We start from the raw sequence: 144,179 nt of genomic DNA on the forward strand, positions 1-144,179 counted from the left end.
CCATGTCTGTACATGCTAGGCTCGTCAAGCAAACCAAAGTATTCCGCGTGTGCAACATGGCTTACACCCGTTGTATATGAACGTTGAATCTATCACATCCGATCATCACGAGATGCTTTGAAACGACGAACTTTGGCAACGGTGCATGCGAGGGGAGAACACTTTATTATCTTGATATTAATGTGAGGGATCATCTTATAATGCTACCGTCGCGTTCTAAGCAAAATAAGATGCATAAAGGATTAACATCACATGCAATTCATATGTGATATGATATGGCCCTTTTGTCTTTGCGCCTTTGATCTTCATCTCCAAAGCACGGACATGATCTCCATCATCAACGGGCATGATCTCCATCATCGTCGGCGTAGCGTCAATGTCCATGGCGCCGTCTTCATGGTTGTTCACCTCATGTAGTAACTATTACAACTACTTTGAAATACTACTCAACATGAAAATTAAAGACAACCATAAGGCTCCTGCCGGTTGCCACAATACAATAATGATCATCTCATACATATTCATCATCACATTATGGCCATATCACATCACCAAACCCTGCAAAAACAAGTTAGACGTCTCTAATTTGGTTTGCATATTTTACGTGGTTTAGGGTTTTCGAGAGAGATCTAATCTACCTACGAACATGAACCACAACGGTGATACTAATATTGTCAATAGAAGAGTAAATTGAATCTTCACTATAGTAGGAGAGACAGACACCCGCAAAGCCTCTTATGCAATACAAGTTGCATGTCGAACGAGGAACAAGTCTCATGAACGCGGTCATGTAAAGTTAGTCCGGGCCGCTTCATCCCACTATGCCACAAAGATGCAAAGTACTCAAACTAAAGACAACAAGAGCATCAACGCCCACAAAACCATTGTGTTCTACTCGTGCAACCATCTATGCATAGACACGGCTCTGATACCACTGTTGGGATATGTTGCATAGAAAACAAAAATTTTCCTACCGCGAGAACGCAATCCAAGCCAAGATGCAATCTAGAAGATGGGAGCAACGAGGGGATGAACGAGACTAACCCTTGAAGATTTCCAAAGCCTATAAGAGTAGGCTCTTATTGCTGCGGTAGACGATCACTTGCCGCTTGCAAAAGCGCGTAGAAGATCTTGATCGCGGTGCCACGATCGGGCAGCACCTCCGTACTCGGTCACACGTTCGGTGTTGATGACGACGTCCTTCTCCCCATTCCAGCGGGCAGCGGAAGTAGTAGATCCTCCTCGGAATCCCGGCAGCACGACGGCGTGGTGGCGGTGTCGATGGAGATCTCCGGCGGAGCTTCGCTAAGCATATGCGGGAGAAGTAGTGGAGGAGGGGTGCTAGGGTTTGGGGAGAGGGGGTGCCATGGGCGCCGGCCTCAAGGGGGCAGGGGTGGTGCGGCCAAGCCATGGGCTGCCCCCTCCCTCTCCTCCTCATTATATAGGTGGAACCCCAAGGGTTTGCCCAAAGTCTTCGAATAAGACCCCAACAGAAAAACTGCCTTATGGACGAAACCTAGAGGGACAGGGACTCTCCCCTTCCCCCTTTTCTTGGCCGGCCAAGGAGGTGGAGTCCACCATGGACTCCACCCTCCCACTTGGTTGGCTGGTTAGGGTTTGTGGAGTCCCTCCGGGACTCCTCCTTCCATAGTAATTTATTTCCGGATAATTCTAGAAACCACCTTCCATAAATTCACCGGATCATTTCCAAACTTGGAAAGTGACTTCCTATATATGAATCTTATTCTCCGGACCATTCCGGAACTCCTCGTGATGTCCTGGATCCCATCCGAGACTCCGAACAAAACTTCGAACTCCATTCCATATTCCATATCTACTTAAACGACATCAAACCTTAAGTGTGTCACCCTACGGTTCGCGAACTATGTAGACATGGTTGAGACTTCTCTCCGACCAATAACCAATAGCGGGATCTGGAGATCCATAATGGCTACCACATATTCAACGATGACTTTAGTGATCGAATGAACCATTTACATACGATACCAAATCCCTTTGTCACGCGATATTTTACTTGTCCGAGGTTTGATCATCGGTATCACTCTATACCTTGTTCAACCTCGTCTCCTGACAAGTACTCTTTACTTGTACCGTGGTATGTGGTCTCTTATGAACTTATTCATATGCTTGCAAGACATTAGACGACATTCCACCGAGAGGGCCCAGAGTATATCTATCCGTCATCGGGATGAACAAATCCCACTGTTGATCCATATGCCTCAACTCATACTTTCCGGATACTTAATCCCACCTTTATAACCACCCATTTACGCAGTGGCGTTTGATGTAATCAAAGTACCTTTACGGTATAAGTGATTTATATGATCTCATGGTCATAAGGACTAGGTAACTATGTATTGAAAGCTTATAGCAAATAACTTAATGACGTGATCTTATGCTACGCTTAATTGGGTGTGTCCATTATATCATTCACATAATGACATAACCTTGTTATTAATAACATCCAATGTTCATGATCATGAAATGGTGATCATCTATTAATCAACAAGCTAGTTATACAAGAGGCTTACTAGGGACTCCTTGTTGTTCACATAACACACATGTATCAATGTTTCAGTTAATACAATTATAGCATGGTATGTAAACATTATCATAAACTCAAAGATATTATAATAACCATTTGATTATTGCCTCTTGGGCATATCTCCAACACCCAAAGCTACTGGAAGTCAATGGAGCAAAGAAATCCATCCAACATAACAAAAGAAGCAATGCGAAATAAAAGGCAGAATCTTTCAAAACAGAACAGTCCGTAAAGACGAATTTCTAAGAGGCACCAGACTTGCTCAAATGAAAATGCTCAAATTGAATGAAAGTTGCGTACATATCTGAGGATCACTCTCGTAAATTGGCAGAATTTTCTCAGTTACCTACAGAGAATTCAACCCAGATTCGTGACAGCAAGAAATCTGTTTCTGCGCAGTAATCCAAATCTAGTATGAACCTTACTATCAAAGACTTTACTTGGCACAACAATGCAACAAAATTAAGATAAGGAGAGGTTTCTACAGTAGTAACAACTTCCAAGACACAAATACAAAATAAAAGTACTGTAGCAAAATAAACACATGGGTTATCTCCCAAGAAGTTCTTTCTTTATAGCCATTAAGATGGGCTCAGCAGTTTTAATGATGCACTCGCAAGAAATAGGAGTTGAGGCAAAAGAGAGAATCAAGAAGCAAATTCAAAACACATTTAAGTCTAACCCACTTCCTATGCAAAGGAATCTTGTACACAAATGAATTCATGAAGAACAAAGTAACAAGCATAAGAAGATAGAACAAGTGTAGCTTCAATAATTTCAGCACATAGAGAGGTGTTTTAGTAACATGAAAATTTCTACAACCATATTTTCCTCTCTCATAATAACTTTCAGTAGCAACATGAGCAAACTCAACAATATAACTATCACCTAAAGCATTCTTATCATGAGTCTCATGCATAAAATTATTACTCTCCACATAAGCATAATCAATTTTATTAGTTGCAGTGGGAGCAAATTCAACAAAGTAGCTATCAAATATAGGAGACATATTGTAATCATAATCAAATTCATCCTCCATAACAGGCGGCACCAAAATACTACTATCATTATAATCATCATAAATTGGAGGCAAAGTATCATCAAAGAAAATTTTCTCCTCAATGCTTGGGGGACTAAAAAGATCATGCTCATCAAAACCAGCTTCCCCAAGCTTAGAACTTTCTATATCATTAGCAACAATGGTATTCAAAGTTTTCATACTAATATGTTCCATGGGTTTTTTAATTTTCGCATCAAACCATCCATGTCTTAACTCAGGAAAAAGAATAAAAAGCTCCATGTTGCTTTCCATTATGCCAAACTAGTGTAAAACAAGAAACAAAAAGATGCAATTGCAGGATCTAAAGGAAATAGCTTCGAGTACTTACAACGGTGCCGGAAAATAGCTTAGTAGCCGAGATCCAGAGTGTGAGTACCTTTTACCTTTCCTCCCCGACAACGGCGTCAGAAAAGTGCTTGATGTCTACGGGTGCTTCTATTCTTGTAGACAGTGTTGGGCCTCCAAGAGCAGAGGTTTGTAGAACAGCAGCAAGTTTCCCTTAAGTGGATCACCCAAGGTTTATCGAACTTAGGGAGGAAGACGTCAAAGATATCCCTCTCAAGCAACCCTGCAACCACAAAGCAAGAAGTCTCTTGTGTCCCCAACACACCTAATACACTTGTCAGATGTATAGGTGCACTAGTTCGGCGAAGAGATAGTGAAATACAGGTGGTATGAACGTATATGAGCAGTAGTAATGGCACCAGAAAATAGCTTGATGCTACAACTGACGTGTGGTTGATGGTGGTGATATTGCAGGCAGTACAAATGCAGTAGAACAGTAAACAAGCGATGATTGCAGTATTTGGGAACAAGGCCTAGGGATTATACTTTCACTAGTGGACACTCTCAACATTGATCACATAACAGAATAAATAGATAAATGCTATACTCTACACTCTCTTGTTGGATGATGAACACCACTAATTGTGTAGGATTACACGAACCCTCAATGCCGGAGTTAACAAGCTCCACAATATTCGATATTCATATTTAAATAACCTTAGAGTGCATGATAGATTAACACAACTACACCAAGTACTAACATAGCATGCACACTATCACCATCACACTATGAAGGAGGCATAGATCACATCAATACTATCATAGCAATAATTAACTTCATAATCTACAAGAGATTACAATCATAACCTACGCCAAGTACTACACGATGCACACACTGTCACCATTACACCGTGCAGGAGGAATAGAGTACTTTAATAACATCACTAGAGTAGCACATATATGAATAGTGATACAAAACTCATATGAATCTCAATCATGTAAGGCAGCTCATGAGATTATTGTATTGAAGTACATAGGGAGATAGATTAACCACATAGCTACCGGTATAGCCCTTAGCCTCGATGGAGAACTACTCCCTCCTCATGGGAGACAGCAGTGTTGATGAAGATGGCGGTGAGATGGCAGCGGTGTCGATGGAGAAGCCTTCCGGGGGCACTTCCCCGTCCCGGCGGCGTGCCGAAACAGAGAGTTCTGTCCCCCAGATCTTGGCTTCGCGATGCCGGCGGCTCTGGAAGGTTTCTCGTACCATGGCTTTTTCGTATCGATGTTTTAGGTCAGGGACCTTTATATAGGCGAAGAGTCGGAGTCGGAGGGTCGACGAGGCGGTGTCACAGTAGGGCGGCGCGGCCAGGGCCTGGGCCGCGCCAGCCTACTGTCTGGTGGGCCTGTGGCCCCCCTCTAGCGACTCTCGGGTGTTCTGGAAGCTTCGTCCAATTCTAAGACTCTGGGCGTTGATTTCGTCCAATTCCGAGAATATTTCCTGACTAGGATTTCTGAAACCAAAAACAGCAGAAAACAGGAACTGGCACTTCGGCATCTCGTCAATAGGTTAGTTCCGGAAAACACATAAAATCATCATAAAGTATGTATAAAACATGTAGGTATTGTCATAAAACAAGCATGGAACATAAGAAATTATCGATACGTTGGAGACGTATCACTGCACCTAGAAAAGCACTAGTAACAGGGATGGTGTGAAAGCAGCAGTAATATGAGAGCAATAGTAACAGTAACACAGCAGCAATATCAGTAACACATGAGCAATGGCACCAGAAAATAGTTGATACTACTTCCAATGACATATAGAACGAGTATATGATGATGAGAGATGGACCGGGGTTCCCAGCGATCTACACTAGTGGTAACTCTCCAATAACAAGTGACAAGTGTTGGGTGAACAAATTACAGTTGGGAAATTGATAGGATTGAAATAGCATTAAGATAGAACATCAAGATTATTAATCATGTAGGCATGTTTTCCATATATAGTCGTACGTGCTCGCAATGAGAAACTTGCACAACATCTTCTGTCCTACCAGCCGGTGGCAGCCGGGCCTCAAGGGAATCTACTGGCTATTAAGGTACTCCTTTTAATAGAGCACCGGAGCAAAGCATTAACACTTGGTGAAAACATGTGATCCTCATATCACAACCTTCCCCTCCGATTGTCCCAATTTCTGTCACTTTGGGGCCTCGGGTTTCGGACAACAATATGTGCAAACAACTTGTAGATACAATCTAAGCAATAATTATAGAGCTTAAATCTAAGATCATGCCACTCGGGCCCTAGTGACAAGCATTAAGCATAACAAGATTACAGCAACAATAACTTCACAAACTTTATAGATAGACTAATCATAATGTATCATCCATCGGATCCCAACAAACACAACACCGATTACATCAGATGAATCTCAATCATGTAAGGCAGCTCATGAGATCATTGTATTGAAGTACATGGGATAGAGAGTACTGATGACCCACAAGTATAGGGGATCGCAACAGTCTTCGAGGGAAGTAAAACCCAATTTATTGATTCGACACAAGGGGAGACAAAGAATACTTGAAAGCCTTAACAGCGGAGTTGTCAATTCAGTTGCACCTGGAAACAGACTTGCTCGCAAGAGTTTATCAGTAGTAACAGTTTTATAGCAGTAGCAGTAGTGAAATAACAGCAGCAGAGTAACAAAGACAGCAGTAGTGATTTTAGTAAACAACAGGATTAAAATACTGTAGGCACGGGGACGGATGAACGGGCGTTGCATGGATGAGAGAAACTCATGTAACAATCATAGCAGGGCATTTGCAGATAATAATAAAACGGTGTCCAAGTACAAAGCAATCAATAGGCATGTGTTCCATATATAGTCGTGCGTGCTCGCAATGAGAAACTTGCACAACATCTTTTGTCCTACCAGCCGGTGGCAGCCGGGCCTCAAGGGAAACTACTGGATATTAAGGTACTCCTTTTAATAGAGTACCGGAGCAAAGCATTAACACTCCGTGAACACATGTGATCCTCACATCACTACCATTCCCTCCGGTTGTCCTGATTTCTGTCACTTCGGGGCCATCGGTTCCGGACAGCGACATGTGTATACAACTTATAGGTAAGACCATAAACAATGATTATCTTGATGAAACAATAACATGTTCAGATCTGAGATCATGGCACTCGGGCCCTAGTGACAAGCATTAAGCATAACAAGTTGCAACAATATCATCAAAGTACCAATTACGGACACTAGGCACTATGCCCTAACAATCTTATGCTATTACATGACCAATCTCATCCAATCCCTACCATCCCCTTCGGCCTACAGCGGGGGAATTACTCACACATGGATGGGGGAAACATGGCTGGTTGATGTAGAGGCGTTGGCGGTGATGGCGGCGATGATCTCCTCCAATTCCCCGTCCCGGCGGAGTGCCAGAACGGAGACTTCTGGCTCCCGCGACGGAGTTTCGCGATGTGGCGGCGTTCTGGAGGGTTTCTGGCGACTTTGACTTCTCCCCGTGCGTTTTTAGGTCGAGGCCGATAAATAGTCCGAAGGAGGGCGTCGGAGGCCGGCCGAGGGGCCCACACCACAGGGCCGCGCGGGCCCCCCTGGGCCGCGCCGCCCTATGGTGTGGGGCCCTCGGGCCTCCACTTGACTTGTCCTTCTGGCTCCGTTAGTTTCCTGGGGAAATAGGGCCTTCTGCATAAATTCCGAGGATTTTCCCGAAAGTTGGATTTCTGCACAAAAACGAGACACTGTATCAGCTTCACGAAAACAGCGTTAGTCCGTGTTAGTTGCATCCAAAATACACAAATTAGAGGCAAAACAATAGCAAAAGTGTTCGGGAAAGTAGATACGTTTTGGACGTATCAAGTACCAACTAGCTACTGCTAGAATCCGTAGTCCATGGGGGAACTACTCACGGAGCATGATGGAGGCGGTGGCGTCGATGGAGATGGCTTCCGGGGGCACTTATAGGCGAAGAGGCGGCGCAGGGAGGTGCCTGGTGGGTCATCAAGACTATACTTGTGGGTCATCAAGACTATTTTCTGGCGCCGTTGCCGGGGAGTGAAGCGCTATTGGTAAGTGGAATTGGTAAGGGAAACTTTTACTGTTTGTGCTGATTTTATTTCTGCCTGCTGCCATAATTCATTATGGAGAGATCTTCTCTTGATTTTTTATTTGGAAAATCTGCTACTACTGCAAAGGTAGTGGATGAGGCGCCAGGTGAGGAAGAGATACCATACAAAATACCTATGAAAATTATTGAACGTGTAGTGGATAACCGTTATACAGGGGATGGAACTGTCCACCCTGGAGATCATTTGCTGTTCTTACATGAATTATGCGGTTTATTCAAGTGTGCAGGTATTGCTATGGATGAAGTGAGGAAGAAACTATTCTCTATATCGCTGTTTGGTAAAGCGGCGCATTGGTATAAATTACTGGATAATGGGGATTCTCTTGAATGGAATGATATTGTGCCCCGGTTTTATTCTAAGTTCTATCCTCCAAGTAAAATTCACAAGGATCGGAACCGCATATATAATTTTTGGCCTCATGATGGAGAGAGTATTGCCCAAGCGTGGGGGAGATTGAAGTATTTAATGCTCAAATGCCCCATTCATGAGCTTCCTGGTAATGTTATTATTGATAATTTCTATGCAAGACTTTCTTTTGAAGACAAGACCTTGCTGGATACTTCTTGTTCTGGATCATTCATGCGCAACAAGGAAGAGTTTAAAAGGGACCTTCTTAATCGGATCCAGGAAAATACTGAAGGATGGGAGAACGACAAAGATAGAGAATCAGGTATAAATTATGATTATAAATGCATTGAAGCTTTTATGGATACTGATAAATTTCGTAATATGAGTGCTACTTATGGTCTTGATTCTCAAGTTGCTGCAAATCTTTATAAAGCTTTTGCCTCTCATTATGAATTGCCTAAGAAGAATTTTGATAAGTATCATGAACCGTATAAAGATAAAATTGATCCATCTATTAATAAATGTGTTGTAGTTGAAACTGTTGATCATGTTATTCCTGAAGCTTATATTGAAAAAACTCCTTTCCCAAAGAGTATTCTGTTATAAATAGTGCGGTTCATAAAAGTGAAAAGAAACCTATAGAACCTGAAGAACAAATAAAAGTTGAACCTGCTGTTGCAATAGTTAAAGATCTTGTGACTGAAAATGTGGAGGATGGTCATATTATTTTCGGTGAAGATGCTTCTAATATTGTTTCACATCCTAATAAGTCCAAGCAAGCTAGTGTTCCTATGCTATCTGTTAGAATTGGTGATCATTGTTATTATGGTTTATGTGATATTGGTGCAAGTATTAGTGCTATTCCTTATGAGCTTTACACGGATATTATGCACGAAATTGGTTCTTGTGAACTTGAAGATATTGATGTGGTTATTCGGCTGGCTAATAGAGAAACTATTTCTCCAATTGGTATTGTTCGAGATGTGGAAGTTCTATGCGGTAAGATTAAATATCCTGCTGACTTTTTGGTACTTGGTTCTGCTGCTAGTAAATATTGTCCTATCATTTTTGGTAGACCTTTTCTAAATACATGTGGAGCTATTATAGATTGCAAGAAAGAGAAAATTTTGACTAAATTTGCTGGTGAATCTTATGAGTTTAACTTCTCTAAATTTACCAAAACTCCTTATAAAGCTGATTTGCCTAATGATGATTTTAAAGTTGAACAGTGTGCATCTATTGTTCTTGCTCCTAATAATCCCTTGCAGCAACATTTGGAGAATAGTGAGAGTGAAGTTTTTAGGGAAGAAAGAGATGAGCTTGATGAAATTTTCCTTCGTCAACCTATTCTTAAGCATGATTTTCCGGTGGAAGATCTGGGTACAACACCACCACCAAAGGAAGATCCTGTCTTTGATTTAAAACCATTGCCTGATAATCTTAAATATGCTCATATTGATGATAAGAAAATATATCCCGTTATTATTAGTTCTAAGCTTTCAGAGTTTGAAGAAGAAAGGTTATTGGAAATATTGAAGAAACACCGAGGAGCTATTGGCTACACACTTGATGACTTGAAGGGGATTTCTCCCTCTATTTGCCAACACGCCATTAATATGGAAGATGATGCGAAGCCTGTTGTTTAACCTCAGCGTCGTCTAATTCCTAAGATGAAGGATGTGGTAAGAAATGAGGTATTAAGACTTCTTGAAGCTGGTATTATATATCCTATTGCTGATAGTAGATGGGTTAGTCCTGTGTATTGTGTTCCTAAGAAAGGAGGAATGACTGTTGTGCCTAATGATAATGATGAGCTCATACCTCAAAGAGTAGTTGTAGGGTATAGAATGTGCATTAATTATCGAAAAGTTAATAAGGTTACTAAAAAAGATCATTACCCTTTGCCTTTTATTGATCAAATGTTAGAAAGGTTATCTAAGAATACTCACTTTTGCTTTCTTGATGGTTATTCTGGGTTTTCACAAATTGCTGTTAAAACTAAGGATCAAGAGAAAACCACTTTCACTTGTCCCTATGGAACTTATGCTTATAGACGTATGCCTTTTGGTTTATGTAATGCTCCTGCTACTTTTCAAAGATGCATGTCTGCTATTTTTCATGGCTTTTGCGAGAGTGTTGTAGAGGTATTCATGGATGATTTTTCCATCTATGGGAATTCTTTTGATAATTGCTTGCGGAACCTCGATAAAGTTTTGCAGAGATGTGAAGAAACTAACCTTGTTCTTAATTGGGAGAAATGCCACTTTATGGTTAATGAAGGAATTGTATTGGGACATAAAATTTCCGAGAGAGGTATTGAAGTTGATAGAGCTAAAGTTGAAGCAATTGAGAAGATGCCCTATCCTAGGGATGTTAAAGGTATTCGTAGTGTTCTTGGTCATGCTGGGTTTTATAGGAGGTTTATTAAAGACTTCTCCAAGATTTCAAAGCCTCTTACTAATCTTCTTCAAAAAGATGTACCTTTTGTTTTTGATGATGATTGTAAGGAAGCTTTTGAAACTCTAAAGAAAGCCTTAACAACTGCTCCTATAGTTGAACCTCCTGATTGGAACTTACCATTTGAAATTATGTGTGATGCTAGTGATTTTGCTGTAGGCGCTGTTCTTGGACAGCGAGTAAATAAAAAATTGAATGTTATTCATTATGCTAGTAAAACCCTTGATGCTGCTCAAAGAAATTATGCTACTACTGAAAAGGAATTGTTAGTTGTAGTCTTTGCTTGTGATAAGTTTAGATCTTATATTGTTGATTCAAAAGTTACTATACATACTGATCATGCTGCAATCAGATACCTTATGCAAAAGAAAGATGCGAAGCCAAGGCTTATTAGATGGGTACTTCTGTTGCAAGAATTTGATTTACATATTGTAGATAGGAAAGGTGCTGATAATCCTGTTGCTGATAATTTGTCTAGATTGGAAAATATTGCTTATGATCCTGTTCCTGTTAATGATAGTTTTCCAAATGAACAATTGGCTGTAATAAAGGTGAGCTCGCGAGACAGTCCTTGGTATGCTGATTATGCTAACTTTATTGTTTCCAAGTATTTGCCTCCAACCTTTTCAGCTCAGCAAAGGAGGAAATTCTTTTATGACTTGAGGCATTATTTTTGGGATGACCCACACTTATATAAAGAAGGAGTGGATGGTATTCTGCGAAGATGTGTTCCCGAATATGAACAACAAGAGATATTGAGTAAATGTCATGGTAGTGCTTATGGAGGACATCACGCCGGAGATAGAACCGCGCAAAAGGTTCTACAATCAGGTTTTTATTGGCCAACTCTCTTCAAAGATGCAAGGAAGTTTATCTTATCTTGTGATGAATGCCAAAGGGTTGGTAATATCTCTAGACGCAATAAAATGCCTATGAATTACACTCTTGTTATTGAACCGTTCGATTGTTGGGGATTTGACTTCATGGGACCTTTTCCCTCTTCAGAAGGTAACACTCATATACTTGTTGCTGTTGATTATGTTACTAAATGGGTGGAAGCCATACCTACAAAAAGTGCTGATGGTGAGACCTCTTTAAGAATGCTTTTAGATATTATTTTTCCTAGATTTGGAGTTCCTAGATATATTATGACTGATGGAGGTTCTCATTTTATTCATGGTGGTTTTAGAAAAACTCTTGCTAAATATGGTATTAATCATAGAATTGCTTCCGCTTATCATCCTCAAACTAGCGGACAAGTAGAATTATCAAATAGAGAAATTAAATCTATCTTGGAAAAGACTGTTAATAAAACTAGAAAGAATTGGGCTAGTAAATTGAAGGATGCACTATGGGCTTATAGAACTGCTTATAAAAATCCCATGGGAATGTCACCTTATAAAATGGTTTATGGGAAAGCTTGTCATTTACCTTTAGAACTAGAGCACAAAGCTTATTGGGCTGTTAGAGAATTAAATAAAGATCCTAAACTTGCCGGTAATAAGAGGTTGCTACAATTGAGTTCTCTAGATGAATGGAGAAGTGAAGCTTATGAAAATGCTAAACTCTTTAAAGAGAAAGTTAAAAAATGGCATGATAGAAGGATTATCAAAAGAGAATTTAATATTGGGGATAAAGTCCTATTGTATCGGTCTCGTCTCAGATTCTTTGCAGGGAAATTACTCTCGAAGTGGGAAGGACCATATGTTGTTGAGGAGGTGTATCGTTCAGGAGCAATCAAAATTAGCTCTCTCCAAGGCAATGCCACACAAGTGGTGAATGGGCAAAGACTCAAGCATTATATCTCAGGTGATTCTTACAATGTAGATGTTGATATTATTCGAGTGGAAACACCAGAGGCCTTCATCAAAGGACAAATTGACAGTCTGCCAGAACTCGACTTTGAATAGGTAACAGTACTGGTAATGAAAAGTTCGCGATTTACTTTTCGAACAATGTTTTTGCTGATTTTGGAAAATATGGAAAATTACGAGATCGAAACGGAGTAGAGGAGACGCACGAGGGCGTGCCCCCATAGGTCGGCGCGGCCTGGCCTTGGCCCGCGCCGCCCTATGAGCTGGCCGCCTCGTCGCCTCTTTCCGACTCCGGTTCGACCTGGTACCTTCCTTTTGTCGTGAAAATTTCTGCTATATAATCCCCCGGACCCCTGGAGGTCCGTATATCGTTTTCTCGACGTGTTTTGTTTCGAGCTGTTTCTGCCAGGATTTGTTTTCAATCTAGGAGCACCATGGCCTCCAACAACAAGAGCAAGGGGCTTTCGGAGGAAGAAGGGAAAAGGGTGTCATCAAAACAAGAGCAGCAAGCCGTTGGGAGTAAGCAAATCTTGGTGGGATCTGTTGACACTCGACGTTCTTTTTCTCATAACTTGCAGGGACCCTTACCACCTGCTCTTAGCCTCGATTCTCTCCCCGTGTTGGAAGAAGCTCTACGGACTACCGATGAGTTTTGTGATCAATACCAGGCTCTGAGGAGAGAAGTGGAGATACTCCAGGAGGAGAATTACCGACTCCGTAGAATGCTGGAATATTACTCGATTCCCATCACAAGGTCGTCATCGCCAACTTCAGATAACAATGAATCTCTTCGAGTCTTAGTGCAGAATTGCCAAGCCGAGAAACTGAAGCTGAAGGAGATCTGTAAGAAGCGCGGGAGGAGTTCATCACCACCATCGCCAAAGGAGTAATTCATCATCGGTATTGGCATCCCCTTGGTTTGTTCCAAGCTTGGGGGAGTACCGCGGTATCACATCATCACTACCTTTTACTTTTTACTGTTAAGTAGTGTCATATCATGAGTAGGGAAGTTATCATATAAGATGGGTTGCAGTTTGGAAGTATCTCTCCTTTAGTTGGTTGTCTATGTATCCCTTTGTGTGAGTTATCGTTATGGAATATTAATGAGAAGTCTTATCATTTACATATTGCACATCTTATTTTAGTTTGCAATCTCTATTATATGATTGATCTTGATTTTAGTACTGGTATCACTTTGGGAGCATTGAATAAATCTATTTGGTTTTGGCAAACTTAGCATTGGTCAATAGCAACAACACTTTGAGGTTTTAAGTAGAAAAGAGAAATACATGTAGTTGTTTCATTATCTTTCTTTCTTGTTAGCTCATAGCTTATTATTCTGAAGTTAAGATTGTTTGTGCTTACAAGGAAGATGCATGATTGTTTCTATCACATGTATATTTGTTTGTTTCCTTCGACTCTTATGCTTGCTAATTAACCTTGCTAGCCAAAGACTCAGACGAGAGGGAATACTTCTCGTGCATCCAAACCTTAACCCAAACCTATGTCATTTGTGTCCACCATATCTACCTACTACATGGTATTTCCTGCCATTCCGAGTAAATACTTCGTGTGCTACCTTTAAATAATTCAAAATTTACTATCTCTTATTTGTGTCAATGTTTTATAGCTCATGAGGAAGTATGTGGTGTTTTATCTTTCAATCTTGTTGGGCAACTTTCACCAATGGACTAGTGGCTTCATCCGCTTATCCAATAATTTTGCAAAAAGAGCTGGCAATGGGATTCCCAGTCCCAAATTAATTAATCTAAATAGACACTCCTCCATGGTATGTGATTGATGGACGGCACCCGAAGGATTCGGTTAGCCATGGCTTGTGTAAGCAAAGGTTGGGGGAGTGTCATCATAATAAACTAAAATAAAAATGCACTCCTTCATGGTATGAGACTGTTGGCAGGCACCCGAGGATTCGGTTAGCCATGGTTTGTGAAAGAAAGGTTGGAAGGAGTGCCATACAAAATAAAAATAAAATGGGAGCCGTTCTTTGAAGGTTTGTCTGGCAAGGGGGTTAGAGTACCTGCTACCAGTCGTTGACAACAACAAACACCTCTCAAAATGTTACTTTTATTCTCTTTATATGATTTCAAAACTGAAAAAGCTCTAGCACATGATTTAATCCCTGCTTCCCTCTGCGAAGGGCCTGTCTTTTACTTTATGTTGAGTCAGTAAACCTATTTCCCTCCATCTTAAGCAATCATTTGAGTTGTTGTGATCAAACTATTATATTGTGATTTGTTTCATCATGTCTTTTACTTTTCCTTATTTAGTACAAGTTTTATCTAAATGAATATAGCTTTGCAAGTTATCAATGATCATGAGGAGACTATTATGATTGAGTATGCAAGTTGTGCCATATAAACTTTAACATGAGAGCGCTGCTCGATAGATAAGAATAACCTGTTAATTGTTCTCTGACCAAGAACGAAGTTTGCCATCACCAACTATGATTTCTTATGCACCTTTGTTTGTGATTACCTTATACTTGTTTCAAGTTGAGTTATATGAGGAAGTTGTTTACTAGAATGTCTTGTGTGAATGAATATGATGCTTCTTGTCCGTATTTTATTTATCGACTCTTCACTCCATAAACATGTGGTCCTGTTTACCGAGTTCAGTTTCGCTTGGGGACAAGCGAAGTCTAAGCTTGGGGGGAGTTGATACGTCCAATTTGCATCACTATTTTATATCATAATTTGCTGTTATTCATTGATATATTTCATATTTGGGCATAATACTTATGTTATTTCATCTATTTTGCATGTTTCATGATTATTGGAGGATCGAGCACCGGAGCCAGGATTCTGCTGGAAAAAGCGCCGTCAGAATGCAATATTTCGGAAGATCAACAGTTGACGGAAATTATACGAAAAACCTTATTTTTCCAGAAGATGAAGTGAGCCAGAAGGGGGAGCCGAGGGGACCCGAGGTGGGCCCACCCCATAGGCCGGCGCGGCCCAAGGCCTGGCCGCGCCGCCCTGTGAGGAGGGGGCCCACAGCCCCCTCTCGCCTCCTTTTCTTCGCGTACGCCTTCGTCCCGAAGACCTAAGCTCCAGGGGGTACCTCGCGAAGAGTTACAGCCGCCTCTGCGGGGCGGAGAACACCAGAGAGAAAAGAGCTCTCCGGCGGGCTGAGATCCGCCGGGGAAATTCCCTCCCGGAGGGGGAAATCGACGCCATCGTCACCGCCATCAAGTTGGACATCATCTCCATCACCATCATCATCATCTTCATCATCATCACCGCCGTCTCCACCGCTGCACATCGTCACCGCTGTAGCAATTTGGGTTTGATCTTGATTGTTTGATAGGGGAAACTCTCCCGGTATTGATTTCTACTTGTTATTGATGCTATTGAGTGAAACCGTTGAACCAAGGTTTATGTTCAGATTGTTATTCATCATCATATCACCTCTGATCATGTTCCATATGATGTCTCGTGAGTAGTTCGTTTAGTTCTTGAGGACATGGGTGAAGTCTAAATGTTAGTAGTGAAGTATGGCTGAGTAATATTCAATATTATGATATTTAAGTTGTGGTGTTATTCTTCTAGTGGTGTCGTGTGAACGTCGACTACACGACACTTCACCTTTATGGGCCTAGGGGAATGCATCTTGTACTCGTTTGCCAATTGCGGGGTTGCCGGAGTGACAGAAACCTAAGCCCCCGTTGGTATATCGATGCAGGAGGGATAGCAGGATCTCAGAGTTTAAGGCTGTGGTTAGATTTATCTTAATTACTTTCTTGTAGTTGCAGATGCTTGCAAGAGGTATAATCACAAGTATGTATTAGTCCTAGGAAGGGCGGTACATTAGCACAGGTTCACCCACACAACACTTATCAAAACAATGAAGATTAATTAGCCGTATGTAGCGAAAGCACTAGACTAAAATCCCGTGTGTCCTCGAGAACGTTTGGTCATTATAAGTAAACAAACCGGCTTGTCCTTTGTGCTAAAAAGAATTGGGCCACTCGCTGCAATTGTTACTCTCGCACTTTACTTACTCGTACTTTATTCATCTACTACATCAAAACCCCCTGAATACTTGTCTGTGAGCATTTACAGTGAATCCTTCATCGAAACTGCTTGTCAACACCTTCTGCTCCTCGTTGGGATCGACATTCTTACTTATCGAAGATACTATGATACACCCCCTATAATTGTGGGTCATCAGTAGCTGAGCACCAACTTTTTAACTTTGCCTTGTCCAAGACGACCAAGTAACTACACATCATTTTTTTTTAAAATACATACACACATGTATGCAATTTTAAATATAGCAAACCTGCTAAGTAGCCACCAAACAGTTTTATTTTCCTGTTTTAGGTCTTGTTTGGTACTAGTGTATCAGTGGGGATTACTGGAGATAATACTCTAGAGTATTGGGTGAATTACTGCTGTCACCCAATCCCCACAAAACCCCATCCCCAATTCACTAGGTAGGGGTGGAGTATTAGGGATTGAAAAAATTACACTAAAATTTGGGGGAAAAGTGGGGATAAGTGGGGATAAGTGGGGATTAAACTTTCTCATACTCTAGCACCAAACATGCATCGGGAATAAGTGGACATTTAAAATTTCGAATGGATTATCCCGCTAATCTCCACTAAAACTCTAGTACCAAACAAAGCCTTAAAGGGAAGCCAGTAAACAGCCACCAAAGCTGGCATTTCTTCTATAAATGATCCTAGACTACCCGCCCATGCAAGCCATCTGGGAGGGGCACATCAATCCTGGTCGCTCGTTCACCTAGCCACAGTAAATTCTCATCCCACATTTCACTCCAGCCGTTAGATCCAGTCGTTCTTTTTCCACTTGTTCAGCTTCCAAGAGAGTCCATGACATGTAGGGCCAAATACGTGCGGGGTCCAGCGGTCGGAGGCAGGCACAGGCGCCGGTCTGCGTCACCTTCCTTCTTCGCGCGTGGTGAAAACCTAGACACCAATCCGTCGCCTCGCTCTCCTCCTTCCCAATCCCCACCTCCTCTCCTCCCCCGAATCAGCCGCCTCCTCTCCTCCCCCAATCAGCCGCCTCCTCTCTTCATCCCAATCGACGACCTCCGTCGGAATGGAACGGAGCGGCAGCAAGTCGGCGGCGGCGACGGCGATGCGCCGAGCGAGGCCGGAGACGGGCGGCGCGGCCGGAGACGCGGTGGCGACGGCCGGAGGCGACCGGCACGGCCGCAGACGGGCAGAGCGGGCGGATCCGCGGCGGCGACGACCGGAGGCGACGGGCGGCCGGAGACGGGCCGGCGCGGGCGGATCTGTGGCAGCGACGACCGGAGGCGAGACCATCTCTCCCTGCTCTCGTCATCTTCAGTGGATGAACAATGGGCAGGCGGCAAGGGATGGTCTTGGCAAAGCTCGATTCAACTCCAGGTTAGACTCGCTGGAGTTTCTTTCCTCGAGTTCTTCTTGTGATTTAATTTCTGTTTTCTGCTAATATTTGGAGGAGGAGAGGAGGAGCGGGTGTCCGGGGCGGAGCAGGTGCGGCCGGCCCGCAGGAGGGAGGCGCAGTGATGGAGGGCGACCGGCGGCGTGCTCGTGTTTCATCTGCTCTGCAATCTGTGTAGATCAACCTTCAAGCGACGTTTCTTTCTCGATCTTGTCGATCTGCGCGTTCTGGTCGGTTGGCTTGGTATGCGTTTTCTCATGTGCTGTTTACAGTTTCCCTACTTGCGCCTTGCATGTTCGACAAAATGCCTTCCTGCTGATTTCGTTTTGGTTCCTTCGTTTTTTGGGTATATGTAGGTTCTTTGGTCCAGCCGCTGACTGCTTCTGAAGATTATTGGGGGCTGCCTCTTCTGCGCTGAGAGAAAAAAAAGGTGCTTCCTTTGCCCCATTTAGTGTGTAGATTCTCCTGTATAGGAATTTGGCGAGAATACGTTTGGAGTACCAACCACTTAACTGTCACCCGGTTCTTGCTCACATGCCAAACGGCATGGCTGGCCTAATATGCTTTTTTTTTTCCTTTTTATCTAAAAAACAAGGGAAATATGTATTGCTCTGCACTTCGTACTTTAGCCTAAGACGAAACTAAATTCAAGACACTTTGTATAGATCACTGAGAGTACTACTTAGCAGTACAGTTGTATTTACCGTGGATACATGATTTAAGAAGAAGATATATGCAGTCGATTGATCAGGTTGTCTCGGTAGCCTAAAAATCGGCCGTCCGTATATGTGCAGGTCCTGGTTTCTGAGGATTTCACAAGAATCAGGTGTGACTGTGCTGTGCTGTCTACTCCTGTCAAGGTTGGTTTCTATTTGCCTGTAAACTTTGTATGCTCAACTCATGTTCCCTAATTCGTGTACTTACCTTTCTCTTTATCCTGCGGAATATGTCCGTTTGTTGTTTATCTTTATTTAATTGTTATATTCTTTCATGTTATATTGCGAATCTCGACAGGATGTGCACCCTTGTGTCCGTTGTTATTCCGATTTTAGAGACCCTTCAGAACGATGTGCTCTGCCGGCCTTGTTTTACCTGTGTGAGGTGACTGCATGTTAGCGTATAGAAGTTCAGCGTGTGCAGCTCATAGAATGAGTACCCTGGAGAGAGATACTATGCGTCTTACTTCTGTAAGTTCCGGACCTCTTGGTGGGCAGCCGGCCTTTGATTGGCATTTTTGCGCTCACGTCTTATGGCGTCGGTTCGTTATGTGTAGGTTCTGTAAATGCTGATTGTATTGGACCAAATGTAATAAGTGATGAGATAATTATCCTGGATTTTCTGTTGTGTTTGTTAGCAGCCTCTTGTGCTGATCTTATGGCAGCGTACCCTGATGCATTGTTGGGGCTCTAGAATGTAATAATTCCTAAAAATAGTGATGTCGTAGCTGCATGGATGTCACGAAAAAAATAAAATAATAACATGGATTTGTAAACTGTAAGCCGCATGCCAGGAACACCATCTATATGTGGCATTTAGGGTACACCGGGATACGTTTTTACTTGTGCTTCACATCTTTGTCCATGTGAGAAGGTCTTATGAGCTGATTTTCCTCTTCGGTTTTTGCTCCACCATAGCCTGTTTTTGCTCCTCCCTTCAGGCTATTTCTGGGCTTATAATTTTTCATTTTAGGAAATTGGTATATCTCTCAAACCCTTATATCGCTTTTATGAATACAGTACCAGAATTTTGTTCCTACATTTATTTTCATGGGTAAAAACCGTGTTCTTTTTTCCGGTGGTTTTTCTTGTGCGGTTGTTTGGTTCTACAATAGTAAATACAATTGTCAATTCTTTATGCTCCTTGTGTTTTCAGTGATATGCAAAGCATTTCTTCATGTATATTATCCATCTACTTGCTTCCTTCTTTTGCATTCATGAGATGGTTTCATTCGGTACATGTTTCGTGCTTACTTTTTTTGGATTTGTTTTGTGCAGTGTTACATGGTTAAGTGGTAGCTCTGCTGTCAGCTGGTACATTGACAAGGATATACCTGATGTCAATTCCTTCCGTGCAAGGTAGATTTTTGAGCCTCGTGTTGTTCCTTATGTTCTAGGGTCTTCGCTCTGTCTACTTGGTATGTAAGGTTGTGCATTCCTTGCCGCAGCCTTGGAGGCCGCTTTACTCCTCGATCGCCTATATCCCCACGGGGCCGGATGCCCTTCCAACCCATGTCTATGCGGATCCTATTGAGATGACCATGAAAGAGCTCAACGGGGTTGATCGCTTCGTTGATATGGTGATCCCATATTCTTTCAAAATCTCTTCCGTGTAGATTCTTATATAGTTTCACCGTCATGCTCATGTTACCTTCTCGCTGTCTGGCAGGACAAAAGGTTTATCTTCTTCGGCTTGTGACAAGCTTTGTTGGTTTCTCGTTGATTGCAATTGTCCTGGTGCTTCGCAACTCCTAGGTAGTCTACTCTCGAGTCATGGTTGCAGCGCCCGGTTCGACGAGGTGCAAGGCCCCAAGCGCCCGGGATGGCCCCTCAACCTCGCTCGTGAGGTGGGTGGGAGATGGAGGTGCCGCTAACTTCCTCATCCACAACATCAGGCTTTCTGAGGCGGCCCTCCGCTCTCGCTCAAGCCACTGCAGCCTCGAGGATCAAATCTTCCTAGGGGAAATGTCCACAAGCAGAGAAGGGATGGCACGACCTGTGCGGAGGCAGTCGTCGTCATCCTTGGCATCCAGCTGAGCGCCTCGCCAGAGAGGTGTACCTCTCCCTTCCAGCCATCCTCTTACAATGATTTTATCTAATTCATGGGAATTCTCGAACGACGAGGATAAAAAGTTTCCTTTTGCTGAATTGAAGCATAAAATGTATGCTAGATTTAAAGTAAATCCTATATTAGATGCTTATTGATATTTGCATCCCTCTTTTTCCTAATATTCTGTGATGCATTTCTTGTTGATTCCATTTAAGTGGTACTTCTTTACAACTCTATCTATAAATCCTAGAAGCTGAGTTGATTCTAGGCGGGTGTTTCTGCAGACATCTTGTTTATTTTCTTGGTATGTTGTATTCTTGTTGGCTGCGGGCTCTATAAATGCCATTCATGATCCATTTAACTTTACCTGTTAATAACTTTGATTTGAAATGACGAGGCAACCTCGGGTGGGAGAAGGAACAACATCACGTCGAGAAGGAGGGGCCATCACACGATGCGTTGTGGATCACAAGGATAAATGTGACCAAATTGTTCATGGTAGGACATGTTCAAAGTCATGATAAAAGCGACCAAATTGTCAAAAACCGTGATGTTCGCTTTGTGTTTAGGAGCACAAGATGTATGTCTCCTGATCAAAAGCAAGTGGTTTCTTCTGATTTCCATCGCCTTTCCTTTCCAGGTTTTGCATGTTTGTTTCATTCAATGTTTTTGTATGATTGTTTCTCCAACTAACATGGTTTTGTCAGAATTTAACCAACTTACCCCATACGGTGAAGTTAAACAGCATGCTCTCGTGATTTGTTATATGCCAACTGAAGAATATATATGTTGTTATGTGTCACTGCAGAATAATATATATGCACACTATAGTTTATTATGGACATTTTACACTATGTCACAGTTGCTTCAGATTACGTTCCTATTAGAGAAGGTTGTCGTATCACGTAGATGTTTAAAGAGCATGAGATGAGAAAATCCAAATGAAATGTTTTCATATTACTACATGTTTGCTAGCCAACAGTGTTGTTTGTTATGGTGTCCAACATACCAGCCCATGAAACCAATTAACAGTAATTGTGTAGCCATGCAGGTGAGTCATGCAAAGCTAATACAAGATGGTGCGCTCGAAATGGAGGATTTAATTTGGTATACGACTATATGTTATAGAAGCTTGCCAAAAACAAGCACAATAGCAGAAATCAAATGAAAATTACTCTAGGTGGAAGAAGCTACTACTCCAGGCCTGACTGAAAGAAAGAAGTATTTTATACCTTAGTTGGATTTAATTACTACCATTGATATCTTCTTTCACCGACTTGACAGGTTATTTACGATATAAGCTGCCTCATATGATTCAAATTTACCGTTCTGCTATAAATTATATGTGCTGACGTTTTTATGTTACTTGGCTGCCTTGTAGATGCTGAGTTAAGACCTTTAATGTTTGGGTTTGGGTGGCAGGGGATTCTTGCATTGTCGGACATCAGACAGCATTTGGTGTTGTAGGAGTGTCAGGTAATTGTAAACTACATCTTGTGATGCAGATGATGGTACACGTTGGGCTGTTGATGCAATATGAACCAACGCTTGGTGAAATTTGCTTGGCTAATATAGTATTCTTTTCTAAAATTCCCAAGCCTGGCAGGGTACATTTGGCGAGGTTCTGAAATTATGTGGGTATGTTTTCAGAGACTTATATACATCATTATTATTATGCATGATTTGTACTGTGTTCAAACCAGAGTGTTTCTTTTATTGGCTGCTGTGTGTTATGTACTTATGTGATACACTTATGACAGTATTAGATGAACCAGACCTATATATGTTAGAATCTATGTTATGCATAGCTAAACGGGGAAGCTATCATGAGCCTCATGGTTTAAAGTCAATAAATATCAATCATATATGGTTACAATACAGTCATGGATACAACTTATGGTTACAATACTATCTTGTTTTTGTGTTTGAGCCACTGTGACAGCTCTTCTTCTCAAGCTATGGCCTCATAGACTGAAATTTTGGCTAATTAATTTGTTTGCTTGGTTCCTACATTTGATGTATTGTTTAAAAGAGGTGTGTTTTAACTTCTATTTTTTTGTAGAAGAGTATTGCATACTCAGCTACTCCAATCGTTTGGGGATGGTGGACTTGATTGCTGAATCAATGGTGCCATGTCATGCCCCCTATATTACCTTTGCCCAAATCAAAGTGCATATATTTCCACGAGGTTTGTTGTAATACAATACAAGTCTTTTGGGCTACGCTGCATTCCTAGAAGATGCTACATTGATATATTCTGCCGCATTTAGATATTTTTTCATTGAATAAAATCGTTCAAGATCTATATATCTTGTCTGGTTTTTCTTTTTTGTGGTTATTATTAGTTCTTATCGTGCATTTGGCATGCTGAACTTGATTCCCAGAAAATGGTGTTTGGTTTCTTGTTTTCCGGGGTTTTCATTTTCAGAAGTTTAATGTTGATTTATATTTTAGGTCAAAACTAAAATTTTGTTGCACTGGTTCAGGATAGTTTGCGGGGTTCAATACAGATAACAAGGAATTTCGAAATGATATAATGAGGCTTAAGCTAGGGCATGCATACCATCTTTACCACTGAATCTTTGCCTGGGAGATATTAAATGAACTTACCCTATTTCCTTTTTATTAAAAATTTACCTAATTACATTTATACTAATTGGCACACGTCTAATATATATCCTGAAGATCTGTAAGCCTACCACTAAGATAATGTGCCGCATTCTAGACCAACGTGGACCTCATAACGGTTAGGCGCCTGCCTTTTCTTCTTCTTAGAATGCATCTTACGTCTTGCATTCCAGGTACCTCTCAACTCTAAATTTACTAATCAAAGAAGTCAAAGCTACACTCCAGCCACTGAACTGGGTTTTACATCATTGCGGATGCATGAGTGTGTCATTGGACTGTCATGGTATAGCTTTCTCCTTCTATCGAGATACTGCATTTTCCGGTGCTTCAGTGTGTTATGTAGTCCTATACTCATTGATCTTTTTCCAGTGCTTCTGTGTATGCAACTTAGTGTTTTGATTAGAGATTGATGTCAACACCCCATTACAGAGCTGCTTCATTTCCTAGCATTTAAAAATTAATGCGCATGTTTAGAAATAAAATAAATACCTTAGTTATTGGGAACTTTTTGGAAAACCTATGAAAAAGAAGGTATATGATCTGTTTCTCCACTCTTATATATAAAATTCTTTTAATCCTTTCTTGTTTGAATGCTTTAGTGGTCTTCTCCAGTTTTGTAGAAAGCTAATGGACCAAGTAAGTAGTTTCAGAGGCACGCCCATAGTCAACAAATGTCTCATTTGGTGATTTATTCACCATTGATAAGCGAGGAGATTGTGTGGCTAAAGCTTCAACATCCGTTACTACCCAAGAGCTGCAGTTCAATGGTCAAAATGTTAGGATGTTGCATAGTCAAAACAAAAATAACAATGAGCCTGTGAAATGAGTAAAACACAACCTGTAACTTCACATATTATGGAAAATCCTTGATATTCCTTAAAACTCTATTTCATTTGTTTTGTTCCTTTTCAGATTTGTTGGTATTATTTGCAAGAGGCGTGTTTTATCCAATAGGTATAATATATTTTACTTGTATTTTTCTGAAGATTATTGTAGCGAAGACGTTTGTCAAAAGTATTCAGTATTTACAACCCATGGCATGTCCCATCTTAAGCCCCTCGAATTGACTTGTAATCACACACCAGACTGGTGTATCGGCATTTGCCGTAAACTTTTACTCAATCTATATAATTCGTTAGTTCCATTTCAGCTTCCAAAACATTTGTTGGCTATTTAAAACTTTGGCAAAGCCCCTTCTCGTATATAATGGCTGGGAGTGTTAGAAGGTACCACGACACTACAACTAAGCATCAGAGTGTTGAGTACATTGATTATGAGTAGAAGGATTTTAAGATAAATATGGTAGTGTCTTACCAATCATGTGGCATTAGCTATTGTTTTGTCCATTTCTTTTTGCTAGCCATTTATCTCTCCCCTACAGTGTAATTTTTGTATTGTTTGTATCACAAATATGAAATTAGCACAGGATAATGATGTGTTTGAAGAAAAACACATGCTACAGTTAGTAAACTAGAGGTGAGGAGGCTATTTCAAATACTGTGGTCGAGAGCGCTCGAGACTTCGATTATGGAGGCCAAATATTATGGCATATTCTGTTATTATATAGAGCTAGCTAGCTTCAATTCAATGGGTGACAGGTGAGCAGGAAAAGAGTGTAATGATATAGTCTTGGGAGGGAGAGGAGAACTAGGTGTGGATTTTAAAGTAGTAATCAATCTTGGGCCATTCATGCGGTTGCTTTGATTGTACCATGCATGACAAATTTAGAGTAAATAATCTTGGGTTGGAATTGATGACTGCTACAGACAGATAAAAGGGTTGTCGTACACAGCACTGTGCTTGGTTTACCTTGGGCTCATCATCAAGGATGATGGCAGCAGTCGGGCACTCGGGCCTGAGGAGGCGGTGCTGTCAGCGAGTCTCCGCCGGAGGAGGCGAGGACCATCATGATGTTTCATAACTTCAAATCATTCAGTAATTGATGTTTAGGAAATGTATTAAGAGCATCGTGCGAAGTTCATGATTGTTTGACTCAGTTATGAAAAATGAAGCAGATGAGCATTCCATGTATTCTTGTTTGTAGCACAGTATAAGGGCAATAATTTTTAGATGGTCGGCTTATTAACATTAACATTTGTTAAACAATGGATATGTTGCTCGGTCCTTCACCGTACAACATGCTTCAAAGGGTGGACCATATCACCATCCTCAATCCATGAGTGTGGTAGCATCCGGTGCTTCATGCGATATTCCATATGTTTACGTCACAAGCCGAAACACAAGCCTAAAAAATGTCGAAATGTCAGATATCTGTTTAAACTTGTCTCAAGCATTCACTTCAAGAACATGGGAGTTATGAAGTTGTTGCGTCCATGAGTGTTCTATCATCTACGTTTGTCCTCTGAACTGGTTGATCGTCAATCAAGTGGAAGCAGTTTGGTGATACAAGATGAAGAATTTTATATCATTCCGCTCAGGAGATTTCATTATCTTTTTAGGCGACGCTTAATTGTGATGTTTGAACTCAAGTTCTATTTCTTATATGGATCTGGTATGAAAATTGGACCAGTAGCCCAAGTGGCGTTAGGGACATTTTCCCATTTCCTTTACTGGTTATATCTTGTGCCTCCAAGATTAATAACCACCACTAATTTTGTTAGCTCTGTTACACAATACTTAGAATTATCTTCTCAAGACAAGGCAAAATAAGGAGCAGATTATCCCAATCATTTCAAGACCAACCTTGGTATATGCACAAGTGGCACACCCGTCCTAATTCCGTCTCAATTCCGGCATACCTGACCTAATTCCGTCTCAATTTTGGCACTCACCTGCACCAATACATTTTAAATAGGCACTCACCAGTATGAATACTGCCCAAATGAGCAATTTGAGAATTGATGTTACATTGAAAAGGAAAAAAACCACCTGTTCGCAGTTATTGTCATTAGTCCAATATTTTCGCCTCAAAATAAAATGTATCAAATATATCTTTATCCAAATATTTTTTGTATTTACATGATTTATTACTTTAATATATTAAGTGCCAATGATTAAGTACTTTGTTCATTTAAGTATGAGCAAACTTTTGGTGACATCATGCCACATGTCCATCAATAATATGGTGGAGGAGCTTATACAAAAGCATAAAAGCTGAAAAAATAATGCAGAATCGTACTAAATTGTCATATCTTACTACATCATCTCAATGGGATGGTGTGTCTGCAAGATACTAAAGTAGTTCAATTCCGGGCTAATTCTAAATACTAAAATAAGATAAAATTTATGGTTTAAATTTTGACTTGATTCTGCCATTTGCGCGATATCACACGTCTTATGCTGTGTTTTGTTCTACGTCTTTTTTTAGCACACAGTCACATATGGTGATACTTTCGGAGAAAGTAGTGTAGATTCAAAGATACAACATAGCCACGTCCATAATTTTCTTCACATGTTTTGGAAACTCAAATGTGCAAGTAAAACGAAATAAGAAATCGCAACCACTTTTCGGTCATAGCAACTGGATTGCCCAAAGGAAAGTGGAAGCGATATCGAGAGCACTACCCAAATGAAAGTACAAGGGCCGTCGAGGCTATTATACCTCACCATGGGACGCCCCGTCGGATACTATTCTACTCGATCCAAAAGCTCTACTCCAACCTCGGATGATGTTGTAGCTCACCTGGATGGCCATCCAACCCGAATGCCCTCCCTTTACCACTACGGTGATGACATCGGCAAGAAGAGTACAGCTCCGCTCCAAGCCTCTGATATTAAAATAAGCCAAAACTTATGGTTCAAATTCTTATTGAATTATGCTATTTGTGCAATAGCACAACGCGGTAATTCGGTACTAAAATAAAAGAAACCCTATGGTTAGCCTTTGTCATTGCGCGATAGCGCAACGGGTCATCTAGTGAATGAAACCCATCACGTGTCTAGTTGGTGGTACTACCGTGTCGTTCCTATACAAATTGAACTTGTGTTTGCTTTGTACATAACAGAGATGCAGCTTCCTTCAAAAAAAAAAACAGAGATGGGTATGCTGGTTTTCACAGGGTCGCTTGCGCGAACGTGGTTCTAACAGACCAGTGGAGGGGCTGGTTTCGGTTTTTTCCGGTTCAACCGGCGGTCCGGTCCGGTTTTTCAAACTATGCTGTTAAGGACTGTTAACGCTTATCGCCTTCCCGTTTCCGCCTGCCGAACACGTACACGGCAAACACCTCGCCCCCACCCACGCACGACTCCCAATTTCATTCGCATCCGTCCTCAACCTCCTGCCTCCTCCCCCCGCCGCCGGCCGCCGCTCCGACATTCGCACGGCGGGCTTCGTATCTTCAGGATTGCGGGGTCCTGGATTCGCCAGCCTAGGGTTCCGGCGAGCGAATCTAGCGGTCGATCTGAGTCAGGGGAGCGCAGGGCGCAGGTATAGGGTTCGCGGTCTGCCTGATTCCGATTCTGCGCTCATTCCGACGGGGGGTACCCAGCCGCTTGCCCGCGCTTGCGCGCGTCCCGCGTCCGTGTTTGCGCGGCTCAATCATGGCGGGATCTGTGGGCGCGGCCAAGGCGGCGTCTCGGCCGTCCCCGAAGCGGTACAGCGGCATGGATCCGCCACTGTCTCTGGCGAGGCCGACCGTGTTCGACCTCCAGAAGACGGCTGAGCTCGAGAAGGTCAGCATTCGTCCCTAATTGCTTATTATGTTGTGCTAACGTATCTGTGGTCCATTGTGATGATAGTGTGTTGCCTTTTGTGTTACGTGACCGCAGTTCTTGGTTGATATGGGCCTTTACGAGGGGGAGGAGCAGTCTGCGAAACGGGAGGAGGTGCTACGGGAGATTGATGCGGTAAGTAACCCCTCTCGTCGCTTGCTACACCCCGTACTTACTTGATACTAGTTGTATATGGCATAATATAACTTTCTTTATGTAAAACTGTGGCAGCATTGCCGTTTCAACATTTTTATTTAATTGGAAAGGGCTGCCTTGCAAGACCATTTTGATAGCTATGATATATAGATTGGTAATGTTTCATGTGGGCACTGTATCTCCACATGATTCTTGGTATTGCAGTTCAGTACTCAGACATGATAATGTTCGATTAGCTTTATTTCTGTTACCATTTTTCTACTTCAGAAATAGCATTCCTATTTTGTAGTGTTGTGTTAGGTCTTTTTCTTTTTTATTCCGTGCAGTTACTCTAACATGTACAAGCTTTTCATTGGTTTTGCAGATAGTTAAGGGATGGGTGAAGCGGTTAACTAGTCAGAAAGGGTTTTCTCAGCATATTGTTGAAAAGGCAAATGCAGTTCTTTTCACCTTTGGATCTTACCGATTGGGGGTAACTCCTTCTTTTTCTGCCTTTTTCTTTTATTGCATACACCTCATCCCCTTCGGGCTCAATTGTTTTTATGATTGATGACCTTATATTCATATTAATGTGAATCATGCGCCACCAAATCATAATCACCTAAAATTTATCATAGTTTAGTTTCCACTGTTACAAACTTTACTTGTTTTTTTTTTCCCATATGGATGCTTTGTGATTTTGTAGGCAATTTCAACCAAATTGCCCCCCCCCCCCCCCCGTACTTAAAGCCAGTTTGCATCATAACCTACTGCCGAACTGCTGCTGCCTGTTGGACACTTGGGCTGCTGTCACTTTGGCACTGCATTCCTCTGATATTGCATAGTTTATGTCAGGGTGACATTATTCCTCTTCTAGACGGTGGATAACAAATGTAAAGTCAAGATCAAGTGCTACAATTGTTTATGAGAAGGTTGCTATAACTAGTTCTTGTGATCTATAATTAATCACAGCCATTCCTCTTTAGTCCAATGGGCGAAACAAGTAATGCCACTGTAATTGCTACACATTATGTGAGAGGATAAAAAATGTGATTGTGATTGGATAAGTATGTGGACCAGCGGAGTAATTTTCGTGCCCTTACTGTGTACAATTAAGAGGGAGAAACAGGTCACACAATAAATGATCAAATAGCACCTGTTTGGTGTGATATGAGCTAAAACAACAAAATTTTAAAAACAGTGGTCATACATTCAACTTCTACACTTTTTCATTAATTGATGATATACCAGAATCATGCAATAATTGTCACCGAGATAAGAATTGAGTTAGAAGGAATTTGGAGCTATGAATTGTTTCAGTACATTTCGCAATCTGGTACTGGAACAGAAGCTGCTTGGTTGGTGCTGAAGGTATGTTCCTCGTTGCAAGGAAACCTGACAGATGATTAATCCTGGTATGTAGGAAGGCACATACAGTGGAATAGTTTTTGAGGTTTGAAGTTTTGCATCTTTTCAAACAACATTCTTAAACATCACTGTAAGCAATAATAATAGCAGAACTAGATAAGAACCATTCCTAACCGTAAGTGGCACTGACACATACCCCCTCCATGCCAAATAATTGAAGTTCTAGGTTTGTGATAGTTTGACTTGGGACAAACCTAGAACTTCAATTATTTTGGTACGGAGCGAGTTACTTATATCTTTATCTTCTGATCTATGTAGTGAACTCACATGAACAAGGGGTTTCTACAGTGTAGTGATTTGATTGCCAGTTCCTGTGCAGCAGCTCTCCATGCACCTTTCAGCATAACACATAAATACATACTTTGCTTAGTTTTATGTTCTGATACGTACTTGCATAAGTTGCTGTAAGCCTGTTACAGTATGGTTTCTTTCAGCCTTCCTGGGTAATATTTCCCCTGTTGGCAAATTTAACTGCGTGTACTTCATAATGACCTCTTTGTTAGGTTCATGGGCCTGGAGCAGACATTGATATCGTATGTGTTGGACCTTCATATGTGAAACGAGAGGTGAAGTCATCTGTCTTTTGCATAAAACTTACTTTCTATAAATTACATATATCTTCATAATGAATGCTAATATTTTTGCAGGATGATTTCTTTGTGGCACTACATGACATATTGGCACAAATGGAAGAAGTGACGGAACTGCAACCTGTACCTGATGCCCATGTACCTGTTATGAAATTTAAGTTCCATGGAATGGCAATTGACCTTCTCTATGCCAGTGTATCACTTTCAGTAATACCACCAGTAAGTGTGCATTTTATTTAGTACTTGTTTGTCTTCTTAAATACTTCTGCTCCACCTGTAATAGTATACTGTTATGCATACCAAGTATGCAATGCACTTGAGGTATAAGGTATTGCATTTGACTGCTCAAGTCTTTTCTTTTGTGAGCTTCCCTGCTTTAATGTCCCTAACAGTCGCACACCGCAATAGTTTTGGAAATTATGATAAGACCTGCTAGTTTAGAATGGTGACGCAAGTTTAACTTGGGAGCACCCCCTCCTCTATGTAACATTCCTGCAGGATTTCAACATCTCTGAAGGATCTGTGCTTAGTGGTCTTGATGAAGCAACTGTCCGAAGTCTTAATGGGTGCAGGGTGGCAGACCGGATTCTTCGACTTGTTCCTAATGTTGAGGTTATTTAATTCAGGAATTACTATTTTTTATGTTGTACTGCTTTACTTTGTCATTATAATAATTAGATGCTTTGTAGAACTTTCGGACAACACTCAGGTGTTTGAAGTACTGGGCAGAGAGAAGGGGCGTTTATTCCAATGTAAGCATGGTTTTATCATCTATGATCCATTTAATTTGTGCGTGAACCATGATGACATAGTATTCTCTGTTAGGTTACTGGTTTCCTTGGCGGTGTCAACTGGGCCATATTGGTTGCTCGTATCTGCCAACTCTATCCTAATGCTGTACCAAGTATGCTGGTTTCAAGATTCTTCAGGGTTTTTACACAGTGGCAGTGGCCGAACCCAGTGATGCTTTGTGCCATTGAGAATGACGACCTTCGTTTTTCTGTCTGGGATCCACGTAAAAATCCTCGTGATAGATCTCATGTTATGCCCATCATTACTCCAGGCTATCCTTGCATGAACTCTAGCTACAATGTTTCTAGCAGCACATTGAGGGTTATCATGGAGCAATTTAAGCTCGGTAATAAAATTTGTCAGGTACAAACAATTCATACCTTCACATGTCAGACGTACTGTTCAGGACAATTCATCATTGCTTATCGTTGATGCAGGAAATTGACCTTCATAAGGCCAGTTGGGCTGTTTTGTTTGAGCCTTTAAATTTTTTTGAGGCATATACGAAATATTTAGTGGTTGACATTGTTGCGGACGATGATGATGATCTTCGGCTTTGGAAGGGATGGGTTGAGTCTCGACTGAGACAGCTGACTCTGAAGGTTGCCCTGTTTCTTTAGTTCTTCATTGTTTATCAGCCTTAATTCTAACTGCAGTTTCTCTTTGTGATCATATATTAGAAACATACATTATCAGATTTATGTTAGATCAAGATATTGCAGAATACCTTTTCCCCTGTAGTAATTTTTCTTTATAAAATGCAGATAGAGCGGGATACTAAAGGAATGCTGCAATGTCATCCTTACCCATGTGAGTATGCAAATCCTTCAGTACAGTGTGCTCATTGTTCCTTCTACATGGGCTTATCAAGGAAAGAAGGTATGAAAGTACATGGGCAAAAATTTGATATCCGTGCAACGGTAGATGAGTTTATGCATGAAATTGGAATCTATCCATTGTGGAAATCTGGAATGGATCTTGCAGTCACCCATGTCCATAAGAAGCAGATCCCGCATTATGTGTTTGAACAGGGTTACAAGAAACCTTGTCCGCAGTTGCATGCAAACCAGCAGGAGCAGTCTGATAGAAATGACACTGAAGATGGCACACCAACAGCATCTCTGGATGGCCAACTTAAGAGAAAGTGCGATTTTGATGGAGCTGGTCAGGTCGAATCAGGTAAATCTATTAAAAGGTCTTCAGTAAGCTCAGGCTGCGAGGAAAGTCCACCTGACTCTGGAAACATTGTTAGTCAAAGTGTATGTGAGAACCCAGTCAAATCAGTTTCCAGTGTTCTCTGTAATGGAGTTCAGAATAGTCCGTTGCATGGTGATGTAAATCTGGAATCAGCAAACTGTTCCAATTCACCCCATGGATCTGAGGTGTCCGCAGCATCAGGCACGAGCTGTGCAGCCATGGAAACAGTCGACATGATTGATGAAATTGCCGGTCCTGAAAGCTCAGTGCCATGTGTTATGAGTGGTGCAGTTCAGGCTATGGCAGTGCACACACCTATAAAATGTGTGGCTCAGAAAGATGAACCTAAGTTCCAGGGAATTGATAGATTGGTAAGCAGTAATTGTGCGGAGTCTCTGGAGGAGGCAGAAACACTCGCTGGGAATTTACTTAGTGAGAATATGCACCCAAGTGGGAATGGAGTGATTTGAAGTGGCCTTCCATATAGAGGTTTTGCTTCTTATGCATTATCCTTGTTCAAATTATCATTCTATTTCCCTTATTATCTACATTTTGCTCATGTTATTTCATTTCCGTTCTATTTAATTTTTTTTTGTCTTCAAAGCTGAACGATGTGACTGAAGTAGTTTCTAAAGATCATGCAGGTGCCAAATTCGGTGTGTCCAGCAGAAAGCTTCGATGAGGCATGTCTTGAATCATAATCCTCTGTTTCATTTAGCATCTAAAGTGCTCTATTTTGTTCACACTGCTGTTTGGTACCTTTTTTTCAATGGCAGTTCTCATCTGTCCTGAACTGTGCGAGGAGAGGATAACCAAAGGAAACGATGACTGCTGACTACTGAATGGAATCAGAGGTTTCATCGCTGTGGTCGGTAAGTTTATTTACTCACAAAGATTCCTTCCGAGTTCTGACACAGATTTTGTCAGAAGGGAGTCTTGAATGAAGCTGGTGCCGGTGCCGGGGCTGGAATGCTCAACCAGCCTTGGAGAAATTGTCCCAGATGCTTCTGACCAGGACAAGATGTTGTCCGGAACTCCAAACCATGTACCGATTGCATTACTTGATCTTAGTATACAAAGTTGTCACCATGTAAGCTGTACAGAGATGTACCAGTTACATAGGTTTAGGTCAGACTTAGGTAGCTTACAATCAGTTTTGGTCATTGAGAATGTACACACAAATTACACCTATGTCAATTTTGAAATTCTGGAAGCTTTGTCTACTCATTCCTGATTGCATTATCATGTTCCTTATCCAAATAAGGGCTTGTTCGGTTAATCCAATTCTAAGTGGATTGGAGTGGTTTGTAGGGAATTAGGGGGGATTTTGACTTGATCCCTGGACTTGAAACTGACTGACGAGGCCTAATTGATGGCAGCCACATTCAGAGTTTTGAACTTGCTCTCCAGCCGTGGACCATACACTGAAATTCGAAATTATATGGTAGTAGCACACAACAAATTGGAATCAAGAAATCTTTCACCTTGATAAAATTGCTTGGCAATGCAACAGCAGGTGTGAAATTAAAATTCGGATGGTTCGAGGTCTGGACGAACGACCTCATAGGGTCGAAGACATGATTTGTTATAACGAATGATTAAAATTTTGGACCTTGTTTATATGATTGGCATGACAACTAATCCTACACCTACAAAATTGTTTTACGGAAAAGTCTTACGGACTCGCACAGACTCACACAGCAGGGCTGGAAATCGAAACTCAGTCCCGGTTTTTCATCATGGGATCAAATTTCAACCAATAGAGCTACACTTACATAAAACTTCTTACCTAAATTTCTTACGGGCTGAAGTGGAGTTGTGTGGATCCATCATAGGTCTAAAATCAAGGGGGCTAACTGATTTAAAACAAACCAAAAGCAGGCACACAATCTCACAAGTTAATCCCATAGAAAAGTATTCCGTAGGTGTAGCATTTGTCTTCTACCAACGAATGCAGCCCACGTTAGCCGTATTGTTACTGTTAGCATGACCATCTCACAATTAATCCAATAGAAAAGTATTCCGTAGGTGTAGCATTTCTCTTCTACCAATGAATGCAGCCCACGTTAGCCCGTATGGTTACTGTTAGCATGACCATGCTACTCGGTAAACAAAATTGCTTTTACACAAACTTTTAGTGGGGTTGGCGTAGATCTAAATCTATTTTTGTTAAATAGCTGGCCGGACTTTCATTCCATTTTGTATGCAGTTCTCCAAATGTTTGTACTAGCTATCAATTACAAGTTGTTCTATTCTTGTGCAAGTTTCCAAATATTGGCAAGTCATTATACCTTTCTGGAAAGGCTTAATAAAAGTGAAAGATTATTTTCTTGAGAGAGGTTTTTTTAGGAACGCGTCTAGGGAGCACACGCGTGCCCGTTGGTAGAATCTAGTATACTCATATTTAGGTAATATTTTGTACGATCGAGTTTCACAAAAGTCAAAAGAGGAAACTCCAAAGCACGTGGTCACAGCAACGCAAAGAAAAAAAAGCCCAGCCGAACCTGATGTACAGATGCCTAGATTACTTTCCAAAATAAATTCAAAAAGCTATAACTTTTGTGTCGAATCTCGAAATTATGATCCGCTTTCACTTTCGGGATCCTGACGATGAGATCTTCAAAACTAGTTCTCATTTACATATGTTTCGATGAAATTTGTTAAGAAGCAACTTTCATATGTGATAGAGCAACTTTCGTTCTCAAGAAAGCAACTTTGGTGCACGATGAAAAAGGTAGATTCACATCGATATTGGGAAACTTCGCAAAAGCAATAGGAAGTTCATAACAACTAAAAATCAACTTAATCTTGACCGAATGCAGCAAGAGCATGGCAACCCATTTCTCGTCACCAACGGGACACACGTCTAGAGCACCATGACCTACTATTGTTGCGAAGTTTTCTACCATTGAGCCAAAAATTTCCTACAGATGAAGCGAAGTTGTCTACAATTGTTGGGTATTGGATACAAAGTTGTGCACCAGAATGGCACCGTCGGGCTCCAAAGTTGCTCTCCCGTGGACCAAAGTTGCTCTATGGGCATCAAAATTGCTTCGTCACACACTAAAGTTGTTCCGTGGAGCATCAAATTTGCTTTGTCGGGCACCAAAATTGCTCTATTAGGCACCAATATTTTGCCGCCAGGCACCGAAGTTGGTTTGTCGGAACCAAATTTTCTCCGCCGGGCACCGAAAGTTATGCCTTCAGGCACCAAAGTTGAGTTGTCGGGCACCAAAGTACATGACAAAAAGAAACTTCGGCAAAGCAACCACAGTAGTCATTTTTTGCAGCGATAGGCAACTTTGGTACAACGGTAGCTGACAAGGGATTAACTTGTCAATGCCTACGGGTTGTAGACTAGGGTTTTAGTCGGAAGTAGAGGGCAAGTAGATCTCGAAGGTTTCAGCCGAAAAGTGCTCGACGATATGAAAACTAGGGTTTGTGAGACAATGAATCGATGCTTTCTTTGTCCCTTGACTCCCCCTTATATAAGAGGCGGAGCCGAGGGATTCGTGATACACAAGTTACATAGTCGGGAGGGTTTCCAACTCATCCCACAAGATTACAAGTATTGCTTTCTAATACAACTCTAGCTTTCCTTAATAATTATTTGGGCTTCCGATTCTTCTTATCCTTCGGGTCGTGGGCCTTCAGTAAACCCCGGGTACCATCTTCGGCAGGCCCATTGGGATGCCTATGTCAGTAGCCGACTTCGCATAGGGTTAGGCAACTTCACACCAACGACATAGGGTTAGGCAACTTCACACAAACGATAGGAAATTTCAAAGCAGTACGAAGCAACTTTAGTGCAGCTGTAGACAACTATGCAACAACAAAAACAACTTCACTTCAATGGTAGGCAACTTCACAACAACATGAAGCAATGCCCGGATGCCGACGTGGTTCTCCCCTAAATTTTCCCGTTGGACACAGAAGTTGCTCTATCGGGCACCAAAGTTGTGCCGTTAGGCACCAAAGTTGCTTCGTTGGGCACCAAAATTGCACCATTATGCATCAAATTTGCTCTGGGCACCAAAGTTACGTCTCCGGGCATCAAAGTTACGTCTCCGGGCATCAAAGTTGCGCTATAGGGTACCAAAATTGCTCCGTCGAGTATCGAAATTGCTCCGCAAGGCAACAAAGTTGCTTGTTGGATACCAAAATTACACTGTTACGCAACAAATTTGCTCTGACGGCCACTGAAGTTACATCATTGGGCGCCAAAGTTCCTGTGCACGTTACCAAAATTGCTCTGTCCGGCCCGAAGTTGCTCCCTCTGATGGGCACGGAAGTTACGACATTGGCGGTGATGGTCAATGTCGCTGAGTGTGGCGACGGGACTCCGGGAGGGGAACCACATGTGGTTGAGGCGGGTGGTGGTGTCCGCGCCGCCGCGGAGGAAGTCAACGGCGGGGAAGGGAGCGACGCGCCTCAGGGCCCTCCGTGGTGGTGCCGCGAATGCAGGGGCAGCGGTGGTCTCCCGTCGATTGGGAAGGAGCTGGAGCGGCGGTAGCCTCGCGCTGGCGGGGAAGATGCAGGGGTGGTGGTGGACTTGCTCCGGCGGGAGAGGATCAGGGACGGCGCGCGCCTCCGGTCGGTGCGGGGGGAGCAGAGGGGCCGCAGCTGGCATGGCATCACTTAGATGCGGGGTGGAGAGGGGTGCGGTGGCGCGCTGGAGGCGCGATTTGGGGCGGAACTGGTGACGCGTGCGTGGGGCGTCGGTTGTCCTATAGTGCGCGTGATCGGGAGGTCAATCTGGCATGCGCCCGCCCGAAAGAAAATAGGTTTTTTAGATGGCAATGGAGAAGATACACATTTTTGGGAGGATACATAGTTTGGAGATAAGCCACTATCCGATAGATATCCTTCTCTACTATGTTGCACATGTGTTATTCCATCGTCCTCCTATCATAACTTTTAGAAGATCACTTGATGACTCCAAATGGGCTAGATGGAGCCGTTTAGTTACACTACATGGTTGATGGATATACACTTGTCAGCTAAACCTGATAATTTTGTTTGGAAGCTAATAAAATTAGGTGTTTTCATGGTTAAGCCTTTGTATCTAGATTACATGGCTGACCACGCACGTGTTTTTTTTACGCAAATACATTAAAAAAATTAAAGTACCACTTAAGATAAATATTTTTATGTGGTTCTTATATAGTAAAGTGCTTCTCACCAAAGACAATCTAGCTAAAAAGGAATTGGTAAGGTAGACAAAAACATTGCTTTTGAGATCAAGACGAAACAATTCATCATCTTTTTATATCTTGTCTGTAAGCAAAGATTATTTGACGTATTGTCCACATGGCTTTTAACATCATACCCCAGAATAACATTACCCATCTCTTTGGGAATTGGCTAGGGGGGGCTCATAAACTTCAAAATGCGCCGAGTTGAAGCTTGTGCTTTAATATGGACCATAGGGAAGTTGGAAGACAAGAAATAATTATATTATTAACAATGAAAAATCTTCTTCTTTCATGCAGGTTATTTCTATGGCTTCTCATTGGATCCGTATGTGGTCATTCCAACAGCGAACGGAAAAGCGAGAGGATATGGTTACTGGGTGAAACCGGCTAGAGAAGGTTGCACGAAATTTCTGCAACCGGTTCAACTAGCGTTTTGATCCCCGGATAGCATGCTAACATAGAATCACTCTATGTTGTCCCTTCTATTTAGATGAATGATACATGTTGAAACTTTATGTGACCCATGAGGTCAACGCTTTCTTGCAACAAGTACATTTAATAAGATTTAAAAAATCCTGCATGCATCTATCGATGCAGGCTGGAATGCTCGTCCATTTCAAAAAACATACAACTAAAATTACTAATTTTAGAATTACCATGAATATATATATTCATAATATGCATATAGTATAGTACAGATCTTCTGGAGTGGTGGTTTGGCTCATGGGAGCTTATGCTCCCTTATTTTAAAATGCATCTTAAAATATTTTGAATATCAAAAAAGTTTAAAATAAAAATTTACACCTACATTTTCACATGCTACACCCAACAAAGTTGTTTCATGAAAATTCGACTTATCTTGTAGCATGTGTAAAAAAGATAAAATTTGGTGCTAAAAATAAGACCTTTAACAAGACAACAAATTTTATCTTTTTTTTTACATAGACCACAAAAAACACTGGATTTTCTCGAGAGTTGACGAGCACACATATATTATGGTGATGTACATGTAGAACTTTTTTTTCAAAAAAAAAAATCGACATTTCAAAATATGTTTTTGTGGTAGAGGGAGCATATGCACACGGGAGCCGAATTGAATTTTCATATTCGCATTAGTATTATTTATATTTTTGATCAAAGTTTACATGTTTTGACTAGCACGAAAGATTATGCGCAACATAATATGGGGAGGAATTAATTCTGAAAGTGGGCCAGTGAAGGCAGAAAACATAAAGCGGAGCTATTTTCTCCTTTACTGTTCTCAAATAGCTATTTAAGAGGTCCTAAAAATAATACTTAAGAAATGCCATACACAATGAAGAAACAAGGGCATAGATGGAGGGAGTCGGCATGCCCACACCGCCGCGAACGTTGCAGGAATCAGGATCTTTGCAACAGCCGATGCAGCCTTCCATTGTCCGCGTGCATTCGTTCGTCGCCAAACAGCAGTAGCAGTAACCATCTTTGCAAGCTTCGGACTTTGGTCTGTGGACACACAATCCGTTGGGCAAATTTATCCTCTCGCTGCCCACACCTTCCGCACTCCCATCTGTGAAATTTTAAGCACAATCATATAGAATTCGTAAGAATAAACATACATAGGGCATATATATACCTGCATAATTATGTAGAGTTATAAATTGCTAACTAACGATTTAGCAAAGCATCACAAGATCGATCATCTACACACACGTAGATGCACACCGGAAAACCCACTTACATTGTGAATGAATAGCAAGGCTTATGAGAACAAGCAGAAGGGTTGGTCCATGGACGGACTTCGTGTATGCGCCCATGGAGACAATACAGATCGTCGATAGTAGAAGTAGAGTATGTCTTTATTTATCAGGTTATAAGATAACAATCCATATATGGTTCATATATATAGATGGAGACGAGCGGGGTATTTGGAGCTAAAAACGTTTATCCTTCTACAATTGGCAACTGGTAATTAATGAGAAAATCTACCTTGCCCCGTTGACTCAAGAGATTGTTCTCCAGTCCTGTCACCTCCCGATTCACGACGGCTTTACTTGGACTTTCAACAACAGGGAGTAGCTAAAAATTCGTCCGTTGTTATGGAAAAAAACTATACGTTAAGTTGGAGATTACCTTTTCCCTTCTCGGCTGTTTCAGAAAAGAGAATTTTTTTTGCCTGATTATTTCCATGCTTTGATTGCTTCTTTCCTTTTCAAGCACAAACCGAATCACACTATTCCTTTTTTTAATCCTTGCAGTCTGATTGAAATATTATTTTCTTTATTTATGGACATGGGCTTTCTTTTTGGTGAGATGGGTACAAGTTTTTTTTTAGGGAGTGACTATACACCAGCTGGCTGTTTTTCAATTGAGAAACAGACACTTTTTTTGACCAACCAAATAATGACATTTGTACTACTAAAAAAATCTCAATGGAAAAGACTCGTTAAACTGTCTGTTTTAGTCCAGTGAAACAGACACATTTTGTACAGCCCATGTTGAATCAGTGTTTTTCATTTCTTCAGTAAGTACTGACCTTTTTTAGCCCTGTACAGAAAAGTATCCAGAAACAAGAAAAGCCCCAAAACAAGAACATGCATCCGTGTAAGATCCAAAACACCTGTTCAACCTTATCCACCAAAGCAAAACAGCTCACGTCCTACTCCAACCACTCATTCCTCCATGCGGAAATCCCTGGCGTAGGCATGGCTGACATTTAAACAAACTTTGCACATGTAGACGAGAAGCGCTCTTAGTAAATTATCGGAGTCTTGTAGGTACTCTGATCTTGTTTCCGAGGAAGAAAGACAACCTTCTTTCTTGATCTTTTCTTTTTTGATATATCGGAGGTTTTGTGCGCAGAGACCGCCAGGCTGAAGTTGGATGAAAGATTGGCTGACGAAGCAGAATAAAGAGAGTGCCAAAGCATAAGCAAAAAAGATAAGAAACTGAAGAATGCATAGCTGAAATAATATTAGAATGCATTACTTAGATACTAAAAGTATGAGATGACCCTCTTAGATTATTCAGCATTTTCTACATGTTGATCTGCGAAGCAACTTGGGAATTTTCTGCACTGAGCAGACATAAAAGTGCTATAAATTGAAGGAAATCAGGTAAAACAGGAAAATACAACAAAATGAAAAAACTTAAATGCAAACGAAAAGGTCGTTTACCATTAAACGTAGTTGTATGTTGGTACGAGCGAACCGATTCAAGAGTGGCCCGATGCACTTATCAGTTGTCATCATACAAGAAGTGGACACACTGATTGCTAGACGACACTACACTGGATGTCTACTCAACACATGATAGTAGTTCTTCGAGATCGACCCAGCCCTACATACCCAAGTGATGGTTATAACTTATTTGGTGTAGATGGGCAAGGGCCATGAGAAGTACTCTTGTATGCAAGTTTGGAAAAAATATGGTGTGCTCTGCTTTCATATAATGATATAATGAAGGTTATGCTCCACCAGGATGTGGAAAGATACCTGACAAGTACGTAGATCACATAGGATGGTGCAACAAAGATAAGGAAATGCATAAATCTCCCCTTGCACCAAGAAGTGCAGGGGACAGTACAGAGATTCCGCGTGTTCATGTAGAGATTGGTTCACATGGCCTAAATGATTCAAGAAGCAAAAGAAAGAAAATGAAGAAAACTCCTAAAACAGAAGAAAAGGAAGATAGAGCATCTGAACTCTGAACTCAACTAGGAATAAAATCTGAAAAGTAAGGACTGAGATCCCTATAGAATGAAAACTAAAGACTAAACGCAAAGAAGGGATGTTATTGGGAAAGAAATGAAAAGAGGGGGGTGAATAATGAAGAAAAAGACCATGATTTAGGAGTGACAAAAAGATGCTCAGGATTAAGAATAACAAAGAAACTTGATGACTAAATCAAGAAGAGGTGAATGATGAACTGAATACTCAACTCAAGACATTCAAAGCAAAGAAATAAGGAGTGAATTTTGAAATGTCGAGAAATGAGTGAATGAAAAAGTGCAAGACTAATCTATATTTTGAAGCACCGAGAAATTACTGACAAAGAACTCAGAGACATAAGAAACAAACTGAGCCAAAAAAAAACCCCAACTAAATTACTAAGATACTGAGTGAAATTCCAAGAAAATATGTGACTGGTACAATGAGAGACATAGGAAAATAAAATGAGAAAATGAATAAATAGAATAAACATAGAGGGACTGAAAACTAATAAACAGAGGCTAACTGAGAAACTAATTGAGGACTGAACAATAACATGGACACATTGAGATGACTAACTAAGAAAGAATTAACTGAAGAACACCACTAAAATAAATGAAGAATAACATGGACTGGCTAAGATGACTAAGTAAGATTGAAATAACTGAAAAACAACACTGAAAATGTGCAAGACTGAACCGCAAACTGAAAGACTTAAGAATAAAATGAGACACTAAAATAACTGAGATACTAAAATGAGCTACAATCTGAGGGACACAAGACTAAACGATAAAATAGAAACTTAAGAACTCAAAGAAAGATTGAGGATCACAATAATAAGAGAATAAAATGAGACACAGAAAATGAGGAACATGGACACACTGAGATTACTAAGAAAGAATGAATAAACTGAAGAACATGACTGAAAGAAATAATGAACAAAAATATGATCTATGAGTTGACTCATTTATGAAGTCTGAAGCTAATACAATTTTCAAAAAACTGAGATAACTCTGAAAATACGTGATACAACTGAAGAAGTAAGACTAGGCAAATATTTTAAAATGATGAAGACTACAGTGAGATAAAAAAAAGAGATAAACGTGCATGCTCTACTAGAATGAGAGAATAATATGACTATGCCAGAACTGATGCCGCCTTAGTTAAACTAAATCGTTGTTGCAGGTGCAAGCAGTATTCTATTCCAAAGGACTGATGATATTTGGTGTCAGGAATTCTATGCGAACATTGAACACTTGTATGGATATCTTGGTAGCCTCTCAACCATCTGCAAGCACTCAAAGGAGACTTCCAGCTCAAAAGTTCACACTCGTAATCATGGTGGAGCCATTTGTACTCGGAGTGGCAAGACTACAACTGATCCTCTTCTGTCAACGCCACTGTTGTATGTACCGCCTGCCTTCCAACCTAGCCAGTCAATGGCTTCTTCACCGGACCAGCAGGGTGAAGAATGGGATTATGATGAGATACCAAAAATAAGAACAAAATCAGCGCGAGCCCTGGATAATCCTGTGAACCTAAAATCACACTGAACACTAAAATTTCAATGTTTCCTGCCATCCTTGATTACGTTCTGCTTGCTGTTGCACAAAATCCCTCCAATTCTGGTAATGGACCACGGACAAGGAGAACAATATGCAGGTCTCGCGACGAGCACAGAGAATGCCCCAAACCAGAACTAAACGCAGATGAGCTAATACAAAATCAAATCGGAGCACACATGGGATAGAGGAAGAATTCAGGTGAGTACCTCACCAAAAATGGCGGCCATGTCTTCCACGCAGGTTAACCGCCGGCCGTCTCTCCTTCGCGGGTCGAGCAGGCTCGCGCTCTACGGATCTCTCTGACGTCGCTCGTACCGGCTGCGGGGTGACTGCTATCTTCGTCGGCGGTGGCGCCCGAACCCGAAACACCGCTCCCTCCATATCCAGTGGCGTCGTCTGCGGGGACGGTGCCGAGTGCCAACCTCTCCGCCATGGCAGCCTCTCGCCCCTCCTCCCCTGAGCGAAAACGACAGCAGAAATGAAAAACAAATGAGACAGCCCACACAGCCCAAACAGAAATGAGACGGGATGAGATAGCGCCGAGATTGGTGAATCAAGAATCAGATCGGACGGCTTAAAAAGTGACTGTTCACCAATTGTAAAACAGCTAGCTGTTACTTAGGAAAAGTGTTTTTTTATGAGCCTTTTTTTAATGGGTCTGCCTATGTCACAGTCGATTGAGAAATGCTTAAGTCTCAGTCGACGTTGATGACGATCCATCTCATCTGATCGTGTTAGCTGGCACCGATCGATCCATTCGCATGCTTGCACCTCACGTGGTTGTGTTAGCTGCCTAGCTGGCCTTTGTTTGTGTTTCATCTGTGGGCTTCAGGTCAACCCATTTTAAATAGAAATTAGCCTAGGATTTCGGCCCATTTTACATGAAAACAAAGTTGTTCGTTCCCTGATGAGTACAAGTATTATTTGATTTCTGATTACACCTTTTTTGTATGGAAAAAATGCAACTCGTTACCAAAGCCGGTTGAATTGCACTACTTTCTTCTTTGAAAAGTGTAACTTGCATCAGAAAATATTAAATTGCACTCTTTTTGAGAAAAGTGCAACTCCCTTTTTGGAGTTGCACATTTTTTGAGAAAATGTAACTCGTATTGAAACTGCTTGATACGATGATCTTGACAAAAGTGCAACTCATTTGAAAAACCGTTGCACATTTCTTGAGAAAAGTGCAACACGTTTTAAAAACCGGTTGCGCATTTTATTGAGAAAAGTGCAACTCGTTTAGAAAACCGGTTCCACGTTTTTGGAGAAAAGTGCAACTCGTTTTGAAAATGGGTTGCGCGTTTCTTGAGAAATGCGCAACTTGTAGCCATTTGTAGTTGCATATTTTTTTGAAAAAAATGCAACTTGTTTCGAACACCTGTTGCACGTTTGCTGAGAAATGTGCAAATCGTCTCGTAAAGGTTTAATTGCACGTTTCCGTGAGAAAAGTGCAACTTGTAAATTGGAGTTACATATTACTTAAGAAATGTGCACCTTTTTTTGTAAAAGATTTAGTTGCATTTCGTGCTCGTATCGGAACCGCTTGAAGTTACACATACCTTGATAAAAGTGTAACTTGTTGTTGGCGTCCGAAACCCACCGGCGAGCAACGGCTGGCAACACGAAGAGCCGGGAACAACCTAGAGTTGCGGCTGGCCCTGGTCCCTCCGAGCGACGGCCCGTAAAGCTCCTAGTACGCACGTCCCGATGCTGGTGCAAGGGCGTGCCACCTGACCTATACCTGGTCAGGAAGGTGATGGATTTGCTTCGCTTAGTTTCCTGCATGGCATACACGTAAACATTAAATACGAGCCTCGATCGGCTCTCAGGTTGTCCTGTGAATCGGCTCAAGGAGCCGATCCACCCATGGTTCGTATGAGGTCTACGATCACATGGTGGTCCTGCTTGATCGATATATAGCTAAAACGACCTACGACGATTTAGGGTTTTTACCACATAATCGGAACATCCTACGCGTGATTGAGCCTGGCAGCCACGCACGGTGATAGTAAACCAACCCTAGACAAGGCCTAAAAACCAACACGAAGTTGATTCCCGGAACATCTTGTCTAGGGCTAGCAGACTACACCCTACGTGCTACTGGATCCTTCAACCGTTTGCAAGGCCTAACTATGCAGATATCAAACTAATCCTTGAAGAACAAGGAGCAATCATAACGGATCGGATCTACTAAACATGGATCAAGCAAGGTGCCGCCCTTACACCTAAGATAGGTGTAAGGGCGGCTAGACGTCTAAGGGTTGCATGGACGAAAGCATGTGACACGATGAAACAATGCTAACCCTAACACATCTATGATAACTACGTTGCTCGCCATCAACAAGGCTTCAGCACGAGCAACGCATGAACGACGAATAAACGTATACTGCCCAGCATGATGCTTACCCGGAAGAAACCCTCGAAACAAAGGGGTTGGCGATGCGCCTAGATTGGTTTGTGATGAACGTGATTGTTGTTTTTCTCAATAACCCTAGATACATATTTATAGTCCGTAGACTTTCTAACGTGGGAATAATCCCAACCGTGCACGAGCCAAATTCTACCTAACCGACACGTATCCTACTATATTTACAGATACACGGGCAAACTAGCCCAAACTATCTTGTACAAGGCCGCTTCATGTATAACTTCCATGTATATTCTTCAAGCCCAATCTTAATCACGGCCCACCTCTAATCCGGTCAAATTCGGGTGATAACACATGCCCCCCTGGTTTTGTAATTGATAATTCCAAAATCACTCTGCTTTTTTCTTCGTCGGGTCATGTCGTGGCAGAGCAGAACCGTCGCAGTATTCTTCATCATGATGCCTTGCCTTCTCAACTCCTCTGCAAGATTTGATAGCCTTAGCATCACTTCCTCGGAAACTGTAATGGCATTAAATTTCCACTATGCTCCCCTTATTTAAGTGTGCCGAACGATTCGCCTCTTCATCCCCTTGCTCTGTTCTAACCATCGGCACCAAAAAAATTCCCCATCTCCTGAGCCATGTCTTCCTCTTCTTCCTCCTCCGCCTCGTCGGATCTTTCTTCCCAGTCCTTCTCCTCTTCGTCCTCCTCCACCTCGTCAGATCTCTTCTCCGATTCTTCCTCATCTCGTGAGCTGACGCCGGAGTGGGGCTCGCTGGCGGCGCACGACATCCTCGCCGCATCGGAGTGGGACAACGAGGACCACGAGCCCTACGTCTGGTCCGAGGACGACAAGTCCTTGACCAGTGGCGACGACGACCTTCAGTTCCTCGCCGATGGGGAGCTGGAAGCGACGAGCGAGGATGACTCGTTCTCTTGGGACGGCTACACTTCCTCCGAGGAGGAGGAAGAAGAAGACGACGACGACTCCCTCGAGGACTATCCGCCGGCGAAGCGCTTCCGCGCCGGATCGGATGATGACGACGACGACAACGACGAGGAGGAGGAGGAGGCTCCCATAGAGGGCTATGGGAGCAGCGACGAGGAGCTCGCCGGCAGCAGCGCCGACGAGAGCTTCCGACGACGAGGGCAGCAACGGCCCGTAGAGTAGGGTCTACTAGTATAGGTCTAGTAGTAGTAGCAGATTGGTCAATAGACCTTTCTTTTGTTCTTCCTCCCTTGAGCAATCGGCTCTTTCTTTGTAAGAAATCCTCTTATTAATGAAGAAAATATTCCCCTATTAATTTTTGCTCTCTTGCCAATTTTGCCGATTGTCAAACGAAGTCGCTGCACAAAGAGCCGATGGCAGGGCATCGGCTTGCATCATAAACACGATTTAAGGCCAAACCGGTTGCCTATTCATGCAGTCAAACAGATCTTATCCGTGTCTACGCCATTCTCCGATCTCAAACGCGCAGATTCAACTCCTCACCAGATTCAATGGGAAAATCATCTCAAAAGCTATGGATTCTGGCTTGAAACTGACCTGTTAACCTGCTCAATTGAGCTTGTTCTGTCTAGAGTCGATGGCTATGCATCGGCTTTCTCATTATTCTAAAGTCGATGTCCGTGCATCGGCTGTACTGGTATCCATATTTCTCAAGTCGATGTCTGCGCATCGGCTGTGATTTGTATATAAATTTTTTTTTACCGGCCGATTTTATGAATCGGCCCCCATGTTTTACTGCCCATCGTCCCACATGCTTGGGAAATATTTCTTGAGGTGCTGACCATTGACAGCTGCTGGGAACTTAGCGCCGTCCAGCTGCTCCAGCATGTATGCATTACCCTTCAAAACCTGGACGACTTTGTATGGACCGTGCCAATTAGGAGACCATTTGCCATATGCTTTATCCTTGGTTCCTAATGGCAACACTGCTTCCCATACTAGATCACCAACTTGAAACTCCTTTGGTCTCACCTTCTTATTGTATGCACGAGCTACCCTGGCTTTGTTCTCTTTAATCTTCTCCAACGACCAAAGTCTCAGTTCAGTTGCATCCTCAATAGTATCACTCATCAGAGCTGCATATTCTTCAGCTGTCAGGTCATTCTGAAACGTGACACGTCTCGATCCAGCCGTAATTTCCCAAGGCAATACGGCTTCCTGCCCATAGACGAGCTGGTATGGCGAAGTTTTCATAGCTCCATGGCATGACATGCGATAGGCCCACAAAGCTTCTGACAATGTTTCATGCCAAACCCTAGGGTTCTCGTCAATCTTCCTCTTAATCAGCTTGATCAGGCTTTGATTGGACGCTTCAGCTTGCCCGTTGGCCTGAGCATAGTATGGAGATGATCGGATCAGCTTAATTCCCATCTCATCACAGAATTTTCTGAATTCTTTAGAGATGAAGACCGAACCTCCATCGGTCGTGATGGTTTGAGGAATCCCGAACCTATGAATGACGTGTTCTTTCACAAATTTGATAACATCTTCTGATTTTACCTTCTTCATAGGGACGGCCTCCACCCATTTGGTGAAGTAATCTGTAATGGCCAGGATCCACTCGTGGCCTTTGCTCGACGCAGGATGGATTTTGCCGATCATATCCATGCCCCAACCTCGGAATGGCCAAGGCTTGATGATGGGATTCATTGCTGATGCGGGTACCATCTGAATCTTCCCGAACATCTGACACGCTTGGCATCCCTTGTAGTACTTGAAGCAATCCTCAAGCATGGTGGGCCAATAAAACCCTGATCGCCTGATCAGCCACTTCATCTTATGAGCCGATTGGTGAGTTCCACAGGCGCCTTCATGCACCTCATGTAAGAGCCGATTAGACTCAGTTGGTCCCAGGCATTTGAGTAGTAACCCTTCCAACGTCTTGTAGAACATGTCATCTCCTATAAGAACATATTTCACAGCCTTGTATCTTATCCGTTTAGGTGCCCCCCGAGCCGAATCCTTCAAGTAATTGAAGATATCGGCTCTCCAGTCATCCTGTTCTAGGAACTGCACCTGAACTTCTGACCCGTCTGTTATGTCCTTATAACCTGACGCCATCTGTGCGAGGTCATTGGCCTCGGTATTTTGAGATCTTGGGACCCAATTGAAGTTGATGTACCGAAATTTGGTCATCAGCTCGCGGCATTCCATCCAATATGGGAAGAGTGACTCACTCTCGCACTTGCACTCATCCGTGAGCTGGGAGATCACCAACTTCGAGTCTCCAAAAAGTTCGACCGCTTCTGCCCCGGCTTCCAAAAGCAACTCCATTCCCCTGCGTACTGCCTCATACTCAGCGACATTGTTAGTGCAAGGGGTAGATAGCCTGATAGAGAAGGAATAATTTGCCCCCCGAGGCGACACGAGCAAAATGCCGATGCCACAACCGTCGTCACAAGACGATCCATCGAAGAACATAGCCCATGCACGTACAGATAGTGCTGCTATCTTAGTATTAATCCGCTCAGCTATGAGATCGGCCAACGCTTGTCCCTTGACTGCTTTCGCAGGCTGATACCGGAGATCGAATTCCGATAACGCAAACATCCACTTACCAAGTCGGCCTTTCAAAACAGGAGCCGACAGCATGTGCTTGACAACATCTAACTTGCATATGACGACGATCTCTGCCGTCAACAGGATATGATGAAGCTTGGTGCAGGTGAAGAATAGGCAGAGGCATAACTTCTCGACCTCAGGATACCTTGTCTCTGCATCTAACATCCTTATGCTGAGGTAGAAAACGACCTTTTCAACACCCTCGTAGAGTTGCACCACCACTGAAGCAATGGACGTGTCAGCTACTGATAAGTAGATATAGAACGACCTGTCTTGCTGAGGTGAAACTAGCACAGGCGGCGTTGTTAGATACCGCTTAATCTCGTCAAACGCCTGCTGCTGTTCTGCCCCCCCAGTGAAACTCGTCATCAGATTTAATCTTCACCAACGCCATGAACGGCTCAATTCGTCCTGACAGGTTAGAGATGAATCGTCGGACGAAGTTGATCTTGCCGATGAGACGTTGGAGCTCCTTCTTCGAGGTAGGTGGCTGCATGGTACGTACTGCTTCCTGACTTTTCAGGCCGATCTCAATTCCTCGTTCATGAACCAGAAAACCTAGGAACTGACCGGCCGTCACACCAAAGGCACACTTCTTCGGATTCATTCTCAGTCCGAACTTCCGAGTTCGGTCTAGGATGCGTCGCAGATCATCCAAGTGTCCCTCCATGGAGACAGACTTGACCACCACGTCATCGATGTAGATTTTCACCAACTTGCCGATCAGATCATGAAAAATATAATTCATGGCTCGTTGGTACGTTGCACCGGCATTCTTCAGCCCAAAAGTCATGACCACATATTCAAACAAGCCCACTGATCCTGGTACTCTGAATGCGGTCTTGTGTATATCTTCTGGGGCCATGAAGATTTGGTTGTAGCCGGCATTGCCATCCATGAAGCTTAACACCTTGTGGCCAGCAGCTGCATTGATCAATGTTTCTGCCACAGGCATTGGATATTCATCCTTTGGAGTGGCTCTGTTGAGATCTCGGAAATCTATTGCCACACGCCATCGGCCGTCCTTTTTCTCTACAGTGCGATATCGGATATCCATTCAGCATACCTGCATGGCCTGATGAACCCAGCGGTCAACATTTTCTCGATCTCTTTCTTGACTTCTTCGAGAATTTCGGCCTTCATCTGACGTGCTCGTTGTTGGAATGGCCGAAATCCTTTCTTGAGAGGGAGCCGATGCTAAATGATGCTCCTGTCTAACCCATGCATCTCTGTGTAATCCCATGCAAAGCAATCTGGGTACTCTTTTAACAGAGCTATCATCTGGCTCCTGAGATGTGGATCTAACTTTTTGCTGATGAAAGTTGGTCGTGGCTTATCCCCAGGACCAATGTCGACTTCTTCTAGCTCATCAGCCGATGTAAACCCATACCCTAGCTTCCCGTCACCTGTTAGATCGACACTGAACACAGGGAAAACGTGTGGTAAGGATAATATGGGCCGATTGCTGGAATCGGCCCCCATTTTGATTGCATTGCTCAATGAAGGTTTACATCGTGTTCGTGCCTTACTATGACTACGTGACATGCTTGAGACAAGATCATCACTTTTTATTTTTTGGGGCCGATCACAAGGATCGGCCTTGCCACGTACGTCCATAGCTTTTGCTCTTGTTACACGGTCAGGCCGGTGGATAAGACCAGCCTCACCCCGTTTTTTGTCACGTCGATGCGCTCGCAGTCGTCCAAAGTGATGCATGAGAGTGGCTCTTGGCCTGCCGTCTCCCAAACGTTCATGCCAGCCGTTGAAATCTCGGCTGAGTCATCTGCGTGAACGACCTCTACTTCATCTCCATCCCACTGAATTAGACATTGGTGCATCGTGGATGGAATGCAACAGTTGGCGTGGATCCAATCCCTCCCTAGCAGGACAGCATAAGTGCTCTTGCTATCGACGATGAAGAATGTTGTAGGGATGTTTTCCTCCCTATGGTCAGATCCACGTTCAGAACACCTTGTGCTTCAGATACTTGGCCGTTGAAATCGCTCAGTGTAACGTTGGTCTTGATCAGATCCGAGCTAGAGCGTCCCAACCGACGTAGCATGGAGTATGGCATGATGTTGACTGCCGCTCCGGTGTCCACCAGCATCTTGTTGACAGGCTGCCCATTGATGTAACCCCGTAAGTACAAGGCCTTCAGGTGCCTGTAGATTCTTTCTCGTGGGTTCTCGAAGATGACTGGCCGTGGGCCACAGTCAAGTTGTGCCACAGGTGCTTCGTCTATTCCAGGAGCACAAAACTCTGCTGGAAGAATGAACACCATGTTTGTACCAGCCGATGTCTCATCATCGGCTTTCCTTTGCTTGGGGCGCCACTCCATCTTTTGTGGTCGACCCTCCTCGTCCAGAGTTCGCTGAATTTTCGCGGCCAGATCAGGCCGCGCTTTCCTCAACGTATGCAGGTATAACCTTTCGGCTTCCTCCAAGCCACGAACTCGCTGAACCCTACGTTTCTGGGAACGGCTGAGTCCATCAGGGCACCACCTTGGCCGGTGGTACTTATCTTCTTCTTCTTCATCGTCGTCTTCCAACTCCTCGAGATCTTCCACCCGAGAGGACTCAGCTTGCTTGTTCCGAGATGGGAGAGGTCCTAGACGTTTGAACACTGACACGTCTCCTGTGCTCTTCTTTTTCTGTCTACATTCTGGGCAGTTGCCGATTGTAGGCAATCGGCTCATTCCTGAATCCCAGCAGTGTTTGAAGAAGGGACAGTCCCAGTGCTTGTCCACGTCGTCTTGCTCTCTTGTCTTGTCCTTGGCATGGCGCTTATATCTTTCCTCGTCTCGATCGTGCCGACGATGTCTCCTGGCGTCCCTGCTAGCCAGACGATCTCTTTCGTCACCGTCGTCGTATCGTCGGCGTTGGTCGTACTGACTCACATATTTGTTGAGGAGATGATCAGAGAGAGGTCGTTGATATCGCACATTCTTCACTTCTCCCTCTGTGATGTAGCGCTTGCCATCGTGTCGGAGCCGATCGCGCGGAACGGCTTCCTCCTTGTCCTTGCTACGAGAGCGGCTGCCCTCGTCTCTATCCTTACCAGAGTGGTGCCCAGGCCCTACCATGTTAATGCTGAACGAGAAACCTGGCTGGCACCTCCCAGGGTAAATGCACTCCACCATGTTAACGGCGGGGAAGGGGTGCGTGTCGACTTTCATGGCGTACTGGCTAAAGATTAGACGCCCTTGTTCTATCGCCATTTGGATCTGCTGACGCCACACCCTGCAGTCGTTGGTGGTATGGGTGAACGTGTTATGCCATTTGCAGTATGGCTTTCCGTTCAACTCATGTGCCGTGGGGGTTTTGAGGCCTTCGGGTAACTTTAGCTGCTTCTCCTTGAGTAAGAGGTCGAAAATTTGCTCAGCTTTGGTCACGTCGAAGTCAAACCCTCTTGGAGGACCTTGTGGCTTAACCCACTTGCAGGACACGGGGCTTGCCCCCCGAGTCCATTCAGCCACTGCTACCTCTTGATCTCCCGCAGAGCCTTCATCTTCATCTGCCTCAACCAGGACTACCGCACGCTTGAATTTGTCCTGGTACAACTCTGGGTGGCGCTGTTCATATAATGACAGTTTCTGAACCATGTGCGTCAGTGAAGGGTAATCTGCTTGGGAAGCATGTCCTTGATCGGCGATGCGAGACCCACCACCGCCAACTCGACTGCTTCTTTTTCAGTCAAACGAGCCGAATAGCATCGGTTCCTGATGGCCCTGAAGCGCTGGATGTATTCTGACACTGTTTCTCCGCGCTTCTGCCGTACTTGTGCTAGATCGGCAATGCCAGCCTCGGAAGCCTCTGAGTGATACTGCATGTGGAACTGCTCTTCCATCTGCTTCCAAGTCCGGATTGAATCTGGTGGCAGCGAGGTGTACCACCCGAAAGCCGATCCTGTGAGGGACTGTGCGAAGAACCTCACACATAGTTCGTCTGATGCTGAGATCGTGCCCAGCTGCGCCAAATATCGGCTCACATGCTCGATTGAACTGGAGCCATCTGACCCACTAAACTTGGAGAATTCAGGGAGCCGATATTTGGGTGGTAGTGGGATCAAATCGTACTCGTTGGGGTACGGCTTGGAATAGCCGATTGCCCTCCTTTTCGGCACCATGCCGAACTGGTCTCTCAAGATTGTACTGATCTGATCCGCGGTGCTGGCTGCAGGAGTCGAGCTCTGAAGATTCGCTGGAGTGGCGTACTTAGCCAGCCACGCTTGCTTCTCAAGCTCTGAGCTAGCTGCAGGAGTTGAGCTTTGGAGGTTTGTTGGAGTGGCATACTTAGCTAGCCACGTCTGCTTCTCACGATCTGAGCCAGCTGCAGGAGTTGAGCTCTGGAGGTTCGTCGGAGTGGCATACTTAGCTAGCCACGTCTGCTTCTCAAGATCTGATCCAGAAGCTCCTCCTGCTGTTCCAGAAGTCCCTGCTGTTGTAGTCTGGTTCGTGAGTGCCCAGTTACTGCAGTCCGGCACGTATGTGCACGTGTACCCGTGAGGGATCTCCTTAGGTGCCTCATACAAGAACTGGTAATCACTAGGGTCACCACCGATCTTGTGGACGACGAATGCCGGTGAGCTCGGCACTTCTGGTGCTGCCAACGCGAACGGCAGCGGCGGTCGGGACTGGAGTGATATCTCTCCTTGGTGAGTCCCTAGAGCAGGTCCTGACGGAGAGTACTGATGCCTCATGATTTCCTGGATCACCCGAAGGGCGACACGCTCCAAAGTGTTTACCAGGTTCTTAGAATGGCGGTGTAGCGAATGCGCTACCATGAAATTAATCTCCTGACGCAGAGACCTGGTGCGTTCTTCTGAAGGGGTAGACAGGTCCACTCCATCGAGCGCGCCTTCAGGGGAGAACCCTTTCCACCTGATGCCGTGTGAGCGGGTCCTCTGGAAAGAGCCGATGAGGTTGGCTTCGAGGATAGCTTTGACCTCGTCATACTTCTTCTTGAGCTCCTCAGTCAGATCCTCATACGTGACTGGGGTACCTTCCGCCATCTCAGATGTAGATGGCATGCAGTTGATGTCGAAGACAGTCCCACCGGGCGTGCCAGAATGTGTTGGCGTCCGAAACCCACCGGCGAGCAACGGCTGGCAACACGAAGAGCCAGGAACAACCTAGAGCTGCGGCTGGCCCTGGTGCCTCCGAGCGACGGCCCGCAAAGCTCCTGGTACGCACGTCCCGATGCTGGTGCAAGGGCGTGCCACCTGACCTATACCTGGTCAGGAAGGTGATGGATTTGCTTCGCTTAGTTTCCTGCATGGCATACACGTAAACATTAAATACGAGCCTCGATCGGCTCTCAGGTTGTCCTGTGAATCGGCTCAAGGAGCCGATCCACCCATGGTTCGTATGAGGTCTACGATCACATGGTGGTCCTGCTTGATCGATATATAGCTAAAACGACCTACGACGATTTAGGGTTTTCACCACATAATCGGAACATCCTACGCGTGATTGAGCCTGGCAGCCACGCACGGTGATAGTAAACCAACCCTAGACAAGGCCTAAAAACCAACACGAAGTTGATCCCCGGAACGTCTTGTCTAGGGCTAGCAGACTACACCCTACGTGCTACTGGATCCTTCAACCCGTTTGCAAGACCTAACTATGCAGATATCAAACTAATCCTTGAAGAACAAGGAGCAATCATAACGGATCAGATCTACTAAACATGGATCAAGCAAGGTGCCGCCCTTACACCTAAGATATGTGTAAGGGCGGCTAGACGTCTAAGGGTTGCATGGACGAAAGCATGTGACACGATGAAACAATGCTAACCCTAACACATCTATGATAACTACGTTGCTCGCCATCAACAAGGCTTCAGCACGAGCAACGCATGAACGACGAATAAACGTATACTGCCCAGCATGATGCTTACCCGGAAGAAACCCTCGAAACAAAGGGGTTGGCGATGCGCCTAGATTGGTTTGTGATGAACGTGATTGTTGTTTTTCTCAATAACCCTAGATACATATTTATAGTCCGTAGACTTTCTAACGTGGGAATAATCCCAACCGTGCACGAGCCAAATTCTACCTAACCGACACGTATCCTACTATATTTACAGATACACGGGCAAACTAGCCCAAACTATCTTGTACAAGGCCGCTTCATGTATAACTTCCATGTATATTCTTCAAGCCCAATCTTAATCACGGCTCACCTCTAATCCGGTCAAATTCGGGTGATAACACTTGTATCAAAACCTGGTTTGTACTTGCATGCCTTTTGATTTCAAGACCGATAACACGTTTCTTGAGGAATACAACTCATAGCGGAACCGGCTTGAGTTGCACGCATCATTAGAAAACAACTCGTCGGTTCGACTTGCATATTTCTTGAGAATAGTTCAACTATCGAACACCGATTGAGTTGCACATATCTTAAGAAAAGTGCAACCATTATAAAAACCACCTTGCTATTCGATTTTATCTCGAGAAAAGTGCAACTCTACTATGTCAAAAAACCGAAACAGAGAGAATTGTAGTTCAAAGAGAAAGGATAAAATGATACTATTGTAATTCATCTGTAGAAATGTGAAATAATAAGAAAAAGGAGAAAAACATATAGGTTTCACGTTACGAAAACAGTAACAAGATTATATACATAATAGACTAAAAGCAAAAAAGAGAGTACAGAAAAATAAAGACAAGAAAAGGTAATTAAAATAGACAGAAGTGACTGATATTTAAGTGCGCGCTCAAGTACTTCAGAACATGCATCAGCTATCCTGGTTGTTTGGCGTGGAACGTATTATGCCAACCGGCAAGGATCGAATTCCACCAGCGCCAATTGCTTCAATTTTTCCTCCCCTACTCAACCAAGCGTGCACGAATCTCAAAGAAAATCGAATGGTCATCAATGTCGACTGAGACATAAGCAATTCTCAGTCGCCTGTGGATTAGTAAATCCGTTTTTTAATTTTGCATCTCTCATTAAAGAGGGAAAGAAGGCAAACCCAGCCCCGCTGATATCCTTGTTGCGATCCGGACCATTCATGGCTTCTCGTATTCAACCATAGGCTTCCTGAAGACGTCTTGGAGCTCTAGGCCCTCTTGATTCCATTCACTTAAAGTGAAGTGAGCACATATACATGAGGCTATTTATAGCCAAGGGATTGTTTACAAATTAAGAAGGCTAGTGGGGCATCAGGTAGAATTCAGTACTCTACCGCAATTCAGGCCGCAAGAGGCGGACCTACAGGAATATGCAATTTCCTCCCACTCACACTGTCAGGAATCACACAACTGTTGAAGAACAAGTTTGTCGATATGTTCCAAGCATGCGTTTCTCGATATGTGTGTTAGATGTGTGAATTGGACACCCCGCATCCCTCTATGAAGCGACATAGGGAGAACCATAGCCTAGACCAGCGTCGACCTCTTCCTCCGCACTCCCTTACCCCTGCCATCGCCGGAGGAGCTAGCCGGCGGGGGACGGCAGCTGTTGGGAGTCCTCATTTCCTATTTTTTTTTCCTTTGCCCTAGCATCTAGTCTCCTACCATATCTCGTTGAGATCCAATTCATCCGTATGTGTGAGCTTTCTCTAGCCAAGATCTTGTTGTAGGCGTCCCAACCCTGCATGTCACTGTTCTTATCATGATCATCGAAGATCTATGCCCATGGAAATGGTACGACCATGGCAGGCAGCTGGGACGTCCGCTCGATTGGCCTTGGGTTCTAGCCCTAGCGTTTCGCCGATATTTGGATGTCGATGCTCTAATCCAGGGGCCTTAGGGTGGCACCATCATTGCCACTATTGGCGGAGAACCATTGGCGACTCCAAGATCCACTTGCACCACCACCTTACGCTACATTGATTGCGGCTATTAGCGGTGATTACCATGGTCCGAGCGGAGATTCTCCATGCTCATATTGAGTGAGATCGCTAGGTGTTGGCGGTGGCAAGGATAAAAAATGATGAGGTGAAGACTTATATGTGCCTGGTGCACTTTGAAGCTTTAGCAGCAGTTCTTGCCAAGTGGTGGTGACGATGGTATACTTTATTATTGGAGGAGCTCTTGGTGTTCTATATCTCGGCACCCAGGGTGAAAATTGTATGTTTGAACTTCGGTGGGTGTATCTGGCAATGGTGGATCCCTAGCCACCTCCTTGTTGAAGGCATTGTCTGGAGATTGGACCTTCTCCAGGGTGGAATCCTAGGATCCGGCGATGCTGGTTATTATTGACAACGAAGGTGTTTGTGCATTGTTACCTTCCTAGCGTCGTTTTGGGGAAGCTTTTTTTAGAGTCAAGATGTCGTCCCCATTAATGGTGCTATTGCTTTTTCGAGTCTCTGTTTGCTTCAGCGGGGTATTTGTTTCCTTTTTCTCTTTTGTATTCGGTTGTGTGCATCCTTCCTATCTAGACTTGGTATAGTCATAATTTTGTTGCAGACGATGCGTGTAAGTGATATCTTCTTGGTATTAATATACCCTCTTTATAAAAAAAAAGTCAGATGTGCAAACAAATCGATATATTTCTAACAACATAAAGGCACCCTCATATATGCATCATCTTTAACACACAATCAACTAGTGAGAACACAAGCATCGTTGTTGTTTCTTATTTCTTATTGTTTCTTCAGCAGATTGCACACATTATAACTTCAAGCATAAAATATATCTATTCTTTAAGGTAAATCAAACGAGTGCTGGTCTCTAGCCCCACTATCCTGAATAGCGCACTGTTTCTTGCAAAACTCCTCCGAAGGATAGCAGATGTTCGTCACTGGGCAGCAGTAGCTATCGTACATGGACTTTTGGTGGATGCATGATCCGTATGGTACATGTATCCTCTCGTTATCCAGTTCTTCTGTACGCCCGCCTGTGAATTTTTTTTATCCATGTGAGTTTTCATTGGCTAACTAAGAAGTACTCAAGTAGTGACAAACAAACCATGCAAGACTTGTAAAGAGCAGATAAAAAGAGAGTATATTAACAACATATTCCATAGATACGTACTTACATCGTGCATGAGTAGCAATACATATGAGGAGAAGTATCAAGACTACGGCCGGTGAGCGGAGGGGCTTAGTGTTCTTATCCATAGAGACGATGCAATGCAACTATCCAACAATTACAAGTTTGCGGGGAAGTTTGTCTGTTCGATCAAGTCTTGTTAGGCCTTTGAGATTGTATCTTCATTCATACATGGTCCCATATATATATAGAGCACGCATACAAGAAGGGGCTACCAATGTTTATAACTTGGAATACATTAATTACTATATTTTTATATGATTGTCTATTTACTCCGTACTATAATGTGAAAAACATTAATTACTATACCCTAAGAATTCGCTCCACCATAATTATCGGCTGGCTATCGGTAATGAACTTGCCAAATGTGCTTAAGTATTGGATGAAGCACACCAAAGAATATGACATATTCGATAGTCGATGTTAGCTATTTGTTATGAGCGGCTGATGCATCAACATTTTGGTGATGTGAATAGAATGTGAGGAGATACTATAGTTGTTCTTGAGGCAGAATGACTATGTTACTAATATATCAAGGAACAAAACCAATAAAAATTCATCGTTGAAGGCTTAGCCTATGTCGTGGAAATCGGGCTTGATATTGAGCCCGTCTTGTACACAATTTTGACCCAACCCAGTTGGTAGGTGTGGAGCTCGACATCGCTCGATATTAGGGGAGAGGGTGACCCTTTATCTCAAGGGAATTTAATATTTCTCCCTCAATTAGACTTCAGCGATTTGCTCATGTTTACTTCATAATATTTTTTGCCCCAGATTTTTTTGCCACTTGATCATTTTTTTTTTGAGGGGAATCGTGAGCTTTATTGATTATAAAATAAAAGGTTTACAATCATTTGCGATTATCGCCGACACGCAGTCCGGTGCTGAATCGTTTAACACTCCACTCGACTCACATTTCCCTAGCTGCGCTAATTCATGGGCTACCTTGTTGCTACTCCTGTCAATCTTCCGAACTTCCAATAGGGGGTGGGAACGAAGCAAGTCTTTGATCTCCATATATATGCTCCAGGATGGTGATTGGTCTAGCACACCAGAGGTTGCTCCATGTATAACACGCTGGCAGTCAGTCTGTACGATGCCGGGCAGCCGTTGAATGTCGATGAGCTGCCGTAGTCCAGCCAGACATGCTCTAGCTTCTGCTTCCTCTGCACTAGTGCTGTAAGGTAAGAAGTTCCAAACTGTGCGTATCACTACACCTTTTTCATCACGCACTACAACACCAATCCCTGCTCGCTTACTCAAGGCGTCCCAGCCCGCATCGACGCTGGCCATGAGGTAGCCTGCCGGTGGTGGCTGCCATTTGGACACCTCATCCGACAGCCTCCCATATGTCTGGCTTGGAAACATCAGGGTCTTGCCTTTAGAATCTTGTGATTTTGCATTTGTTGCAGAATAGGAAGTAAGGTAGTTCTGTAGGAATGACACTGAAGCGGTGATCGATGCTTTGCCGTCCCCATGGACTATGTTATTGCGGTGGTGCCACACTCGCCAAAACAAGTAAAGGAGCTTCACTCTAGTTTCTTTAGAAACATTGCTGATCATGTTCAGGAACCATTCCTTCCCAGAATTTCGGAATTCAGCTTCAGGGGGCAGGAACCAGATCGCCCGCAAGCTATCACGGAGCGCTCTTGCCGGCGTACACATAACCAGGGCATGGTGCTCGTCCTCAACATCCATTCCACACACTGAGCACACTGGATCAATCTTTTCAACCCGCCGGTGCAAGCTTTGTTGTACAGCCAAGGTGTTTGTCGCCGCTTTCCATCCGAACACTCGGATCTTTTGAGGAACTGGGGTTTTCCAAATGGTGTCCCAGACCGGTCTATCTCCTAGAGGAGCAGAACTTGACTGTCCAGAAGCTAGACGATCCAGACATGGTTGGAGACCAAGCCTGTACGCTGACCTCACGGTAAAAATTCCATTGTCTTCCATACTCCAAGCAACAAAATCATCAGAAGGCCTTTGCGTGAGCTTGATTGCTAATATGGCCTCAGCATCATGCGGGTAAAAATATTTGCGTACTGTATCTTCATCCCATGAACGAGTATCAGGCTTAATTAATTCAGAAACCCAGCGCAAACGTGTCTCTTTCTTTTTACCTGAAACTTTGAGCGAATCACTTCTCTGTAGCCAGTTGTCTCGCCAAATACGAACCTGAGACCCCGTACCAATTCTCCGGATGGCAGTATGGCACCACGTTTAAGCAGTTCCAGACCATGCATAACTCCCTGCCAGGAAGGCGACGGGTTACGAATAAATGCTGTGTCCAGCAAATTACCATTCGGATAATATCTGGCTTTTAGTAGCCGGGCACATAAGCTGTCCGGTATTTCTATTAGCCTCCAAGCTTGACGAGCGAGAAGTGCTTGATTGAACACACCAAAATCCCGGAAACCCATCCCTCCATGTGACTTTGGTCTAGTGACTTTGTCCCAGGACATCCAATGCATACGTCTTCTATTATGTTCATCCCCCCACCAAAAATTACGAACAATTTGGTTAAGATCCTCCACGAGCCCATTTGGAAATCTGAAGACTCCCATAGCATACGTTGGTAAGGACTGCAAAACTGACTTTATTAAAACTTCCTTAGCCCCACTGGACGCATACTTCTCGACCCAATCATTTGCACGCTTAACAAACTTCTCTTTTACTGGCTGGAACTTCCCATTCTTCATCCTGCCTTCTGGTACAGGTAAGCCTAGATATTTTTCCTCAAAACAAAGTGTCTCATACTTCAACATGCCTTGGATTTCCTGCTGCGTTTCAGCTGAACACTTATCACCAAACAATATAGAACATTTTCCAAGGCTCACGAGTTGTCCCGTTCCTTTCTCATATCTATCCAAAATAGATTTCACCACCTCAGTTTGCTGCACGTTACCTTCAAAGAACATTAGGCAATCATCCGCGAATAGCAAGTGTGAAATACCAGGCCCACGTCGACAAATATACAATTCCCTTAGAGAAGAATTCTCAGTTTCCTGCATTATCAATGATGATAAACCATCAGCGACAAAAAGGAACAAGTAAGGCGCGAATAGCAAGTGTGAAATACCAGGCCACGTCGACAAATATACAATTCCCTTAGAGAAGAATTCTCAGTTTCCTGCCTTATCAATGATGATAAACCATCAGCGACAAAAAGGAACAAGTAAGGCGACAATGGATCACCTTGGCGTAGCCCACGCGTTGGAGAAAAGGAGTCCAACAAATGACCATTGAAGCGAACTGAATAGCGCACAGTGGTAACACATGTCATCACCCACTGTATCCATTTGCTATGAAAGCCCAGTTTCGCCAACACTCCTTCCAAAAATCTCCAATCCACACGGTCATAGGCCTTGGCCATATCCAGCTTGTATGCGCAAAAGTCTGCTCTCGAGCCTGTTTGAATGGCATGGATGCACTCAAAAGCGATTAGAGCATTATCCGTGATGAGTCGCCCCGGGATGAAGGCGCTCTGAAAGGGAGCGATAATGTCCTGCAGTAGAGGTCTCAAACGATTTACCAAGCACTTGGACACGATTTTAAATAAGACGTTACATAAACTCATAGGTCGGAAATCCTTGAGGTCCTCCGGATCGTTCTTTTTAGGAATAAGAACAATAGCTGTCTCATTCACTTCATCTGGCATCGTCCCATCATCAAAAAAACGTTGGACTGCAGCAACTACATCAGCCTTCATAGTACCCCAATTCCTTTGCAGGAACCTTGCGGGGAAACCGTCCGGCCCTGGCGCCTTTAGTGGCCCAATTTGAAATAAAGCGTCACCAATTTCCCGCTCTGAAAAGGGTGCTATTAAGGCCACATTCATTCGATCATCAACACATGGTTGCAAGAGGTCTGTAATAATCGAAGGCTCCACCTCTTCATCCCGGGTGTACAGATTTTGGAAAAAATTAGTAGCCAATTCCTCCATCTCCTTAGTATTTTTTGCCACTTGATCATTTGCCTCCTCTCTACTGTTTATTACTTTTTTTTAGATTTGAACCAATTTATAAATACCAAACTGTCCACTCCCCTATTCTTCTCTACTCGCACGGGCATCCTGACATCCTGTAGTTGGCAATGTGTCATCGTGTCCGGTCCTGCATATAATATATCCCGAGTTCATGTAAAAGCCATGGTATAGGGATGGGGGGTGGCCCCCATGGCTCTCATATAGCTCCACCATGCACCACAAAGGACTGCATGTAAAGGTATTCATGCAACATGCGATTTTTGGGTCAACTATGTGATGGAAAGATCTTCTTGGAGTGAGCGTAATCTTGATGTACAGGAGTATTATGGATTATGGTTAATTATTGAAGGTAATAACTATACTACGAGTAGATAAACAATCATATAAAAATATATGTCTTTAAAAAAGGTAAGTTTATGTAACTTCTCGGTAAGTTAGAGTAGCCAGCTTTCTTAGGAAGTGATTAACTAGTTTGCTATGTGGAGATAAGGATGTTTATCATAAATTTAGTTCTTAATTTGTCAGGAAGATTAAAAAAAATAAGATCTAGAGTTGCAGATGCACCATCCGAACTCATATTTGTAAAGATCCTGAAGCCTGTTGCTTTTTTTCCAAACGTTGGTGGGGAGCAAATTAACTAAGAAAACCTGTAAAGGCATCTACAACGCAGGCGCTAACGAGGGTCGATTTCCTGGCCGTTACTCCCGATTCCCAGCCGGTCCTGGGATTATCGTTTGCGTCGATGCAAGATGAGACGTCGGCGCTTCGTGGATTTTTGGACCGCAGAATAAAAGGCGGAGGCGACCGGCGCTATGGATCCGCCTCCATGCAATTGTATTGTCCCGTTTCGTTCCATGTGATCAAGCCCGACGACGTGAGCGACCGCAAAGACAGTCTGCGGCAAGCACCACTCCCTGCCCCGCCGCCTTCACCGACGAGCTTTTCCCCATGGCCACCTACCGCAGCGACTTCATCTTCGTCCGCCCCCGCAAGGGAAATCGGCCACAAATCACGCGGAATCGAAATCCTCCTCCACTCCATTGGATTCCATGCTTGATTTGGGCTCTGGGTAACCGGTCGGATTGGGGACGCGCGGCTGTAGGCAACACCGTGTCCGGAGATGAGAGGGGAGAGAAGGTGCGGAGGGAGTGTCTGTGCAGCTACGGAGATCCAGGTGATGCCCGTGTGCCGGTGTATTTACAAACTAGGAATAAGACCTTAATATAGTACTCGATCACATCTGTATTTTAGATGGTAGATCACATGATTACGAGCAAGGCTGTATCACAACTCGATCTGTTTTCTCTCCTCCGATGGATCCGACCACGATGCACGCGGCGTCGCCACCACGCACGTCCGCCTCAACGAAAGCCCCAAGGCCGTGGGCCGACCTCCCGCCGGACCTTCTCCAGGACGTCTCAGCCTGCCTGCACAACGCCGACGACACTGTCTGCTTCCACGCAGTCTGCAGGCCACCGGCGCACGCCGCCGTTCCCGCTCTCCCGCGTGACCTCGAAGTCGTGTGATGGCCTCATCTTGCACTCCACCGTTGACGACTCCCCCCGACGCTCCCCCGGACGCCTCTACTTCTCACCGGATATGACGACGTCGAGCTACAGCCATGACTACGCCCAATTCGGCAATAGGAACTGGGTAGCTAGCTCGGATGGGGCGCCAGTATGGCTCTTCACAGCGAGTCCCGAGCCAAGACTCCTTGACCCCATGACCAGACACGTCAACTTGCTGCCTCCATTACCGGAGGACAGTGAGATCACCCGGTCCATGAAACACTCCAGGGGCATCGTCTACAGCGACGGCACCATCTTTTTGTATAGTTTCCTTCTTGGTTCCGCCGGCTTCACACGCAGCCCATCAACGTTCACGGCGGCCATTCTGAGTCCCGGTGATACAGTGCGGACAACCATGAAAAGGACGATATATATGACAGGAGACCATCGTTGTACTGGCGCCATGTATCAGGATGGAAAGGTTTTAGTACTTGTGGACATATATATGTACTTCTGGCGCGTCTTTACCCTGGATGACGAAGACAATGACACACGCGCTGAAGGGGGCATGCTTGAGTCGTGCAGGATTCTCAGAGATGCGGAAAATAAGTATTTTAGCGACAGGTACATCCTAGAGTCCCATGGCGAGCTACTTTGCGTGACCATCTTTATCGACGAAAATTTGCGCCATCTTTATGGCAGCCGCAACCCAGCGAAAGCAGTGTTTGTGAATGTGTACACGCTAGAAGGATCAAACAAAGATGACAATTTGCGTTGGGTACCGAATAACGGCCAGAGCTTGAGCGACCGTGTCTTGTTCCTTGGGTCACCAGCCAGCTTCACCACAGACGTCGCACATCGAGACGCCAAAGGCGGGTGCGTCTACTTTGTATTCCACCGCTGTGTGTTAAGGTATAGCCTTGTCAACAGCAAGGCCAAACTTGTGAAAAGGTTACATCCAGGATGGGGTTCCGACAAGGTGCATGTGTGGCTCCGACAGTAGCCTGCCATACTAGTTTCACTTTGCAAGTTCTGGCATGCAACAATCATGTTCAGTTTTTTTGTTTTTTTGAGTGTTCCTCTCGCCTGAATTTTCATTTCATCGTTAGATCAGGTGAAATCAGGATACACCCAACGCAAGAGGGGGTGAGCTCAGGATACAACCAGCACAACAGAACTAGGGTCGCCTGGGGAGGAAGTAGGTGAGCCACAGGTCGACGTCGCAGCGGTGTTCCTTCGGCAGCCACACACGCCAAAGGATGGCATCGTCATTGCAGTTCTTACGGATCAGCGAAAGCAAGGGTGGGAGGCCCTTGAAAACCACACCATTGCAGAGGGTCGAGGCGGTGAAGGGAGGGGCGCACGGCAGGAGCGCACACCCAGCCGCATCGGAAACAAGTGGAGTGGCGACGTTGCGAGCGCTCATGGTGCCCCAGAATAGTTGCGCGAAGGGACAGTCAAACATGATGTGGCCAGGGCTTTCGGTGGGGGCGGAGCAGATGATCATGTTCAGTTTAAATACTGTCATCTTCAATTACCCCGAGGTATTTTCTAATTACTAATTCATTCAGGCTTAGGTTTTGTTCGATTAATCCCCTAACCAGGTGGATTAGAGTAGATTTTGACTTGCCAAGGATTTAATCCACCTCAATCCACGTTAATCCCCTCAAACCAAGCAAGCCCTTAAATAGGCTGAAAACACCCTCATGCAAAAATGAAGCTCTGACCCGTTGTCAAGGATCACTTTTGCTTCAGTGCTCCCCCCCCCCCCCCCCCTCCCGACGCGTTCTATTTCCCCTTCAAATGGACCCCACCCCTGATGGTTCATGATTCCTATTGTATGGAGTCGTAGGAAGTTCTACTGCATCTCCAGCCCGGCCAAATCCGCGGCGACCTAATAAGGTTTGCGGCTGCAGTATAAGGGAGCCGCTGACGCCAATCCTTACGCCGCGACCTGGGAGCCTGCACCTCCTCCCATTCTTTCTTGTGTGCGGCAATTGGAAATTATCTGGCATGGCTGATTGGCTGGAACCGGCTATATGCAAATTAATATCTGACGTGCCCATGCGGCCATTAGCACAGATCGAAGTGTTTTTCCTCTTCTTTTGCTGATTCAAATGACAAAGGAAGTCTGGTAAATTCCAAATTCCCTTTGCTTTAAGCTTGAACGGCCTCCCAGCACTTTGTTTCAACAAGATGAAAACTGGGGAAGAATGGTTCGGGAAGACTTTTTTGAGATCAGTATTGCCGTCGCAAAAGGTACCAGTCCAGCACACAGTAGTTGACTATCTCCAAGAACAAGAATAAAGGCACATTGAGTACCCCAAGACAGAACATTATGCTTTCCCATTGGGAGGTCAATCAGTTACTTGACTCAGGCCGATTCATGTGAGTGGTAATTAGTAGCCAAAAGTCAAACAAAGCACGAAATTTGTCTCCCGTCTTATGGTCAAATTTTTTGTAAATTTGTCAAAACCTTTATCGCATACCAAACCAGAGCAAATGTGTCATAACTAGCAACACCACGTGATATAGCAAAATGAAGCAAGAAGTAGAACATTACATACCTTCATGGGCGAACAGCAAGTAGAATCCGATTCTAGCAATCTTCTGTAAAGCTGCATGAGCCACATATTCTGCACAGAAAAATTGAGCTGGACCAAAGTAAAGTTACATGAAACACATTAGTGTTCGGTACAAGCCAAACCGAAAAAATGGAGCACAATCTATGAAGGAGAACCAAGTTAAAAGGGGGGAAATAACTAACAGATTGCAGATGAAAGGAGAACTGATTCGCACAAAACAAACCAAAAAGGCAAACAGGCAATGAAATCACCTGCTTGCAGGGACAGAGCTAGTTGCATAGGCAGTGGGATCAGTTGACCCCACTGAGATTTGGCCAGGAAAGGTGATTTTATTCTCAAAAGAACATCAGAGAAAAACATGACCATGATCTTCTTCACCAATCTTCTAGCTTCTCCCTCTATCTTTTTTTCTCAGAAGAGAATGGTGCACACCTTATCTTTAGAACAATCAGAAATCAGAAACCGGAATCAGAGACTGGAGGAAAGCGAGTACCACATTTGAATCCAAAACAATTAAGAGAGTGCCACACAGAACCAATGCCAAAGAAGCAAGCTAGCAAACTTTTATCTTGAGAGAATGTATATCTACCAGGCGAAGAACCAAATAACAAATATGGTGGAATTGGTCCAGAAGTTTGTACATATTGTTCTATGTTGTGGAAGATCCCAAAAAGACCAATCAATGAACAAAAGCAATGAAATTAATGAATATCACAAAAAAGAAAGCGGGAATGCTTATGAGAGAGGATACCATGACTTCATCCATCCCTAGCAAAGACAGTGCTCCTGTTAATTCTCATGAGAAAAATGACTCTTTGCAGCTGTCAATTTGAAGTAAACACAGAATTTCTAAGCATCGTTAACAGAAAAACAACATGTGACCCTACAACAAGAAATAAGGAAATCAATGAATATAGAGATCATAATATAATGATGAAATTACTTGCCTTCCACTGCAGCCTCCCCACCTTGAAGTCCCCTGGCAGCGTCTGCACATGGGCGTAGCGGGCATCCACGTCCATGATGGTGCCGACGACTGAAATCTATCAGGCTTCCAAAAAGAACCAGACGCACTGCCGACTCCATTGGTAGACTCAAACAGTATAATAACAGGGAGACAGAGGCTCGTACCTCTTCAACAACCTTTGGCAGGTTACCCAGGCAACCCAGCAACACAACATGCAACCATGGAAACACATAGTAGAAGAGAAACCACATGTCAAAAAGAGAGGAGAGCGGAGCCAACAGAGTGTGCTAAATCACTGCAGTTTATGAGCATTACTATATAGGTCTCAGCAAAATTCTGTACCAGGCAGTGCTTTGAAAGGGCGACTTTAGAGCCCAGATTCCAGTTTTTCGGATAACTGAAGTAAAAGGCATGCAAGTGCCACGTAAAATGGTTTTCAACTGAAACCTGAAGTCAGGAGAAGCCTCACCCTCATGGCCTCCTAACTGATAATCTGACACTCACAAGTGATAACTGCACTACTCTTTTGAGGGCTGAGACCTGAATATTGATAAAAGACTAAATTTTGCAAAATAAAAAAGACATAGCATATCAACACCTTAAGCTCTACACTAATAAAACACATCAATACATTACCAGATTACAACCACCACCACATAAGAGGCAAACTGTCCTAAAAAGAAATGCAGAGCTACACAACAACCCTTTTGCACATCAAACTATTCCCTATTTCAAATGGAAAACTTGATGGCACACTTCATTCGACAGCCATTCGTTACTTTTCCATTGTACTATAATTAGATGCGCCACACTGTCCAAGTTGTCACAAAAAGAGATCTGCTGCACAAATGGCCCAATTCTGTCTATACACTCATCTCTTCACAATCTGGAGGCCACCGACCAGAAGTTCAAGACACACGACGGTGCAAGTGCAAACCAGCTGATGAAAGCCATTGCAGTAGCAGTCATAAAGCTTGCACAGTGATTACCCGCACACATCTCCAGATCATTACCAATGAGAACGGTGATGCCTGCCGATGCACATGCTGCACCCAAGGTTAGCGTCCCTGTGATCTACAGAGAACATCAAGGTCCATTTAGATCATTTCTAAGGGAAATAAAATTGCTTGTGGTCTTTAAATAATCGTTTGCTTATTCATGAATTCAAAAGATTTTAGAAAACAAGTCCCCAATCATTCATGAGGTTGCTGAGAGAATATGACTCACCAAGTCTCCAATGGAAAATATGCAAGCAGCTCGGAGACTTCGCAAGGAACGTTTGACGAGAAGTGCATAGATGTCCACAATGGCTAGAGAAAGGCTCCACAAGCATTGCAAAATTACTGCTGCTACGAGGTAGCTGGTCAAGAGAACAAAATAAGTTCATCTTTAGAAGGAAAAAAAATAACGAGATCCAACCAAAGATGATGCTGCTGCTTTCTAATTGTAACGTCTCTTGTAGGATGCCAAATAAATCAAAAGGCATAAAATATTGAAGTTCACAAACAAATAACACTATTTTCTTTGCGTAATTAAGGAATCTCAGTAGTAATTCCAATGGAGCTTCTCAAGGGCTAAAGTATACACTTTATTATAAGGCTTAAATTCCAAAGATTACTCGAGGTTTAAGCATAATTTGTCTTCTTAGCCCCCTCAACAATCTCCGTCAAGCTCCGCCACTGGTTACATATATCTTCTCTTACAAAAGATACTATGAAAAAATGGCTACTCTTGTAATCCTAAGGCCCATAGTCCACGCAAGGAAATGCCGTAATCTGAATTAAAAAGATACAGGTATATATTAAAAGATATAGTTTGTGATTAAGTCTGCCCAAGCAACAAAAATGAGGCGCCACCACTAGCACATTGGTTTGATTATCGCACGGCTGACAGTTGTTTAGGTGGTTACCTAGTGAACATTTGTTCTCTAGAAAAATCATGATAGCAATCGAAAGCAAAAAAAAAAAAAAAAAAATAGTACCGCACCAGAAGGCGGTAACGGAAGGGAAGTCGTTGGTGGACGCCATGGCGGCGAGCGAGGCGGCCGCGAAGAAGACCTGCACGAGGCGGAGGCCGAGCCCGCCGGGCGTCCCCGGGCCCCCCTGGGTGTCCTTCATCCGCACCCCGACCGGTGCAGCATCCGCGTTCTCCCCCTGGGTCTGCGGCGGCGGCGCCTCCACCGGGTGCACCGCCGGCCGGCTCGGCCGCATCTACCCCGCTCCCTCCTTGACCCAAGGTGCTGCCGCCGCGGTTACTACCTCGATTCTGCGGCCACTGGAGCCAAGGGTTTGGGAGATTTTGGGAGCGGAGAAGAGGAACAGGAGGTGGAATGCGGGAGGGCCGGTACTCTCTCGGTCTCTCCGCTTTGTCTACCCGCAATAAGAAAATAAAATAAGTAAGCTAGAATTTTGCACAGGTCAGGAATTTTTATATTCTAAATCAGACTTTAGAAGTTTGTAGTTCACTCCATAAGTTGAACCTAGATTTTCCGAAATTGTATCGTCATCATAGTCCAGAGTAGGAAAGGGCAGTGGGAAAGGGTATGATATTGGTGTGAATTTTTTTTATCCGAGTTGGCGGTGGCGATATGATATTGGTGTGGCGTGTACGAAAGTCACCATAAATCGCCAAACTCACATCGCTAACTTTCTTTTCCTAGAGTTTGTTCTCCTCTGAAGAGTGGCTTACTTTTGTATTGGAAGATACCTCGGACCATAGGGAAACCCTTGCGGGACAAGAAAGGTGTGAGCCTTACTCGTGGCTGACTAGGCATTCTACTTATTGCGATAAGAAGAAGCAGACTCGAAAGGAAGGATGGAACCTCTTATCTACGGTTATAAAAGGAGGACTCAAGAACCACAAGGAGGACCAAGTCCTAGCGGCACCGCTCACTAACGAGCCTATTAAGCTCTACCTTGCAAAGACTAACCGTGTCATTAACGTGCCCATGGTAGTAGAGCGCAAGGAAGAAGGAAATGCACATCCAGTGCAACTACTTGTTTACCACATCGGCGAAATTCTGACCAAGTCGAAGCAGCGCTATCCCCAAAACCAAAAGCCGATATATAGGGTCTTCATAGCTTCGCGCAAGTTGATGAACTACTCCCAGGAGCATGTCATTACAGTGGTGATCTCCACTCACCTAGAAATACTACTGGCAGTGAAGAAGTTGAAGTCCTTGTTTAGGGTGTGCATTCAACCATCATATGGATATGTGTGCACTCTGTGTTTTTCAAGCCGTATAATCTAATTTTATCCAGTTTTTCTAGTATAACATGGTTTTCGGTGTACAAAAATAGGTTTCAAAATTTTGGTTTGACCTTTTGGGGTCAAAGTTAACTCACAAACATTTTGATGTTTAATTTTTTTGGTTATGAGTTGACTTGGACCAAAAAAAATTCAAACCAAAAATCTAAAACCAGTTTTCCACACCAAAAAACTTTGTTCTATCATGAAACCAAGCTAAAACGGGGTTATGCAGCTTAGATCAATGGAAAAGACAGACGTGCACACCCATCCATTTGATCACCAAGTCTATTTTGCCTTGTCTATCTATGAAAAGGAGTGTCGGGCAACACTGCTGGCAGTGGAGAAGTAGAGGTATTACCTACAACATTCTCATTTCGTCATTCACATAGACCAAAGAAGTCTAGTGCACCTGGGAGATCACAAATTCAACAAAACAAATCCAACAAAAGGCGTTCTTCATATTGTTAGGGGTGCAATACAAAATTGTATACAAGAAGGTAAAAAACAAATAATACAGATGATGCACTGTTATGTCAGACAGACACTCTATGTGCCATTTCCATTGCACGACCTCACTAGATGGAAGTGGTGATTGAAGGCTATGAACAAGAGGAGAAAAGCAAAAAAAAAATACTGAGATGAGTATTCAAGGATCAAATGAGCATGGTTTTGCTCTAGTTGATGGTGTAACTCGACACAAAGGGAAAATATGGTTGGGCACTCATGGTGCAGCTTATCAAGGTATCTACACTTCTATACAGAATAGTGTACTAAAAGGCCACTCAAGTGTGTTGTTGACTTATCACAAAATCAAACTGATGTTTTCATGGCCCTTCATGAAGTAGGATGTGTTCAAATATATGCATCAACGTTGAAAGGACATGGATGCTGCCTAGAGGGGTGAATAAGCGGTTTAATTTTTTTACGATATAAACTTAACAAATGCGGAATAAAACTAGCTTCAACAAATCTTGGGAAAAATATGTCTTAGGTATTTGGGAGAAACAGAGGCATCGGTTAAAAGGGGGACCCGAGACGATGTCCGAGGGCCAAACGAGCCTGGGTGGCGCGCCCTAGCAGGGTGGGCACACCACCTGTTCTCTTTTGGACCTCGTGCCCCCCTCCCACGCGCTTCTTTGGCCTACGGTGCTTCTCCAGGTGAAAAACTGATCAGGTATTTTTTCCTTCAATTTTTAGGTGTCCAGAAAATCCCTAAAACAATTTTTAAAAAAGAGATTTTCCGCCTTTCGGGAATTAGATACCAATGAAGGGAACTTTTGTAGGGAAGTCTCGGAAATCAATTAAAAATGCATAAATAATGATGTATGATGGAAAATATCAATAAAAACTAAACATATATGTAACAATATTGATGATGTAAAATGCATGTATCAACTCCCCCAAGCTTAAACCTTTGCTCGTCCTCGAGCAAATAAGCGCATCAATGAGCTTATGGTTGATAAATAGAAATACGAGCATTCATCATCAACTTATGCATATTCAATTGTCTTGTAAGATCTCTGAACTAATAACCATACAAATGTGGACTCCATATAATAAAAAATCTAGCCACTACTCCTTACCATTTGAACAAGACTAACCATTGCATGTTAGATAATTAAACAATGTTTCATATATATCATCTATATATGGTTGGCCTTTTACCAGTTTTTTCTCTTACCTTGCCTTTGTAGTGAAGATAAACTTGCATAGAGCACTAGTTAAAAAAAGAGATTTTTCTAAACAACAAGATAAGCATGAAGTTCGACTTTGTCAAACACTTTTTCATATTTTCAATGGGTTCAATTAATAGTTTTGCCCTAGTAACCAGTATAAACCTTATTCATGGATCTTTCAATCATGTCATATGCTTTACATCCACCTTTGTCTTTCACTTTTCATGGCTAACCGAATCCTCGGGTGTGGACATTTTCATTCACAAACTTGTTTTAAGCATATGTGAAATATCCATGACAATCATTTTACCCGTTGATTACTAAGTAGCAAAAGAGTATCTCATGCCCCCTTGTCATAATCTCTTCCTAACTATTTGTTCTCCAAGACCAGCTCTCCACTAAAACTTCAAGGTGTTTTCTTTTTCTTTTATTTCTTAGTATTGCTTTGCATGGATGTTTCTTTTGTTGCAAGCTCTACTTAAAATGTTATGTGCTTGTCCAACATGCTCAACTTAATTAAGTTCGAGATAAGGTGTAATTGAAACTTCTACATACGAAGTGCACATCTACATGTGTGTTACCCATAAACCTCCAAACAAAATAATCATGAATGACACCATACTTCACATTTCATTAAAAACCACTCGACCAACGATAGATGATAATGCTCTAAGCGCTTTCCAAACTATGAGAGACTTGATAGCTACTAGATAAAAGAAAAAAACCAAACTAAAGATAACGACTAAAATGATATGATCAACTAAAAAGCACAAAAAGACTTGATATAACTCCCCCAAGATTAGTGTTGATGTAGATCTTATTTGTTTTTCTTCTTCTCGGGATCTTTGGAATCTTGAAGGTCTTGGAGATTCTGAAGCAAGCCCATCATGAGGTCATAGGCTTGCTTGAATTGCCTAGAACTCTTGGCGAGATCCTCCCAAAGCTTCCCTTCTATCTCCTCCTTGCTAGGCTTCCACTTCGGGGTTGATCCTATCCCCTTCGCATTTTCCTTCCGATGAAAATTAGCAACAAGATTTCTGGAGGCAAGGAAGCTTCTAGGAGCTTTCCCGCCAATACTAATGCCAACCCTTCACCTAAGGTTCTTAGGAGGCGACACCACTCTCACTACAGCAAGAGGTATAGGAGGAGGGTGAAGCTTCCCCTTGTATTCAGCGTTGGTGATGTGCATGTGGTCTGCTTCTTCTTCTTCACCATCTTCATCATCATCTTCTTCTTCCTCCTTTCCTCTTCCTCCTCTTCTTCCTCTTCTTCATTGGAGTAAATTTTCTTCCTTCTCCTCCTCCACAAGGATGTGGGGATGAGCCCATTGAGCTCATCATCATCATCATCTTGCATGGAGGAGTATTGGTAGGAGTCTCCCAAAGACATGGTGAAGATTTTTCGTGGAGAGAAATCTGAAAGACAGGAGCAGAAAACAATGTTCGCTCGAAAGGACTCGATGCGAGATTAGATCGGCAGAGATGGGTATATATTAACGGTTTTTTTAGGTAAAAACGAAGAGTTGGAGTTGAAGCGGAGACGAAAAGGAAGCCCGAGGGCTAAAAGGCCTCGGGTGGCGTGCTCTACAAGGGGGCGCGCCACCTGGTCCCTTTCCCTCTCTCAACTCCGTTCCGTCCAAATCTTTCGCGAAAATTCTTATTTTACGAAAAATTAACTATCCTAAAATATGAAAAGAGGAGATTGCTACGTACCTGATCTCAACTTTCATTGGTTTCTGGTATCTGGAAGGGGATATTTTTTGCAATTATGTCTTTCGGACTTTGGAGATTTAACTTCTCCATATTTCCTATGAATTTTTTACCTGCAATATAATGCTTAAGATGTTATCCATTAACAAAATGAGGTTACCTTTGTAGTCCCCGTGAAGACGGATGGCTCTAGAGCGACACACCTCTTGCACAACTAATGGACCTTGGTTTGGTCGGTGTGTTTTTTGGTACTTTGCTATCTGTGTATTCTCTTGTTGATACTAGGTCCCACTTGGTACTAGACCACAATTCACAGCGGTAGGTAAACAATTATGTGTAAAATGGAAAAATGAGGCACCGCTTTTCCTCGCCCGCTCCAGCGCCCCTCGCCCCCAGACCCCACCCCTATAAGCAGCACCCAGCCATTCTCTCCTTTTCTCCTTCAGGGTTCACTGCCTCCTCACCCGCCGCCGCTCACCTCACCTCCGTCGCTGGCTGCAACCACCAAGATCGGGCCGCAGCCCCGCTCAAAAGAGCCATCAATTCTTTGGTTAAGTGACGAAATGGGCCAAGGCAACAATTTCTTTTTTTCGGAACGCTAGGTTCGTTAACTGACGAAACTGAAGAAACATAGAAAGTTTTGACCAAATTTTTTGTTACATTTGATTCATCACCAAAGCCCACTTCCAAGTTATGCATCTCATTAAGCGTATATTTAAACACAGACTAACATAACCAGTTGTTCTAAAATATTAACATAACCACAGTAAAAAGCACTTCTAACGACTGATCAACATAATGTAAAGAAATCCTAGAGAGAATTATATAGAAATAAAATGCTGCAGAGATCACATTTTCCTGCTTCTTCAAACCAACAATCTGTCTTAGGTGCATGTTCAGTTGCCCAAACAGTTTCCCATCACCCTTGGCATCTGAGCCGAATTTCTCCACCGTCGGCGCTTGATTGATCTCCTGGGTTGTGCCCCTAATGATACCCTCCACTTCAAGCCTCTCAACATACGCATCCATCCACTCAAAATGGCTACAAATTTTTCAGATTCTGAAAAGGAACACATGAACCCTAAATCCCAAATCAGAGAAAAATCACGGAATCTACACAAATTAGAGAAAAAAGGCGGACGGATAACTCAAATCTAACCTTTCCCGGCTCGGGCTTGCTCTCGCACTTCAGGAATTCTCGCGCATAGTTCCCATTCTTCTCCGTTGATGTGACCAATCGCTTCAATGGCGCAGTGCGTGGACAGTCAGGACATGTTGTCATGGGCACAACACCATACTTAGGCCATGCGGGGCGGGAGACTGAACTAAAGGTCGACATAAAGGGTTCGTCGGTCGTAGTCACGCGCCGTCACCGGAGAAGAAGAAGAATAAGCGGAGGAATGGAGGTGGCAGGCGAGCACGGGTACAAGCGGCCGGAGAGATCTGGCTCCCATCTTGTACGAGCCAGGCAAGTTGTGGGTCCCGCAGTAAGGTGGGTCCCACGCTCACTAAACATAGTGTGGGTGAGCGTTGAGGTGGATAATTTGCGTGGGTCCCGCTCAGTTTACATAATCCAAACGATCACGATATGTACCGCGTTTAAGGGCCACGTCGCATGAGAGCAATTTGGGCCGCGATAACTGTCACACAACAGCTATTCTGATGAACAAGGTTGCGTTTCAGCCAATTCCGCGGAAAGACGTGGCATATGAGCTAGCTATTTACCCGGATGTCGGCTCATCTCAACACTGCCGAACTCGTACGAAAAATGCCTCTCAGCCAGGCCGGGTTGCGAAGCTCAAATCGAGCTTCACAACTCGACCAGGCTGAGCACATCCCGCAGAACACTGTAGCGCGTCCCGACGGACCCCCAGACCCCCACCCCCACCTCTCTCTCTCCCTCATTTTCCCCCAATCTCCTCTCCCGCCCCGGCCACCTTCCTCACGCGCTCAAGCTTTCTCCTCTCCCGCCGGCCTTCTAGGAGCAGGGAACCACGCCGCTGCCTCCCTCCCGTCCTCCTCTCATGTCGCCCGAGCAGGAGCAGGACGAAGGGCCGCCAGGACGCCGCCTCGACGCGCTGCCAACCTCCTCGAACCGCCGCCCGGACCCTGCCTCGACGTGCTGGTCAGGACGCGACGCACCGGCAGAACGCGCCGCCCGGACCTTGCCTCGACGCGCCTCGATGTGCCGCCAGGTCGCCGCCCATCGTCGGGCCAGGACGCGCCGCCAGGTTGGCCCGCATCGGGCCAGGACGTTCCACCATCGCACCTTGAAGAAGAAAGGACCCGATTGTTTTTTGTTTTTCTGCTCAAGGACCTTTGCGTAATATTTTTGGCACAGCACGTCTCAACACATACAACCTATGCCAAACAACATCTCAACTCATCATCTCTCAACTGATACAGACTACCAAACAAGCAACAAATCTGAGTTGGGCATATATGAGGTCAGCTTGTGTGAGGGGAGGGGGAGAGAGTTATTCTGATGTGGCACAGGCTACCAAACACACCCTAGGTGTCCTGCAACATCTCCACGCCCACGGGGCTCCCGTCGCTGATGCACGCGTGATGGATGCTAGCTGAGGCTGTCAACCTCGTCCGGGCAAAGAAGCCGTACTGGAACTGCTTCGCTAGGGCCGACCATGTCTTCTTCGCCACATTGCCGACTTCAGCGCATGCTTCCATCCCATGGTGAGAGGAGCTGCTCCATCCAAACTCCGATTCTCACTATAGCTGTTTCCTTTAGTAGTTATCCAAAGGCATGTTGGTTGTTTCCTTATTATCCTGGCTGAACTAATTGTTAGGAGTATGGGGTCCTCCTTAAGGGTCTGTTTGTTTGGGCTGTGACTGGCTGGCTGTGGCTGGCTGTGCAGAAAAAGCTGCTGTGCAGGGAAAGCCGCTTTTCTGAGTATGACTGTTTGGCAACTTGGCTGGCTATTTAGCTATATGTTAAAGAATTGTCTGATATACCCCTAAAGTTCTGAGAACATATATAATTGTTGATTGAATCGTGGAATTTGTGGGCTTTAACCTGGGGAATTCTCACAATTAAAGTACATGTTCATTTTCAATAAACACATCTTTCTAATCCTATATGCTTCTCCCGTCTAAAATAAAAGCAACTACACGGCACGCTCGTAACATGGATTCAGATGGATTGGCACTTGACGATTGTATGCTGCTAAACTTCACTTACAAAATCAGATGAAGAATATCACACACGGCAATTCTCTGCACGCCTGGCTCGATTCGTTCCTCAAAAACTGCTACGGTCAGCGGGGAAACTGAACTCAGACTGGGCAGTATTTCTCTAGGGGGTACAAGCGGCCACAAAGAACCAAAGAACAGCGATGTAGGGGTTGCCGGGGACGAGGAAGGCGGCGGAGGAGCCGGCATGGGCGGGTCGAGCAGTACGGCGGCGGCGCGATTTGGGCTGCCCTTCGATCTGGAACGGCGGGCGTCGGGTGGGGAGGAGCTCGGCGGTGAGAGGGAGGTGCGGCGGGGAGAAGCTCCGGTGGTGGGGAGGACGTCTGGCATGGAGGACCTCCGACGGCGTGGAGGAGATCCGGCGCGACGCAGCGCGGGTCGTCGCTCGGGCGGGGATACCGTTTCGGTTCTTTTTTTTCTGGGTCGAGATGGATATTTTCGGAGGCTTAGGATCGACGGGGAGTGGCAGTATGCTGGTAATATCTTCAAATGACATGTCCAAAGAGAGAGAACGTTTCGGTCGCGAGACAGAAGCCGCGGGAAGCACCTCCCCAGGTGCTTTTTCTAGTTTGCCTATTCGACTCGGTGGCTTCGGCAAAGCCCAACGCGCAGCCACTCCGTTTGTTCGTTCGCCGGCTTTTTTCACTGGAAAGCCATAGGAAGCCCAAACAAACACCCCTAAGGATGGCAATGGGCAGGGTATGGGCAGGGTAAAGCAATACCATACCCATACCCGTATAGCTAATGGGTACAAACTTCTGCCCATACCCGTACCCATGGGTATAAAAATTTACCCTTACCCATACCTGGTGGGTACCCGTTGTAATATCCCAGGTTTAGAGGCAATAAAATGAGAGAACACCAAAGTGTGCATTGCATTCATGCATAGAAAATCCGGGGAATTTTCGCGCTTCAAATAAAACTTACCACAAGATGGCGAAGTTTCACTTGACTTGCTGGAACTGAAGTAGATCATCAAGTCAAGCGCTATAAACTTCACTGTGATCTTTGCTAAACCCTTATTTTGGGTAGACATAATTTGATCCATAGGTTGGATCAAAAAGGAACCAGAACTATTACACAACACTTAAAAGTTAGCAACTACCTTAGTGTGTAATTTAATTCACTTATAAATAAGGTAAACCACAGGGTCTAAAGTGCATAAAAGCCACACATTCTTATTTAAATCATAACTTATTAAGTATATGGAATATCATAAAACTAAATCCATTTACATTACGAATTATAGTTCAAACTATTTGAATAAAATTAACTATGAGTACTTTGAAACTCATATGACCATGCCTTGGTGAAATCAAACAACAACTATCCAAATTTGAGGAATAACCTTCAACTTTCACCTTTTCACCAATATTATAATATAAATCCAATCAAATATAATATAGTGACTCATCAACAATAATAAAACCATCCACAAGATATTTAGTAGCAAATGCCACTTGGCTGTCCAAAAATAAATCATATGAGGGGATAAGGATCATGCCACATGGGATGAAAATATCTACATGACTTGCTTTCCAAGCTATGCCACCTCATGCTCAAAGGATTGCTATGGATAAGGGCATGACAACCAAGCACCTTACTCATCAAACCAACACAAGAGTCACCCCCTATGTGTCATGATACTAGAGCTTGCCCAAGCCTATAAATAGAGCCACACTCTTCATCCATTTGCTCATCAAGTACCATGATACATGGGAACAAACACATAGAGCCACTCCATATGAATTAGCTAGGATCAAGATGAAGAAGCTAGGAGGTGGAGGCATACCACAAGAAGAAGGTTTATCAGATTTCCTGAAGAACAAGCTACAGAGTATTGCAAGGTAGAATCCCTAGGCAAACCATATATTTAGAGGATCATAGCATCATCTCTTGAGTAGGACCTTAGGAAACCAATTCCATAATCATCACAATTTGGTATTAATTAGAAACCTAAGAATCTAAGTGAGTGTGATGAGAGGAATGATAAAGAGTGATTAGTGAGGAATAAGTAGATATTGTCTAATGCATGATTATACCTTGTAGATATAGATGATCAGTTAAACCCATGTTATTAATAAATCTCATCCATCACATAAAATCATGAACCAATCCAACCTCATTACCATTTAATTTAAACTCTAGCCATAATATAAAATGCATGGGAACAATCAATATTGTTAAATAATAACAAAACTTAAGGACCTATTTACTATGAACTGGTTATAAACTTCAAATCATTCAAAATAGGTTTGGTTCCCAAATTTAAAGAATTAAGATAAACCATTAAACCCATATCTACTTTATTTATATTTCACCAAAGCCTCAATATAATCAAATATTAAATATTTGTTTGAACAGAACAAATATGCAGCAAGCAGCACTGCTAAGTTCTATTAAGATTCACATATTTAGAACCTGCAAAACAAAACAGAATTCAAATTTGATTCATATATCAAAACCGAAAATAAAAACAGAAAATAGAAAGTTTGAAAAGAGAAAAGGGAGGGAAAATTTACATTACCTGGTCGTGCAGCCGTGGTCAGCTCACCTGCTAGCCCAGCAGCAGCCCACACAGCAGCCCAAGTCGAAGCCCAGCCCACCAACAAAACGACCCACGTTCTCGCACCGTTTCGGCGAGGAAGAAAAGAAGCTCCGTCTTCCTCCTGGCGGGCGACAGCGCGATGGAGCTCGTCGGCCACGTCCTCGACGGGGATAAGAACGCCGCCGGACGCCAGAGACCATCTCAGAGCCTCGCCAAATCTTCTCGCGTCCGTCTCATCCACTTCTCATCAAGATTCACGCCCAATCCACCTCAGTCTTCATCGAGGCATCCCGGCCACTGCCGCCGGCGAGGTGACGAGATAGACCTCGTCGTGGCCTATAAATACGCCCTGAGTTCCGCACTGAAACCCTAATGTCTCGCCGCCCAGCCATTCTTCCTCAGTCACCCTCTATCTCTCAACTTCTTCCCTCACTGTTCGCCGGCGAACTCCATAGCGCCGTCGATTGAGAGCACCCCGGAGTCCGTGGCGTAGCTCGTTGGATGCGCCCGATGCCGTAGGACCTTCTGGCGGAAGGAATCGAGAAGGGGAGCTCGGAGCAACGTCAATTTCTATTTTCCCCTTTCTCCGGTCATCGCCGGGAATGGCGAAATAGGGCCAGCTCCAGTCCACCATCGACACCATTGACCACTCCAATCGCCTCCTGGTGAGATTGCGCACCTCTAGCATCCTCCAATCCTTCTCGGCATCACGTGTAGCTCAATTTCGAGATCATACCGACTCGCACCGCCGCGGAGATACTCGCCGGAGCTAGCTCCGTGACCTTTCGTGGCGGCGTTCTCACTATCTGCTCGCAGGTCGGGGCGGTTCGTTTGGCGATCTCCGCGCACGCGCGGGATGGCCAGAACGCCGACGCCGTCGTTCACCGGCGCGTCTCCGGCGTGGATGACGTGGCAGGTGGGACCTCAGGGTGTATTTGTCTGGTCTTCGCCCTCGTGGCATTTGACCTGGTCAAAGGACCCACCTGTCGGTCACTAGAGTTAGATCCAGATTGGTACAGTTAGTATTTTCTGTTTAATTTTAAAACCAGAAATATCTGAAACTTTGCCAAAATTTGTAAAATTCATTTTAACTCAGAAAAATCTAAATAATATATTAAAATGCTCACAAAAATAAACTCTATTCAAATTAAATATAAAACAAAAATGTGTGTCAAAATAAAATTTCACTTATTTTTAACCTTATTAATTATGCCATTTTAATTATTTAAAATACAATTTGAATTCAATAAATTGTTAAGTGTAAAAATTAAATTTTAACTATTCAGTAACTAAGTAAAATGTTAGGATTAATTTTATTTACCATATTTACATTAACTTAATTATTAGTAGTAATTCATAAACCCTAATTTGCAATTTACCATTTTCTTTAAATAGTAATAATCAAGAAAATATTAAAAGCCAAGATTATTTTGATAACTCAAATTTTGTAACTTAAACATTCTTTAATTAACAAGTTAATTATTTTAAAACCTAATCACAAATTGTTAAACCCTAATTCTCAATTAAACCTAAATAAAAGTTACCCTAAATATTAATTCTTGTAAAATTAATAAAATGTTAAACCATTATTAATTTTGTTTCAAAGTAATTAGTTACCACACCTTTATTGCCAATTATAATTTTAGGAGATGTACCATAATTTAGAAAGCCTAGTTTTAATTTAAGTAAGACATTGATCCCATTATTTTATGTGATCATTTGAAAATGCTTTAACCCTAAAACCCTAGGGGTTTAGCCCATGTGATCATAGCCACCTCAACTCTACATGTAGAACCTTGATAGGTAACCAATGAATGCATGTTTATGATCCACCCACATAAAACCAATTCACATGAGATTATCATTTCAAGTTCCTATTCTTAATTAAAACTTATATAATTCACTAGTATCACCTAGGTATAAACCCTAACCTGTTAATTGGATTAGTACCATTGATCATCAATCCTAGGTACCATACCATTAGGATTAACCTCAACCATCAAACCCTAGTTAAACCATGATGAAAAACCCTAATACCAATCTTGTGTAGTAATGCACATCACATGCTCCTATTCCACTCAACCCTACTTAGGAAATGATAAACCACTTAGCTGGGCAACCATTAGAGATTACTTAGTTAAGTAGTTGTGAAACCATAGTAAACCCTAATAGCTAATATATAGAACCATCTTAAACAACCATCCTTTGATATGATGTATATAGGAAACCATAGTAATAACCTTACCAATACTTGCTATATAGAAACCCAATCCAAATTAAGAACAAACTAGTTCCTATTAGTGAAACTATATGAATCCAATAGTAAACCCTAGAAAGCCATAGCTCCTATGTATAGTAGTTCATCTTCTTATTTAATCTGTTCTTCAAAAGTTATTCTTTTGAAGTACAAATGTTAATCAAACCATAGAAGCCATAGTTCTTATTTGAAATACTTGCTAGTTCTTAATTAACATTTTCTTCAAAAGTTATTCTTTTGAAGTATAATATAAATAATCATCAACCATGTCCTGTAGAACTTAAAATTGACAACTTTTCTTTACATATTATTCCATCACTATTCTTTATGTGTATGATTGTGATGATGTCTTATATCACTTGGTTATGATGTTAATATAACCAAACCCTAATAAGAACCTTGTTTGAGAACCATTCTAAAAGTACAACACACCCTAAAGAAATATTTACAACTTATCAAACCTAAATCATCGAGGTTAGGTTACGCGTGGGACGATTGCATCTCATACTATGCATTATAGCATCTTTGCCAGTTCTTTAAACATTGTCCTTACCGGACGATGATGGTATTTCAGCATTTGGAGTTCTCACGTATCGAAGCTTTTGCCTGCATAATCTTGCAGTCAAGAAAGGCAAGTTCATCGCTTGCTCATGTCATTTGATTATTTTTATCAAACTATATGCAAAGTACTATACTTATCACTCATGCATTGAAAAGCAAAGTATTATTTTACAATTATGAATATGACTATGTGGTGGGCAATGGAACCATGGTATGTGTTGATATGGTGGAGGTTCCATTGCAATGGGTTATATCACCCTAGGATTAATTACCAATGCCGTCCAGTGATTCTAGCGCCGTACATATCGCGTTATCCATAAGATCTATAATGGCTCTGGGGAAGTCAGCTGTATCTTTTCCCTTCTGCACGCCAACGGATCGGAGAGCCGGTGGGGTGCTGGAGGCACTGCCGCAATAGGTTGGGAAATCCTTTTAAATCCCCATCCATTAGTGATGATAAGCTCTTCGATCTACGAGGGATTGTCCGGAGTACACCATGAGTAAAGCCGTATTATCGGGGGAAGTCTACTGGAGGTGTACGGTTGGACAAAAGGGTGGGTTTGCAGGGTCGCGGAGAAGGCAGTGATTGGCTTGGATCTTATACTGGGCCTCACACCAAAGGAAGTGTGGACGAGCTGAGGACATACTCTCAGCCGGCAACATGGTTAAGATCTCTTGTGGGGTAAAGTAACGCACCTCTGCAGAGGGTATCAAGAATTGTGGACTGTCACTCCCTGTTCCGGGAAGGAACTGCGAACGCGGGCAGAAAGGAACTCCACGAAGTTCTAGTCAACCTGTGAAGACTGACGGGCATAGTTTTCAGAATAAAATAAACCTTTTGAAGAAATGATTACAAAAACTTGCATTTGCCTATGACTTTCTGGTCTATGGCTGTAGCTAGTGCATGATACACCTATTTCCTAATATGAACTTGCTGAGTACGCTCGTACTCATTCTATCTCGTTTGAACCCCCTTCTTAGAGCAATGCACCGAAGGAGAAACTACCGTGGAACTCGAAGACAAATGAGTCAACTACAACAAGATGAAGAATCCAATCAAAGAAGACAATGGAGTCAACTTCTACCTCAGCTATAATGGAAACCTAGACTAGTAATAGAAGGGAACCTTTCCCTAATCCTAGCACCTAAGTAGCTAGAATTCTATAGCAAGCCAAGTAGCTCTTAAACTTGAGTTAGCAATAAGATAGACTACGAGTCGTTCTTCTGGAGCTTTATTTGAAGTTTTACCTCACTGTAAAGTAGGAGGCTGTGTGGATCTTATGTAAACAGTTCGTGTGTACTTCTATAGACATACCTTGGACTCGCATATGTTTCTGTTGTACCACTCTGAGAGATGTAATATGAGTGGAACGGTGTTTCACTTGTGTTATGTCAACGACTTGTGTACTACACCATGCAGTGGTACGCTGGGTCACCACACCCGTATCAGAGCAAATGCTTTGACCTTAGGATTAAAACCCTTTAAGGAGACCAATAGGTTTGGTAGTGTCTATAGGAAGTTGTCTTAGCCAAACCAACTATTCTTTTGACTTGAGATGGGTATTCACTTGAGAATAATCCTGACACACTTGAGTCAATATTTCTTATCTATTTTCTTAAGTGAAGTTAGTTAGTTATCTTGCTTCATTCCAAATAATTAGAACACCATTGAAACTTAAGATAATGGGTGGTAGTAGACCACAATTGGTATACAATACATGGTAGTCCAAAGAGAGGATACAACCATAAGGAAGATATCCTATTGGAAGAAGTATACCAATGCAAGTTATAGTTAAGTAAGAGTCATTAAAAATGTCAAATGACTGATGTTAAGTAAGGGAGATAAGTTATATAAGGTAGTATATCTCTATGATGAGTCAATCATAGGAGGTAAGGAAGAGTGATAGGAGTTACATGAGTCTACTTTCAATAATGAACTAGGTACTCATATATGATTCACTTGAGAATCATGGTATGATGGAGTAGAACATCATAAGTACGATAACAAAAGGATGATAAGGAGTAGGATTTAGGGAATAGTTCGAAAGCTTAGGCCTTAAAATCCTAGAAACTGTGTCAAGAATATTAGAACCATAGTCCTTAATTTAAAAGAAGGCTTATTTAGAGCATATCACATAGAGAAATCCTAGAGTTATATGTGGTATATTCTAAACAATCATGTGTTTAGAGTAGACATGTTAGAACTAATTGTATTATAGGAAGTAGTCCTCAATAGCACATATATACGGTATACTATTTTGTTAGTACTTCCAAAGAAAACTAGGTTAACTCCAACTATCCCAGGCCATTTTGTTTCAAGTTTGTCTCATTGCAAATGTGCAATTAAGATAAATGTTGAGACCACTAGTAGAAATTCACGTATTTGTGCTAAGTATCACAACCTAAACCTATCTTATGTGGTGTTATATACTACACATCTGAACCTGATGTTTAGGGATGTCTTACCCAACTATTTTATTCAGGCATATCAGGATGTGTATTATGAACACAAAGCTGAATCTTCTTGGATTTTCTTGAATCTTCATTGATTGACTAGATCCATACATGAAGTTTGACTTTGATATGCAAATGCATGTTGCAATATCAAGCTCTTACTTGATGTTATAGGTCTAGAGGGTAAAGGTATTCGTGTAAGGAAGTGACGAATCCTGAAGATTTTGAAGATAAGATGAAGGTTCACTTGAAGAAGGAAGTAAAATTGTGGGAAGCAACCACAATACTCTAAAGGAAGGACCAATAAAACTTACTTCTATCCTTAATCAAGGAGTACTTCAACATAAAAGTACCATGGAAGTGAGAAAAATAGTGAATATGAAGCAGAAGAAGTAGAGCTGTATTCATTATGGAAGAAGGGAATGCAAGTGAAGTCACTTACAATACTATTTTCATAGTATCAACAAGTGGTTTTCTTGCAAAACAAACCCTAGAAGAAGGAAAATAGACAAGTGAAGTCGCAGCTGGTATAATAAGACCACAGCTGATATAGGATAATCATGAAGATAAAGTATGTGAAGCAAGGTATATCTTATCTAAAACTAGGTAAGTAGCCACAGCTGGTAGGTAGATATTGCCTAAAACCATAACATAGCCACAGCTGGTATCCAATAAGCCACATCTGGTACTAGGTAGTTTGCAGCTGGTACCAGACAGCCCGTAGCCTGAACATTTCTTTAACCTAAAAGAAAGAGGGATTCCGCAGCTAGTATTTCACAGCTGGTATCTCGTAGTTGGTAAATATTTAGTTGAAGGATTCACATCGGATACCCACAACTGTGTGGATATACCACAAAGAATTCTTCATGAGACTCTAGAAAAGTATAAACCTAAACCAGACTTAAACCAACTACCTAACCTTGGAGTTTAATGATTAGAAGAAAGGAAGTTTGAAGATCATTAGTAAACTACAAGGGGGAGAGGAAGGCTGAAGGAGAAGTATTAAGTTATGGTTTGTAGCATGATAGACGGAGAAAAAGGTCTAAACTGAGAAAAATTACGATCTTATTTTCATAAGGTTGTTGGGAAGTACCCATATAAAAGTACTCTCAGGAGGTTGTCAGACCAGAAGCCGAGGTTCATATCTCGAGGAAGTAAGGGTTAGACCTTAACTTGAGTGGGTAATTGTAATTACTCAAAACCAAGAAAACTTAAGTAAGTATTAAAAAATGAAGTTGGATGAAGTAGATGTCGGAGAACAACCAAGGCTTAAGAAAACAAAAGACCAAAGGGTTTGACCATACCAAAACATAAACCTATTAGAAAGATTCCTCTCAGGGAACCTAAATAAACCAAAAGGAAGATAACTAGTATGAACTAGAAGCCATGATTGGATGGACTAAATGAATCTAATCCATTCGTAGGAATAAACCACCAGGACCATGCTTATTGTAAATACCTTACTAAGTACCATTACTTTCGTTATGGTAGTAAAAAAAAAAACAATACCTTACTTTAAACCAATCCTTTAGACTTAAGGTTTGGGCACCGCAGCTGGATTACCGCAGCTGGTAGAACCAAGCTTTGAGTACCCAAATAAGAAGATGTCCTAATCCAATAATCTTTGGAGAGTAAGCCTATAAGCTTAGAGTGTTGGAAGAAATCATAGAATAGAAGAAAGTATCAGTGCCAGACATCAGAAGACTCCAGGAAGGATCTGGACAAGGGATATATTCCACTATATCTAGTGTGATCACCATGGAGTTGAAGGATGGTGATCTGTTCAAGACATTTCAACATTCCGAAACATGAGAGCGTTCGAACTTCGGGACGAAGTTCAGTTTAAGGGGGAGAGGCTGTAATATCCCAGGTTTAGAGGCAATAAAATGAGAGAACACCAAAGTGTGCATTGCATTCATGCATAGAAAATCCGGGGAATTTTCGCGCTTCAAATAAAACTTACCACAGTAACTGAAGTTTCACTTGACTTGCTGGAACTGAAGTAGATCATCAAGTCAAGCGCTATAAACTTCACTGTGATCTTTGCTAAACCCTTATTTTGGGTAGACATAATTTGATCCATAGGTTGGATCAAAAAGGAACCAGAACTATTACACAACACTTAAAAGTTAGCAACTACCTTAGTGTGTAATTTAATTCACTTATAAATAAGGTAAACCACAGGGTCTAAAGTGCATAAAAGCCACACATTCTTATTTAAATCATAACTTATTAAGTATATGGAATATCATAAAACTAAATCCATTTACATTACGAATTATAGTTCAAACTATTTGAATAAAATTAACTATGAGTACTTTGAAACTCATATGACCATGCCTTGGTGAAATCAAACAACAACTATCCAAATTTGAGGAATAACCTTCAACTTTCACCTTTTCACCAATATTATAATATAAATCCAATCAAATATAATATAGTGACTCATCAACAATAATAAAACCATCCACAAGATATTTAGTAGCAAATGCCACTTGGCTGTCCAAAAATAAATCATATGAGGGGATAAGGATCATGCCACATGGGATGAAAATATCTACATGACTTGCTTTCCAAGCTATGCCACCTCATGCTCAAAGGATTGCTATGGATAAGGGCATGACAACCAAGCACCTTACTCATCAAACCAACACAAGAGTCACCCCCTATGTGTCATGATACTAGAGCTTGCCCAAGCCTATAAATAGAGCCACACTCTTCATCCATTTGCTCATCAAGTACCATGATACATGGGAACAAACACATAGAGCCACTCCATATGAATTAGCTAGGATCAAGATGAAGAAGCTAGGAGGTGGAGGCATACCACAAGAAGAAGGTTTATCAGATTTCCTGAAGAACAAGCTACAGAGTATTGCAAGGTAGAATCCCTAGGCAAACCATATATTTAGAGGATCATAGCATCATCTCTTGAGTAGGACCTTAGGAAACCAATTCCATAATCATCACAATTTGGTATTAATTAGAAACCTAAGAATCTAAGTGAGTGTGATGAGAGGAATGATAAAGAGTGATTAGTGAGGAATAAGTAGATATTGTCTAATGCATGATTATACCTTGTAGATATAGATGATCAGTTAAACCCATGTTATTAATAAATCTCATCCATCACATAAAATCATGAACCAATCCAACCTCATTACCATTTAATTTAAACTCTAGCCATAATATAAAATGCATGGGAACAATCAATATTGTTAAATAATAACAAAACTTAAGGACCTATTTACTATGAACTGGTTATAAACTTCAAATCATTCAAAATAGGTTTGGTTCCCAAATTTAAAGAATTAAGATAAACCATTAAACCCATATCTACTTTATTTATATTTCACCAAAGCCTCAATATAATCAAATATTAAATATTTGTTTGAACAGAACAAATATGCAGCAAGCAGCACTGCTAAGTTCTATTAAGATTCACATATTTAGAACCTGCAAAACAAAACAGAATTCAAATTTGATTCATATATCAAAACCGAAAATAAAAACAGAAAATAGAAAGTTTGAAAAGAGAAAAGGGAGGGAAAATTTACATTACCTGGTCGTGCAGCCGTGGTCAGCTCACCTGCTAGCCCAGCAGCAGCCCACACAGCAGCCCAAGTCGAAGCCCAGCCCACCAACAAAACGACCCACGTTCTCGCACCGTTTTGGCGAGGAAGAAAAGAAGCTCCGTCTTCCTCCTGGCGGGCGACAGCGCGATGGAGCTCGTCGGCCACGTCCTCGACGGGGATAAGAACGCCGCCGGACGCCAGAGACCATCTCAGAGCCTCGCCAAATCTTCTCGCGTCCGTCTCATCCACTTCTCATCAAGATTCACGCCCAATCCACCTCAGTCTTCATCGAGGCATCCCGGCCACTGCCGCCGGCGAGGTGACGAGATAGACCTCGTCGTGGCCTATAAATACGCCCTGAGTTCCGCACTGAAACCCTAATGTCTCGCCGCCCAGCCATTCTTCCTCAGTCACCCTCTATCTCTCAACTTCTTCCCTCACTGTTCGCCGGCGAACTCCATAGCGCCGTCGATTGAGAGCACCCCGGAGTCCGTGGCGTAGCTCGTTGGATGCGCCCGATGCCGTAGGACCTTCTGGCGGAAGGAATCGAGAAGGGGAGCTCGGAGCAACGTCAATTTCTATTTTCCCCTTTCTCCGGTCATCGCCGGGAATGGCGAAATAGGGCCAGCTCCAGTCCACCATCGACACCATTGACCACTCCAATCGCCTCCTGGTGAGATTGCGCACCTCTAGCATCCTCCAATCCTTCTCGGCATCACGTGTAGCTCAATTTCGAGATCATACCGACTCGCACCGCCGCGGAGATACTCGCCGGAGCTAGCTCCGGTGACCTTTTCGTGGCGGCGTTCTCACTATCCTGCTCAGTAGGTCGGGGCGGTTCGTTTGGCGATCTCCGCGCACGCGCGGGATGGCCAGAACGCCGACGCCGTCGTTCACCGGCGCGTCTCCGACGTGGATGACGTGGCAGGTGGGACCTCAGGGTGTATTTGTCTGGTCTTCGCCCTCGTGGCATTTGACCTGGTCAAAGGACCCACCTGTCGGTCACTAGAGTTAGATCCAGATTGGTACAGTTAGTATTTTCTGTTTAATTTTAAAACCAGAAATATCTGAAACTTTGCCAAAATTTGTAAAATTCATTTTAACTCAGAAAAATCTAAATAATATATCAAAATGCTCACAAAAATAAACTCTATTCAAATTAAATATAAAACAAAAATGTGTGTCAAAATAAAATTTCACTTATTTTTAACCTTATTAATTATGCCATTTTAATTATTTAAAATACAATTTGAATTCAATAAATTGTTAAGTGTAAAAATTAAATTTTAACTATTCAGTAACTAAGTAAAATGTTAGGATTAATTTTATTTACCATATTTACATTAACTTAATTATTAGTAGTAATTCATAAACCCTAATTTGCAATTTACTATTTTCTTTAAATAGTAATAATCAAGAAAATATTAAAAGCCAAGATTATTTTGATAACTCAAATTTTGTAACTTAAACATTCTTTAATTAACAAGTTAATTATTTTAAAACCTAATCACAAATTGTTAAACCCTAATTCTCAATTAAACCTAAATAAAAGTTACCCTAAATATTAATTCTTGTAAAATTAATAAAATGTTAAACCATTATTAATTTTGTTTCAAAGTAATTAGTTACCACACCTTTATTGCCAATTATAATTTTAGGAGATGTACCATAATTTAGAAAGCCTAGTTTTAATTTAAGTAAGACATTGATCCCATTATTTTATGTGATCATTTGAAAATGCTTTAACCCTAAAACCCTAGGGGTTTAGCCCATGTGATCATAGCCACCTCAACTCTACATGTAGAACCTTGATAGGTAACCAATGAATGCATGTTTATGATCCACCCACATAAAACCAATTCACATGAGATTATCATTTCAAGTTCCTATTCTTAATTAAAACTTATATAATTCACTAGTATCACCTAGGTATAAACCCTAACCTGTTAATTGGATTAGTACCATTGATCATCAATCCTAGGTACCATACCATTAGGATTAACCTCAACCATCAAACCCTAGTTAAACCATGATGAAAAACCCTAATACCAATCTTGTGTAGTAATGCACATCACATGCTCCTATTCCACTCAACCCTACTTAGGAAATGATAAACCACTTAGCTGGGCAACCATTAGAGATTACTTAGTTAAGTAGTTGTGAAACCATAGTAAACCCTAATAGCTAATATATAGAACCATCTTAAACAACCATCCTTTGATATGATGTATATAGGAAACCATAGTAATAACCTTACCAATACTTGCTATATAGAAACCCAATCCAAATTAAGAACAAACTAGTTCCTATTAGTGAAACTATATGAATCCAATAGTAAACCCTAGAAAGCCATAGCTCCTATGTATAGTAGTTCATCTTCTTATTTAATCTGTTCTTCAAAAGTTATTCTTTTGAAGTACAAATGTTAATCAAACCATAGAAGCCATAGTTCTTATTTGAAATACTTGCTAGTTCTTAATTAACATTTTCTTCAAAAGTTATTCTTTTGAAGTATAATATAAATAATCATCAACCATGTCCTGTAGAACTTAAAATTGACAACTGTTCTTTACATATTATTCCATCACTATTCTTTATGTGTATGATTGTGATGATGTCTTATATCACTTGGTTATGATGTTAATATAACCAAACCCTAATAAGAACCTTGTTTGAGAACCATTCTAAAAGTACAACACACCCTAAAGAAATATTTACAACTTATCAAACCTAAATCATCGAGGTTAGGTTACGCGTGGGACGATTGCATCTCATACTATGCATTATAGCATCTTTGCCAGTTCTTTAAACATTGTCCTTACCGGACGATGATGGTATTTCAGCATTTGGAGTTCTCACATATCGAAGCTTTTGCCTGCATAATCTTGCAGTCAAGAAAGGCAAGTTCATCGCTTGCTCATGTCATTTGATTATTTTTATCAAACTATATGCAAAGTACTATACTTATCACTCATGCATTGAAAAGCAAAGTATTATTTTACAATTATGAATATGACTATGTGGTGGGCAATGGAACCATGGTATGTGTTGATATGGTGGAGGTTCCATTGCAATGGGTTATATCACCCTAGGATTAATTACCAATGCCGTCCAGTGATTCTAGCGCCGTACATATCGCGTTATCCATAAGATCTATAATGGCTCTTGGGAAGTCAGCTGTATCTTTTCCCTTCTGCACGCCAACGGATCGGAGAGCCGGTGGGGTGCTGGAGGCACTGCCGCAATAGGTTGGGAAATCCTTTTAAATCCCCATCCATTAGTGATGATAAGCTCTTCGATCTACGAGGGATTGTCCGGAGTACACCATGAGTAAAGCCGTATTATCGGGGGAAGTCTACTGGAGGTGTACGGTTGGACAAAAGGGTGGGTTTGCAGGGTCGCGGAGAAGGCAGTGATTGGCTTGGATCTTATACTGGGCCTCACACCAAAGGAAGTGTGGACGAGCCGAGGACATACTCTCAGCCGGCAACATGGTTAAGATCTCTTGTGGGGTAAAGTAACGCACCTCTGCAGAGGGTATCAAGAATTGTGACTGTCACTCCCTGTTCCGGGAAGGGAACTGCGAACGCGGCAGGAAAGGAACTCCACGAAGTTCTAGTCAACCTGTGAAGACTGACGGGCATAGTTTTCAGAATAAAATAAACCTTTTGAAGAAATGATTACAAAAACTTGCATTTGCCTATGACTTTCTGGTCTATGGCTGTAGCTAGTGCATGATACACCTATTTCCTAATATGAACTTGCTGAGTACGCTCGTACTCATTCTATCTCGTTTGAACCCCCTTCTTAGAGCAATGCACCGAAGGAGAAACTACCGTGGAACTCGAAGACAAATGAGTCAACTACAACAAGATGAAGAATCCAATCAAAGAAGACAATGGAGTCAACTTCTACCTCAGCTATAATGGAAACCTAGACTAGTAATAGAAGGGAACCTTTCCCTAATCCTAGCACCTAAGTAGCTAGAATTCTATAGCAAGCCAAGTAGCTCTTAAACTTGAGTTAGCAATAAGATAGACTACGAGTCGTTCTTCTGGAGCTTTATTTGAAGTTTTACCTCACTGTAAAGTAGGAGGCTGTGTGGATCTTATGTAAACAGTTCGTGTGTACTTCTATAGACATACCTTGGACTCGCATATGTTTCTGTTGTACCACTCTGAGAGATGTAATATGAGTGGAACGGTGTTTCACTTGTGTTATGTCAACGACTTGTGTACTACACCATGCAGTGGTACGCTGGGTCACCACACCCGTACCCATTGGGTACCCGGTGGGTAAGTTAAATTGTACACAAGTCAATCATAATGTTACATTTATCGATAACAAATTCGATTAAAAAAATTAATTATCTTAACTCAATAACATTTAGTTGAGTACATAACAATTAAATATAATATAAAAATCATATTCTCATATGTCAACAAAAGTAGGCATGTCACATAAGAATTTGACTTAACTGGCAGGGTATGGGTACACTTTTATGCCCATACCCTGCCCATGCGGGTACGATACCCGTGGGTAAAATTGCCAACCTTACTCCTCCCTCTCGCCCGCGCGTCTGGGAGCTTCCGCTTCGCACAAGGAATCGAGCGGCTGGGCGCCTGGGCCGCGCTCCCGGGAGGCCCATTTATAGCTCCGTTCGGTGGCGGGTTTTTCAGCCACGGGGAGCGAGGTTGCACGATACGTCTAAGACCGGTCTCGTTTTTCCTAAGATTTCGAGGTGGGACTAATTGGTTCGTGCATACAGTGTCTCAGTCTCACGCGTGGGTCAACGTGCGGGTCGCGCTGGCCGCTGCCTCCTCTGTTCTGTTCTGGTGGACTCATTTGCCTGGCGTGCGGGTAGTGTCGTTCACGTGAAGTAGAAAACGAAGAGGTACAAACTTATTTAAGAGCATGCAGTGCACACGTCTAGTCCATCCTCTAATTCTATTTTGCATGCTGAGCAACTCGGTTGCTTTCTTTACTCCACAATTACTCAACACACTGATTTTCTTGTACTTTTCCTTCTTAGCAGTATTAAGGTGCAAACTACTACGTGACCTATAAACTGAGTCTACTTGCGCCGTTTGGCAATAAATAAAATCTCGATGTAAAAAAAGACAAATAATCACCAAGATAAAGAGAAAATCAGCTCACATGAAAAAAACAACTCAATGCATAAAATAAAATATTTGATCAAATAAGAAAAATACTCACAAAACATGCAAATTGCTTCGGAGAAACACATACCATCTACTCAGGGGACAAGAATATTGCAAAAAACACATCTCGTCTACTAGAGGAATAAGAAATATTACATTTGAGGAACACATCTCGTCTACGCAAATAACAAATAAATATTGCGTTCGTAAAATAAATCTCATCAGCATAGGGTATAACAAATACACTTGTGAATAAAGAAACAACAACCTAAACGGAGGGGAACAACATCCTAAATGGAAGGGAACAAGAGCCTAGATGAAAATGAACAATAGCCTAGACGGAGCGGAACAACAACCTAGACAGAGGAGAACAACATCCTAAAACGGAATGGAACAAGAGCCTAGACGAAAAGGAACAACACCCTACACGGAGGGGAACAACAACCTAGACAGAGGGGAACAACAACCTACACGGAGCGGAACAACATCCCAAACTGAAGGGAACAAGAGCCCAGATGAAAAGGAACAACACCCTACACGGAGGGGAACAACAACCTACACAGAGTAGAACAACATCCTAAACAGAAGGGAACAAGAGCCTAGACGAAAATGAAAAAACACCCTACACGGAGGGGAACAACAACCTACACGGAGGGGAACAACATCCTAAACGGAAGGGAACAAGAGCCTAGACGAAAAGGAACAACCCTACACGGAGGGGAACAACATCCTAAACGGAAGGGAACAAGAGCCTAGACGAAAAGGAACAACCCTACACGGAGAGGAACAACATCCTAAACGGAAGGAAACAAAGAGCCTAGACGAAAAGGAACAACACCCTACACAGAGAGGAACAACATCCTAAAAGATGAGAAATAATAGACTAGATGGAAGGGAACAATACATGAAAAGAAGAAGAAAATAAAACAAATAGAAGAACAAGAGAAAAAGAAAGAAGAATGGAAGAAGAAAAGGAGAAGTGTAGAAAATAAGAAATAGAAAATAAAAATGAAAAACATGGGAATAAACAACATCGCAAGGTACAAAGAATTAATAGGCGACGTGCTTAGTACACGTACGTCAACGTTCAGGTGGTTCAGTGGTTCCGCGTTGTCCCATCGGCCTGGAAGACCCGTGTTCGATCCCCGAGCACGTCAATATCCGTTTATACTCTTTTAGACCGAAAACAGAGAAGGGAAGCGACCAAGCTAAATGGGCTGAGCCCACCTTCAAATCGTTCAGCAAAACGAGAATCGGTAGCGCGAGCAATTTCCGGTCGGTGTGTACAGCATGCCGCACACCCTGGCCGGGTATAGGGCCCGACCCATTTCGCCTTTTTCTTCTTTTGCCGTTTCCTGTTTATTCTTTCTCTTTCTTTTTTGTTTCTTTCTTCTGTTTCCTATTTTTGTTTCATTTTTTCTTTTTTTTTCCAAATTCGTAAAATGTTCAAATTTAAAAAATGTTCAATTTTGAAAACTGTTAAAACTTTAAAATTGTTCAAAAGTAAAAAAAATAAATTTGAAAAATGTTCAAATCTAAAAAATGTTTAATGTTAAAAAATTGTTCATATTCGAAAAATGTTCATATTCGAAAAATGTTTAAAATTTTAAAAAAAATCTAAAAATATTCAATCTCAAAAAATGTTCACATTTTAAAAATATTTAAATTCTGAAATTTTTTTGTAAAAAAATTATTTTTAAAAAACTATATTTTAAAAAAGTCTGAAAAATTTAAAATCGAATTTTAAAATAAAAGTATTTAAAATATTGCTGCTTTTTAAAATGAAAATATGTAAACAGAAAAGAAAAAGAGAATAAGAAAATAAAAAACGAACTTACCTGATAGACCGCGGCCCACTACAGAACCGCCGGGTCGGGGATGTGCGGCACCCCATCCGCACCGACCAGGTCGGTGTATAGCACCTCCACTCGACGTGAGGATCAAAGCTGGTAGAAACCCTAGCAGCTAGTAGATGGTGGGCAAAATCGGCAAGAGAGGGAGGCAGGATCGAGGTTGTGCAGAGGCGGCGGCAAGGACACCTGGTGGCAGTGGCACGCCAGGACACGGGGCGGCGGCCAGTGGCACTTCTCATGTTCAGCAGGTTTAGCTCGCACAGCTTCTGGCAGTCAGCACATGATTTTTTCTAATCTTTTGCGGTACTGTTGTGTGCACTGGACAAGGAATTAGTCAATAGTGTATTTATGCAGATGATTTTTTCAACCCTATTTACAATCTCTAAGCTGCATCAATTAGTCAATAGTGTGGATGCATTATTTATCTAAGTAACGGTAGTTTATACTAAATGGTAGGATGATTTTGGTAAGGTAAATTTTTTATATGAATTTAGCGGAATCCCTCCACGTGGCGGCGACGCTTTGCCTCTCCCTACCACATCAAGCGGGAGACCCTAATCGATCCGCGAGGTCGGCTTCGCACTGTCCGCAACTCCGCATCTCCTCGCTCTGCATTGGTTGCGGTTGCATCTTTAATTTACGGGCTGTACTTTTTCTCTGCCTAGAGCAGACCGAAGTGGACCGGATAAGGGGCCCTAAGTACACATCAGCCAATTTGGCCGGGCTCGTTAGTGTTTAACAGCACTGAGTTTTTTTTTTTTTGCATTACTTACGAGTCATGTTTAATGTGTGGCTCCCTTAATGTTGATAGATTTGGCATTCCAATCGTGCTGGAAAAAAAAAATACATGAGTGCATTCTCGTGACGCAGATTTGGCGGACTTTCTGATATGATGATGGATGCCAGAAGTAAAACGGGCATACGATCAAATTTCTCATCACCCCGGGATACATATATAGGGATAGAAAGCTACACCTAATCCACCCCACTTCGTAGTTAAGACGAGTGAAATTAGTTGTAGATTCCTTTCACCTAAATTGGTTTAGTTTGAATTAGCGCATGCTTTTGCGGCTTTACGCGAGATCTTATGTTTACCAAGCAAGCAAATAAAAGAAAACACTTTGATTCATAACTCGTCAATGTATCACGCACTACCTTTTGCATAAAAAACCACTCTAGTTTGACGGGTATATGGCGGATTGGATGACCGCTCTGGCTTCCGCGTCCGAACGAGGAGATTATTTGCCGCAGTTCGCCTTGCAATGGTCCATAGTGTCATAGCAATTGTTATGGAACGTTGACGACGAAATAAGACAACAGTTGCACTCGTCTGTGCTCTCATCGCAGTGTGGTTCCTTCCTACACGGATAGTTTGAAAGTTTGAATTTCTCGCTATGCGTGCCTTCCATGCTTCTGCCTGTAGATCGAGTACAGAATAGCAGTTAGACCATTGATACCAGTATATATATATATATAGACCCATAGAAGTATGTATAGAGCTATTATGTCGATTAAAAATGTTAGAACAACTATACAATGACCGCTACGCAAGGCGAGGGTTATTGCTTGCAAGGCCTTGAGCAGGATCGAAGGATCTTTCGGCTGGGATTGCAGATATACATATAATACTAGTACATCTAATACGGCTAGGATTTATACTGTCGCAGAAACAAAGCCAAATCTCCCAAACAAGCAATGACGAGATCTCGAGACTTACAATGCGCATGGACGGCAAAGGACACAAGAAGTAGCATGAGCAGCCCTAGCGCAGGGAGATGCTCAGTATATCTCCCCATGATCAATCGACTGGTGATCGATCGACTTGAAATCCGCAGTGCTTCTGCAGATAGAGATGGTCCATGTATATATAGAGGTGCAAATTCATCTATTCAGGGAATATTTGGATTTGCACACCGGAAGTATCATGATTTGCATATAGCCTTCCAAAAGTGTCATTCCAATTTTGTGCTAATATCGACACTGAATCCCGAATCCTTCTTATGTGCCACGTTACCCGGGGATTATTGATTCTTTTGCTACAGGGGGGCCATGAGTTATAACAACATCATAGATTCATAGGTAAAAAAAAAACTCAAATTGCACGCATATAGTGCCAAATCTTATGATATTTTTTGCGGGAACACCGGATCTAAGATTTTGATTAAGTGTAAACCATATATATTTTTCACAAAGCGAATATATATTAATATCAAATAGGTATCATTTACATCCGGTCTAACACCATACTAATGTCAAGATAAACATCAATGACACAAACAACCAACATAAAAGAAAACAAAAGAGAAAATAAAAATCTTCACTGAATTGGTAAGCGGGGCAACATGAACTACCACCATCAATAGCCACATCCGGACTGCAAAAAAGGTTATCAGAGAACGACGCATTGTGAATGGAAACGGTGCACAAACACCATTGACATGTGATCTTTTTTTTGACAAACGCGTGATCATCACATCATGGATGTTCACCCCATGAGACTAAAGAACTCCTCTGGCCTTCGAACAATCAAGCTGAGATAATCTTGGATTTCGGCTATGAGTTGGTTATGCATCTGTAGCAACAATGCTATGATGAAACCATTTTTGGTTCTCGTGGGTTTACAAGAGAAAGTTTAAGTTCAAACTCCAAAACCATGCATGTATAATCTCGCTTGAAACTAAGTCTTGTTATTGTTGTGGGTATACTTTATATGTATGCCAACGATATGGTCTAGATCCGGCAGGCCTGGGTGGCCCACAGATGGTGGTGGTGGCTTATGGCCCACCGAGCGGTCCAGTTGCTGTTGATAGAAGATGGAGGAAGTCCAGCCCAGGAACAGGAGCCGCATCCATACCGACCCGCGGTAGAGGAAGATGGAGGAAGTCCAGCCTAGGAACGACAAGCTAGATCTAGGTGGATTCTTGACGTGCACGGCAATGTATATTCCGTAGTTAGGCATCTTGTATTCCGGATAGGACTCTCCGTAGAAACCCTACATCCGGGCGTCTTTATAAGCCGGATCCTGGGAGCCCTAGAGGCACAACCACAACTCATTGTAACAACGCAAAGCGCCCAGATAATTCCAGACAAGCAGCAGTAGGCCCTGTCCTCGAGCAGGTGTTCCGAAGCTGGGAAAATCGCGTACCACCGTCCCAAGTGCTCTTCTCCATCCGTGAGGATCCCTTCTCCGGGATACCGTCGAATAGGCAACGACAGTTGGTGCCCACCGTGAGGCCAGCGGCGTCTGGAGGCTGGAACCGGGAAGGTTCCACCGTGGGAAGCTTCAACGAATCCATCGCGGTGGGGTGTGTCCTGTACGCCGGTAACTTTCCGATCGTCCCTCGGGACGAGTGCTGAATTTTGGCTAGGACCGACCCCGTCAAGCTCTCCATCGTCCCGATCGGCAGGATACACATCTTCATTGGTGAGACCGTCAATTCCGACGGGAATGCACTGGTATGTAACGCAGACGCGACCGTCGTCGAGTTGAACGCAGTCGCGAAGATCCGATCTGAGATGCAGGAACTTCCTTAGGATGATTCCGCCTTAGATCTGGAAAATTCAAAGCCCACCCAATCCGCCCCTGAGCAGGAAACTACGGTGTTAGAGAAGCAAAGGTGTCACTTAGTGCACTTCCTCGCGCACAAACCCGGATCCGCCCCTCCAGAGGAAGGCGCTGGACCCGTGCAAGAAGAGGATGCCGGTGACAACAATAACAATAACAAATCCCAGCACCAGGAGGATGACGGAGACAACGACGAGTCAATTCTCGGCAACCTCGGCCCGCTCTCCGATGACGTTTAAACTACAGCTTCTTACGAAGCGTTTTGCAAAGCATTGGAGGATGCCGAAGATGCTAGCGGCGAGTCATCTCCACCAAAGCAGGTCTTCGCGACCTTAACCGGAGTTGACGACGACGAGGATGACGAAACTTACAAGACTCCCGCCAGTGCAGCCATCCCAGCCACAGCTCATTCGGAGGCACCGCCGCGGGCTCGTACTCATGAGACGCCGGAGCCATCGCAGGGTCCGAGTTTAAGGTTCTACGAAGGGATGCATGTTGAAGAGCTCATACAGGTAGCCGGAGAAAAAGGGGATCACGTTCAGCAACCAGATGTTTTGACAACTCCCATCACACTAGATACGGTGGATCTGGTAGCTCTGGAAGCAGCGCGAGTAAAACTCCTAGAAGAAGCCGACGACATAGTCAAGATTTCCGCCTCGGTTCTTCAGGACAAGGTGGACACCAAAAGACTAGTCGACAGGGCCAGGAAAAATTGGGATGAATCAAACAAAGCGCTACTGGATGCCAGGAAGTGCGCCGAGGAGTGGCATGCTAAAGTCAATGAAACGATGGAAGATGCGCACAGGATGCGACGAGAAACTATCCGCCCTCGCAACATCAACTTTGACAGCGCAACTCGACCAAAACCTCTGGCAACTCCAAAGGATAACATGAAGATGGCCGCGGAGCTCCTGGACAAAAGCGTTGAGGAGATCGATATCGAACAACTTCGCACACTCGTTGCTACAGCGATGCAGCAACAGAGCAAGGTGGATACTTCGCGCAGGTTGGAATCCAACCCGAAAGCATGCGTATCCACAATGCAAAAGAACGCCTCGGACAGGGAGCGCCGTGAGGACCAGTGCACCGAATCTATGGAGCACAGAAGGAAGACCAAAGAACATCCAAATCCAATACCCAGACCTTCGGATACCCCTCTAGCAGGAAAGAATAAGGAAAATGATGTGATGTACTCTGGCAAGGACAAGTATCGAAACCCGTCACCGCCCCGGAACCAGCACACCCCTCTGCCTCCTCGCCGATGAAGTCCTGCCAGAAACGCCAGACCCCATGGGCCTGGCGGAATCAATATCCGCGACAATGTTGAGCCCCGGAGAAGCCAGAACGAGGAACGCGCACCTGAACCCAGAAGGAGCCGGAACGAGGAACGCGCACCTGAGCCAAGGCAATACAGGAATGACGGAGGCAGCCACTGTGATGGCAAAGGCAGCCTCCGCAGCCGGAGTCAACACCGCCAGGAGGGATGCGGAGAGTCCGACGGCAGAAGCAAGAGGCCTCGCCGGCCCCCGCATGGATCTCCATCACCACCCCAGTGGAGGAGGTGGAGGCGGAGGCTGGAGGTCACACTCCCACACAGAATCCCCTGATCATAGGCGGAACTCACGTGACGCGTGGGAACCTCTCAACGAATACAGGATTGGATACATTGGCCCAAAATGCTTTGGCAAGGTGATCCGGGAGGAGCAAACACCAAAAGGCTTGAACCTCAAGCTACCCGGAAACTTGAAGCATTATGATGGCACATAGAGGCCCGATACCTGGATCGATGATTACTTAAATGCAGTCAGCTTTGCCGAAGGGACCCCAAACATGGCCTGCCGCATGCTCCAGTTGTACCTTGTTGGTCTAGCCCGGACTTGGCTCAGCGATCTCCTGGAAAATTCTATCTTTTGCTGGTTCGACCTGAAGATAGCCTTTGAGCGACACTTTAGGGGCACCTACAAGAGACCTTCCATGGCCAGTGATCTACAAGCTTGTGTCTAGAAGAAAACTGAAACCTCTCGAGAATATCTTACTTGGTGGTTAGAGACAAGAAACGAGTGCGAGAACGTAGATAATCGCACAACTATGCTAGCCTTCATGGGTGGTCTGCAGAGGGGAGGTTTGCTCTGGCACAAACTAAAGTGCCTGTACAATGACCAAAAGTTGACCATGGACAAGATGATTTCCATCGCCAGCACTCACACTACCGCCGATGATGATGCATGCAGAGAACTTGCGGCCACAACCCTACCCCTGCATCACGAGAAGAAGAACCGTGACGGCAATAATAAGCAGAAGAACCCCTCCGAAGACCAGAAAAGTAGCGGACCCGACATGGTTGCCATGACGTTTCAACGCGGCGGTCAAAGATGCAAAAGAGGCCGCGGCCGCGGTGGCGGAGCCGACAGGGGCCAGCATCGCACTGACGAAGTCACCGCTGCCGGATTCCACGCTCCTCAAACCTATGAAGAATATAGGGATATGCCGTTTCTAGCCCACATTGATCTGTCTACAGGCAAATACTCTCACACCAATCGCAACTGCAAGTGGGTCAACGATCTCAAGACATACCCAGAAGCAGGATACAAATGTGCTACGAAGCACCGCCCACACGGAAAAGGAGGCAAGGGCAAGAACAAGGACAAGTACGAGGATAGCTCCGAAGCAATGGATGAGGACAGGGCTTCGCCGAAACCAAAAGAGGGTACCATAGCCAACACCTCCAACCCATTTGTGAAGAAAAGTGCTGGAACCTTCCTCGGAACTCCAACAGTTTAGGCGAACAAATCCGCCCTCCGGACCTTGAACGCCACGCTTCCGGTTGTGCCATAGTACGTCAAGTGGTCGGAAAATCCATGCACCTATGACAGAGCCGATCATCCGACCGTCATCCCTAAGGAGTGCTACGCTTTGGTTGTTAGTCCTCGCATTGACGGCTATGACTTCTCCAAGTGCCTCATAGACGGCGAAGCCGGCCTGAACATCATGTACCTGGAGACTCTGGAGAAGATGAACCTTACCAAGGAACAGCTCAAGCACAACACCACACAGTTCCATGGTGTGGTTCCGGGTAAAGAGACAAACTCCCTGGGCAGCATCAAACTTCACGTGGCCTTCGGCGACATTAATAATTACCGCGAAGAGATGATCACGTTCAAGGTTGTGCCCTTCAAAAGCTCCTATCATGTAATTTTTTGCAGGCCCACCTATCACAAGTTCCATGCTAGAGCGTGCTACATCTACAACAAACTGAAGATTCCGGGTCCTAACGTTATGATCACCATATCCGGAGACTATAAGAAAGCTCAGGACTATGATGAGGGCGAAGCAGCCTTTGCAGAATCCATTATATCTGGGGCGGAACTGCAGGGCTACAGAGCCTTGGTGGATCCGGCTGAGATGCACACAACCAAGAAGCAGATCTCCGACCAGAATACCTCGTTCAAGGCCGCGATAGACACCAAGAAGGTCGACCTCAAGGAAGGCGACGCTACCAAGCAAGTGTCTGTTGGAGCTGGCCTCGACCCCAAATAGGAAGGTGCGCTCGTCGAGTTCCTGCGAGCTAACATGGATATCTTTGCATGGCAACCTTCTGACATGTCCGGAGTACCAAGGGAACTCGCCGAGCACTACCTCAACATAAATCCGGGTGCAAAACCGGTGAAGCAAGCTATGTGACGCTTTGGAGATAAGAAGCACCGCGCCATAGGAATGGAGTTAGCAAAGTTACTAAAGGAAGGTTTTGTAGTAGAAGTTATCCATACTGATTGGGTTGCAAACCTCGTCCTTGTACCCAAAAAGAATTCTGAAATACTAAGAATGTGCATCGATTACTCTGGCTTGAATAAGCATTGCCCGAAGGATCCGTTCCCTTTGCACGCATTGACCAAGTCATTGATTCGATGACAGGGGTGGAACTTCTATGTTTTCTTGACGCATGTTCCGGGTATCATCAGATCCGGATTAAGAAGTCCGACCAAAAGGCGACCTCGTTCATCACCCCTTTTGGCACTTACTGTTATGTCACTGTGACTTTTGGTTTCAAAAGCACAGGTGCCACCTATCAGTGTACGATGCAGCGGTGCTTAAAGGACAAGATTGGCCGGAACGTACACACTTACCTTAATGACATCGCGGTCATGACCTGGAAAGGATCCGACTTGATTAGCGACCTTAAGGAAATCTTTGAAAATCTCCGGAGGTACAAAGATGATGTTAAATCCGCTAAAGTGCATCTTCGGCGTACCAGCTGGAAAACTCCTTGGCTTCATTGTTTCTCACCGGGGCATTGAGGTAAACCCGGAAAAGATCAAGGCTATCCTCAACATCAAACGACCAACTTGTCTCAAAGATGTACAATGATTAACTGGTTGTGTCGCAACAATCAATAGATTTGTTAGTCGTCTTGGCGAGAAGGCACTACCTTTGTACAAGTTGCTGAAGAAAACATACAAATTTGTCTGGGGCGACGCAGCAGATGCGACACTTCAGGGGTTGAAGAACATAATCTCCTCCCCACCTATCTTGGAAGCTCCGGAAGAGTCAGATCCCATGCTCCTCTACTTGGCATATTCCAACATGGTCATCAGCCTCGTCATCGTGGTGGAGCGAAAGGAAGAAGGACATGAGTACGGATTCCAAAGGCCCGCCTATTACATTAGCGAGGTCCTGGCGGAATCCAAACAGAGATACCCTCACTTTCAGAAGCTAGCCTATGGAGTGTTCCTAGGTAGCCGGAAGCTGAGACACTACTTCCAGGAGCAACCAATGACATTTCTGAGCAAACTCCATTGTCAACCATCATCAATAGCTCCGACGCAACAGGGCGCGTAGCGAAGTGGGGAATGGAACTTTCCACCTTCGACATCAACTACAAAGCCAGGACTTCAATCAAGTCTCAAATTTTGGCGGATTTTTTTGTCGACTAGATTGAAGCACCGCAGGGCACGCCTGTGCCGGAACCAGAAGCTTGGGTCATGCACTTTGACGGATCCAAGCAACATCAAGGCTCGGGGGCTGGAGTTACCCTGAAGTCACCTACCGGAGAAGAGCTGCAGTACGATCTACAGATTCACTTCAAAGGTACTAATAACATGGCGGAATATGAGGCTCTACTACACGAACTGTGCATCGCTAAGGAAATTGGGATCAAACACATCATATGATGTGGAAATTCTGACCTGGTGGCACACCAAGTAGCCGAAACCTGGAATGCTAGAAACTCCATCATGGCGGCTTACAGAGATGAAGTTGATGAGATCGCCAAGTGCTTCCTCAGATACGAGTCAAGTACGTCAGGAGAGACGTTAATACAACAGCGGATATGCTGTCCAAGCTCGGATCCGGCAGGAAACCCATTCTGCCTAAAATTTTCCTTGAGCACCCGAGGACACCCTCTGTGAAAGGCGCTAACCCGAAAAACCTAGACGTGGCAACATCTCCAACTAAAGGGGTGATGGTTATCACTCCATCCTGGACCAAGCCTTATCTGGACTACCTCATCGATCAAAAGCTGTCGGAGGATGAAGTCCTCGCGTGACAGATCGTCAGACGAGCAAGATCTTGCACAATCATTGATGGATAGCTCTACAAGATAAGCGCAAACGAAATTTTTTTGAAGTTCCTCTCAAACGAAGATGGAATTGAAATTCTTAGATAGATCAACCTTGGTGATTGCGGGCATCACGCCGCTCCCAGATCCCCCATTGCAAAAGCTTTCCGACAAGGATTTTTCTGGCTAATAGCTAAAGAAGATGCAAGTTGAGAAAATAGTCAAAACCTGCCGCGACTGCCAGTACTATGCTACACAACCAAATTCTCCGGCTCAGGATCTGAAGACCATCCATATCACTTGGCCGTTCCCGGTCTGGGGGCTTAATATGGTCGGAAAATTGAGAAAATCATCTCTTGGTGGTTTTGAGTACCTCTTGGTCGCTATTGACAAATTCAACAAGTGGATCGAGGCCATACCAGTGAGAAAAGCCGATGGTGCTACGACACTGAAATTTGTTTGCAGCCTCGTGGTGAGATACGGCATCCCACATAGCATCATCACAGATAATGGCACAAACTTTGCACAGGGAGAACTAAAGGATTACTACAACGATATGGGGATCCGACTAGACCTTGCCTCCGTGGCACATCCAAAATCTAATGGGCAGGTCGAGCGAGCCAATGGCCTTATACTGGATGGACTTAAGCGTCATCTTGAAGAACCGCAGCAGCGCGCAGCCGGAGCTTGGGCTGAGGATCGAGTTAGATTCTGTTCTATGGAGTTTACGAACAACCCCTAACAGATCAATTGGTTTTACACCTTTCTTCCTAGTATATGGATCTGAAGCAGTGTTACCCTCCGACATCATTCACAATTCTCCGCGAGTTTCCGCCTACAATGATGAAAATGCAGATGAGGCTCGACAGCTATGTGTGGACCTGCTCAAAGAAGCTCGGAATTTAGCTGACCAGCGCTCCACCATTTACCAACAGAAGCTCCAACGCTATCATAGCCGTTGAGTTCGAAACATTGTTTAAGGAAGGTGACATGGTTCTTCACCTTCGGTAGGTTAAAGAGCACAAGCTGCAATCTCCATGGGAAGGGCCTTTCGTCGTGAGCAAAGTGCTGCACAACGGATCCTACTATCGCATCGATATCTGCAAGTTAAAGGATATACCGGCTAATTGGCATCGGAAACGCAAGAGGGAGGATCTGGGTGACATATACGATGAAACAAACCGTTCTTGGAACATAGCACAACTACGTCCTTTCCACACTTAGAAAATTTCGCATTACATACATTGTAATAGTTATGATACATGATCAATGAAATAAAGCATATGGTCCACTCTTTGAATCTTTTACCTCCTTTCATTGTTCATTTTTGAATCGTGTATGTTTTCCGACAAAACCGCAGAGCTGGATGTTTCCGCCTAGGCGTGTATAATATTGTGATTTTCAAAATCGTCCAGAAGGACGTCAGCTTAAGTTTTCTGGTGAATGAGTTTTCTGTTACAAACTTATTGATTCCTGGTAGCGACTTCCAGCACCTCAGGCTGGGGGCTTGTTTCCGCGGTTATTGACGGATTGCCATTGGGCTTCATCGCCGCCGGCGAGATTTTCCGGCTAATGGTTCCGGCTCGTGGAAGGTCAAGTAAGTAAGCCGGAAAATATAGAAACCAACACTTTCTTTTAAAACAAAAGACCACACACATATATATAAATGGTAGCAGGATATTCCGCCCACAGCTTTGCTTGCATAGTTTTTGCCCTACCTACTTCAAAATAAATCTAGATATTTATATTACAAACCTATGAAGGGGCCGAATGATGCATTGTTCATGTTTTTCCTGCAGGAACAAGTTTTTCATTTCTCCGCATCTTCTTCCGGAGATGAAGGACCATTGACATCGCTCTTGGACTTGTTCTTCTCCGCCTCCTTAGAGTTGGTCCATGTGAAGTTGCTTCCGTCCTCGGATCCGGCAGGTCTTGTTTCCGCTTCATGCTTCTTTTGAAGTTCCGCTTCAAGGGGTTCGTCAGCAGGAAGAACGACCTTGTCATAGAACTCATCATAGTGTATGCGCCGAGCGATTCGGGTATCATAGCTACTGCAAGCATCTAGAAGATTATCCAGATTCACATCCTTCAAAATGCCCATTGTAACTTCGTGGATGTTCAAGTTTGGAGCATGGGCCAGACACATAGCAAGGGACATCTGAGCAGCGCTGCAAGCCGAAGAGGCTTGGAGATCAACGACAAGCTCCGGCAGCACGTTTATCTTCTGGATGAGCTCGCGGAGGTCGCAGGTTCGGTTGTCCTTGATTGCTAAGTTGTAGCAGATCTTGCGGGACGCGGGGATTAAGTCTTTGCAATCATCTCCGGCTAGCCTGATCAGGTCATCGCGCGGAAATAGCTCGTGCTGAGATTCATCATATCCAAGTGGGTCTATCAAGGGAAAATGTTTAGGATAAAATGCAATCCAGAGTTACCGAGAAAGGCATATATTATGGATCCAAGTGCTTAACAAAGACATCGGTATTGAGCAAGTCCCAACCCAGTTCCACCTGGCGCATATACGTCCGGAGCATTTAAACCTTAGACTGGAGTTTCTTGCCCACATCGAGATCCTTTTTGTGCCTCTCCTGTAGATTGGCTTTCTTCCTGATGAACTCCGAGTTCTTCTCAGCCAGTTGGTCTTCAGCAATCTTCTGCTTTTCCTCCACCACCTTCAGTTTTGTTTCCAGGTCCTTGTGGGTGGAGAGTAAGCTCTCAAGCTCTAAAGAGGTAGTGGCCAGGGAGGTAGAGGCACCTATCCAAAGAAAATTCTACAAGCAACACAAGTCGGAAGATTGACAAAGGAAAGGAGTGGCCGAAGATATACCTTGGGCTTCCTCAAGCTTTTTCTCCAGCTCTGCAATCTTTTCATTTGCCTCCTCCAAGCGACCCAACTGCCTGAGGGCCACACTGACATAGGCATGCCAAATGGTCCTACCCAATAAGGTACCCGAGGTTATCTGGAGGCCCATGACCCGAAGCTTTCAAGGCCCAGAAGCCCAGAAAACCTCGATAAGGAATATAGAGTTGTATTAGGAATCACTAATCATGTAGCAATACGGGAGAGACTCGGATGGCTTCTCGGAGCTTCTAACTTGTATGACACGAAATCCCTCGGCTCTTCCTCCTATATAAAGGGGAGCTGAGGTGAGAAGAAAGGATCGAATCTATTGTCAATACACACCCTAATTTCTTAGTCGAGCACCTTTTTGGCTGAATCTTCGAGTTCTACTTGCCCTCTACTTTCTACGAAACCCTAAGTCTACAATCCGTAGGCATTGACAATTTAATACGTTGTCAATTGGCACCGTCTGTGGGAATTGGAGGCTATAAGGAGGTGATCTCGATGGCATCGTCAACATCATCAACTGCAAGCAATGCAATTGACGCAGGTAAACGGATCCAACCTGATCTTGACGGTTTTGTTCCTCACCCTCCCGCCCGTTTGCATGCATATGCCAATCTGGAGGAGTCGACGGAGATGACGTTCAGGAGTTTCCGCTTCCTCGTCGGGAAAGAAGGATCACATCATCTCGAGGCACATATTTTTTCGGGACCGTTAGCTGCCGATTCTGATTTCTTGGGATCGTTGATACGCGTACAGCACGCGTCCGTTGGGAACCCCAAGAGGAAGGTGTGATGCGTACAGCGGCAAGTTTTCCCTCAGTATGAAACCAAGGTTTATCGAACCAGTAGGAGCCAAGAAGCACGTTGAAGGTTGATGGTGGCGAGATGTAGTGCGGCGCAACACCAGGGATTCCGGCGCCAACGTGGAACCTGCACAACACAAACCAAGTACTTTGCCCCAACGAAACAGCGAGGTTGTCAATCTCACCGGCTTGCTGTAACAAAGGATTAGATGTATAGTGTGGATGATGATCGTTTGCAGAAAACAGTAGAACAGTATTGCAGTAGATTGTATTTCAGTAAAGAGAATTGGACCGGGGTCCACAGTTCACTAGAGGTGTCTCTCCCATAAGATAAACAGCATGTTGGGTGAACAAATTACAGTTGGGCAATTGACAAATAAAGAGGGCATGACCATGCACATACATATTATGATGAGTATTGTGAGATTTAATTGGGCATTACGACAAAGTACATAGACCGCTATCCAACATGCATCTATGCCTAAAAAGTCCACCTTCAGGTTATCATCCGAACCCCCTCCAGTATTAAGTTGCTAACAACAGACAATTGCATTAAGTATTGCGCGTAATGTAATCAGTAACTACATCCTCGAACATAGCACCAATGTTTTATCCCTAGTGGCACAAAGACATCCATAATCTTAGAGATTTCTGTCACTTCCCCAGATTCACGGAGACATGAACCCACTATCGAGCATAAATACTCCCTCTTGGAGTTACAAGCATCTACTTGGCCAGAGCATCTACTAGTAACAGAGAGCATGCAAGATCATAAACAACACATAGATATAAATTGATAATCAACATAACATGGTATTCTCTATTCATCGGATCCCAACAAACACAACATATAGAATTACAGATAGATGATCTTGATCATGTTCGGCAGCTCACAAGATCCGACAATTAAGCACAATGGGGAGAAGACAACCATCTAGCTACTGCTATGGACCCATAGTCCAGGGGTAGACTACTCACACATCACTCCGGAGGCGACCATGGCGGCGTAGAGTCCTCCGGGAGATGATTCCCCTCTCCGGCAGGGTGCCGAGGCGATCTCTGAATCCCGAGATGGGATTGGCGGCGGCGGCGTCTCTGGAAGGTTTTCCGTATCGTGGCTCTCGATGCTTTGGGGTTTCGCGACGAAGGCTATTTGTAGGCAGAAGGGCAGGTCAAGGGGCGTCACGAGGGGCCCACACCCTAGGTCGGCGCGGCCAGGGCTTGGGCCGCGCCGCCCTATGGTTTGGCCACCTCGTGGCCCCACTTCGTTGACTCTTCGGTCTTCTGGAAGCTTCGTGGCAAAATAGGACCCTGGGCGTTGATTTCGTCCAATTCCGAGAATATTTCCTTACTAGGATTTCTGAAACCAAAAACAGCAGAAAACAACAACTGGCACTTCGGCATATTGTTAGGTTAGTTCCAGAAAATGCACGAATATGACATAAAGTGTGCATAAAACATGTAGATAACATCAATAATGTGGCATGGAACATAAGAAATTATCGATACGTCGGAGACGTATCAGCATCCCCAAGCTTAGTTCCTGCTCGTCCCGAGCAGGTAAACGATAAACAAAGATAATTTCTGGAGTGACATGCCATCATAACCTTGATCATACTATTTGTAAAGCATATGAGCTGAGATCAAATCATTCAAAGCAAGTATCTATATTGACATAAGAGATGATAATGCAAGAGTTAGACAAGTTAGAAGTTTTCATGAACTATTGCTTTAAAGACATGCAACCGTACAAAGTTCATTAAAGATGTATTAAGTATTCAGCATAGAAGTTCTATCCTTCATTCCAAGCATCAAGTAAATTTTCACAACATAAGAAGGATTCAGTCAAGTAAACATAAACATGAACGTCATGAATCAACTGTTTCGAAGTCTACTCAACCGGTGAGCGCAAGCATTTGATATTAGCACCAGGATGTTATGGCATAAAGAACGTTAATGGGGGTTTGGAAGGCCAAATGGAAGAAAGGCTTGCAAAGCTGTAAATGACCATTAGACAAGAGGAAGCCTTATGATCGAAGCTATGCAAGGAGTAGTGATTGCCATGCAACGGATGCACATAGAGCTATATGTGTATGAAAGCTCTCCAATGGAACTAGTGGGGGTGCATCCAACTTGGTTGCTCACGAAGACCTAGAGCACTTTTGAGGAGGCTCATCATTGGAATATACAACCCAAGTTCTATAGTGTAAATTCCCCACATAGTTATACTAGTAAAACATGAAAACTCTCTCATATGAATGTAGGTGCTGAACATGAGCACAAATGATGACTATGAATAATGCGGGTGCTAAAACATGAGCACAAGTGTGGATAAAAGATAGTAATGCTGCCCCCTTTTTTCTTTATTATCTTTTTTTCTTTTTTCTTTTTTTCTCTTTTTTTTTCTTTTTTTTTTCTTTCTTTTCATTTTTTTTCCTTCTTCTCTTTTTTTTTCTTTTTGATGGCCTCCACGGCTCTTTTCATTTTTAGGGGCAACATCCTAATATGACAACACACTTTTTGGTACAAATAACTCATAATGAATGAAACATGATGTATGAAACTGTATGCCTCTGCTAGTGTAGCAGGATGTGCAATGATCTAGCGTAACATGGGTAAACCACACATCAGCTGTATATGATCATGCAAAGCAATATATAAATAATAAATGACAACATGGCATGTAATGTAAAAATGGATGTTGCATGGCAATATATCTCGGAACAGCTATGGAAATGCTGTGGTAGGTAGGTATGGTGGCTGTTTTGAGGAGATGTATGGGCTTATGTGTAGGAGAACAAGAGAAAGTTCTCCCACGGGTTTGGATGTACCGGCGAAGTATGCACAATTCTCAATGTGAGCAAAAGGCAATGCACAGTACCGAAGAGGCTAGCAAATTTGGATGGTGGAAGTGCCAAAAACCGTAGCTTAACATTAGTCAAAAAGAACTCACAAGCTTATTGCAAACAACTAGCAGGTTCATCATTAAGAGCATGATTAAAATTTACTCCAAGGAGGGCCGTTCACGGTGGCACAAGTACCCCGCTAGCTCCCTCGACCTTCAGCACAACTTAGTTATTACGATGAACTCTCAGACATGGAAAGCTATCAAGTCCAACTACGCCTTCAACTATTTAAATAGAGTTTGTAGTACGGCACAAGCTTAAAGACAACAATCCACTACTAATTTTAACTCATTTATCCAGCAAGCCTTACCATCTAAATATCTCAAAACATTTGCAAAGAATCAAGTTATCAAAGCTCAATGTTCTACAAGTATTTTATTATACACTATCACATGCAACATTTCCCGTTTCCAACCATACAACAATTTAACGAAGAAGAAACTTTGCCATGAATATTATGAGTAAAGCCTAAGGACATACTTGTACATATGCTACAGCGGAGCGTGTCTCTCTCCCACACAGTGAATGCTAGGATCCATTTTATTCAAACAAAACAAAAACAAAAACAAAAACAAACCGACGCTCCAAGAAAAGCACATAAGCTGTGATGGAATAAAAATATAGTTTCAGGGGAGGAACCTGATAATGTTGTCGATGAAGAAGGGGATGCCTTGGGCATCCCCAAGCTTAGATGCTTGAGTCTTCTTGATATATGCAGGGGTGAACCACCGGGGCATCCCCAAGCTTAGAGCTTTCACTCTCCTTGATCATGTTGTATCATCTCCCTCTCTTGATCCTTGAGAACTTCCTCCACACCAAACTTAGAACAACTCATTAGAGGGTTAGTGCACAATCAAAATATACATGTTCAGAGGTGACATAATCATTCTTAACACTTCTGGACATTGCACAAAGCTACTGAAAGTCAATGGAATCGAAATATCCATCGAACATAACAAAACTGGCAATGCGAAATAAAAGGCAGAATCTGTCAAAACAGAACAGTTCATATTGACGAATTTTATCGAGGCACCAGACTTGCTCAAATGAAAATTCTCAAATTGAATGAAAGTTGCGTACATATCTGAGGATCACTCACGTAAATTGGCATAATTTTCTGAGTTACCTACAGAGAATTTTGCCCAGATTCGTGACAGCAAAGAAATCTGTTTCTGTGCAGTAATCCAAATCTAGTATGAACTTTACTATCAACGACTTTACTTGGCACAATAAAACACTAAACTAAGATAAGGAGAGGTTGCTACAGTAGTAAACAACTTCCAAGACACAAATATAAAACAAAGTACTGTAGTAAAAACCATGGGTTGTCTCCCATAAGCGCTTTTCTTTAACGCCTTTCAGCTAGGCGCAGAAAGTGTGTATCAAGTATTATCAAGAGATGGTGCATCTACAGCGGGATGAGGAGTTTTCTCAACCATGCATAGTATATTGGATACATAAGTTTTAGCGTCTCCCTTTTCATTAGTCTTGGGCTTGCTACTCTCATCAAACAAATTTTCAGGAACAAGCCAAGCATAGTTATTTTCTAGTGCTTCATGCATTGCTAGGAGCTTACATGGTATTGGTGTTTTAATCTCCCCACCATCATTAATATTATTAGTGTACTTTATTCTATCCATATCCATCTTTTCAAGGAGATTAACAAAATTGGTATAAGAACCAAGCATATCATATTTAGCAAAGACCTTTCTAGCCTCTCTTGCTATACCACCAAATTCTCTAAGAAGGGTTTCTAAAACAAAATCTTTCTTTTCCCCTTCTTCCATATCACCTAGTGTAAGAAACATGTGTTGGATTATAGGATTGAGATTAACAAATTTAGTTTCCATCATACGAACTAAAGCAGCAGCGGCAATTTCATAAGTAGGAGCAAGGTCTACCAAGTGTCTATCTTCAAAATCATCGACGGTACTAACATGGTTGAAAAATTCTTCTATATTATTTCTCCCAATTATAGACCCGCGCCCTACCGGCATGTTTTTTACGGTAAAATTAAAAGGAAACATGTTGAAACAAGTAAAGCAAATATAAGTAACTAATTTTTTTGTGTTTTTGATATAGCAAACAAGATAGCAAATAAAGTAAAACTAGCAACTAATTTTTTTTGTATTTTGATTTAGTGCAGCAAACAAAGTAGTAAATAAAACTAAGCAAGACAAAAACAAAGTAAAGAGATTGCGATGTGGAGACTCCCCTTGCAGCGTGTCTTGATCTCCCCGACAACGGCGCCAGAAAAAGAGCTTGATACGCGTACAGCACGCGTCCGTTGGGAACCCCAAGAGGAAGGTGTGATGCGTACAGCGGCAAGTTTTCCCTTAGTATGAAACCAAGGTTTATCGAACCAGTAGGAGCCAAGAAGCACGTTGAAGGTTGATGGCGGCGAGATGTAGTGCGGCGCAACACCAGGGATTCCGGCGCCAACGTGGAACCTGCACAACACAAACCAAGTACTTTGCCCCAACGAAACAGCGAGGTTGTCAATCTCACCGGCTTGCTGTAACAAAGGATTAGATATATAGTGTGGATGATGATCGTTTGCAGAAAATAGTAGAACAGTATTGCAGTAGATTGTATTTCAGTAAAGAGAATTGGACCGGGGTCCACAGTTCACTAGAGGTGTCTCTCCCATAAGATAAACAGCATGTTGGGTGAACAAATTACAGTTGGGCAATTGACAAATAAAGAGGGCATGACCATGCACATACATATTATGATGAGTATTGTGAGATTTAATTGGGCATTACGACAAAGTACATAGACCGCTATCCAGCATGCATCTATGCCTAAAAAGTCCACCTTCAGGTTATCATCCGAACCCCCTCCAGTATTAAGTTGCTAACAACAGACAATTGCATTAAGTATTGCGCGTAATGTAATCAGTAACTACATCCTCGAACATAGCACCAATGTTTTATCCCTAGTGGCAATAGCACATCCATAATCTTAGAGATTTCTGTCACTTCCCCAGATTCACGGAGACATAAACCCACTATCGAGCATAAATACTCCCTCTTGGAGTTACAAGCATCTACTTGGCCAGAGCATCTACTAGTAACGGAGAGCATGCAAGATCATAAACAACACATAGATATAAATTGATAATCAACATAACATGGTATTCTCTATTCATCGGATCCCAACAAACACAACATATAGAATTACAGATAGATGATCTTGATCATGTTCGGCAGCTCACAAGATCCGACAATTAAGCACAATGGGGAGAAGACAACCATCTAGCAACTGCTATGGACCCATAGTCCAGGGGTAGACTACTCACACATCACTCCGGAGGCGACCATGGCGGCGTAGAGTCCTCCGGGAGATGATTCCCCTCTCCGGCAGAGTGCCGGAGGCGATCTCCTGAATCCCCCGAGATGGGATTGGCGGCGGCGGCGTCTCTGGAAGGTTTTCCGTATCGTGGCTCTCGGTACTGGGGCCGCGCCGCCCTATGGTTTGGCCACCTCGTGGCCCCACTTCGTTGACTCTTCGGTCTTCTGGAAGCTTCGTGGCAAAATAGGACCCTGGGCGTTGATTTCGTCCAATTCCGAGAATATTTCCTTACTAGGATTTCTCAAACCAAAAACAGCAGAAAACAGCAACTGGTACTTCGGCATCTTGTTAATAGGTTAGTTCCAGAAAATGCACGAATATGACATAAAGTGTGCATAAAACATGTAGATAACATCAATAATGTGGCATGGAACATAAGAAATTATCGATACGTTGGAGACGTATCAATCGTCAACATCATTAATCGAGTCAGGCGATGAGGAGGTTTCTCCACCAAGCTTCACCATGACTGCCGCTGGTGGGGAACTCATCGATCTGTTCGGCGACATGTCTTTTGGGTCATTCACAGATTCCGATCTGGATAGCGACTCAGAAAACATCGACAACGTTGGCTCCACCAACTTCAACTTCATCGACAAGTCTACTTCTATTAGGGAGGTCTTCGCCGATTTATACGACGGTGTCACTGACCCTGAAGATGAGGAAAACAAAAGTACAATACATCATCAAATCTGCGCAATGGGGGAAGCAAGTCGCCAAGAAGACGAAGCGTCGGAGGCTTTCGATGAGTTGAGTAATCCATACATCGATCTCGCAGATCTTACGCGTGGAACAGGAAACAAGTACATCGGGGCCACGCCGCAAGAAAAAATACAGCTGCCGCAAGAAGCTTGGGATAGAGCTCAGAGAGCTATGAACGGTACAAAGCCGATGACTACCGCGGCTACACCGTAGGCGTTGCAAGCATATCAATATAAACTCGGTCGTGCTGGACGAGAGCTAGAAAAACAAAGAAAGTTACTCGACGAAAGAAGAGCTGCACCTTCTGCATCAAGTGCGTGCAGGGCCAACCTGAGTCGACAATCAGGAAATTCGGGAGATAGACACAGAGACGCCCGTGCAAGAGCAAGATCTCGACTGGAAAATGTGCCCGAGCATGAACAAGAAAACCTGATCCAAAACCTCGACATGTCCTTTATGTCGATAGACACGAGAGGGCACATCATCCCAAAAACTCCGGAAGCAGGATATATGGCGACACATTGCTTCATAATGGCATCTAAACCACCTCAGGGAGATCCCAGGGAAGCACTGTACCAGATGCCTATGGCAGGAGTAGACATTATGGGGGCAGCGATAGCAGGCTCAAGTACACCACAACCCGAAAGTGCTCCACGAAGAAATAGTCCAAGGCAAAATATTACTCGATCCACTACAGTGGCGGCGCGAGATCCTCTACGAGAAGGTGACGCGAGGAACACTGTGACCCATGCCCGAGTCGACAGAGCATGGGATGAGAGGAACCGCGAAAAAAGAACACGAGAACGTCGACACTCACTGGAAGTTAGCGAGGAGGATTTGTAGAGACTCCCTTGCTTCACCCGACGAGTTCGTAAAACTAAAGTACTTCTAGCTTCAAGTTACCTGACAGCTACCAAAAAATTGACAGATTGCAAGATCCTGAGGATTGGCTAGTTGATTACTTAGAGACAGTGAAGCTGATGGGTGGAACCAGGGCAACGGCCATGCAGAGCATTCAGGTCCACCTTAGCGGAGCCGTAAGATCCTGGATGAAGAAGCTACCGAAAGGATCCATCGACAGCTGGAACACTTTCGAGGACTTGTTCGCAAGGAATTTCCGTTCCACGTGCAAGAAACATGCATCCATAGAGCAGCTAAGGACTTGCAGCCAGAAGTCAGACGAATCAATGAGGATGTACATCCAGAGGTGGACCATCATAAAAAATTCGGCTGAGAACGTGTCCGATGAAAGAACAATCGATGCGTTTGTTGCAGGAATCCGAAGAAGTGATCTAATCGAGGAATTGGGAAGGTCCAACCCAAGAACAATAACTAACCTCATGGAGATAGCGAATCGCTGGGCTGATGGGGAAGATGTCGTTCATAAAAAATGATAGAGGTCACCCGAGGAGGACCGCAACAGAAATAGCAATCAAAATAGGCGACGATTTCGCCACTTCACATATTATGACGGTCCCAACCAAGTGGCGGCTGGCTTCCGAGGAAACAGTGGAGGAAATCATCGGGATGATTACCAGCGGAACAATGACTAGCGCAACGATCATAGAGACGCGCCGAGTTCTAGCAGACAAAATAGTCGGCTTAGGTTCCCAAGGCCATACAACATGTCACCCGAAGATCTGTTGAACGCGCCATGCCAGATGCACTTCTACCTCGACAATGAGGGAAAGAGACAGTCGGGTCATCTTCAGAAGGATTGCCGAACTTTTCAAGTTCTGCGAAGATACGCGGAAAACACCAGCACGCAAGTAGCAAACAGGTGTACGTGCAGGGGCCAAGGAGTGAAATTCACCTACCATCACCACCCAAAATTACAAGCGCGAACCAACATCAGCTGCAACTTGCGGCACCTCCGGGCAATAACGACGACTTCATAGACACAATGGGAGCAGTGTCGATGATACAGAAAGGTAGACCCTCGAATAGAGCGTAGAAGTTAATTTCACGACAGGTGTTCATGGCAGAAAAGTCGCCTCCACCAACCATCGAGTACCTCAATTGGTCGGGAAAGGCAATAGGATTCACCCAAGAGGACCACCCACCTCAAGTTCCACGAGCAGGGTAGTCAGCTATGATCTTACCAGCGGTGATCGCAGGATTTGAGGTCTCCCGCATATTCATAGATGGGAAGCAGTTTAAATCTCATATACGTGGATACGCAGCGGAAGATGAATATCTCTTTGGAAAATTTGACACCAACAGATACGTGTTTTCATGGCATCACACCTGAGAAGCCAAATTATCCTCTAGGAAAGATTCTACTAGACGTGCAGTTTGGAACATGAGAAAACTTCAGGAAGGAGAAGCTAGAGTTCGAAGTTATCGATTGGCTGTCACAATATCATGCTCTCTTGGGACGACCCGCATATGCTAGATTTATGGCTATGCCGCATTATACATACATGTTATGGAGGATTCCCGGACCCAATGGCCCAATCACAGTCAAATGAAGTTTTGCTCTAGCAGATAAGTGCGACAAGGACTTTCACAAGCTTTACGAAACCTTCGGGATGCAGGCAGAGTATGAAGCATCCAAGCTCACCACCAACTATGACATGTTACCCGGCGGAGGTAGATCCTTGCAACAGCAAGCTTTCGACACCTCCAAGAACTCTAAGGAAATGCAGATCCACCCGACAGATCCAAAAAAGACGACATCCATCGCGTCCAACTTGGACAACGCATAGGAAAGCATGCTCGTCGAGTTCCTCCGTGAGCGCTGGGAAATCTTTGCATGGTGTCCAACTGACATGCCAGGAGTACCTAGGGAACTTGCCGAGCACCCCCTCAATCTAGATCCAAGAGCTAGACCAATTCGAAAACCTTTGCGGTGATTCTCCGAGCCAACCAAAAAGCCATGCTATCTGAGATCCGTCAGCTCAAATTAAGAAGCGAGTTTCATCAAGGAGCTGCACACTGAGGCCACGTGGGTCTCTAACCCAGTGTTGGTCCCAAAGAAAAACACTGAAGTCCTTCGCATGTGCGTCGATTTCACGTGTCTCAATAAACATTGTCTAAAGGATCACTTCCCCTCCCGAGGATCGACCAAATTATCGATTCAAAAGAAGGTTGCGAACGTCTTTCCTTCCTCAATGTGTATTCTGGTTACAATCAGATTAGCCTGAAAGAAGAAGATGAAGTCAAAACAGCTTTCATAGCCCCTTATGGTGTGTTCTGCTATAGAACAATGCCCTTCGGGTTGAAAAACGCGGGAGCCACATATCAGCGGATGATGCAGAAGTGCCTTGCCACGCAGATTGGAAAAAATGTTCAAGTGTATATCGACGATGTCGTCATAACTACAAAGAAAGGGTCATGCCTGATCGATGATCTCAAGGAAACCTTCGACAACCTTGACAATTTCCGTCTCAAGTTGAACCCGACAAAGTATTCCTTTGGTGTTCATGCGGTAGAACTCCTCGGATACTTAGTGTCAGCCAGGGGAATTGAGGCCAATCCAGAGAAAATACAGGCTATTTTGACGATGAGAAAACCAGCCAAGCTCAAGGAGATACAACAGCTGATGGGACGAGTCGCAACTTTGAGTAGGTTTGTCGCCAGGTTAGGAGAAAAAGCGATGCCCTTTTACACGCTAATCAAACAAGGGGAAAAATTCGAGTGGAATGAGGAAGCAGACAAAGATTTTGAGCATATGAAGAGAACTATCTCGACACCACCAATACTAGTGGCACCCCAAGAAAAAGAACCCCTGCTGTTATGTATTGCGGCCACACCTCAGGTGGTCAGCACAGTCCTCGTGGTAGAATGAGAAGAAGAAGGGAAGATTCACGGAGTTCAACGGCCAATATATTTCCTCAGCGAAGTTTTATCACCATCCAAACAACGCTACCCGCAATATCAGAAGTTGGCTTATGGAGTTTTCATGTCAGCACAGAAGTTAAGACACTATTTTTCGGCGCACCCGATAATAGTGGCCAATGAGGCACCTGTCTCGAATATATTGTACAATCTAGAAGCTACATGACGTGTCTCCCTTTGAGGAAGCTACAGGACATATGAAAAAAGAAAGGCGATTAAGTCACAAATTCTGCCGGTCTTTGTTGCAAAGTGGATGGAACTCCAAAATACGGGACCCCCAGATTTATTGAGCACATGGCATATGAATTTCAACGGGTCCAAGAGATTGGAAGGAGCTGGAGTAGGCGTAGTACTTGTCTTACCACAGGGCGACAAGATGAAGTATATATTGCGGATGACCTTCCCCAACGCATCCAATAACGAGGCAGAATATGAGGCCCTGATTCACGGGATGAAGATGGCAAAGGCGTGTGGTGCTACTCGCTTAAAAATCTTCGGCGACTCCCAGTTGGTGGCTCAACAGGTGATGAACAAGTGCGACACCGTCAACGACAGCATGATAGCATATAAGGAAGTATACAATGAACTCGAGAAAACCTTCGAAGACTGCGAAGTTAATCACGTAAGCAGGCTCAACAACGATGAAGCTGACGTTTTGGCAAACATCGGCTCATAGTGCCTTCCCACACCACCTGGAGTTTTTTTGGGAAGAAATCAGTGAAAGTTCAACCAAACCGAAGAAGGTGCCGAAGCAGCCCAAGAAAAAGGAGAAATCAAAGAAAGAGTGGTGGGCTCTAGCAGCCCCAGAAACACATACATCGGAAGATGAAGAAGAACCAGAGGAGGTCATGATGATTCAAATTCCCTGGATGAAAGTTATCTGGCGTATATCACGAGGAAAGAGATACCCAAAGATCCGGTTGAAGCTAGGCGAGTTATTTGGCGAGCCAAAGCGTTTACCGTGGTTAAGGGGGAAATATACAAACGAAGCATCTCAGGAGTATTACAAAGGTGCATCACGCCTAAGGAAGGACTAGTTATACTAAAGGACATACACGAAGGAGTATGTGGCCACCACGCAACCAGTCGAGCAATAACAACCAAAGCTTTTCGAGCAGGATTTTATTGGCTGACAGCAATAGAGGATGCAAAGGACATAGTGCGCACATGTGACGCTTGCCAGATATTTGCGTCAAAACCTCATTCTCCAGCAGCAGAATTAATGCCAATACCATTGGCTTAGCCTTTCGCACAATGGGGGTGACGTGGGCATTACCCTTCCAGTAACCAGCGTTGCCCTATCCGGTATTGCCTAGATGGGGGCCCATGAAGACACCTGAAGACAAGATGGGCCACTAGGTCGGCGCACCAGAAGGTTCCTTGACGGGAAAGATAAGGAAGCAAATGAACAAGGAAAGATCAGATCTAAAACTACTGTAAACCTAGTCGCACTCGATTAGGCCTCTTGAGACCTGGCCTCCTATATAAAGGCCAGGAGAGGGGCTGCCGAGGATCACGACCAATCTTAGCAATTTTAGCCAACAGAAGCTTAGAGCTAGGTAACCCTAGCAATAGCAATCTTGACTAGATCTCAGCCGAACTATTCAGCACCCCATTGTAACCCATTGTCATCATAATCAAAGAACAGACAGGCATGACGTAAGGGTTTTACCTCATCGAGGGCCCCGAACCTGGGTAAATCGCTCTCCCCGCTTGTCTGTGAACCGATGTATCGTGTCAGCCTGCAAGATTCCATCAACCCTAAGCCCCTATCAGAGGGCATTGGCGAGGAGTACCCTCGACAATTGGCGCCGTCTGTGGGAACCCTGTCGGCACAAGATCGGACATCGGCTGAACCCGTCATGTCATCGGCAGCTTCGTCAACACCATCATCGCCTCATCTGGGAAGCCCGATTCGCTTCGGCTCTTACGAATTCACCCCGCACAGCGAATCATCTCGCTCGACCTTCTCTGGTCTACAAGGCAACATGGAGATGGCATTCGGGAGCGTCGACTACAACGTTAACTCAGAAGGAATTCTCCGGTTGCTGGAATCTCCTATTTCCAGATCGACGAGTCCGAGCGCATCGTCAACACCCGACCTTTCGGCTGGCCTGACAAGCCCGTCGAGTCCGTCTTCGCCTTCGACTCCCCGTTCGGCATCTTCCATGTCGGTCGGATCTGATGATCCCGTGACCTCGGAGCTGACCTCGTATTACTGCACGAACTGCGACACCAGGCATGGACTGGGGTCAAGCGACACGCCATTCATCTGCAACACCTACTATTCATCGGGAGAGGACAGCATCGGCAGCATCGCCCGAGGAGACACCCGAAGAGTGCCGCCCCTCCAAGTTTATGTCGCCAACAGGAGAGACGGAGATCGCACCCCCCGCTCCAGCAGGCGGGCTAGTTTTGAGAACAGCGCCAGCAATGACAACAGCGACCACACCATTACAGAGGAGGAATGGGCAGCAGCCAAGGCAGCCGTACTCAATAACACACCGCTTTCGGCGGGAACCACGGTTGGCACACTCAATGCCTACCGCTCCATATTGGAGAAAAATCGGGAGCGCCTATCTAAGGAGCAAGCCACCCTCGAGAGACGCCTATCTGCGGCAGACCGGTCCAGCGAGCGACGAAGGGGCTCGCAGGGGAGTGCCTCTCGAAGTACTCACGGAGGAGGCAAACATCGATCGAGACTGTCCAGACTTTCGGAAGATGACGCAAGAGAGATAACATCAAACCTGACCAAGTCTTTTATAACCACGGACACCGCAGGCATGCCACGGCCAAAAACCGTTGCGGGAGCAACAGCCAACCTTGCAGCATACCTCATTAACCAGCGTCCCGAAGGATCCATGGCTCAGGCCCACCGTGGCGCTTTGGAAAGTCTTGCAATATTAGGACATAATCTAGTTCCACCGAAAGAAAAGACCCTGCAGGCCAGCGGTTCAAAGCATCGTGCAAGAGACGCTCGGAATGAAATTACACAGAGCAGGATCGACAAAGCAAGGCGACGGCGCGCCACCAGGGAAGAATTTGACAGTGATTCTTCGGACGAGACCCAGGAGAACGACGGCGAGCTTAGAGGAGCCGATTGTTTGAGCTACAAAATTCGGGAGGCGATGCCACCCAAGAAGTTCAAACCCACTCCTACCAACGCCGCCAAATACGATGGGAAGCAGGAGCCAAGGTCCTGGATAGAGGACTATCTGCAAACAGTAATTCTGCAAAAAGGGAATCAGATAGCAGCAATGCAATGCCTGCAGCTTTACCTAAAGGACTCAGCACGAGCCTGGCTCAGAGGACTGCCAAAGGGTTCCATTAAGTCATGGGACGACCTAGTAGAAGCCTTTGTCACTAACTTCCAAGCAACCTACAAAAGGTCAGTCGGGATCGAGGAGCTATGGCACTGTCAGCAAAAGCAGAAGGAGTCGATGCGCGCATATATCCAAACTCCTGAATGCTGCGGAAGACGTATCTGTCGACAGAGCAATCGACTCTTTCAGTGATGGCATCCGACGTGAAAGCTATATAGAAGAACTTGGGCGCAAGAAGCCAAAAACCATAACCAAGTTAATGGAAATCGCCAACAGCTGGGCCGATGGCGAAGACAACGTCCGAAAGCCACGACAGCGCAGTGACGACGAAGAAGATGACCAGCCGAAGCATGATTCGGGTGGTCGCAGGGATCGCAACAAGAGAAGGAAGAACCGCAGTTACGATGACAATAACTTGGTGGCCGCAGGTTACTCTGACCGGCAGGATGATCGGTACGACGACGACAGGCGAGACGATCGACAGGACGGCAATCGGAACAACTCATGGAACCGTGGCAACTATAAACCACGACAACAGAGAACTCCCGAATTGCCTTACGCTGAACAGATCAATGCCCCTTGCTACCTGCATTCATATACCGATTCCAAGGATGGTAAAGTAAAGTCTAGCCACCTGCTCAGGGACTGTCGGCAGTTCATCGATATGCATAAACTCATCCAGCAGGCAGGCCAGCAACAGCTACCACCACCACCACCGCCACCCCCATCACAACATCAGGTCCAGCAAGCTCAACCTCATCAACCCAACGAGGCATTTCCACCACCACGTGGGAAGATGAGTATGATCCACAGGACAGGCGTTTCAAGGAGAGAGATGAAGAGGCTCACCCGAGAAATTAACCTGGCAGAAAGTGTTATGGCGAACATTCCTGAATATGTCGAGTGGTCGTCTCAGGACATCACGTTCAGTCGAACGGACCACCCGATGACTATACCAAAACCAGGACACGCCGCCCTAGTGGTCGAAGCACAGATAGGAGGGTTCAAGATGAGCAAAGTCTTTATGGATGGAGGAAGTGGACTCAACCTGATATTCCTTGACACAATTCAAAGTATGGGGATCACCATGAGAATGTTGGAAGACTCAGACACCCGCTTCCATGGGATACTCCCTACTTCACCAGCGCACTCTCTTGGCAAAGCATACCTGAACGTCATCTTCGGCAAACCCGACAATTTCAGGAAGGAGAAGATCGAGTTTGAAGTCGTGAACTGGGAATCACAGTATCACGCCATACTCGGGAGACCAGCTTATGCCAAGTTCATGGCTGTGCCGCACTATGCGTACCTCAAGCTGAAGATGCCAGGGAACAACGGGACAAACATCACAGTCTACGGAAGTTTCTCGCGCTCGGACAATTGTGATCGTGACTTTCAAAGGATTGCTGCAAAGTTTGGGCCACGGCGAGAGACTGTCGACCTTCCGCCCAGGTTGACGATACAAGAAATAAAGGAGGAAAAACTCGACAGGGAAATCAAGAAGAAGCCAGCTCCCGAAGCCCCAGCAGCAAAAGCATCGGCGGAAAAAGTTTCGGCCGTCATCAATGCAGAAGATATAGGAGGCAGCAAGACGTTGACAATAGCTGCCCAGACGCCTGGCGAAATCAACAACGCTGCAGCAACCACCAGCATGACAAAGAAATCGGAAGATGCTTCTGGAGAAGAGAAGAACCCCTTCCTTGATAAAACACTCCCTTAGTTTTTAACTTTTTTCCTTTACTTTACACAGGGCCTCCTTTTTTTCGCCCTCTAGTTTCGTATTTACCCTATCAATAAGCACTTAAGTTTCGACTCTTGTTAAAGCATTGCAGTAATTTAAAGCACCTATGACCGTGCCGCTGTCAAGTAACGGCACAATGTACCGCGCGGCAGGAGATAGCACCACAGGGCAAAAGCCTCTACGAGCACTGCAAAGAAAAACGAGGACATTAATCCTTCCCTCTGCTTGAGATGCCTCTACGAGTGCCGTACAAAGTAAGAGTTTGGAAAACTTAAACACAACCCACGTTCGATATTTCACTTATGGAAATATCAGAGAGCAACGGGCTCATCGGCAGAATCATTACACCCGAAATATTTGGGAATGACTGTCGAAACTTACAAACGGTTGAAAGCAAAGTTGCGCATACAACAGGTTTAGCAAAACCTGCAACACGAGCTGATCACTCATAATGATTTGCTGACCAACTAGTACACATACATCTAACGGGCAATTAAGCTTTGCTCCTTTGAATATTTGCCAACGACATGGTAAAAGTACATATTCATGTATTAACCAGATAAAAAGTTTCGGCTTAACAATCCTAACACTCGGATGGATTAGCCAATACAATTTACAAAAGTAACTTTTACACCCTGACATCACCCTTGCGGAGTTTCTACTTCTTCAGGTACCTTAGACTCCTCCTCAAGCCTGTCGACAATTATATGGGCGGGCACTATAACCTTCGGGTACAGTTCTTCAAAATCACCAATTGCATTGGCAATAGATTATAAACATGCTGAAGGATAACGAGCAAGCACAAGGGTAAGCGTACACTTGGCCCCTGCAAACACTTGGGCTCTCACCAGCTCCCGAACCTTCTTGGCATTTCCAAACTCGGACATCAAAGTCAACAGAGTAGGGGGAACGGCATTTAAAGTAAACATCGTCTTCCAAACTACCCTCATAGCTTTGTAGCACTTGTCGAAGAACTGGTGGACTTGTTGGACTCGATCCTGAAATTTGGCGACAACCGAAGCCTTCGAGTGTTCCCGCCATAAAATCTCTTCGGATGAAGAAAGCTGGGTTAGAGCATGCACCCGCTCATGTATCCGCTTGTTCTCTTCAGCACGGTTCAAAGCTATGACTGGAAAAAGAATCAGTAAAGAATCAGACAAGGAGTTGTTAACAAACAGGCAAAGGAATCAGGAAACTTACAGTTTAAACTTTCGGTAGCCTTATGCAGCTCACTAAGAGTGTACCGCTCCACGTCGGCTGCAATCTCGCTCTTTTTATTGACAATGGCTGCCAAGGCATAAGTGCTGCGTAAGTCCTTCTCCATCTGCGTAACCCGGTCCTTCATACGCTGGATCCGATCACTTTCAGGAAGGGCACCCGAAGAGTCATCAATAAACGAGGGCACTGGGAAGACCTGCAGGAAATACCGTTATAAAGGGATGATGGATATGGTACAGCCGAACATCCAAAATAACTCCCATCGGGAGAAGTGCAAGAAGTAATATCATAACAAAAGTGTGCTAACAACATTGCTAGCACGGAGTTTATTACAAGCATAAGTTTTACGGCAAAACAATGTCTCACACCAGCCTAAGCACAAGTTCGTTACAAAAATCAAGGGAGTTGGGTCTGAGTCGATGAACTGGGTCCAGCCGACGACTTCCTTGATGAGACAAGTTCAAGGAGCTGACGGGCACAAATAAGGGCAGACGCTTTAAAGGCGCTCAAATCAACAAGCTGCCCGTCTCGCTCCTTCGGAAGCCCCTTAGTCATTTCCTCGATGTCACCCTTAAAGCCGTAACCCATCATAAGCTGGAAGGCAAGGATGGCACCAAAAGTGCGCGATGTACGCTTGAATACCTTGATAAACTCCTTGGTGTCAACCGCGAAGGTATCAATCAGCTGTCCCAGGGTCTTCTCTTGCTTGATCTTGGGGAAGATCATCGAGTGCATCCGTGCCATGGCACCCTTCCCCTTTACAAGAAGCTCTTGCGTAAGCTGGTGTGAAGCAAGAATCTTTGATACAACATTCGCTGGAGAGTTATTTGGAACTCTATCCAGGGCATCGGCAGGGATGTTCGCCGCCTCTGTAGCAGAAAGAAAAAAAATTTCATTGGCAAAAAGATTGAATCCATAAGTACGTTATTCGACAGAAGTGTGTTAAAAAATTACCAAGTAAGGCCAAAGAAGACTGATGAAGGACTTCATCCTTTTCGGCTGCCCGAGCTTCAGCCAACAACCTGGATGCTTCCTCCTCCTTCAGCTTCTCTTTCAGCTTGATTAGTTCCTCCTTCAGAGAATCGATCTCTTGGCGAGCCACAGCAGCTATCTTGACTGCGCCATCCAATTTGGAGGAAGAAGATTTGACTTCCTCTTGTAGCCGAGCCTTGTCAGCTTCTAGAGAAGTGAATCGGGAGGCGAAGGCCTCCAGAGAGGAAATAACGCCTCGCAGGTCCTTAAAAAGAGAGGGACAGTTCACAAAAAACTGTTAAACAAGGTACGCTCCAAGAAATCTGTATTGCAATCAGAAGAAGACTTACAGAAAAAGGAGAGGCGGTGGCAGCAGTTGGAGAAATATCCTTCCCTTTGGAAAGGGAAGAAGCAGTCGATGCTTGAGCCAGGGGGGCAGCCTTAGGAGCCGAAGCTTCGGAAGCTACCACGACCGGCGAGGCAGCATCAGATTTGGCTTTTTTAGGCGGAGGCTCGATAAAGCCTTCATCGCTGCAAAGGCGAATGGTCGACTGTGATTACAAAAGGGGTATGCAAAGAAAGAAGGCAAAGTATAACTTCTAAGAAGGAACTACTTACATGTCGAAGAGATCATCTTCATCGGGAAAGCCGCCAGTTGATCTCTTCGCAGGTGAAGCTCTAGTCTCCTCCACAGCTGCATCAACAAAGGTATCACGATCAGCGTCGTCATTACGCATTGATCCGTCTACGACACCGGCGTTATCGACTGAGGAGGGAAGATCGGTGCGGGCAACTTCGAAATCTATCGGACCATTATATTCGTCCTCTAGGCCTGTTTGCTCGGCGGTGTGAAAATCTACTGGGATTGAGGAGCCTCTACCCTCAGAAGTATCATCCGGCGAATCATGTGTGTTTTCAGAGTCCATGGGGATCTGTCGAAGTAAGATAACAAGTAAGAACAAAGGTAATTATGTCGGCTAAGGGAAAAACGGCATAGTACGGATGTGAAGAAAGAAAAATACCCCTGATGGTGGGTGATCAACGTCAAGGGGAGCATAAGAAGAAATCAGCGGAATTGAATCTTCCTGATTAAAGGAAGTAAGGCGACGGACTTCATCAAGCAACTCCTTTTCCGATAGATTGGCAACATTAATCCTGGTTTCATCCTTTGGACCTGAGTACAACCACATCGGGTGAACTATGGCCATGACTGGTTGGACCCGACGCTTCAGGAATACCGCTGCTACCTCTGTACCGATCATAGTTTGGCCATCGGCCTCTTTGATCCGAAGGAATTTGGCAAATAATCCGTCGGCTGAAGCTCTTTCGTCGGGTGAGAGAATATTCTTCCAAGAGTTCTTGGGTTTGGCTTCGGAAACATCGGCATAGCAAGGAAGCTGAGACTCGGGTGACAGGGAGTCCTTGACATAAAACCATTTCAACCTCCACCCTTGCACGAACTCTCTCATTGGGAAATTAAAGTAATTGACCTCCGAGCGAGCGACAAATCCTACTCCTCCAGTGACGAAGTATCCATTACTACTGCTGTATCTCTTTACATAGAAGATCTTTTTCCATAGACCAAAATGAGGCTCGATACCCAGAAATGCCTCGCAGAGAGTGATGGACACAGCAACATGAAGGATTGAGTTGGGGGTAAGTTGCCATAGTTGGATTTCGTACGTTCGCAAGAGATGGAGGAGGAACTAATGAGCAGGGAGCGAAAGGCCTCGATGAAGGAAAGATAAGAACATCACAGTAAAGCCAGCAGGGGGATCAGGCCGAGAAATCGCACCTGGAAGGATTACGTCTCCCACATCAGAGGATATCAATCCTAGGCTTCGGGATCTCTTCTCGTCACGCTTGGTGACGGTTGATGCCACCCAATCTCCTGGCTTGACGGTTGAGTTCGACGGCGCTGGTGGTACCGGAGCTGGAGGAGGAGCGCTTGGGGCACTCCCCTTTGGAAGAGAAGAGGAGGACTTGGCGGCGGCGCCTCCGCTGGTGGAACTGGCGGCGGCGGCGAGATTCTTCTTCTTCACCATTGCAAGATCTGGTTGCAATAGCAGTGGTGGCGGCGCAGTAGCGGTAAAGAAAGGAAGAAGGGGAAGAATGAGGAGATGCTGTGGAAGCTGTGGAAGAGATTGGGGATTTTTTGCCCTTTGGAGATTTTGAGGAGAGGATAAGAACTGTGAAAGCACGTGGCGCTAGAAGAAGGGGTGGAACCGGCGGCCCACTATTCCCACAATTGTGCGAAAATCGAGGAGCCACCTCGATCGCTACGCGTGCAGTGGTCAAGCCCTAAAAAAAACTGATCGCAAAGAGCTAGGGCAAGCCCGTCAGGTCAAGACCCATCAATCAGCTCACAGCAGTTACACGTCAACAATGACGTCATAGAAAAAACTAGCGGCACTCGAAGGAAACATGAAAAGTCATCGGATGAAGGGCTTGAGTCTACGCACGGATTACAAGCATCCGAACCTAGACTCGGGGGCTACTCCCATCGGGAGCGCTGACGCGCATCCGATAAAATGAAGACTCGACAGAATAAGCAGTCGAAGGAAGAAGGTTTGAGTCTGCACCTAGACTCAACAATTACTCCCATCGGGAGGACGCGGTGCACACCCGATAAAAGTTTTTTGCACTCCAGAATCATGCCCGGGGACTTGATTCTGTGTAGGGTAACGTTGTTTTGCCATCGGCAGTTAACCGACAAAAGTTGGGCACGTTACTCATTATCCTTTGCATAAAGAAAGTATATCGAATGACCTATGAAGACCTGCGAAAAATTCGGCAGAGGAGAGTATTCGAGTAGTACAACTTGAGTCTACGCACGGATTGCAAGCATCCGTACCTAGACTCGGGGGCTACTCCCATCAGGAGCACTGACGCGCACCCGATAAAAGAAGATGAAGCAGATTCAAGGTGAACAAGGACAATGAAGGAGAAGAACATCAAGAGAAGACATGCATTAGTCTCTACCCGAATTATCTTCGGCCAGACACTCGGGGGCTACTGACGTGGGCATTACCCTTCCAGTAACCAGCGTTGCCCTATCCGGTATTGCCTAGATGGAGGCCCATGAAGACACCTGAAGACAAGATGGGCCACTAGGTCGGCGCACCAGAAGGTTCCTTGACGGGCAAGATAAGGAAGCAAACGAACAAGGAAAGATCAGATCTAAAACTACTGGTAACCTAGTCGCACTCGATTAGGCCTCTTGAGACCTGGCCTCCTATATAAAGGCCAGGAGAGGGGCTGCCGAGGATCACGACCAATCTTAGCAATTTTAGCCAACAGAAGCTTAGAGCTAGGTAACCCTAGCAATAGCAATCTCGACTAGATCTCAGCCGAACTATTCGGCACCCCATTGTAACCCATTGTCATCATAATCAAAGAACAGACAGGCATGACGTAAGGGTTTTACCTCATCGAGGGCCCCGAACCTGGGTAAATCGCTCTCCCCGCTTGTCTGTGAACCGATGTCTCGTGTCAGCCTGCAGGATTCCATCAACCCTAAGCCCCTATCGACAGGGGGCTCGATATGGTGGGCAAATTGCACAAGTCTTGGCCAGGAGGACACATGTATTTGCTCGTGGATGTCGATAGATTTACCAAGTGGATCGAAGCAGTACCAGTAACTTCGGCAGATGCAACATCAGCGGTGAACTTCATCAAGGGGATAGTTTTTCTGTTCGGCGTCCCCAACAGCATAGTTACGGACAACGGCAACCACTTTACCTCTCGAGAATTCAAGGACTACTGCGAAGGCGTGGGCATCAAGCTGCAGTTCGCATCGGTGGCCCACCCGCAAACCAACGGCCAAGTCGAAAAAGCCAACGGTCTCATCTGCAACGGCATAAAGAAACGTCTGCTGACACCACTTGAGAAAGCACGGCACACCTGGGTTGACGAGTTTCCCTACGTACTGTGGAGCGTACGAACAACGCCGAACGCAGCAACCCAAGAAACACTGTTCTTCTTGGTCCATAGAGCTGAAGCAGTACTCCCGATTGAAATAGAACACAACTTTCCTAGAGTCGTGGAATAGGAAGAAGCTGCGCAGAAGGCACTTGAGGACGATGTAGATGCACTCGACGAAGCAAGAGATGTGGTGTTATCACGAGTAAGTGCGTACCAGCAGAACCTCAAAAATTACCACAGCCGACGTTTGTGGCCAAGGTCTTTCGAGGTCGGCGATCTAGTCCTTTAACTCAAGCAAGATGGACACGAGAAGTTTGAATCGCCATGGTTGGGACCATATATCGTTACTGAAGTTATTCTGGGAGGAGCCTATCGGTTGAAGGACAAGAAATCGGGCAAGGATGAACCAAACCCGTGGAATGTGGCACAACTATGACGCTTCTACGCTTAGAAGAAAGTCAATATAGTACCAACTATGTTAGCATACATTGTATCTGAAGGGCTCGCAAGTTTTCAGACGCACTCTTTTCCTTTCAGGGCACCGAGAGGGGCTGAAAGGTTTTTAATGAGGAGGGCTTGCGATGCTGCAATATAGCATGGTTGAAATAAAAATATTGATGGCATATACTTTTTGCAAGCTAAGCTCGGGGCTCGAACCGGAGAAATTTACAATATATTCGACTTCGAAACACCTACCAATTTACATGCCTAGGTTACTGATGTCTACGGGAGCTTCTATTCTTGTAGACAGTGTTGGGCCTCCAAGAGCAGAGGGTTGTAGAATAGCAGCAAGTTTCCCTTAAGTGGATCACCCAAGGTTTATCGATCTCAGGGAGGAAGAGGTCAAAGATATCCCTCTCATGCAACCCTGCAACCACAAAGCAAGAAGTCTCTTGTGTCCCCAACGCACCTAATAGGTGCACTAGTTCAGCGAAGAGATAGTGAAATACAGGTGGTATGAATAAATATGAGTAGTAGCAACGGCACCAGAAAAGTGCTTTGCTGTCCAGGACTGGCGTGTGGTTGATGGTGGTAATATTGCAGGAAGTACATATGCAGTAAAACAGTAAACAAGCAGCGATAGCAGTATTTAGGAACAAGGCCTAGGGATTATACTTTCACTAGTGGACACTCTCAACATTGATCACATAACAGAATAGATAAATGCTATACTCTACACCCTCTTGTTGGATGATGAACACCACTAATTGTGTAGGATTACACGAACCCTCAATGCCGGAGTTAACAAGCTCCACAATATTCAATGTTCATATTTAAATAACCTTAGAGTGCACGACAGATCAACATAACCAAACCAAGTACTAACATAGCATGCACACTATGACCATCACACTATGAAAGGAGGAATAGATCACATCAATACCATCATAGTAATAGTTAACTTCATAATCTACAAGAGATCACAATCATAAACTACACCAAGTACTACATGATGCACACACTGTCCACATTACATCATGCAGGAGGAATAGAGTACTTTAATAACATCACTAGAGTAGCACATGGATGAATAGTGATACAAAACTCATATGAATCTCAATCATGTAAAGCAGTTCATGAGATCATTGTATTGAAGTACATAGGAGAGAGATTAACCACATAGCTACCGGTACAGCCCCGAGCCTCGATGGAGAACTACTCCCTCCTCATGGGAGACAGCAGCGTTGATAGAGATGGCGGTGGAGATGGCAGCGGTGTCGATGGAGGAGCCTTCCGGGGGCACTTCCCCATCCCGGCGGCGTGCCGGAACAGAGAGTCCTGTCCCCCAGATCTTGGCTTCGCGATGGCTTTTCCGTATCGAGGTTTTAGGTCGAGGGGCTTCTTATAGGCGAAGAGGCGGCGTCAGAAGGGGTCTGGGGCCACCAGACAATAGGGCGGCGCGTCCAGGGCCTGGGCCGCGCCAGCCCCATGTGTGGGCCCCCTGTGGGTCCTCTCTGGCGACTCTCGGGTGTTCTGGAAGCTCTCGGGGATTCTAAGATCTTCGGTGTTGATTTCGTCCGATTCCGAGAATATTTCCTTACTAGGATTTCTGAAACCAAAAACCGCAGAAAATAGCAACTGGCCCTTCGGCATCTCGTCAATAGGTTAGTTCCGGAAAATGCATAAATATGACATAAAGTATGCATAAAACATGTAGATATCATCAATAATGTGGCATGGAACATAAGAAATTATCGATACGTCGGAGACGTATCAGCATCCCCAAGCTTAGTTTCTGCTCATCCCGAGCAGGTAAACGATAACAAAGATAATTTCTGGAGTGACATGCCATCATAACCTTGATCATACTATTGTAAGCATATGTAATGAATGGAGCGATCAAAACAATGTAAATGACATGAGTAAACAAATGAATCATATAGCAAAGACTTTTCATGAATAGTACTTCAAGACAAGCATCAATAAGTCTTGCATAAGAGTTAACTCATAAAGCAATAAATCAAAGTAAAGGTATTGAAGCAACACAAAGGAAGATGAAGTTTCAGCGGTTGCTTTCAACTTGTAACATGTATATCTCATGGATAGTTGTCAATGCAAAGTAATATAACAAGTGCAATATGCAAGTATGTAAGAATCAATGCACAGTTAGCACAAGTGTTTGCTTCTAAGATGGAAGGAAGTAGGTAAACTGACTCAACATAAAAGTAAAAGAATGGCCCTTCGCAGAGGGAAGCAGGGATTAAATCATGTGCTAGAGCTTTTATTTTGAAAACATAAAGAGAGCATAAAAGTAAAGTTTTGAGAGGTGTTTGTTGTTGTCAACGAATGGTAGTGGGCATTCTAACTACCTCGCCAACCAGACTTTCAAGAGCGGCTCCCATGAAGGACGTTATCTCTACCAGCAAGGTAGATCATCCCTCTTCTCTTTTGTTTACACATGTACTTTAGTTTTTATTATGAGTGACACTCCCCCAACCTTTGCTTACACAAGCCATGGCTAACCGAATCCTCGGGTGCCTGCCAACAATCTCATACCATGGAGGAGTGTCTATTTGCAAAATTAAGTTGCTTACTGATGAGTCAGAGCAAAACATGTGAAGAGAATTATTATGAAGTTTGATTAATCGGGGCTAGGAACCCCATTGCCAGCTCTTTTTGCAAAATTATTGGATAAGCGGATGTGCCACTAGTCCATTATGAAAGTCTGTCAAGAGTAAATGACAAGGTTGAAAGATAAACACCACATGCTTCCTCATGAGCTATAAAACATTGACACAAACTGAGAAGCATTTTGAAGGTTTAAAGGTAGCACATGAAGCAATTTACTTGGAATGGCAGAGAAATACCATGTAGTAGGTAGGTATGGTGGACACAAATGGCATAGTGGTTGGCTCAAGGATTTTGGATGCATGAGAAGTATTCCCTCTCGATACAAGGTTTAGGCTAGCAAGGTTATTTGAAACAAACACAAGGATGAACCGGTGCAGCAAAACTCACATAAAAGACATATTGTAAACATTATAAGACTCTACACCGTCTTCCTTGTTGTTCGACCCTTACTAGAAATTATCTAGACCTTAGAGAGACCAATTATGCAAACCAAATTTTAGCAAGCTCTATGTATTTCTTCATTAATAGGTGCAAAGTATATGATGCAAGAGTTTAAACATGAGCACAACAATTGCCAAGTATCAGATTATCCAAGACATTTTAGCAATTACTACATGTATCATTTTCCGATTCCAACCATATAACCATTTAACGAAGAAGATTCAACCTTCGCCATGAACATTATGAGTAAAGCCTAAGGACATATTTGTCCATATGCAACAGCGGAGCGTGTCTCTCTCCCACACAACGAATGCTAGGATCCATTTTATTCAAACAAAAACAAAAAACAAAAACAAACCGACGCTCCAAGCAAAGCACATAAGATGTGATGGAATAAAAATATAGTTTCAGGGGAGGAACCTGATAATGTTGTCGATTAAGAAGGGGATGCCTTGGGCATCCCCAAGCTTAGATGCTTGAGTCTTCTTGAAATATGCAGGGATGAACCACCGGGGCATCCCCAAGCTTAGAGCTTTCACCCTTCTTGATCATATTGTATCATCCTCCTCTCTTGACCCTTGAAAACTTCCTCCACACCAAACTCGAAACAAACTCATTAGAGGGTTAGTGCATAATCAAAAACTCACATGTTCAGAGGTGACACAATCATTCTTAACACTTCTGGACATTGCCTAAAGCTACTGGAAGTTAATGGAACAAAGAAATCCATCAAACACAACAAAAGAGGCAATGCGAAATAAAAGGCAGAATCTGTCAAAACAGAACAGTCCGTAAAGATGAATTTCTAAGAGGCACCAGACTTGCTCAAATGAAAATGCTCAAATTGAATGAAAGTTGCGTACATATATGAGGATCACTCACGTAAATTGGCATAATTTTCTGAGTTACCTACAGAGAATTAGGCCCAAATTCGTGACAGCAAAGAAATCTGTTTCTGCGCAGTAATCCAAATCTAGTATCAACCTTGCTATCAAAGACTTTACTTGGCACAACAATGAAATAAAACTAAGATAAGGAGAGGTTGCTACAGTATTAAAAACTTCCAAGACACAAATATAAAACAAAAGTACTGTAGCAAAATAAGAACATGGGTTATCTCCCAAGAAGTGCTTTCTTTATAGCCATTAAGATGGGCTCAGTAATTTTAATGATGCACTCGCAAGAAATAGTACTTGAAGCAAAAGAGAGCATCAAGAGGCAAACTCAAAACACATTTAAGCCTAACATGCTTCCTATGAAAAGGAATCTTGTAAATAAACAAGTTATGTAGGCATAATGCAATAAGCATAGGAAAACTAGACAAGCTCAATTTCAAAATTTTAAGCATATAGAGAGGTGTTTTAGTAACATGAAAATTTCTACAACCATATTTTCCTCTCTCATAGTAATGTCCAGTAGCATCATGAGCAAACTCAACAATATAACTGTCACATAAAGCATTCTTATCATGAGTCTCATGCATAAAATTATTACTCTCCACATAAGCATAATCAATTTTATTAGTTGTAGTGGGAGCAAATTCAACAAAGTAGCTATCATTATTATTCTCATCATCAAATATAGGAGGCATATTGTAATCATAATCAAATTTATCCTCCATAATAGGCGGTACCAAAAGACTACTATCATTATAATCATCATAAATAGGAGGCAAAGTATCATCAAAGTAAATTTTCTCCTCAATGCTTGGGGGACTAAAAAGATCATGCTCATCAAAACCAGCTTCCCCAAGCTTAGAATTTTCCATATCATTAGCAACAATGGTGTTTAAAGTATTCATACTAATATGTTCCATGGGTTTTTTAATTTTCGGATCAAACCATCCATGTCTTAAATCAGGAAATAGAGTAAGAAGCTCATTGTTGTCCATTATGCCAAACTAGTGTAAACAAGAAACAAAAAGAAGCAATTGCAGGATCTAAAGGAAATAGCTTCGAACACTCACACAATGGCGCCAGAAAAGTACTGTTACCTGGAACCGGAGTATGAGTGCCTTTTACCTTTCCTCCCCGGCAACGGCGCCAGAAAAGTGCTTGATGTCTACGGGAGCTTCTTTTCTTGTAGATAGTGTTGGGCCTCCAAGAGCAGAGGGTTGTAGAACAGCAGCAAGTTTCCCTTAAGTGGATCACCCAAGGTTTATCGATCTCAGGGAGGAAGAGGTCAAAGATATCCCTCTCATGCAACCCTGCAACCACAAAGCAAGAAGTCTCTTGTGTCCCCAACACACCTAATAGGTGCACTAGTTCGGCGAATAGATAGTGAAATACATGTGGTATGAATAAATATGAGCAGTAGCAACGGCACCAGAAAAGTGCTTTGCTGTCCAGGACTGGCGTGTGGTTGATGGTGGTAATATTGCAGGAAGTACAGATGCAGTAAAACAGTAAACAAGCAGCGATAGCAGTATTTAGGAACAAGGCCTAGGGATTATACTTTCACTAGAGGATACTCTCAACATTGATCACATAACAAAATAGATAAATGCTATACTCTACACCCTCTTGTTGGATGATGAACACCACTAATTGTGTAGGATTACACGAACCCTCAATGCCGGAGTTAACAAGCTCCACAATATTCAATGTTCATATTTAAATAACCTTAGAGTGCATGACAGATCAACATAACCAAACCAAGTACTAACATAGCATGCACACTATGACCATCACACTATGAAAGGAGGAATAGATCACATCAATACCATCATAGTAATAGTTAACTTCATAATCTACAAGAGATCACAATCATAAACTACGCCAAGTACTACATGATGCACACACTGTCCACATTACATCATGCAGGAGGAATAGAGTACTTTAATAACATCACTAGAGTAGCACATAGATGAATAGTGATACAAAACTCATATGAATCTCAATCATGTAAAGCAGCTCATGAGATCATTGTATTGAAGTACATAGGAGAGAGATTAACCACATAGCTACTGGTACAGCCCCGAGCCTCGATGGAGAACTACTCCCTCCTCATGGGAGACAGCAGCGTTGATGGAGATGGCGGTGGAGATGGCAGCGGTGTCGATGGAGGAGCCTTCCGGGGGCACTTCCCCATCCCAGCGGCGTGCCGGAACAGAGAGTCATGTCCCCCAGATCTTGGTTTCGCGATGGCGGCGGCTCTGGAAGGTTTCTCGTACCGTGGCTTTTCCGTATCGAGGTTTTAGGTCGAGGGGCTTCTTATAGGCGAAGAGGCGGCGTCAGAAGGGGTCTGGGGTCACCAGACAATAGGGCGGCGCGGCCAGGGCCTGGGCCACGCCAGCCCCATGTGTGGGCCCCCTGTGGGTCCTCTCTGGCGACTCTCGGGTGTTCTGGAAGCTCCCGGGGATTCTAAGATCTTCGGTGTTGATTTCGTCCGATTCCGAGAATATTTCCTTACTAGGATTTCCAAAACCAAAAACAGCAGAAAATAGCAACTGGCCCTTCGGCATCTCGTCAATAGGTTAGTTCCGGAAAACGCATAAATATGACATAAAGTATGCATAAAATATGTAGATATCATCAATAATGTGGCATGGAACATAAGAAATTATCGATACGTCGGAGACGTATCAGTTACATGAAAAAACCTCGCGAATAATAAACATAGTCACGCCAGACGAGATACTCGGGGGTTCGAAGGAAAAAAATCATAACACAAGAATTTGCCTTGACTTTACACAAGTCTCGCAATGATAGTTACAATATATACGACTTACAAATACACACAACTCTGCGTTTTGGCTCAAACCTAACACATCTGAGAGAAAAGGAAAAGAATTCCTATATCAAGCTATCTATGTTTATGTTCTCCCCTGCAGCACGAACATTTTGAGTGGAATCAGCGTATCAAAATTCCTTGAAGAAAGCAGTATCTACCGGAAGAAGTTCATCAACCATTATCTCGGTGACAGGGGATACAATCGCATCATACTTGTCAATCTTCACTCTCCTCTTCGACGTTTTGCGGTAAAAAGTGTCAACAACCGTGCCAAACTCCAACTTTGAATGGCAGATCTTCAACCAGATTAAGGACAACTTTGCACCAGCAATCATCTGAGCCTTCACAAAATCATGGATGCTGCGCACATCCTTAAACTTACCCATAAGGTCTGGAAGATCTTTGTGCTGAGGTTTCCAGGAAACATGGCATTATATACCATGCCCAAGGTAGTAGTGCAGAAGTCAAGGAAATCCCTAACTCAGGCGGCTCGATCCTGAAATTGCACAATTCGGTGAGTGCGGTCTTCATCTGCCCAGAAATCACTGTCGTTCGCCCGAGCAATTCGAAGAAGGGCCTCGAACCGCGAGTTTACTCTTTGTTCTTTAGCGGTAGCATCCAAAAACGAGCCTGTCAGCAACATAAGGGAAAAACAATATAGCGCAAGAAGGGATACAAAGAATATCAAGGAAGCAGCAAGATAAAAGTAACGTACCAACCATATCCTTACTTGCATCAGTCATCAAGTCAAGCATATAGCTTTCACGTTGGGCAGATCGCGAGGCGTTAACAATCGCAGACTCCTTCAGTTCAAGAGACTCCTGCGCTTGTCGAAGAGCAGCTTGTTCGCGATCCGAAGATTTGCGAGATTGATCCATAACCGTTACAATCTGCTTCTTCATCGCTTGGAATTATTGTCGTGGATCAGCCATCTCTTGGTGTGTTAAAACATCACACGATGTAACATCGAAGGAAACGCCGCCAGGAGCTCTCGCAGAATGAGAAGTAGTGGGTGTAACGTTGGAAGGTCCAGCTCAGTTATAGTTATCAAAAATCAACTGGAAGACAAGAAAGATTGACATCAATCATCCGGCGAGGCACATATTTTCATTCATATTCAGCACATTTACATAAGGCGAGTCCCTACAAAAGACGGCTCCTAGATAGCCCATACAAATCGTCAGAAGCAACAAAAGGGGGCAATAGCTACCAAAAGGAAAAAAGAAAAAAGAGACGCGAGTTGGTCTACTTGACCTCCGTCCGAGCAGTGCTAGCAGAAGTGGAGGACGTTGGGTCAAGGAAGGCGATGAGTTTCTTCAAGAAAGACTTGGCATCCTTAACCAGAACCTTCCACTTCTCCGAGTTCAAGCCCTTGGGAGTGCCAGCTTTCACCCAATCAACTTTTTGGCTGCTGGCCGCGACAAGGACGATGGTCCCTTTGACTCCAATCATCAAGCTAGCTTGACGATAGGCCAAAGCTGGATCATCCTTCACTAGGAAATGCTAGGCGAGCTGGGAGAAGATCTCCGGCTGGGTATCCTTCGGAAAGAAGTGGGGGAAGACGCGCTTTAGTGCGGCCCGTGCGGAAGAAATGCACGTGCGCGCCAAGTCGCAGTTTAGCTCAAGAATATCGAGAGCGTCAATAAGACGATCATCGGATTCTTGGTTCAAAGTATACTGCTCACCCATTTTCCCTGCTAGAGAAAAGCAGGAGTTCGTCAACACCAAAGATAATAAAAAAAAGCAAAAGCAGAAGGTAAATGAAAGCACGGCTTACTCAAAAATCTCCGGTTCTGCGTTTCGAAGCGCTCCACTATACCATTTTCGCGCTAGACTTGTTGGGCCTCTTTGTCGCTTAAAGTGTCTTTAGCGGTTTGAAGCCTCTGGCGAAGACCTTCGACAACAGCGGCATCCTTTTTAGCCTTCTTGCAAGCTATCTAGATGGCTTCGAGCTTGGCTTCCAGGTCATCGGTGCGTTCCTCGGCACATCGAAGTGCATCTGAAAGGAAAAGGTTACAGAACGCAGAATCAAGATAGGAATATGTAACATGTCAAGAGCATCAAAGTGTTACCTCTTAAAGTGGCGGCCTCATCGCGGAACCCAATAAATCGGGAGCCCATATTGACCATCTCTTTCATCAAGGGCTGCAATAAATCGACAAGACAGCAAAACACCGCCAGGGGAGGAAAAATCTTTCGGGCTAAACAAAATTGGTGACAAGGAGTGAAAGGAAACTTACATCCTCAAGGAGAGGACCCGAAGTAGTCCCAGTAGCAAGCTCTTGTGTGCTACCAGCCCCAGTTTTCGCTTTCTTCGGCTTCGGTGCTCGGGGGCTGGGCACTAGAGTCGGTGCTTCTGAGTTATGTTGTGGAGGAGACGACGCTTCTGAACCAACACAACGTTCCTCGAAAAGAACCAGCGTATTGGAGGTGCGCGCGGCAGCTAGCCCATGAGCTTTGGGTTCTTCCTCCTCTTCCTCCTCGTCAGCACTATCAATATAGCAGTAAAACAAAATATAAGGGAACCGAAAGAAAAAGTGACAGGAAAAACAAGAATAACTTACGAGCTGACGGCGCCGGTCATGGTGAAGGGGTCGAAGACCTCTTGGTCATCCGGCGAAGATTCCTCGGCAGCTAGATCGGCGAGCTTGGATGCGCCGGAATCTTCGTCATTGTTTCTCTTCCTCTTGCGCCCATCCGAAGAAGTGGCAGGAGGAGGAGACACGGAGTGGGCAGAGTCAGAATGCTGCTCTGACTCTGTGTCTTTGTCAGAGGAACCCGCAGATCTTTGAGACCATGCGGGTTCACTCTCAGGAAGGGAGGATTCTTGTGAGTCGTCGGAAACAACGACCCGCTCATCCACTTCCCCACCTTTAGGTAGTGGGGTAAGAGAAGAGAGAGTTTGGTGGTTCTGCAAGATACAAAGCAAGAGAAGACAAGAAAATAAATACACAAAAGGAAAAACAACAACAGTCGAAAAGCAGGAAATACAACTCGAAAGAAAGCACTTACTTTGGGAAGGGCATGGCTACCACTAAATGGCTCCGCGCGACAGGATGAAGGGACTTCATGGTTTTTGTTCAAGGAGGTGAAGCGGCGGACGAGTTTCTCCAAATCCTTCACAAAAAGATCATCGGAAATCCGGTCGGAATCTTCAGCACCCGAATACATCCATAGAGGATTTTTGCGAGCCTGCAAATCCTGCACTCGAATCTGAAGGAAATATGCAATGATTGGCACACCCAAAAGTTATGCCCCGTCGGTACTTTGCAGCTAGTGGATGCGGGTAATCGGGGCGTCAGTGGCCGCTTTTTCTTCAACTGTGGCCTCCGCGTCCCAGGACTTGCGCCTCTGAATTTCTTCGGTACCGTCAAAGGGCGCAAGACCGTATTCTTGGGCAGAAGAAGACTCATCCTTGATGTAAAGTCATTGGGCGGAGTCGGCGAAATTCACGTCGAAGTAGTCGACATCGGGACAGATGCAGATGAAAATGCCACCTACGTTGTAGATGACGTTCTTCGAGTTGTTGCGCCGGAGGAAGAAAATGCATTTCCAGAGGCCCCGGTGAGGGTGGATGCCCAGGAAACACTCACAGAGGGTGATAAAGATGGAGACATGGAGAAGGGAGTTTGGGGTCAGCTGGTGCAGCTAGATCTTGTAACTAAAAAGAAAACCACAAAGGAATTCGTGGACATGAACAGCTAGGCCGCGAGTGAGGAAGTCGACGAAAGTTACCCGGAATCCAATGGGAGGATGAGGAGAGCTCTCGTCTCCTGGCATCTTCATGGCCTCCTTCTTCAGCAGGCCCATCTTGTTCAGAAGCTTGTGGTCTTGGGCGGAAATCTTCGACCTCTCCCAGCCGGAGATCTTAGCTTTCTCCACGAGCTCATCGGTGCCTAGGGCACGGTTCTTGCACTGCTTGGTGCGCGGAGCTATGGAGAGGAGTTCGGTGATGAAAAAAAGGAGAAGAAGGAGAGCGTGTGCGCGAACAGCTTGAGAAGCAACAATGGCGGAGAGAGAGATAGAAGAGTTGTGCGGCGCAGCGAAGGGGATGAATGAGGAGTAACAAGTGGATTTATAGGAAGAAGAAGATGCGTCCAGCCATAGGATGAAAAGGGGGAGAGTTCCGAACCCTACGCTTTTCCAAATGGTAAAATGGTCTTACCGCTCCAAATTTACTGAAGGGAAGTTACTTCGCGTGTGCCGGAAATTCCGGAGGACGTGTGCGCCCCACTTGCGCGACGACTCGACGGCGCAGAATTTCGGACCCACGGCCCAGTGGGTTGACAGGAGTCGTGGCTCCCAAGGTGGGCGTACGTGGCTATCATCAGCAGCGACGTCATTCAAGAAAGCTTCGAGTGGTATAACAAAATATAGCGGAAAGAAAACTACGAGTTCTAAAAAAGTGCATGGTTAAAAAGAAAAACTTCGAGAGCCTATGATCAAATGCAAGCATCTGTTCATATGCTCGGGGGCTACTCTTATCAGAAGTATTGTCTATACTTCTGATAAGAGGATGAGGCGAAAGAAAAAACACAAAGTTGATCAAAGTAGCAAAAGTTGAGCCTACAACCAAGTGCAAACACTCGGCTGTAGCCTCGGGGGCTACTCCCATCGGGAGCGCTGGTCGCGCACCCGATGAAATATGAGGATGAAGAAAGAAGAGAATGGCAAGACAATATAGAATTGCAGACAAATATTTTTATCGTACATCTTTGAGTTACACATAACTCGTCATGTACTCCCATCGGGAGATCAAGATATTTTCATCAGACAACTCAAAGAAATTCACGATTCCAGCAACCGACAAAGGCACTCGACAATATATTCTCAGAGCGCGTCTGCCGCGGTAAAAACTCTGGATGTCGTAACTTGAAAGAGTTTATGAATATAAGTCCCCAGGATCCGTCCTGTGTGGCATGGTATCGAACCCGAATGCACTCTCCGACTTCATATGTATCAACATATGCGAAGAAAAATCGTAGCGGACGCGTTAGGTACTCGATAAAACATAACTGGGATTCGATTCACGATAAGTCCTTAAGCGACGTGTGTCGAATTATGCTAGTATCCCGAGTTCAAGACCAGGGACTTGAGCTTGAAGTAGGTTTATGCGAGTTTGCCACAAGACCAGTTAATTGGTACCTGATCCGTCAGATGAACCAGCCCCATCTACCAATATCCCTGTACAAAATAGATGTTAAGCAAAATATTCGACTCTATGATATATAAAGATGCGACTCAATTCTAGGATGGAGATTTTACTTGATTCTACGATTCAAGCAAAATCTCGGGGGCTACTGACATACCCATGCCGAAGGGGCCTGCCTAATAAGGTACCCAAGGTTATTTGGAGGCTCACGACCTGAAGCTTTCAAGGCCCAGAGCCCAGATAACCTCAATAAGGAATATTGAGTTGTATTACGAATCACGAATCATGTAACAATAAGGGAGAGACTCGGATGGCTTCTCGGAGCTTGTAACTTGTACGACACGAAATCTCTCGGCTCTTCCTCCTATATAAAGGGGAGCTGAGGGGAGAAGAAAGGATCGAATCTATTGTCAATACACACCCTAATTTTTGAGTCGAGCACCTTTTCGGCTGAACCTTCGAGATCTACTTGCCCTCTAGATTCTACAAAACCCTAAGTCTACAATTCGTAGGCATTGACAAGTTAATACCTTGTCACACACGACGTTGGAGGGAGATGTTCTTGTGAAGCTCGTAGTGCAAGGCTTGTTGCTCCAGCAACAACAATAAAATCAAGAAAGGATAAGTTTCGATAACAATAAAAAACAAGTGTAGATCTTTTTGAAGTATCATTATGATACGTCTCCGACGTATCGATAATTTCTTATGTTCCATGCTTGTTTTATGACATTACCTACATGTTTTGTTCACACTTTATGATGATTTTATGCGTTTTCCGGAACTAACCTATTGACGAGATGCCGAAGTGCCAGTTCCTATTTTCTGCTGTTTTTGGTTTCAGAAATCCTAGTAAGGAAATATTCTCGGAATTGGACGAAATCAACGCCCAGCATCTTATAATTGCACGAAGCTTCCAGAACACCCGAGAGCCACTAGAGGAGGGCCCTGTGGGCCCTAGACTCCGCCTATTCGCCTATTTAAAGGTCCCTGACCTAAATCTTCGATACGAAAAAGCCACAGTACGAGAAACCTTCCAGAGCCGCCGCCATCGCGAAGCCAAGATCTGGGGGACAGGACTCTCTGTTCCGGCACGCCGCCGGGACGGGGAAGTGCCCCCGAAAGGCTTCTCCATCGACACCACCGCCATCTTCATCACCGCTGCTGTCTCCCATGAGGAGGGAGTAGTTCTCCATCGAGGCTAAGGGTTGTACCGGTAGCTATGTGGTTAATCTCTCTCCTATGTACTTCAATACAATAATCTCATGAGCTGCCTTACATGATTGAGATTCATATGATGATGCTTGTAATCTAGATGTCGTTGTGCTAGTCAAGTGAATTTTACTTATGTGATCTCCGGAGATTCCTTGTCCCACGTGTGTAAAGGTGACAGTGTGTGCACCGTGTGGGTCTCTTAGGCTATATTTCACAGAATACTTATTCACTGTTATGGATAGCATAGTGAAGTGCTTATTTATATCCCTTTATGATTGCACTGTGCTTTGTATCACTACTATTCTATGTGCTACTCTAGTGATGTTATTAAAGTACTGTATTCCTCCTGCACGGTGTAAAGGTGACAGTGTGTGCATCGTGTAGTACTTGGCATAGGTTATGATTGTAATCTCTTGTAGATTATGAAGTTAATTATTGCTATGATAGTATTGATGTGATCTATGCCTCCTTCATAGTGTGATGGTGACAGTGTGCATGCTATGTTAGTACTTGGTGTAGTTGTGTTGATCTATCGTGCACTCTAAGGTTATTTAAACATGAATATCGAATATTGTGGAGCTTGTTAACTCCGGCATTGAGGGTTCGTGTAATCCTACACAATTAGTGGTGTTCATCATCCAACAAGGGAGTGTAGAGTATAGCATTTATCTATTCTGTTATGTGATCAATGTTGAGAGTGTCCACTAGTGAAAGTATAATCCCAAGGCCTTGTTCCCAAATACTGAAATCGCTGCTTGTTTACTATTTTACTGCATCTCTACTGCCCGCAATATTACCACCATCAACCACATGCCAGTTGTAGCATCAAG

General features: G+C 44.0%; 2 protein-coding genes and 3 long non-coding RNA genes across 19 annotated transcripts; 3 read left to right on the forward strand and 2 right to left on the reverse strand.

The window, feature by feature from the left end:
* The first annotated feature begins 18,140 nt into the window (after positions 1-18,140).
* LOC127309621 (uncharacterized) lies at positions 18,141-19,452 on the forward strand. The gene is made up of 4 exons (XR_007857248.2): positions 18,141-18,346; positions 18,460-18,533; positions 18,898-18,963; positions 19,118-19,452. It is a non-coding gene; the product is annotated as an uncharacterized lncRNA (long non-coding RNA).
* Positions 19,453-20,666: 1,214 nt separating this feature from the next.
* Positions 20,667-25,688, forward strand: LOC127307833 (uncharacterized). Of its 12 annotated transcripts, none has more exons than XR_011747000.1 (8): positions 20,667-20,872; positions 21,267-21,468; positions 21,921-22,153; positions 22,251-22,345; positions 22,468-22,507; positions 22,932-23,057; positions 23,671-23,780; positions 25,264-25,688. It is a non-coding gene; the product is annotated as an uncharacterized lncRNA (long non-coding RNA). The 12 variants fall into 12 exon arrangements; XR_011747007.1 differs by lacking the exon at positions 20,667-20,872 and adding an exon at positions 24,410-24,451 and having other exon boundaries at positions 20,988-21,468; XR_011747002.1 differs by lacking the exon at positions 20,667-20,872 and having other exon boundaries at positions 20,988-21,367; positions 21,439-21,509; positions 21,913-22,153.
* A 1,992-nt stretch (positions 25,689-27,680) lies between these two features.
* LOC127307835 (nuclear poly(A) polymerase 4) lies at positions 27,681-33,537 on the forward strand. Of its 4 annotated transcripts, none has more exons than XM_051338616.2 (12): positions 27,681-28,129; positions 28,226-28,303; positions 28,689-28,796; positions 30,235-30,297; positions 30,379-30,540; positions 30,820-30,933; positions 31,011-31,073; positions 31,147-31,476; positions 31,551-31,715; positions 31,878-32,799; positions 32,915-32,993; positions 33,087-33,537. In XM_051338616.2, the coding sequence occupies exons 1-10, from the start codon at positions 27,998-28,000 to the stop codon at positions 32,778-32,780; spliced, it is 2,118 nt and encodes a 705-aa protein (XP_051194576.1). In that variant the 5' UTR covers positions 27,681-27,997; the 3' UTR covers positions 32,781-32,799; positions 32,915-32,993; positions 33,087-33,537. The 4 variants fall into 4 exon arrangements, with proteins under 4 accessions (XP_051194576.1, XP_051194574.1, XP_051194575.1 ...); XM_051338614.2 differs by having other exon boundaries at positions 27,682-28,129; positions 32,946-32,993; XM_051338615.2 differs by having other exon boundaries at positions 27,682-28,129; positions 32,955-32,993.
* A 6,376-nt stretch (positions 33,538-39,913) lies between these two features.
* LOC127307836 (uncharacterized) lies at positions 39,914-43,236 on the reverse strand. Its single transcript, XR_007855877.2, has 2 exons — positions 42,966-43,236; positions 39,914-40,379 (listed from the first exon to the last, which is right to left on the reverse strand). It is a non-coding gene; the product is annotated as an uncharacterized lncRNA (long non-coding RNA).
* Positions 43,237-67,332: 24,096 nt separating this feature from the next.
* Positions 67,333-69,126, reverse strand: LOC127307837 (CASP-like protein 5A2). Its single transcript, XM_051338619.2, has 3 exons — positions 68,730-69,126; positions 67,971-68,103; positions 67,333-67,817 (listed from the first exon to the last, which is right to left on the reverse strand). The coding sequence occupies exons 1-3, from the start codon at positions 68,951-68,953 to the stop codon at positions 67,623-67,625; spliced, it is 552 nt and encodes a 183-aa protein (XP_051194579.1). The 5' UTR covers positions 68,954-69,126; the 3' UTR covers positions 67,333-67,622.
* Between the last annotated feature and the right edge of the window lie 75,053 nt (positions 69,127-144,179).

This window comes from Lolium perenne, chromosome 6, assembly GCF_019359855.2.
Source record: "Lolium perenne isolate Kyuss_39 chromosome 6, Kyuss_2.0, whole genome shotgun sequence".
NCBI classification, from domain to species: Eukaryota; Viridiplantae; Streptophyta; class Magnoliopsida; order Poales; family Poaceae; genus Lolium; species Lolium perenne.

Coding starts and splice junctions, on each gene's coding strand:
- LOC127307835 (XM_051338616.2), top strand. CDS start 27,998: ATGGCGGGATCTGTGGGCGCGGCCAAGGCGGCGTCTCGGCCGTCCCCG. Junction 31,074..31,146: donor GAAGGGGCGTTTATTCCAAT/GTAAGCATGGTT, acceptor ATTCTCTGTTAG/GTTACTGGTTTCCTTGGCGG. Junction 31,477..31,550: donor TCGGTAATAAAATTTGTCAG/GTACAAACAATT, acceptor TCGTTGATGCAG/GAAATTGACCTTCATAAGGC.
- LOC127307837 (XM_051338619.2), bottom strand. CDS start 68,953: ATGCGGCCGAGCCGGCCGGCGGTGCACCCGGTGGAGGCGCCGCCGCCG. Junction 68,104..68,729: donor CCTTCCGTTACCGCCTTCTG/GTGCGGTACTAT, acceptor TCTCTTGACCAG/CTACCTCGTAGCAGCAGTAA. Junction 67,818..67,970: donor TATTTTCCATTGGAGACTTG/GTGAGTCATATT, acceptor TGTTCTCTGTAG/ATCACAGGGACGCTAACCTT.